A 144179-nucleotide genomic window follows, 5' to 3' on the forward strand; every position below is an offset into this window, starting at 1 on the left:
AGAATATTCAATACGTACAAAATTTATATACATATCAATATATGTATAACACTTTTGCAACATACATTATGTACGCATTATAAAAAATTTAATAACTTGAATTCACTAAATATTAATATTGACATGGTTTATACAAAATTTAAGAACTCTATTAATATAATCACTTGGTGCGTATTCAATTACCTTTTATCACTTTAATAAGGACTTCATACTTTATAACATCCCATATATTCTTCGTATGTCTTTCATTTCATATGATTCGTTTTTATTTTTTTTCTCTTTAAGAAAAATATTTTCCAATAATATAAATAAGTTATTGTAAATTGAACAATGTACATATATAAATAAAATAAAAATTTATGGGCTATTGACTTTGACACATCAATTGCATATATCAAATTTTTCCAATATAAGCGTGAATATAAAGAAGGGACATTAAAATATGCAGAATAAGTAAAAAAAAAATCAAAAAGTCATAATATATTCAAAAATATTTGGGCAATCTTAATTTGTACAAGATTAATAAATATCGTGACAAATCAAAAAACTTAGCATTTGAACTGAATTTCAAAAGTTTTAGTGGTTCTTCTTGTCATCAAACAATGCACAATCTATTTTGAATTCTAAAAAATTTGAAAATTATTGAAAATTTAGTCAACTGTTAGGTTTTGTTAAATTTAAAAAAAAATTTAATTTCCAAATTACAAAACAATTATTGAAAATTTCAATAATTTGGCAGGAAGTTGCTGAATCTAAAAAAAATTTCTGACTTGGAATCAAGTATGCTTAAAAAATAATATAACTATTGATAACTTTTGATTTGATATTTAACTTCATATTTGAGCAAATTTTATTTTCACTTTATTTGCAGGGTGAATAGTGGTGAATTAATATATACTAGTCTGAACCACATATATATTATTTTACAATTCATTTTCAAAAAATCTTGAGTAGCCTACTTTCAATAGAGTCACCCAAAAACAAAATTTCAATTTTTTTATAACCCGTATCAAATAAACAGCTGGAGACTTCTTGTAGAATAATTTTTGTAAATACTGAGGAAGATTCCATGTATGATAAAGAAGTATCCATGACGAGATCTCTATACATTCTCCCCTTGTCTATAGTTTAATTTTAATTAACAAAATTCTTACATATTTAATGGTAAAACTCTGTTATACTAATAATATTTAACTATTAATATGTCCACAAATTCTAAACAAATCTTAATTAAAAACAAAAATAGAGATAGTCCCTATGTTTCCATATTTGTTTCTCCAAAATTATTAAGTCATGAGAAACTCATCAAAGGAATAAGTTTTCAGTTTTCTGCTATTAAACTTGTATAAAATTTTATTGAATAATTGAATAATAATTTTCTTCAATACTATAATACTAAAGAGTAATAAATTATTTTATAAAAAAAGGAATAATTATTTCTCATGTTCTTCAGAGGTTCTTCATATACCCCAATAGTGAACATATACATACATCCTTTTGTATAATCAATTCATAACTATACCAATTTGTACTTTCTTTTAAAAAGCATTCATTTCTTATACACAAATATTTTATGAATACCAAAAATAATATTTTCAAAAATATTAACCAGATTCATATGAATTATGCGTAATGAATACGGTTATTTTGGTATATAATAAATAAATTACAAAACTGTATACGTAAACTTTAACATAAACAATATTGGAAAATTTAACAACAATTTGAATAAATTGTATCTTTTGTACCATATACCGTTTGTTAGATTTTTATTTTTAAGTCAATAAAACGATTTGGCGCTATACTGAAAAAAATATTTTACATAATAAAAATTGAGAGATTTCCAAATAGAAGAGCGTTAAATTATATGCTTTTTAATTCGTACTCTTTCTGTACATACCTGTAGTGAGCAACACCAAATTAAACCGTATGTATATAACACTAATATCAGTAATAATAACTAAAGGGTATAGATAATAAGGGTATCGAAGGGTATACTAAATTTGCCTTACCGTTTGTAACGCTAAGAAATAATGGTCTTAGATATAGACTCAAATGTATGTTTTTGATCAGCGTCGAATTCTGAGTTGATTTAGCTTTCTCTGTCCGTCCGTTCAAGCGATAACTCAAAAACTAATTGAGCTAAGTTCACTAATGAATTAATTGAGACCAATGTGTCTGATAAAAGTCGTTGAAATTGCTTTGCTCCTTTTGGTAGCTGCCGTACAATTTCAAAAGTTATTTGGCTGGCACACACAGTATTTTGAAAAACACAGTACTGAAAGTTTGCATATATTAATATGGGAATAAGGCAACTCAAAGTTATAGTCTGTCCTATAGTCAGTTATGGCATATTTATTCGCACATAGGATAATAAATTCGTACGGGTATCACAGAGTTGACAAGTTCAACTCTATTTTTTCTCATTTTATTATAAACTGAAAATATATTAAAACCATAAATGCATAGATGCACGTTACAGAATATCAATAAAATATAAAACTTTTGAAAATCTTTACGAGATTTCTAAAATTTAATCGAATTGATAATTGTCACATGTACCTATTACAAAGTTCGATACTATTCACTTTTTCATTGCTGCGAAGACACAGAATTTCGCCTGGGTCACCCCTTTTGAAAGTTAGTTCCCAAACTCTTTGATTATAAATTGTATCGAAACCATTAATATTTCTTACATATCTGACAGTTTAAGTTAATTGTTATTTCGAACTGGTTTTCTTCAAATTTTCAATATAATTTTCTCTTTACCATTATCAAATTCGCATATTCCCGGTAGTCTAAAAAAGGTCGGACATTTTAATAGTTTTTATAAATTTTAATTAATAAATACTTCATTGCATTATAAAAGAAAAAATTTTTCCTAGATTTTTCCTTCTAATGTTATCGCCTCTCTAAATTAACAAAATTACAATTTCCAGCACTTTATTCTTTCGAAACTTTAAGCTTTTTTAAATTTCTATATAAAACCGAAAAACTAACATTCTAAACTATCTTACCATCAAACAATATTATTATTTACTTTAACTCACCTAATTAATCATCAAATTCGACCATTAAATTCATATTTCTTTAAAATTTTTTTTTTTGTCATCCTAAAACTATGCAATATTTATGATACATGTTTATTATACATATTAGAGAGAATACCTAACTTAAAAATAATATTTTGACTTGTTTAAGAGAAATGTATGTGCTACTACTCCACAAATTATTGATTTGATCCAAAATTTATTTTTGTTTATTTAAAATTCCTACATTAACTTGTAGTGTTCAATCTATTTCCAAACATAAAACCATCAACATAACACTCTATATACAATTAAAAAATTAAACAGTTATTATATATAAGTAAACATTGAATACAGGTGAAATTGAATTTAAAAGAGAAAAATCAAAGAAACGTGTTTAACATATGATTTGTTCAATAGTCCCAGTATAACAAAAGTTTGTAGAAGACAACCCAAATCGCTTTAAAACAGTATAATTTATAGTTATATAGAAATTATTATAAACCCATAATGTGTTATAATATTTGTTTAATTATATACACAAACATGATACATATATATATATATATATATATATATATATAGCAGTAGCTGTGTATTTGTATTATATATATGTATATATATATATAATATAAATACACAGCTACTGTTTATACAATTATTTTGCTTGGAATATTCATACATACGCATGCATTTCATATCGTAGTGTACTTATTAAAAATTGGCGATAAAGAAGCTTAAAAATCCATTACAGGTAGAAATCAACGATTTAAAAAAAAAAATAAAAATTGTTTATAACAGGTCTGTCAAACATGCGGCCCGTTACGATTTTTGAAAATTATTAAATTTAATTCTTATAATTTTGTTACAAATATTGATTTAGATAAGTAAGGAAGTGTTGAAACCAGGGTTAAGGTTCTGCGGACATTTGTCACACCAAAACCAAACTTATGCATATGCAAAAAATACACAGTTTCGAGAAAAAAGAAGTAACTATTTTATAGATCAAGTACTTATATATTTAAACCAGTTTAATTTTCTTATATTTGTAAACAGTAGACCATTAAATTCGTAGAATAAATTCTAAAAACCAAATTAAAAAGAAGATTTTTAGATTTTAATAGATTTCTTCTTTTCCTTTTTCTGTTAGTATTAAAACAGTTAATGCAAATTCACAATTTAAAACGGAATGTTGTGCGATTCTTTACTAAAAAAATTTAGACAAGTGGAAATTACTAAATTTTATAATTATTTATCTAATAAATCAATTAAGCGTGTTTTTGCCATGTTCGGTAATTTTTTGTACATATTTGTGTGAATAATTGTTTTCGACATTAAAAAATAATAAAACGGCTGAAAGATCAAGATTAACAGATCAACATTGTCAACCAATATTAAAAATTACAACTGCGAATTAAATTCGACCAAATTTCGAAGATTTGACGGGATGAGTTGTTATTCAAACATTTAAAGTTCTTCAATATAAAATTATTTCCGTAAGAGTTGAAAATTTATACTGAAAACCAAAATACTTTTCAATAATACCCGGCATGACTTCGATTAAGTGACTAACAAAATATGAGTAAAAATTTAAATATAATTTTAATAGTTCAAGTTTTTTTTTTATTATGTGGCCCGAAACAATGTGCGGAAACCCTAAAATAGCCGCCCGTGATGATAAATAAGTTTGACATGCCTGATTTATAATATCGTTATGAAGCAGTTAAAGCAGGTTGAACAAAACAAACGAAAACAAAATTTTAAAGACAAAAGAAAAAATAATAAACATTTAGTGAATGAAAATTAAAAAAAAAAACAGCAAAAAAATCTCTTTTTTTTCTCTCTCTTTTTACTTTTTTTGAATGAATTCATAGTAGTTTTTTATACCAATATAATATACAGCTATATTCACATGCATAGCTGTGTATGGGATGCATATAATTGAAGTGTTTGTGTGTATAGTTGTTGCAATTTGTAATTTTTAAATTAATATCATAACCACAATCGTATATACACACCTGTAATTATATTTTTGCGGTATTTTTTTTATAGCATTTTAATTGAATAAGTTAAATATAAACAAAAAATTAGTATAAGTATAATGTGTATGTAATTTGTCTAAATAAAATTAAATTTTGATTTAATTAAAATGATTGACTAAAAAACAAACTAAATGATTGAATAAATTTAATTACAGACTTATAAAATAATATGGCAACTTGGACTCATATTAAATTTTTCTTCCACATAATATGACTTAGAAACTGTTTGTTTAATTAAAGACATATGGCATGATCGTACCGAACTTAAATGTACTTAAACACCGATAATTGCATTTGATTTCCATTACTCAACTGATAAAAGCGTTCACTTAGAAAGGGTATAATTTTTTGTTCTTTCGTTCCGTTCTTTATAATTATACTCATACGTATACATATTTCAATCAAAAATATAATATAATAAATACAATTGTAAAGAACACTCAGTATATTAATATTACTGATAGATAATATATAGTACATTATGAGCTGATTTTTTTGAAAACGTTATAAGTCCACTTTTTAAAAAGATTAAGTTAATGGTAATTTTGATGAGCTATAGACACCTTCTCTCCCCAGTTACAATCACAATTTCAATACAGTTCTCTGTTGGACACAAAATAAATAAAAGCAGATTTCCTGTACATCGCATATTGATTCAAACGCAAACTCTTAAATATCTTAATATATGAAAAACTAAATTCATACCAATTTCAACAAAAAAAAAAACAGCTCATATATTAATTTAAAAAACCAATTTATTATTATGAAATGAGCTTTATTTTAAAGAAGGAACGTCATAGAATTACATATATATATATAACAGAAAAATTAGACAAAATTTTAATGTAATATCATATTTAAATTATATGATCAGGTATTTAAAAACTGTGACAGTCTAATGTACCAAATTTTAATTCAAAAACAGAACAACTTGGTTAACAATAATAAAAATTATTTTTAAATAATACATAAAATTAGATGCACTTTTGAACAGAATAAATAGTTTATTAAAGATATTCTTAATACCTTTAGATCTTGTTTGAGTACAAGCACATTTAAATTAATATCAATGAAATTTTAAAATATTTTAATTATTAAAATTTAGTATTAAGAATCAACTTATTATTTAAAAGAGTCCTCTGTCTGACTATTATATATTTTTTTTTAATAATTTTTAATTCTAATTGGCGTTCATCACCAATTTTGAACTAAAAATCATCCAAGTACCTATAATTAATTAAAAAAACTTATTAAGAATTTTAGCATGCCTAAAAATTTCTCAAGAAACTATAGTACAACAGTAATACACAATTGTCATATAACGGTAATTTTTTGTTAAAATCATAATAGTATTATGAAAACAATTTCGAAATTACTACGCCAAATTATGTTATCAGCTAGTTCTCAATTTGATATTTGTCATTTCTTTGCTATTTTCACATTTAATGGGTTTTAAAAAATTTTAAATTTGCAAATATGTTTGATGTTATGTAGCATGTATATATATATATAAATTATTAAATCAAAAATTTTCAAATATTTTTGAAAAAAAATGCAACAAGTTAACATAGAAATCAATTTATTTGAGTGATCTAAACCTTATGCTTACATACCTTCAATAATATTTACACAAATATAGAAAATTTTTTAATTTAAAAAATATTTTAAAATTATTAAAATATTTAAAATTCGAAATATTTATAAATAAATTGTATAAAAAATGACAAATGTTACCCTTCAAGTAAAAAATTTAGAAAAAGGTTAATAATCTATTTATATAAATCTGAAAATCACAATTCCTCTATTCTCTAAAATATTTGTTATATTAAAAATACACAATATACATGCGTGTATATATATATATGTATATATATACAAATATTCTTGCCTAAAAATCAGGCTAAATAAATTTTCACACATATACGATATTTTTCTACCCAGTTTTTTCTTTATTATAAAAACAAGAAAAAAACAATAAGAGAAAAAAAAAGAGTTATTTTTACTTAAGAATGAGGCACCTTAATACTAACCTTTTTCTTTGCTTTCTTCATTTTTATTTATTCATAACACGGATTTTAATATTATTTGCTGTACACGTAGGCTCTTTTCAAAAGTTAATTTTAATTCCTATTTCTTAAAATACAGTTGTTGTTGTTGTTGTTATTGTTGCTTTTCTATCCGTAATTTAGCACTTTTTTTTTATATATTTTCTGTTTTCTAAATCAAAATGTATATATGTTTGTATGTATATACCTTAAAGTTGAATTTTAAATAAAATTATGTACTTCTCATTTTTCTTCCCTTTTGTTTTTTTTTTTCTTATCTTTGATATTTCGATCAAAACTCCTCTTATATACATAACTACATATTTTACATGTATAAAGGTAGAAAATATGCGATTGCATATCTAATATTAATATATATACATATATACATATAGAAAATATGAAGAAAAGACATTTATGATGACATATTATTCCACCTTAAAACATGACATGGCACATAGACTATATAAGAAGCGCAATAATAATAAAAGAATTAACCAACAAGTAAAAAACATGAAAATGAAAAAGAAAAGAACAGCAACCACATTACTACATTTAACTACAAAATATATATGTATGTATGTATAACTAACCAACCAACAGTAACATATCGCGAAGGTCGACAACCCCTAACTGTTATTTTATTTTATTTATTTTTTCTTATATTACACACATAAATTATTTCATTTCTCTTTTTTTTGTTCTTCTTATTATCTCCTTTTTGTATATACCTTTCGGGAAGCATAATAGCAACATAATAATTTCCAACTAACTGATTTTACCTTTAGTTGTACACTGTATATAAATTTTTATATTATGCTATATTCGTTTTTTTTTTGTATAATTGAAATGTTATTTCTTAATAAATATTGTTTGTCCGTCAATTTTATGCATAAAACTTTCAAGAATTCCGAGATAGCTAGCTTATTATAATTATTTAAATTCTGATAGCCTAATTTTATGCAATTTTTAATTATAATAAAAATTATAATAAAAATTTATTGCAGCCAATTAGTTTATTATAAGAAAATGATGAATGAGTTATAAAATAAAATCAAATTGGACTAATAGAATGTTATATAATTCGAAAAATGCGATTAAAATATAACAGTAACAATTAAAATAAAATAAAATTTAAGATTTTACCAAGAACTTTTGCTCATCAGTCAAGATCCGATTAAAGAATTGAATGTGTTAAAATCTTGCCAAGAAATCGTACTCATCAGTCAGCATTCGAATAAAAAATTAAAAGTGTTAAATAAACTATAATATAATTTGACTAAAACCTTAAACTTTCAAATGTTGAAATTCAATTTGTATTCCAATATTATGGAAAGCTTAATTATTATTCGGCTCACTCTTGAAACAATATTTGAGATTATTCCTTACAAAATTTTCAATTGCAGCTTCTTACTTATCAAAAAAATCATACTAATTCGTGTATATTGAGGTGTTGACAATCAAAAATTATTTAATTCAATAAAATGTACAAAATTCTAGATCTAATTCTAGTATATTGAAAACTCAATAAAAATTTCTTAAATATTCTCAATAAGCAAAGCAATTCTATTTACTTAGTCATTTTTCAATTCCTACCTCTACCTATATTTATTTCAAGCACAAAAGGAAAAAAATTAAAGTATAGAAAAAAATAAAAGAAAAACAAAAACAGCAACCCAAGAAATAGTCATTTAAAACAAGAATAAAAAGAAGAAGACAAAAATACAAGAATATCAAAAATTAAAAAACAAAATCCGTCTAGGTGAAAAGGCTTCTGATTTGAAGGGAATCAAGAATTAGGAAAGATAAAAATAAGAACAGTAAAAATAAAAAATCAAGAAAATAAATAAATAACACTGTGAAGACAAGCTACATATATAGAGCTATTCGAATGTGATGATGAGAAAAAAGCATCAAGGCATTTCATGTTTTCATTATGGACAGTTTCAAGTTAACGATAATCTTCCGCTTTTACTATTTTAAAATGAAAATGTAAAAGAAGAAATCAAGAAAAATAAAATGGAAAAAATAAAATAACTTTTGACACGTAGGCTAAACTAACAGTCAATATTAAAAAACGTACAGAAAAACGTAAGCTAATGGAGAAATTTTAATCACAATTGAAAAGAATGCAATATAATTGAAAAAATTTTATTAAAATTTTTAACAAATTTTTATTGCTTTGAAATTTTTATATACGGAATTAAAATTTACAAAATTAGTTTTAAACTTATTAGTGAATTTGATTACTAATTTAATTTTTTTTTACTATACCTGCTTCCATAACAGCATGGAACTGCCTAATTAACGGCAAACTATACAGAAATCTGAGATTGTAACAAGAGCTTGTACAAATTGATGAATGGTTTGTTTGATACTAGAACAAAATATGGTTATATTGTAATCAACAGGATGTTATAATCGCCTTTAAAAGGTATTTGAATCTAAATCTGAACGCAAGAACGCTGCATTGCCAAATATAAACAAAATTTTTCTTTACATTTCGGTATAAATGTTTTGATTTCTGGACGCTGCTATTTCTAGATAGTTTTTATAAAATTCACTATCCTTATAATTGGCAGCCAATTATCTATCAGTTCTCTTGTAATGCAATTCTTATAAAAAATCTCACAAATAGTACTTTGTAAATTTGAATATTAATTAATCCATAATGGTATAGCTGCTAAATCCCACACCGCCAAAATTTTATAAAATTGCATCCGGAATTTCTTTCAATACAAGATCTGTTTTTTCTGTGCATTTCAAAAAACATAAAATAAATAAAAATAATTTTATAAGATTAAGGGTGAAGTGCTTGACGATGTAATTTGTTTTTTTAAGAAACGATAGACAGGGTGATTTAGTAATCAGTATACTAATCAGTAGGGCATCGAAAATGGGTAAAGTTTGATTTTTTTCTAAAATTAGAATGTTTGATATTCCGAAAATATACAAAAAGAAAAACAAAATCAAATAGTAAATTACATTAATGCCTTCAACTAGTTCTTTCAAAAACTATATTCGTTTAAAGGTTTTATTTTTTATTTCGTGTCCGAAAGAGAAGTTATAAGCAAAACAAGAAACATGGGCAAGTATAGAAATTTCCTAAATTTTCTTTCAAATGGTTTTGTACCTCAATAAACGTTAAGATTTTTCACCTAGCTTCAAACAAAAATTTTACCCATTTTTTGATGGTATTTCTTGAGGTACAAATTATTAAATCACCTTATAGAACATGCTCCATTCAGGTAAATTTCAAAAACAATGATGAGCTGTGTTGTATAATGAGATTATTATTACGCCTTTGTTGAGAACTGAATTTTTAAATTTATCGAGATCTTCATTACAATCTTAAGAATCTAAGGAAATCGAATTCAAACAAAATTTATTTTAATAGATTAATTAAAAAGCAAGAATAAAGATCAAATTATTAAAGTTTATTTATATCAAGTATTCCAATCTTTTTCTATCAGTACCCCAAGAAGAGATTTAAATTTGTAAACAAATAATTGGTTTGAACTTTCTAATATAACAAAAATGAAGTGTTGCGATTCCAATAATTATAAAATTCGTGTTTTATTTTTAAAAATGTTTATTCCTTAAGAAATAATATAGAATTCTAAAAGAATACGTCTTGCCTTGTTAGAGCTCTAAAACAGCTTATTAATTTATTATTTCCTTTATTACATTGTATTATACTTAAACAAAATTTTCAATTCTCATGATTCTTGGTCAATTAAAAGGGAATTTGCTAGAATATTTAAATACAAAATTACACTTAATTGCATGTTATATACATATATATATATATAAGTATATATATATTAGCATACATAAAAATTAAATAGTGTGACTAGAATTAAAATTGAAAAATAAAAAATTGAAAAGTCTAAGCTTAACTTCATTGTATTGACCTAGAAAGCGCGAATACTAAAATAACTTTCAATAGTACTTATGTATTTGAATAGTTGTTATTTCTTTAGTAATAAACACATATACCACTTATATACATATATATATATTTACAACATAATTTTGTATATATATATATATGTGTATACAAACATTTATTTCTATTCCATTCTCGATTATTCTATCTATCTACTATATTTTCATTTTTTAATATTTTATTATTCTTGTATAGGTAAACATAAGGAAAATATGAGTTAAATAAAAAAATAATAATAAAAAAATTTTTGTTATGGAAAACTGAAAACGAATATTTACTGTCTTATTTGAATAGTAAACGAAATTAGTAAATAATATAATCAAATAGAAGGGATAGAAAAGTACCTACATTAATTTTAACTATAGTTATCATATGGCCCTTACAAGTTTACAAACGGTAAAAGTTGAAAGTTACATAAATTTTTTAAAACAATTACTAATTTAGTTATTAAGTGTAAAGCATTAGAACTGAAATAATATAGAGAATATTCAGATTGCATAGTATTTAAAAATTTAATATTTTTCCTAAACTCTTATTATTTTTACAAATTTAAAAAAAAGTCTGATGTGGTTAGCATATAACTAACCGCAATAGCACTTAATAAAGTTCTATTTTGTGTCACATGAATTTCCGTAGACAGACCGACAGACCAATTCCTATGGAGAGACCAATTCCCGTTCTCATTGAAAGCTTGTCCTCCCTAATTGTATGCAATTCGGCCGGTAATAAATTATTAAAGAAAGTTATACTTCGAAATACAAATTCAAAATTTTTAAAATTGCATATATAAGGGCGTAATATGTTATATGAAACAATACCCATTCAATTTATATGTATATATATCGCAATATCCGCTATTAATTTTTGTAGGTGTCAATAATTATACCAGAAATTTTCAAAGCCTGAATAATTGTACAAATTACGCACGTAAGGTAATATAAGACTTGAATTAAATTCAAGTGTTATATTAGTATATAAAAATCTTTTGAAAATCATTTTTCAAATATATTTTACAAAATTTATACAAAATTCTTAAGTTGTTATTATTTTTATACTCCAGACTTAAATTGTTAGTAAAGTATGCATTTACAGATCATGGATTCGATTAACTATATCTTTGTTATATTACAATATTCATACCTTTATACTAGAATACAAGTCTACAAAGTATCATTTGAAATCTTCCCATAAATACAATTTTATATGCATACATTTACATTGATAGAAACCTTTAAAATAAGCCTATACATACGATTAAAACTATATTCATTATGTAGAGTAAAAAATATATTTAAAATTATATACATTATTGTTTTACCTCTCCGGGTTTTAAGAAATAACGTTACTATTCAACATGAAAATTCAGCCTAATATCTAGAAATGACACTAGATGCGAAATTGAGATGGAAGGAGCATGTCAAGAAAAAGAAGACTGAACTGGAACTGAAGTATGCAGAGCTAAATTAGCAAATTGTCCGTAGTTCTTCGCTCTCCACGGATAGTAAAATTTTGATCTACAATCAAATATGGGCTTAAGATATTCAGATATGTGGTTGTGCAAAGCAACTTCATATTCGAACGTTTCAAAATAATAAGTACTACGGAATATTGTCGTCGCCCCCCCCTGATACGTTCATAATACTGATATTTATAGGGATCTCAAGATTCCTTTCATTACAGACGAAATAAGGAAAAGAGCTGCACGCCAAAAAATTCGTCTTTCCCAATATGCTAACGAAGAGTTGGACCGTTTAGCTGACAATCAAAATTTTGTTAGACGACTCAAACGAACGAAACCCTTTGAACTGTGTTAGAATAACATCTATTACTTATCAAATATTCAAAAAGGAATCTCGGTAGATCATAGAGTTCTTTAAAAAAAAACTAAATTTTTTAGCTACATTTACATTAATGGTTAGTCTAATGATTAGTCTTAATTTAAACAACGATCGAAGGTTTTAGTGCTACGTGCACAGTATTTCAACCCGCACCCCTGCAAGCGGCCACTGAATTCTCTGTCGATGATTTTCTCCGTTCGAAAAACAAAAAAAAAATATTGTTTTATTTTTTTTTTTTTAAAGGTTTTCCGTTTCATATTATAATAACCGGAATTATAAGAAAAAAAAAACGACCTTAAAAATTTTCATATTTCAATAACTACTATACATACATATATTAAGTTATAAATTCATCAATAACTATACTACCTGTCTGTATGTATGTATGTAGTTAAAATTAAAAAATCATATTGTAATAAAATTAATATCAAAGCCGTTTATTAAGAGTACTCATAACACAGCACAAAATTTTTAATTTTATTTTAAAAGCCAATAAGAATTTTATTTAATTTTTACCGCTTAAATAAAATAATGAATAAAAAAAATTTTAATATCATCAGCTGACAATCATTTATATTACTGTAATATGAAAATTGAGAGAAAGAGAGAGTATATATAGAATGATAAATGATTATTTTAAATTTTCTCTCAAAATATAATACTTACGTAAAATACTCTTCTACTAAAATCTATGTGTAATAAATATCACATATACACTTACATACATACATACATGTAACGCTTTTGTTCTTTTTTATATTTTTTTATTTTTCTTTAATTCTTTTTCAGTGAATTTTCAGTGCCAACATTAAACATGTTATCATTTTTCGGGATCACTAAAGCATTAATCGAAATTGAATAATGATAGAAATTAGCAAGCAATTTGTTCACGATACTCAATATCATATTATATGCGACATAATATACGACATACGATACGAGTAGCATATACTCGTATATACGTAGAAATGTATAGTGGTTATTAAAATTTGCCTTCTTCTTTATTCATTTTCTTTTCTCTAAGCATATAATATTATCCCTAGTGGAATTGAAATAAAAAATATTAAGTATATTATAAAAATGAATTTCCGTTTTTGATAATTAAAAGAATTTGATTAATATTATAGTTATTTAATTATTGAATTGTATGCTTTAGTAAAATAATTTAAATTTTTTGAATCAAAGATTTTTGAAAAACTAAATTTAAAATCGGTAAAAGCAATAAATCGGTATTAACCCTTTGTACTCGTATGTTACACTGGAGATGGCAATGCTAATTTACTACTCTACAATTCGTTTGTTATACTGGAGATGGCAATACTAATGTATATCTATAGACAATAGCACTAAATAACTGTAAAATTCATTTGCGTTATTCGAGATCTTATACAGTTACAAGTTTTAACATTGTATATTAATCATTAATGAAATAAATACAATATTCATTTAGCTAAAAAAAAAATTATAGGTTGACATGCAACAACCTTGAAAATAAATTGAATGCAAAGGGTTAAAGAATAAGAAGATGTAGTTTTATAATACAATATTTTAAAACTTTGGAACATTGTAATAAACATCTATAACATCTTTCGAAAAGAGTCTATTAGTTATTTTTTCTCCTTTGTTCACTCCTGGAAGGAGCATAGGGCTAGTGAATGTTATCATACAGGGCAGTCATGCTAGACAATAAATGACTAGCCTGCCATACTTGTTATTAAATATTAAATTGCAATATTGAATATAATTTTAGAATATGTTAGAAGACCGATGCCATAACCACTGCACCAATAGTCAGATTACTGATCTATTATATATACATATTTTATAAAATACAATAATTTTAAGGTACTAATATACATAAAATATAATTTTATTTTTACATATTATATAAAGTACTAATTTATGCTATAATTATAACTTTTCTTGTAAAACAAAATTATATTCTATACAATTCAAGAGAATTTTTGCGATCCCCTGTAAAAATGAAGTCAGTAACTTTTGATTTTATTTAAAATTTTAAAAATTAATTGTTTTGCCTTTATAAATTTTAGCTCAAAATTTTGATCAATGTGTACTTGAAAATTTATTCATAAACTCATACATACTCATAAGCTATACATGTGGATATGAATAAATATCCACATATGTAAAAACATTTTAAAATTGTAGAATTCTAAAAATAATATTCTAAGTTTCATTGCAAAAATTTTCATCTTACAATTTTGCTGTTTTGTAATCAATAATAATTAACTATAATATTTCCAATTCTAATAATGTTCAATATATGATCCTTTGTGTAAAAAGTAACATTTTATATAACTGAAATATTCATGTTAAAATTGTTAAAAATATAATTAATTACAATTAATTGCTAAAAACAGAAATTATATTTTAATCTTAGCTTAATTGCATCAGAATAAATTAGATGTACTTTCATAGAACAATAAAACATTAATTGAACAAAACAAAAAAAAATGCATACTTTTAGGAGCATGAAAAAATTAAAGTATGCATACACTAATTATTTTTTAAGAAATAAATTCAATATTATAATTTTTCCAAATTGCGAAAAAAAAATTTAATTAAAACATTTTAATATTGCAAAAAATATATTAAACAATAAAATTTTAATATTTAAAAAGTTAACAAATAAAAATAAGAAATTAAAAACAAAAATTTGCAAGTATGTAGCTAGATTGATGAAAATTTATAATTAAAATTGCATATCACATGGCGTCTAGTGTAATTATTTCTTGACAAGAATACGAAACCTCCAATGGCCAAGAGTAAATATAATGTTATGAAAATTTTTAAAGAAATTTAAATGAATTATTTTGTTAACAAAACAAGGAAGTTAACGAGTAAAAAAGTCAAAACAAATTGTAACGAATCAATATGAATACCTGATACGAAAATTAGGATTCGAATTAATTCGAGTCAAATGAAGAAATTAATTGAAAAGTAATATTAATAATTTTACGTAATCATTTCCGAATAAAATTCAAAAACTATTCTTAAATTGAATGTAGCAATTTTTGTCTATACTAATCGTCCCCTTTTTTCAGTAACAAATATAATATTATGAAAAATATATCAATTTTTTTTCAAACACATTGTACTTAAATTTTTATTAAGTATATAAACTTCACGAAATCAAAATTAAAATGTATAGCTCAGTTGGATTTTAATTTCTAACAATCAGCTGATTTTTTATTCCATTCGTTTATAAAGCAATGCAGCATTCTCAGTCACATTAAATAAAAATTTACAAAAACAAATCCCATATAAATATATCAATTGCAATTCCCAATAACTTTGCACATTCAAACAAATGGAATAATTGTCAAATAATTCGATTAATAAAAAATAATAAGGCCCCAGCGAAATTTTTACATTAACTTGATTAAAGAATAAATTCTTATCTTTTGACAACTTCAATGTATTGTGTTTCAACTTCAATTTAATACAATTTATTTAATGCAATAAGTGTTTTAAAATTTAAGTCTATCTCATGAATGGAGCTTTTGCAATTATATTTTTTAAAGATGCACTATATATGACAAAAAAAAATCCACTAATCCTAGATTTTTCTGAGATATTAGAATCTGACTCTATAAAACTTCAAAATTCAATATATTTTGTACTCGTATATACTGATAAAATTGTTCAAGGTTTTGAAATAAAAAAATGTTCAAGGTTCAAGGAACTCGGCTGTATATTAAAAGGAATAAAATCTATCTAATTTCATCATGTATAAGAATATTTTGTTTGAAGCGTGTATGTTAATTTTTGTTATACATAATTTTTTATTCTTAAATTTTCCTTTTATTTATTTTTTTTCTTCTTTAATTTTTTTATTTCATAGGAATCACAGAAATAATTAAAAGCAAAATAAGGAATTTTAAATAAAAATTTTCCATGTATGGCGATATTTCAAATGTTTGTACATATATATATGAAATTTCTGAAATAATAATAAAATTAACAAATAAACAAAAGAATAACAAAAACAACAAAAGAAAAAAAACAAATTCTATATTACCTTCCTTTCTCTCTAAGAGGTCAAGTGGAAAGACCAATGAACCTTGGATTAAAATCATCGTCATCCTATCATCAACATCATCAAATTATAATGATTGCCCAACATCAAAGCAATATTATATGAAAAATTAAACATATATGAAAATACATAAGGATAAATATACATACATACATATATATATATTTCCCCGTCATAACCATCATAACCATCATAACCATTATCTTATTCGTATAAGTGGTATGGCCATGGATGTTATACAAAATAATTTTACAAATTCATAATGTTATAAATGTAAATGAAAAAAAAAATAAGAATAAAATAAAGAATTCTGTAAAATACAAAAAAAAAATAAAAAATCCGGAAAGAAAGTTACACACATGCAAACATACAAATGTCAAAATAAATTTTTGTAAACGTCACTGTTGAAAATAAAGATACAACAAAAAAATTTTCTTTTAAATACCCTATAATAATTTTAGACCCTATAATAATTATGTATGCAGTTATGTATATGTGAATATATTTTTATTTGCATATTAATATTTACATAATTAGGTAGGTATGTAGGTATGCATAAATGTATTTATGTAAAATTCTCTTTGCCGTTTTTGTTTTTTTTTTTTATTTTATATTAAGTATAACAAAACAAACAATGCGATTAATTATTTTTTACTATTATTTTGAATACTTTATTAAATAATTAATTAAATTTAATTAAATAAAGGTTTACATAACATTGAACACATAAAAATTAAATTTAAATATATTTATAAATGTGGATGAATAATTTTTATTAATTTTATATGTGGATAGGGTGATCATATCAGTTACAGTGAGTTCTAGTAAAGTTGGATCAAACCAATGGTTTGTAGTGTAGTACTTTTACTCTAAATAGATTTAGTTTAATACTTTTATCAGTACTAAAATTACTTTCATTCATATAGGAATATATTTCAAAAATTCCATACATTTAGGATGAACAATTTATGCAGTCTTTGAACTAAAGCACAATTAATTTTAAAGAGGTATTACAAGTGTTAACATAATGCTCGATTTTAAGGATTAACTGTGTGAGTTTAGAAAAATAATTATATTTTTTAATGGCATAGAATTTACCGTTAGCTGTTTATGTTTATATAAATTTGAAAAAAATAGGTAAAAACTTTCTTCTACGAAAATAAGTTTGTAGTGAAAGATCTGTGTACAAACATAATATTTCAGCTTTCTGTCTTAAAGGGTGTAGAAGTTTTGTAAACATGTCCACGAATGGACAGAGTGAAACTAATAAGCACTTCTCTACCTAATCGGAACAAGCCGATTAAAATTAAATTTGGGACACGAACCGCATATTATTGTATAAAGTTAAAAATATTAATACCATTTGCTTACAATATATGCTTAAAGAACTTATTAAGAACATTTCCTACAGGCAGAGATTATGATGACAAAACTATAATTTATAAAATATATTATATATTTATAGGAATTAATTCATTCCGGTTTTACAAATTGTACCAATATATGTCTGCTTTAATAATTTTGACAATAAGAAACCTATTTCATATTATTATTAAATTAGTCGACTATTAAGAAAGTATTTTTGAACGCAGAACGTACAATGTAGCAAAAAAAGTTGAATTTTTAAATTGCACTATCTTTATAGGGAATCTAATTTTTATCTATAGGAAATTACATATTCCGTTATGATTATGGAATTGCAAAAAAAATTTACATTTCAAATTAAATAAAATTCAATATTTTATTTTAAGTATTTTAGTAAAGCAAAACAAATTAAATAAAAAAAATAATAGAATACAAAAATATTTTTTTTTTTAAATTCTGATTTTGACGAAAAATTCTTTGTACATACATCTATAACATCGTATGATTAAATTTTGACCTGATTTTACATTTTATACTGAGTTTACATTTTATACAATTAGTGTTAATCAAACTATTAAATTTCCGCATTAAATGCAAATTAAAATTATAAAATTATTTCAACACAGAAATATAATTCTGCTATGAAAATTAAAAAAATTATAAGGAAACGCAAAAAAAAAAAAATTTCAACTAACTACGTTGTGCTTGAATTTTACGAAAAAAATCTACTATAGCTGGTATTCCAGATTTATTAAAAAGGAGAAATTCGAATGTCATTAAAATCCGAATACTCCGAAATTCGCTTTATTTCAATTTACTTAATTCACAATAATAGAAAGGAATTTAATGAATGAATTTAGGAGTTCCAGAACTTAATTTTTTTTAATTATTTTGAAATTTTAATATTAATATTAAATATAGCATTTATAAATGAAATGATTTGCTCGTTTAATTAAAATTAAACAAATATAATTGAATAGATTGAATTTCGAAATCTCTTTTGGAAAAAAAAGTTTTCATAAACTAAAATGTTAATTATTTATTCTTTAAGTCATAACACATCTTTTCTAGAATATTACAAATAATTATTCAAAAATGCTGAAATTTCAGTATAACTGCTACCTTGTAAATTATTGGCATACTTTTTTTCAATTTAACAACATATTACATCAGTTTGAAAAAAATAATAAACAAAATAATAAACTACCGGAAAAATATGGACATCATTACCATTTTTCGACTTATTTTGGCCTTTCCCACATATAATATACATATATATATAAAAATATAAGTTATACCGTTGAGTTATTTTACACAATTTACTATTAAATTAATTAAAATTTTATTTACTAGTTAATAATTCAGCTTATGAATTATAATTGCTGAATTCTGTAAATCTGTTCAGTACTACTTCAATTATTACGTCGCAGAAATTAGTTATTTACTTTAGTAATAATATGTATGTATGTACTATATATTTATTTATGTGCACAAATAAATGTAATACATAAGTATGTGAAATTCTTTGAGTTGCACTTGAAATATTTTTTTAAAAATTTCTTGCATATTTTGCATATTTAATATTTTTTAGTAAAATTATAATGATATAATCAAGAATTTCCCTTGAACTTAAGGTTATAATTGTAAATTAAGCATTTTATATATAAACACAAATTACAGATTAAAAAAAACATAAATAATAATCTTTCTTATATTTTAATTCACATATAGAAGTTATTTAAGCGATTCTTAACGTTTTCTCGGCTATAAAATAAAAATAATTTTTGTTTTAAAATGAAATGTAAATGCACATATTTTAATATTTTAAAGTGAATTAAATTAAAAAAAGAAAATTTTTCTATTTATTTTTTAACAGACGAACGTGCAGCTTTTGTTTCAATTTTACTATTTTGTGTCATCGAATTTGTATCATCAGGACAAACTGAAGTCAATCAACAGAAATTAGGATTTAATAATAATCACAATATACTTACAACTATAAATAATCCTGATAATAATAAACTTGCTGAATATTATGATGCATTAGTTAAAAATAAACTAGATAATTTGGCAGCAAATTTAACAGAAAATGAATATCGAGAGATACAACGAATTTTTAGTCAGTTTCCAATTAATAATAATGCAAATTATGGAAATGATGATCTAAGACCATGTACATGTGGTGTATTTTTAAGTAATCAAATAAGAAAAAAACATGTATTAGATAATGATAGCCCAACTATAACACAAGAGATTGATAAAATATTTCCATGTACAAAAATGGGTGCAAGAAAATGTCAAAATGAATGTTTTCAATTGGTTAGTAAATATTTTCATTACATGTACTAATTTGATGAATCTAATTATAAGAATCTACATTAATTAAAAAATTTTTAAAACCGATTTGATGTGTAAATAACGTGACTTAAAAATTACATTGATACGGTATTGCTCAACTCAACTCAGCAACTACAGCTTACAAGCTGAATTGTATTGTATTAGAATTGAAGTCTGAGATACTTATTAGGTTAAAAAAAAATTCACCTTCAAATCAAAATTTCAATTCTTCCTGCTAGATTCTTATGCACCGGACACGTTTAAAATTTTATTTAAAAAAAAAAAAACAAAACACAATTAATTATTCCACCATTTCTTTTTTAGTTGTTACAATATCTTCCACAATCAGCAGAAATCATATGCGCTTTAGTTGGTCAAGACATTCATAAGATGAGAGCACATTTATTTGTACAAAACTGTGATTCACAATGGCATAATTCAAATCTATCAGCAGGTCGAGAATATTGTTGTAAAGGTGGTTTACCATATCATTGTCCTTTATTTTAAACACCCACTAAAAATACTGTTTTTATAAATTTTTATAATAAAAAATTTTTGTTAATAAAATAATAAAAAAAATATTTATATAAAATATTAATATGTATTAACATTTATGTATATACATAGAACGAATTTTGAGGTTAATTTAGGAAAAATCTGAAGTGTCAAATATTGTCAATACTCATTGGCATAATATTTACATCTTTTTATAAGCAAGGAAGGGGTTTTTAGTAATAAATAGCAAAATAGGAAAGCAAAATAGGAAATTTTATTCACTTTGTTTTTGAAATTGAGACGTTCAGTCGATAATTTGAAAAAAAAAAAAAAAAATCCAATTAGATAAATGAGTAATCTTATTGGAAAAGTGAAACATCCATTAGAAAATACTAAGAATTCTGATTTGAAAGCGAATAAAAAGTGAGTAAAAAAGTGGGATACACGATCATTTGTTTCTATAACAGCATCTCAAAGATTTTCATGGCATTTATGAATCTAAAGAGTGGCAACCCTATCTACCCAGAAGGTTTAACCATTGATCAGATTATTTATATTATCATTGAATACACAGTAATATTCTATAAGTTTCTTTAATTTTTTCTTTACTTTTAAAAATTTATAAAACTTTATGTCTAAAACAAAAAATGACATAAGTATTCACTTTTTCAATATTTCAAAAAATTATAAAATTTATTTTTGATTCAATCATACATTTTGAAATAAATGACAACAAATAATTGAACAAAGCTTTCATGTCTTATTTAATGTATACGTACTTAATATCATGACATCTTGTGGCCGATACTATTACTTTTATAATATTAATTGGCAGCTGTCATATTGTTTACGATTGGTAATACTGCTTCGAAAAGGGATTTTTTTATGCAAAGTACCAGAGAATTTAGCCCAAGATAAGAGCATAAAGTAGAATTTAGTTCAAAATATTTTTTTTTTTTTAAATAAATTATTAATTGAAATTAATTAATAAAATTATAATAAAGAAAATTAAAATGTTAAATATATTAGTATTAGTTTTATTTTCAATGAAAGAAATTAAAGGTGAATATATTTTATAAGGATGAAAAAGAAGTTAAAAAAAAAAAAATTTTTTATGTTGTGTCCTAGTTTAATTCATCTGCACAATTTGATTGAAAAGATGAAAAATTGTGTTAAGTGTTTCCAATCTTTGAATTTATGCTATTCATTTTTTTTTATTTTAGATGGGTTAGCAGCTGGTACTAGTTTATTAAGCACTCTAGATTCTCATTGTACGGATTATAGTGGACGAATTTATGAACATGGAATGCATTATATGCCAAAGAGTAAGTTCTTTTCAATTTTCCTTTTTATTTTTTTGGGTAATGTCAAATAGGTATACCTACTTAAATATATTTTTATCACCTCCACCCACTTTGGTGGGTGTATATATACATATTATATGTTTGTAGTTATAAAAATGTAAAAGCCAGGTGATACAATAATAATATGAACATGAATTGAGATAGTGAAAAAATTTTTTTTTAAAGTTTTATGAAAAATATATAAGAATCGCAGTTTAGTTTAGTGATTTGCATATCTTACTACATAATAAAAAATTCAATATCTCTAGGTACATACACAGAAAACTAAATGTTATATGGAAGACAATTTAAAATTTTTCTATTTGTTCATTTAAATTCATTAAAAAATATTTTTATAAAATCCACTAATCACTGACATTCTCAATTTAATTGATTACTTAAAAAAAATTTTCTTTCTTAATTGGAAGAATATGTTTCATAAAAGCTTTTCATTAAATAATAAAAAATTAAAATCTATGTAACTATGTATATGTAGGTACCTAGCTGGATGCAATATTCATTGCCACACTTTAATTATATTCTATTCAATGTGAAGAGCTCAATTAAAATTACAAACAGTAAATATAAATGAAATTTTAATATCGTTTCTTTTTATTAAGATATGTGCAATTTGTGCATTTGTGATAATGGGGAACCGAAAGGTTGCAAGATGGTACTATGTACTGCGCCAAGTGAATGTAAATCTTTTCAACTTGGCAATAATTGCTGCGAATACGTTTGTCTTGATGATACTTTGGCTGAAAGGACAACAGATTTCGGTATATGACTAGTAGCAAGTGGCATAACTGCCACTTTGTCTTTATCACTCCTGTTTTTCTTAGTAAATCGTTTAAGGCAACGAAAAATTCGGGGAAGAGAAAACCGACAAACGACATCAGATGAAAGAAGTATCGTTGGAAGTATAGGGTAAATTCTTTTGATTTATTAAAAATTGTAGTAAAGAGTTTTTATGGTTTGACTTTAATTAATGTTAAAATTGATTTAGATATATAACCGGTAATATGGGTTACATGGAAGGAAATATAAATGGTATGGATTATACGTATGGAAATTCGTCACATTATCCCTTATGGAAACCACCTAGTGGATATTTTCCAAGAGGTGAAGCTCCACCTCCTTATGAAGAAGCAGTAGCATTGTCACAAGCGGAAGCTTTGAGTGCAGCACAATGCACGGTCAGCGTAGCAACTACAACACATCGATCCTTACCAATTAGCACACTAAATGTAGCTGAAGGCGAAATACATCAACCACAAAATCCTCAGCAACAAAATATCACGACTAGCACTACAAATTTAATTAATATTAATATCAATAGTGGAGGAAATGTTACAACTGTGGCTACAGGCGAAAGTCATCAACCACCTTACAGGTATTCATAAAATTTTAGAATATTTTTTTTTGTTTAAACTGATAGAAATTTCGAGAAATTGTATTTTTTATTAACTACGAACTTATTTAAGTTTGTTTTAAACTTTGTTTTCATTTTTATTTCAAGCTTTTATTTTATTTTTTTTATATATTTTTCTTTCCTTTTATTTTTGTTTCTATTTTTTTTTAGCTGACAAAAAATTTTGTGTGAGTGTTTGTTTAAGAAATTTTTATTTTTGTAATTATTATTATAAGTACGTATGTATATAAGCATTATTATTTTACATTGTGTTTAAATATCATTAAAACCAAAAAATAAAATGAAATAGTTGCATAACGCAATCCTTAAGCCAACAACCACGTTCAACACAAACTCAATCGACTTGTTCATCATCTTCTAGCAGTATTGGTGAGCCATCCAACTTACATTTACAACAACATCATCCAATTCAACGTAATAACCAGATAATGCCTGGAAGTAATTCGGTTTGTGTTCAAGCATCAGGACCCCTCCAAGCTGTCGTGCAACCCTCTCAAACAGCAGCTCATCACAATTCTACTTTGCAAACCTTGCAACCTTATACGTCCTATCAAACCCAAATTCAGCCAACCGAACCACAAATTCAACAACATCAAACGCAACAAAGCTCCATCAATACAATTGCGGCAAGTTCAACTTTAATTGGAGGAAATAATACATTAGGCCAACATCAATCAGTACAACCGGTACCACAGCATCAAATTGCTCAAATTCAAACAATTGAATGTTCTTACAAAAACTGTACATTAAATAATGCGTCTTCAACGTCTTCAACATCGAAAATTTTAAGTTCTTCAAAGTCACATCGAATAACTGCCCCCGATAATATTAGTCAATATAACGCTGCTGTGGCAGCAGCTGCAGCAGCTACCGAAGCTTCTTCACAAGTAACTGGTGGAGCAAGCAATAACACCACCAATTCGAATCAAAATAAATATACAACAATTTTGCCGCCACCATTGTTCGATGAAGGGGCTACTACAAATAATTTAAATATAGATCAACAACAAAATTTAATTGCTAATGATAGCAATGGAGTTTGCAACGCAAATAATGTATCATCTGGAGCCAATTTAAAAACTCCGTCATCTTCGAGACGCTATCATCGTACCATACCGCGCCATTTGACTGCTATAGATCCCTTAATCTCAGCCGTTAATATATCTGGATCGGGGACTCTTCCAGCAGGATCGACAACATCGGGTATTAAATATGCTTCAGAAAACGGAAGCAACATTCAAGTTTCAAAAAATGTTTTAAATTCAACATCGAATACAACAGGTTCTTCTAATTCAGAGAAAAATTTATCATCAAACAATAAGAAGCCTACATGTCAGTGCCCAGTTCAACATGTTCCAATGTCTTATATGGGAACCAATCACATTTCTAATCATGCTCAGAACAGTAATATATTCTTATCAACTATAACCAATAAATTAGCTAGAAACAGTAGCGGTTGTAATAATAATAGCAATTCTAATAGTTCAAATTTTAAAACAAAGTCACCATGTGGATCAAAATCGTTATCTCAATCAAAGGATTCATTAAATGAGTCTTCACGTAGTAGCACTTTGAAAAGGTCTGGTCATTCTTCTAACAGCCATCATTCAAGCAACCATCACGGAAATTCAAATAGTTCGGGCTGGTTAGTATAACTCTGCGATAAAAACGAAAAATAAATTGACAAAATATTAAATTCATAATTTTTAGCTCACCATCAACTCCAAGTAATACGAAGATCTCAACAATTTCGAAACATGTAGGAGAGATACATTCATCTGCTAATAATCAAGTAATGTTGAAGGCAACCCCAGTTTTGAAGCAAAAGCACAGTCCAGGAAACAGTATACAGCACCAACAAATTTCGCATAATTCGTCAGTTAATATTTTACGAAATGGTGATGGTGGTGATTTATATAATTCGTCTTCATTTCCAATCCAGTTAATGGAATCGCTTTCCAAAATATCAACAGAAAGCAATCCAGTTTTACCACCGAAAATGTATAAAACGTCCCAATCAAATTGCTCAAAATCGCAACATGTTTATACAGCTGTTTCAAAAATTCACACTATTTCAAAACCAAATGACAACAGCATTATAACAAGTGCTCATAATCATCATCATTCTCATCATTATCATTCTGGACCACAACGAAGTTCTTCAACGTCACGTTGTACTGCCAATGGACTTTTGGCAAGTTCAAATTCTTCAAATTCTTATACCAAATCATTATCTCGTAAAGATAATGAATTAAAATCGATTACTCCTGCTTTAACTTTACCCGCATCAAATTGTATAATCAATTTAAATAATGAAAATAAAAGTCAAAGTTTAGGTAAAATAAACTCGTCAACATTCTATCCAATGCAAAACAGTCATGTAACATATACATTACCTAAACATCATCCAAATGGTAAACAATCTTTAAATAGCACAATAGCTAGTGTTGTCAGTAAAGTACCATCAGTCATAAGTATCCCTTCGACCTCAATGATAGCATTAGAGAATGCAACCTTATCGCTAGTTGCGGCTGCTGCTAATATAAGTGAAAGAGAAATGTCATCATCAAAAGCAGAACACATACAACCCACCAGTGATTGTAAACGCTCAACGTTGCCAAAGGTTATTAAAAACCAACAACAACATCATAATGATAAAACTCCCACCCATTCAGATTTTAAAAATAATGAAAATGATAAACCATTACCAGTTTGTACAACTTCAAAAAACTGCTCAAATCCCAAAGAACATTTTTTGCCGAATGATACTAGTTTAGATGATGATTATTTAAGTGAATGTGAAAATTGTAAAACTGCACACAGTTCGAAATATTATTTAAATGACGAAGAAACTGAAGAGCCACCTCAGGAAACAATGACATTACAACGCAATAAAGATCAAGATAAAGAAGATGAACAGGCTTACTATAGAACTTCGTTAACTTTACCAACAAATACTAAAAAAACAACGTAAGTTTACAGTGTTTTTACAATAGTTATACAGATATTTTGTTTGTTATTAACTATTTTTTTTTTAGAAATATAAAAAACAATCGGGAAACATGGTTTTCATCAATACCAGCTAGCTCATCATCAGATGAAGAAATAAACGAATGAGATTTATCTCATCTTCTTTAAGGAAGATGAACTATTTCTAAAATGTGCATTCAACTCAAGCTACAAACAAAATTATAAGTAAAATTAATTAAAAAGAAAAAAAAAAGAAAAAACGAAAAAAAAAATTATTTTTAAATAAAATATTTAGGAAAAATTTTATTGAAATTACTCGGTAAGTATATAAAATTGAATTCCAAAAAAAAAAAGTCGTACCTTAAAAATAAAAAAAAAATAAAAGGAAATAACAAATTTATTAAAATTTAATTAGGAAAACATTATAAGTAAAAGATAAATTTTTTATCTGTGTTAAAATTAAAAACAAAAATAAAAGAAGAAATAACATGCTCTCACAAAATCATTAATTCAAAGAAAAAAACAAATATTTAATAATATTAAAGATTTCATTTTTTCATAAAATTAATGCAATCCTTGGTCCAAATTAGAGACATTGAAAATATAAATAGAAAATTATTAAAAGTAAATTAAAACAAAACAAAAAAAAAATAAAAAAAAAAAATAAAGATGGTATAAATGTTGAATTTCATGTTTCATAAGTGTAATAAATAGGAATAATGCAAAAACGATAAACAAAAAAAAAAAATTTAAAAAAAAATCATATTATTACCTACGATATTCCAAAAATCCTTACCAAATCAAACCTTTTGCATTTATATATTTTAAATTTTCAATAAAATATACATAGTTTCGTATATGTTTGATATTATTAAATAATTACAACAGTGTTCAAAACAATTTTCACAATCATTTTATTATATTAAAGTTCTAAAATAGTTTAATAAAAAAAAAAAACATTTCTATAATTTTCTCAATTAAATAAAATAATTTTCAATTTGATAAAAATTACATTTGTCATAATTTGTAAAATATTGATGGAATATTTTGCTAATGAGAATAGAAGTTCAGCTAAAACAAAATATGTATGTAATTTTAAAATACATAAGCATACTCACATATTTAAAATAAAGACTCACAAAAAAACGTCACTTCAATTATTTTTAAAGGAGGGTACCATTTTAAAACAACTCAATTCTATAATTAATTACTTATTCGGAAAATTTACTTGAAATATTATACAAATTTTTAAAATTGATAAAATATATTTCAATATATTTAAATAACGCAATTACAACCATTTGAAGTGAAAAATTTTTAAAATATAAAGAAAACAATCATAAAAATGAGCTCAAAAACTATTTCTGATAAACATAAATTCCCCAATTTATTTGCCCAACCGATTTTTTGAAATTAAATTTGAAATATCTTTAATTAGTAACAAAAAATGTATTTTAATGTAAATTTCATTAGTTTAACAAATTAAACACGTACCCTAATTTCGAAAATTACACAAAACAAAAAAAGTTAAATTTAAATGATTAAATTTTTGAAATTTAAAATTTAGTATGTTGTGTAGTAAAGAAATACTCAATACATATTTTTAATTATGTTTAAATATAATATTGTCCAAGAAAAATTTTCAATATTTGATAAATAAATTTGAAACAAAGTTATTTGTTCATTCATTTGTAACATAAAGTTAAAAAAACATTTGAAATTTTAAGTAAAAGAATTGTATAGTAAAAATATATTATTGAGAAAAAAAATAGATTTATTTTTAATATCGTAAAGGAATTATGTTAAATTAAATATTTATAAATTTAACAGTGAATAACTTTCAAAACTTCTAACATCTTTTGAAAATATTTTATAAGAACGCTAACGCATTAATTACTTCAATTAGTTCCGTAATTTAATACTCAATTTATAACAAAAATCGATAATTATTTAAATCAAAATATAAATTTGTTTATAATTAAGAATAATGGCCGAAAAATTGTTTTAACATTCAACTAAATTAATAAAATTAATAGGAATCATTTACATAAATTGAAAACACATAATATATTAAATAATTAAGATTTTATGTTTTATTGTTGATTAAAATTTGGATTCATTTTAATTTAATACTGTAACAGCTATTAGAAAGTTTTTTTCAATTATATACTCAAATAATATTAAGAGGTCTCATATTTTGTTACAAAAGAAAAATAAACATTCATTTCTTTACATAATAATGTATAAATTATACAAAGTATTCGCGTTTACTAGAATCAAATTAATTAAAAACAAAAAAAAAAAAAAAGGAAAATAAGTCTTAGTAAAATAAAGTAAAATATTAGATCGCTTCAACCAGCTATATATTATATATTTAATATGTATATATATATAAATATATATTGGATATATTAATTAGTAAATAAATTTTGTTTCTATTAAAAACTCAAAAGTAAAACAAAAATCTATGCCACATAAAAACCATACGATATATTTTCTAAATTTAAATGATATAATAAAAATAAAACTGAAATATTTAATATAAAAAACAAAAAATCATTAAATTTGTACAAAAATAACGTAGCAATATTTAGAATTTACCACCAAATTCATTCAAATAATACTAATACTTATTTTATTAATGCCAATAATTTAGAAATAAAAAATCGTCTCAAAAAATATTTCGAAGCATAAACATAAAGAGTATCTAAAAATTCAAGAAAGCCAAAATTAATTTATTGTTGAACTTAAATAAAGGATAAAATATTTATTTAAATTAAAGTAATTGAAGAAAAAATTATACTGGACAATTATTTTGAATAGATAATACAAGCAATGTAAAAAGAAAATCAAAATTCGACAAAGTAAAAATCAAAGCCAAACGATTTATTTCGATTTAATTCCCAATAATTTGAATTACCAATAAAAAATTTTAAAAAATTATTATTTTAATTGTTTATCAATTTACAAATTAATATGAAAATAATTTTATGTTTCTAATACGTAAAATGATAAATACATAAAGCCCATGCTCACTTAGCGTAATATTAATTTTTATTCAATTTCCCTATGTAATAATTATTTTATATTATCAATTACTTTTTATATTTTTTAAATTTTTTTTTTAAAATCAAGTGAAAAATTGAGATAAGTTCAAATAAAAATATACAACAAAATATTTAAAATTAAAATAATTTTATGTAATTTTAATAAAAATTAAACAATTCTCATAATATGATCATTATTATTATAAGTATACATTATCTTACCTTAATTTTTCTCAAAAAAATAATATTAATTTTATTTTGTAATATAATTTAAATGACTGATCAAACTTTTAACATACAAAAATTAGTTAATATACATTTACACGTAAACATATTAGTATATGTATGAAATTTAAAATTAACTTTATTACTGCCCATATTTGAAACAAAAAAAAAAAATTAAAATATATAAATTTTAACTAGTTTTCTAGTTCAATACTAACTAGGTAAAAATAAAACAAAAAGGAAATAATGAAAGTTTAGTAAATTGTATCAAATATTATTAAGAATAACTGTTATACATTTTCTCTACCATAAACAATTTCATTGGTTGATTTGTTGTTCAATTAATTTATAAAATAAAATTTCTTAATTGTTATCCAACAATATTAAACATTAAATATTTTTTATTCAATTAAATTTACATTAAAAATAATTTATTAAAATTTATTTTAAATTATGCTATGACTGATTATGACAAGTAGAGCGTTTAAAAAGATAAAAACACTTTGTATTGATAATTTTGCTGTATATTTAAATAATCATAATATTTTTATTATAATTTTATATTACAAAGTTTCATGCAAACAAAAAATCTTTATTGTAAATTATACATTTAAAAAATATAAATATAATAATTTCATCTATTTTTTTTTTATTATAGATTTTAATTTTTAAAGAGCATAATTATAATATAAGTATTTTGAGTTATACGCACAATTACAAAACAAAAAATATAAAATGTATTATAATTTTTATGTACAATGTTATACCAAAAAAAAAAAAAAAAGAATTTTCCAAAAGCATATTTTATTTTTTATTTTATTTAAATACTCAATAATTTTTAAGATAATTTTTATTATTCAAATGCTCAATTCTTGTTGGTTTTTTTTTTGTTTTTTTTTTAAGACTAAGCAATATACATATTTAAAAAAATAATATGTTTAATACTGTCATACACAAACCTGAATCCACAAATATGAATGCATATATTTTTCAAAACATGTTAAATGAAACATTTTTTTTATTTTGAATGATTTTTATATTTAAGTTAATATAAAAGAATTATACTTTTATAATATTTTAAATTTTTTAATATTTTTTATTTACCAAAGGCAATTTTAATAAAAAATAAACTCATAATAAGCTATTTAATGAAATAATGGGTGCATTTGACACACTTCAACTCATTGAAGCTATTCAAACGATTTAAAAAATTTATTTAAAGTGCTTCTACAAAAAATAAAGTAAGTTTTCATTGCCAGTTGTTGCAGTGTTTAATTTAAGTTGAATTTATTTATAGCTTAAGAGAAAATCTTAATTTTTCAAAGTGAAAATCTATAAAAGGAAACAGAAGCAAAAAAAATTAATATTTCTTCTATGCGAATAAAGAAATAGAATGTGGTGAATATATGCCTTCTTACGGGCTTTAAGAGTAAGAATGAATTCATACACAAAATTTATAAAAAAAAAAAAACATATTATATGAAGTGTTAAAAAAAGCATTGGGCTTGTTTCAAAATTTAATTGATTGTACTCAAACGTTTCTTCTAAACTTCTTGTTTTAAATATCTCACACAAATTTACATGCCCAATCATTCGTGCAGTTCTAGACACTACAGTAGTCTAATATAATCGCATAAGTGTGTTATAAATGCACCCAATTTTTTTTTTACTCAGTGAATACTAAATACATCATTTTTTTTTTATTAACTTATTTCAAAAACTATTTATTTATTAAATATAATTAAAAATAAATTTATCCTATAAATCACATAGATATTATTACAAAAATAATAAAAAAAAAAGAGAAAAAAAAAAAAAACAATTTTTTTAATTACAGTATTATTGAGTGTTCAAAGTATTTAAGCTGAAAACAAAACAAAATTAATTAAATATATTTAAAAGAAAAAAAAATAATAAAAAAGAAGATTAACAAAAAACAGAAATTAATAAAAATTGAAAAATTTAAAATCAAATAAACAGACAAATGCATTTGAAATATACAATTATTATGTAGTGATTAACTGCATAAAAAACAATTATAAAAAAATCAAAAAAGAAGAAAATTAAATTAAAAGGAGAAAAAAAAAATAGTAAGTAATTAAGGAGAACAATTAAAAATATAAATAATAGTGTATATATATATATTTGTATATCAGTACAATCTGTAAACGTATTGAATTTGAAGGAAACTCTTCCAAAAAAAAAAAAAAAAAAAACAGAAAAAAGAAGGAATATACTCACTTTTTGCTAGAACCTAAATGAAAAATTGTTTTATAATGTATTTCTGGTTATATTGGCAAATTTCTTTTAATATTTCAATTGAATTTTGAATACTGTTTCTATTATTACGCTCTAAGAAAACGCTACAAGTTCAGTAATATTATTTGATTATTTGTTTGATTAATTATTATTTTAATATAATTGTAATTAATCTATTTTATTTTTAAAATTTGCCTTTTAAAACTATTCTTTTGCCCGTACAAAAATAAAAATCTTTGTATACACTGTCTAAAAAAAAGTAAATTACAAAATTAATAATGTCTAATAATAAGTTCAAGTTGACTTCATTCGATTCAATCGTAATCTTGGTGAAGGAAAATTTTTCTTAATAATTTCTCTATTAATTTCTAATTTAATTTGGCAAAATTTAAGTCCAAATATTCTTATTTATTTTTCATGTAATTAATACATTATAATTCAATTTTTAGAATATTACATTATTTATTTACGGAAGAATACATAATTTCAATAAAAATGAAAAGTTGAAATATTTACGAACACATTTTAGTGTACTTTTTAATGTTTGAAACAAAAATATTTGAATTATCGCAAGGCAAAACAAAAAAAAAAAACAAAACAAAATATTATATAATATTAAAGAAATAAAGTAAAAATATAAAATAGTTCAGGAAAACAACATGAGTTAAAAATTATTTAAATTGATTGAAGAATTATACAAATATATATATCTATATATATGTATATATATATTAATATAATATATTTTATTATATATGTATATAATAAAATCAAATTGTCTTTATTAAAGAAAAATAATTGTGTAAATTTTACATTAAGTCGTTTGTTTCTGATTTTTTTTTCCTTAAACTAAATAAACTTAATATAAGATAGTCTCTGCTTTGGTTAATATTTTTTATATAAAATTTATAAAATCAAAAGTGTTAAATTTGTTTCTTTTTTTTTCTTTTTTTAATTTTAAGCACTTTTTAAATATTTTAAATTAAAAGTTTACCTTCTTTTTATTTTTAAATTCGAATATTAAAATTATATTTTATTTTAAGGTTTTCGTATCAATATAATTGTATATTTATTTAATTTACTTATTAAATGGTTGATTTTTATTTTTGATTAAAAAGAGAAAACACAAAATTCTATTATATAGATGTAAATGGAGAATTAAAGAAAAAAAAAAATAAATAAAAATATTTAAAATTACAATTTTAGCTTATTTTTATTTTGTCAGTCTGCTGGTATTTTTAGCATTTTAAACAATTTAAAATGCAATTGAAGTTGAATTTTTTGCTCATAAATCAGATGAAAATTAGCGATTCCCTATAAAATTAGAAATTGTAGAATTTTTTAATTTCTGTTATTTTTAATTAAATAGAATGTTGAAAAGAGTTTATTCAAAACAGATAGTTATACAGATGTAAAATTAAGGCGTCAAATGAAAAAATGAAAATGTAATTTTGAATCTACTTCAGATTTATTACATCCTTTTATTACTGTATTGTCTTTTATTACAGTATGAAAATCCTAAGAATTTTAAGAAGTACGTTGGTGGTTATTCTTTTCAAAAATCGCACCAAATGTATCATTTATTAGATCCCTGAAACATTGTAAAATTTTAGGAAATTTCAAGCTGATTATTTTAAGGCAGTTTCTTTTTTAAGCACGAATTTTGCATTGGAAAATTTAAAATTTATTTGATTGTTTCAATTGTATAGTTGGTTTAATGATCACACAAATTTAATTTCGATATCTTATTAAAAATGGCAAATTGGATATTGGATAAGACCTAATAATATTGCAAGTCACACAAAATTTTTCCTAATCAGTGGTTATTACTTAACTGATTAATAACATATATATATACCCACATACCCTTTTACATAGTATATTTTCTGTTAAACGTAAACTACAAAAAAAAAATTTTTTTTAATTTAGAGAGTAAATATGTTTAATTCATTTTTTACAATTTAATAAACTACTTAAAATTTTATTAAGCAACATATTTGATTTTTATTGTTGATTCTTTGACAATGATGATAATCTTATAAGACTTGCTTCTCCTTGAAATACAATATTATTAGCTTGCTTAATGTGGTACACCGTTTTCATTATTTTACGATTATCTATTAGTTTAACATTTAATTCTATATCCTGATTGATTCTACATTTGCGTGGAAATTTAAATTTTTGTGATACAACAATACTTCCAGGACCTGGAATTTTAGAACCCATAATCCCAGAAATTAAACTATTTAAAAACGCTCCGTGAACATAACGTTCTTCTTCTGGGATGTCCTCAGAATGAATGATGTTCGAGTCTCCACAAAGAGATGAAAAAGAATTTAGATCTTCTTGAGTTATTCTACGAGTGACAGTAATTTCAGGAACAGAAAGGTTTTGTGTTGAAAGTTTTCGTAAATCATATTTAACATTATTCAGCAATTTATTTACTTTAAACATATGTTTTTAAATTTTAAAATAATTTTAAACGTGGATATCCTATGCTGCTTCACGTTTGTTTCTACCTTATCATTATAATGCCCAAAATCAAATAAAACCAACTAAGGTCGTACCGTAATTGTAAATCACAATAATAAAACTCAATTTCATAAAACATAAACATAACTTGACAGCAGTGATAAAGAATGGTGTGGCCATATGATATTAAAAATCGCCTTACAATATTTATTATATAGCAGGGATGCGAAGAGTTTTTCATTTGTAAGTTTTTCCTTGCATTTCAAACTGTTGACATACTAGCTTATATTTTCACTGAAAAGTTTTTCTTATTAAATTTACATTCTGAAAGACTACTTTAATAAAAAACGAAAACTAAAACCATCTCATCATGCCCATAGAATTATTAAATTAATTGATTGACAATAGGTGCTATTATTCCATTTCTCTCTAATGAGATTTCGAGTTTATACATTTCCGGCAAAACTATTATTTACCTGTTTTATTTTTTGTGATAAAAAAATTGACGGTTACTTCATAACGAAACACCATTTAACCCATTTGATTTTAATGGATGGTGTTTTTGTGAGAAGTATTGTTAACATATTTTGTGTTGATATTTTTGACATTTTACAAACATTTGTTCCATATGATTTTATGTCTACGGGAGATGTAGCACCGAAATCAATGAGTTTGAAACTCATTAAACAAAATATTTTTGGTTAAAAAAAAACTGCAACATTTTTCTAGTCGTTTGTTTTTACTATGGTTTTTCGATTAATTCTTAGAAAACAGAAAAAATTGGATGAAGAAGATTCAACAGATAAGTAAATGCAATAGTAGAGGAACACGTGATATTCCTTTTCTTAGAACTTTTTATTTATTTCCATTAATTTATTTATTGGTTTTTAAAGAAGAGTGTCGATACAAAGTTCAGATACAAAATTTGATCGTATGTGTATTTAATAAACCCTTCATTACCTTTTTAATTACTAAGCTGTTACCTCTTAATGTTCTGACAAAATAGATTTGCACATGCTTTCAAAAAAGTCTTAGAAACAATACCAAAAAATTCTGACATCATTTAAATATCAAAAGGAAAGATATAATAATTATTATTTTTTAATTTATTTTTGGTATATTTATCAAATATGATTTCGAAAATATTTTATATATTTTTTTTTTCGAATATTTAAAACTAATTCCAAAACTTTATTACTTCAATTTACTATTGTTTTAAATTTCAAATTTATTATCTACTTCACTTTGTGTATAGAAATTTTAATTTTTTAAAATATATTTTTGATTTTTTTTTAATTTTAAAAATTTTTAAATTTTAAAGACACGCAATTTTTAGTTTTGCAATTGTTTGATTTTTTATTTCTATCATATAGGTTTATATAGAAGTGCGCACACATGAAAATGTATGTAATCACTTGCAATTAAGCGATCAAACAATTTGTAATTAAAAAAAAAATTAATTGACGCAATAAATTGACTGCTTAGTCCTATAAATTAAATTTCTTAGATTAAATAAAGTGACGGCCATTGATTTATACAACTTCTTATTTAAATAATATTATGTATTTATTTCATAAATTTTATTGTGCTGTAATATTTTAAATTTACAAATTGTGTCATATTTGTAATAAAATGTGTCATTTTGTTTTATGTAATAATGTACATATATCAAGAAATGACACATACGGCAGCACTGTTTAAATTTTAAAAATTTTTTATCTGACATTTTATTTTATGTTTCCTTCATTTTTATTTGACAGTTTTTTTGTAAATGAGTGCGTGGTTAGTTACTGTGTAGCGCATTAATTTTGTTTTTATTTTTATTATTTTGTTATTTTAAAATAAAATAAAAATTATAATGTTTTTCTTTAAATAAAAAAATCGGGTTCTGTGAAATAAATTTGGTGCAAAATTATTACAACAAAATGTTAAATATTATATAAAAAAATTACAAGAGAAAATAGTTTTAATATAAAAAAAAAAGAAAATGTTTAATGAAATAAGAATTAGTTGAGTTGCGATTTAAAGGAATTTAATAAAGAATTTTAAGTTTTTCTTTATTTCTTTTTTTTTGTTTTTTTCTTTTTATTTTTTAATTTTCAATTGTAAATGGCCTTAATTTTAAAATTGTACGAGATTTGAATATGAAATAAGTTTTTTTTTCGAAATTTCTAAGGAAACAGAAAAAATATTTGGCAGTCCAGTCAGTCACACTAACATTCTTATATTTTAATTATATTTTTTTAAATAACAAAGAAATAATATAAGTTGTAGGAAACATAAGCAGTACCTACTTATATTTTAATAATTGAGTAATTAAAATAGTACAGGAAATTTATATTCTGTTTATAAAAAAAAAAAATGTTTGAAATATCGTAGGTAATCCAAAAACGAAAAAATTAAATGAAAAATAATTAATGAATTAATAAAATTTAAATAAAAAAATACTTATAACTTACCTCTACCTAATTATAAAATTTAATATTATATTTTAAATGTGAAATCTCTTCTTAAAAAAGTTAAGTATTAAATAAAAGAAAAATACTTATAAAATAAAACTGGATTCGAATGGAACTTTTTCTTTTTCATTTTATTTATAAAACTATAAAAATATCTATAGATTTGTTCTTAGTTATCATAATATATATGTATTTACATGCTATAGAATATAAAATCATATATAATTATATATTTACATATATACTTGCATATAATATAAAAGATATAATATTATCCTCGTCTGAGTGTTCTTTGTGCATTTTACCATTATTAAGTTATGAAAAAAAATGGAAATGTTTCATTTTTTGATTGCTATTGTTTTAGAAATTGGAATTAGTCATTTGGATTATGTTAACGCTCATAGAATCATTAAAGGTTTGTATATACTATCAATATATTTTTGTTTAACAATATAAATTTTGTGAAAAAAGAAAAAGAGTTTGTAGATATCTGAGAATTTAATAAACTTTTATAGACAGGTAGATAGATAGGTACTCGTACCTATATGTATATATACATAAAGATGTACTTACAAGTGTGTACATTATTACCTCACTATATTTTCTTAAAGTATTTTTTGTTTTGACAATAAATTTATATTGTTACAAATATCATTTACCTACCTGTCTAAGTTAACTACCTTTTTTTTTTCTAGGTTAAAAAAATGTAGACAATTGGCCTCTTGTAATTCACCTGTAAAAATTTTTCTTGAATAAAACAAAAAAATTCTTGAATAATTTTTATGTAAAAAATATTCTATTGCATTTCACTATCCTATTTGTTTTATATATAAAAATAATTTAAAAGAATAGATTGCCATTAAATGCATCAGTACCATAAGAAATGCTATTGTATAATTTAATTAATAAAAATTTACAACCATAACAAAATGTTTAGTTGGATAGGCACCTATCAACCTACCTTCTTAGATATAGTATATTTTGCATTCAAAAATAAGGTCTTTCTATAGAAAATATGGGTATATAAGTTTTTCTATTATACAGGGAATATCTTATGTCATTTTTTTTATTTATAATGGTTAAGTATGTATGTATATAAGTAGCTATTGCTTCTCTTTGTACATAATGTAATATACTTTTTATATATACAATCCCATTTTATATAGATTAACATACTTAACTAAGTATATAGCTAAATTTGATTTGCATGTTAATTCTGTATAGAATGGAAAGGAAAGCAAAATGTTTGTATAGCAAGTTCTCATACCTACTTAGCTATAATACTCGTATTATGTAGTTTATAGTGTTTTTACCCTTTTCGAATTCCTTGGTGATCTGGATATTAACATTAGTCATCCATTTATATTTTTTTTTTCTTTTTGTATTCATAATTAAAAAGGAATTGCGAAAAAAAGGAGCGTTTTCATTATAAAACTTAAAATTATAATTTTAGATTGAAAAATTATAATTAAAATTTTTTAATATTAAAATTATTTTTTAATAAAATATTTGTGCATACAAAACAAAATATTATTCATCAAAATTTAACAGGAAATACTACTTATATTATATATTCGATATCTTAGTCATTTATACTACAAAAATTTGAAATAACTAAATAAAATATTGTAGTAGCAATAATACTTAAATTATTAGTATTTATAATTATAAGTAGATATACACTGGGAAAGTGAATCATCATAATTTGTAATTAAAATATTCAAAATATGATTTATCTGTTCAATGTCTACGTTGTTTTCACTGTATGTACACACGCTACAATTTATTAAGGAAGGAATTACTTAGTTATACTTAGAAGAAAAAAAAAAGAAAATAAAACAAAAGAAAAGCTCTTTTTACTAAAAGATGAGTAATCCAACCAGGTTTCAACTGAATCAGATCAAAAACTTAAAAAAAAAAAACAAGAAATAAACTTTTCGTATTTTTTTGTTTTTATTTCCAAAAATACTTGATTATAGTTAAAAGAAATGTATATATATATTTGTATAAGTATATTATTAGTATATTAACTGCTTTCGTGAATACCTACGTAGGTATTATTTACCCACAGTCTAAAGTTTTATATCACTTTGTTTTTATATTCAAAATATTATTTGTTGGCGTTTTTGTTTCTCCCTATTTTATATATATATATACATATATTTAAAGTGGGTATACCATCGTTAAGCCACTTATGTTGATTCACACCTATTTGAGGTATAATGATAAGCAATATTCAATATAAAAAGAATGCTTAATTAAAATAATTTCATAGAATCTATTAATTTTCAATAACATGAGTACTTACTTATTCATAATAAATTTGTGTTGTAATTTCATTTGCTTATTATAAATATTAGAGGTGATCTAGAATAAAGTGTATAGGTTGAAAAAAAAATTTATTTAAAATTGAAGTACTTACTTAAATGTTATTTGATTACTGAATGAATTTTTTAATTGAAAAAATTAATAAATTAAATTCAATTTTCTTGTATTTATTTAATAAGTATTTTTATATGAAATAGAAAGTAATCATAAAATTCATTGAGAAATTGTCAAATATCATTGAAATTTTTTATTTGGTAATTTAAGAAAAATATCACTTCTAAAAGTAACAATAAGTACTCATGGTGTTATAGAACCATTTGAAAATTTTATTAAAAAATTAATTATTTTTGAAATGCTTACATATATGAAATGCTTTGCTAAATTTGCAACAACTAGAGTACGATTAATGTTATTTTTCTCTCTCCCTGGGTACTAGATTGTAAAAAAAAAATTTTTGTTTTTAAATTTTAAACAATCTAGCTTCTAAACTTTATTATTTTTGCTCATAAATTCTGTATCGTAAAATATTATCGTAAATTATAGAGTATTATATTTTGCATTATAATGAAACGAATTTGAAATTTAAATTTTCAAAATCTTATGTTCAGACAATCGCATACGATTTTAACAATTGACAAATTATCTTAAAACTAATAATAGTTTCTTTTACAATTATAATATATACAAGTAAACTGTGAAAGTAAAATGAATTAATTTACCATGTCTACTTATAACTTTATCAAAATTATCAGATAATTTTTGAAGCCCTACTCTGCTTTTTCCTATGCATTCAAAACTATTTTTAAACATTGTAGAATTAAATGCTTTATCAACATTTCTGCATAAACAACATGGAAGGCGATACAATATGGAAGACTAAGTTGACTCACTTTTAATAAGTAATAAGTATGGAAGTTATCATTTATTAATTATTTCGGTTTTCTAGTTTCTAATCGATAGTTATTTTGAATTTTCTTCTTTAAAAAAACTTCAAAAACGTATTAATCTAAAAGCAACAAAGAAAATTGGATTGAAAATGTAATGGAAATTACAATAATTTGACATACTTAATTGAAATTTGTCAACTTTTGCCCAACACCAAGTGCCACTAAACATTTTATTGAAGATAAAATTTCTATAATTAATTCCACTTATATCTAAATTAATTGATTTATTAAGTAGTGTATCTTACAATTTTAACAGAAATTTACAAGATCTTTAAAAATCAAACTTTCCTTACTCATATATAATTATATATTATGTATGCACATATGTACGTAGTTGAATATCGATTTTCAAATTTATTTTTATAATCAAAAATCAAAACTATCATAATTATTAAATTACAAAACACATATTAAATTTTTATACTTACTTACATAAAATTGAATTTATTTTAATGTGTGCATATGGGTATAATTTAAAAATTTGTAAAATAGATCTGTAAATGACATAACGATGACGGCTCAGAAATAAAAGCTTTGTATTTTTTTAACAATTAAATAATTTTATTTGGTACACTTACTTACACAGGAATATATACAATATTTCTTACTTATAGTGAATTATACATTTCTGTGGTAAGAAAGCAAAAATCCCTAAACTGTTTAAATTTATAATCCAAAACATTTGATTTAATTCGAAATGTTGGCTTAATTCGAACTAAGTTGGTTAACTAAAATTTAGAAAAACACAATTATATAATTATTATTTATTTCTTATACACAATTATTTATTGAAGTAAGTAAGTATACTTGCTTACTTATAATACTTATTGGAAATTTAACAAAATTAGGTAAAAATTTTTAGGTTTAAAATTTTAATTTTAAAATACATACATTAGCCGAGATTCTCCCAACTCGAAGTTGTTATTAACTATTCCAAGTCTATAGAAAGTGCTATTTTGCTATTGATTTACTAGAAACTAATTACTATGATTTAAGCAATTTCGTCTTATTGCCACAGATTTAATAATAATAAAAGAAGATATTAATAATGAGTGTCGTAGTAAATTTAAATTGTAAGTAGATTTTACGCTTAGATCTTGTATAATGTAATTAATTGTTTTTTTTTTGTAATTTTCAATTAAATTCATCTCAATTTTAAAATCTTCAAACCACACTAATCTTTAATTCAATTAAAGTATGTACTTATTATAGAATGTTCAATTTGTTTTACATCACTTAGATTCTGCTTTATATATATGTACGAATGTATCTTCGAGGGTACACAGAATATGCAAATAAGTAAGAGAAATAAAAACTAAAAAAAAGTTTTAAATTTTATTTTTATAGTACTTGCCTACTCTATTTTATATATGAGTATTGCGTTACAGTAAAAGTAGTCTGACTAGTTTCCGTTTTTTACTCTATATATTTATTGCGTATGGGTACATAAATTTGCCGTTTATAATACTAAAAAATTACAGTTTGAAATGTAAATGTATATATACATAATATTTAACTATCTATATATATGTATGTGAATATGTTCTAAATTAGCGTTAAATCTTGAGTCAATTTAGATGTGTCTGTCCCAGTTAATCAAGAAGGACCAAATTTTTACAATATGCTTGAAATTTAACAGTAAATGCCTGAATTTTTCTTAATTTATGTGCAACTGTTACCGTAATTGCCATGAAAGACAGAATACTTATATGAAAAGAATACTTACTTTCGGTCAGTCTAAAATATTTCAGAAATTATTCAAACTACAATATCGAACTTTCTTATAAGTAAGTAATTATGTGTAATGCGAAATCTATAAGACTATGCGTAAATAAATAAAGCAACAAACCCTACCAATTTTTTTTTTTTGAAAAATTAGGTAATATTAAGTGAATAATTATTGCGGCTGTAATAAAACTAATATTTTCGAATATATTTGGATTAATAATAAAATTTTATTTAAATAGATTTAGGAATTTTGTCCCCACTATCGAAAACTTTAATCGAAATTGTTTAAGTTTCAACGTTAAGTTGACAGCCACTCAAGAAAGTTAAAAGTTCAGCTTAAAAAAGCTTAAGCTAATTTAACATAAAGTGAACCGTTTCATTAACTAATATTTTAGAAAACAGCATTCGGGCTTGTATTAAATTTAAATGGACCACATAATGTAAATCATAGAGTCAATAATGTCTAGGGGTTCTGCAGATTTCAAATATGAATTAAAAAAAATTCATATTTGAATTTTAATATTTTAATAATAATTTTTTTTATGGCGCTAATTTTTTTTTTTCAATTTAATGCAAAATAAAAATATTTCTATCGATCTTTTGTTAAGAATTCATAAACAATATTTATACTTACTTATTTCCTTGCTTATTTTAATTGTTTACGAATAAAAGTTTTATATGACTAAATGCATATGAATGTTCACACTAAGTATTATGATTCCTTTGGCATGGAATGGATAATTTAATAAGGAAACGTGTCTATGTACATATTATGTATATATATATATATATAAATGAACACTTGATACTTATTTATAATATTAATTTCTTATTTAAATATAAAAATTTAAATTGAAATTAATATTCAATTCACAATTTATTAAATATTGAAGCGAATAAGTATTTGCATTGTGTATGTTTTTGATACTATGTAAATTGTAAGTATGAGTACATATATGTGTATATGTATATGCAGATGCTTGTATTCGTACAATGAACAAGTATATACTTACTTAGTTTTTTTTATTACTAATTTTTTTTAAATAAAATTTTTTTGAACAATACAATTAAATATACATAGGCATACATTTTATATATTGCTAAATATATAATAGTGTAATAAGTATGACCACAAGTTATGTAGTTGTTTAGTTGACTATTCTTGGAATTCAATGCTGATTCTTTTATTGATTTATTTAGATGAGTTGAATGTTAAATTTTTGATTCTATTTAAATGGCAATTAAATTATACATTGAATTTAAATTGTTCTCTAGTTTTAAGAATTTTCTAATATATTGGAGTAAGTAAGTCACGATAAGTAAAATTAATTATAATAATTAAAATTATCTCACTAAAAATTTGAGTGAGTCTAATCGCTTGTATCACTTTTCATAACTTATTATTTTTGGTTATTTTTTACTATTTTGTTGTTTTTTTTTGCTGTAGGCATTTGGTGAATTTTTTATATTTAAAATGCGGAAAAAAGGCGTCATTATATAATGTTCTTTTATTAAGATCTAATTTAGAATAGCAAGCACCAAGCAGTTTTCTTTAGAAAAATTGATTTCCTATTCTCATTTAATTAAAGTTGCATAATGTCCCAGTTGCTTGTTACAATAATTTTAATGAATCTGATAGTTATTAGCCTTCATGTAAATAATATTCCAGAAAATTTTTCAATCAAAACTTTAGTTATTTTCTTTAATTCTTAGTCTTAATGATATTTAATAAAATCTTCATATTTTCGAAGTTGTGGTTCTAATGTTTCAAAAAACAATAATAAACAAACTATAAGTAAATGATGTTATTTCCTTTTATGTAAAGATTTAATTGATTTTGAATCAACAATTTCTTCGACTAAATACGCATAGCAACAAAATTGCATTTAGCCAGCTAAATATTACCCAACTATTGTGAATAATTGATTCAAACTAATATTAAACTAAATGTAGTACTTAAATCGAATCAAAACAAAAATCATTAAAAGATTATTTTTTATTTTAAAATTTTATTACAAAATTTTAGACAAAATATATGTATGTTATTTCCAAATATTTTGAGGTGAATAAACTGCCAATACTATTTTGAATAGTTACCGACCAATTTTGGATGGTTCATTAACTTCTTCCAAAATTACTATTAATATAAGAATGATTACATTTACAATGGTAAAATGTAAAAAAAAATAATGTAGCGGGAATTAGTAGACCCTACCCAAGAAGGAAATTTGTATATTTTTATAGGTACTTATATAAGTTTACAATGATTTATTTTAGGGTTTAACTTACATATATGAAAAGAAAAGCAAAAAGAAAGTTTTAAATAAAAATTAAAATGTACATAAGTAAATAGTGCTTATGTTAATCGAATTGGAATTTAATTTGATTTCATATATTAAAAGATTAAATTTAAATTACTGAATTGTAAAATTACACGCACGCCTTGAAGTATGCAAAATTTTTGAAATTTTTCCAGTTTTTATGTATTTCCGGATTCCACTAGGCATGATCATTATTATTATGACAATTGGTTACGGGGTTATGCCCCGTAGTGTCTAGAAATATAAACAGATATTCTTTTCGACAGAAAATCTAAAAATGGAATTTCTTATAAGTATATACACTTATTTCTTTTAGGATTTTTCAGAAATATAAAACAGCAGTGCAGAATTCCCCTCACTGTTCCATATTGTACATATAATTTCTACACTTTCACTTTCTATACATATGTATGAAAGCGAAAATGTTAAGAGTTCTAAAATTTTATTACCAATTTTGCATATAAATTACAATTTAGGGATTCAACTTTAAAAAAAAATTGCAAATATTTTAAGTAAACAAGTGTTTAGGTACCTTAAACAAAATATTTTTAAAATATTTTAAACGATTTTTATTTCCTCTAACATACATGTGAGTTTTTTGAACTAAAGTGAAGTAAGAATAAATAAATTTTCATTTTATTTTCACGTCCATTTTACAAAAAAATTTATTTGTTTTGTATATTTTTTCTGTGAATTTTATTTTTTATTAAAAAATGTGCGCAAATAATAAAGTTCTTGTTTTTAAAAGCAGGAAATTGTAAAAACATTTCTCATTTATAAAAAAAAATTTGAAATTTTTTTTTTGTCTTAGATCTAGAAATACTTATATTTATCAACCGGTTGCATAACTTTCTAATTATAAGTGTAATATAAATTTACTTTGACATATTAAAAAAAATTAAAGACTTACACATGCATATTTTGGTAAATTATTGTATACTTGTTATTCTGCATTAGAAATACTTAAGTATGTAAAATTGCGAAGAATCCTCAAAATTTTAGGATATTAGAACATCTTTGGTTGTTTTTCCTATATTCGAGTGTTTTTCAGGAAAATATATTTTTGCCATTGACATGTGCGTTCGATGCGGTTCAACCTCAAAAAATATCAGATTTTCGCACTGATTGAGGAGCTGAACCGATCTTCAGTATAGCCTTAACCAGTGGGAAATCGGCTTGCGAGTTTCAATAAGAACGTTGCGCTGAAGGTTAAAATAAATTAAGCGGAGGAGGTAGTGAAAATTTCTTTATATGAAACTGGAACTTTTTGCAACATATTAGGAGCACTTACTATTGAAAAATAGAGAAGGGTCTTTTAGAACTTTGTGAGTTTGTTCCCGAAATAAAACAATATCCTTCAGGCAGGCTACCAACAAATGTGGTACAAAAAAAATTCATAAAGAGCAACAAAAACTAGATATTCTCAGCGCACTGCATACTTAAAAAAAGTTTCAGAAAGTTGGATATAATTTGTGGAGTATTTATGGATTCACAAACGCAAGAAAAGAGAGCAACACAACAATGATGACGGAATAAAAATTTTCAAATTATAAAATTCGCACAAGAGTGATTAATTAGAGAGATACTCATATATCATATTATAATTTTAATTTTAAGTACTTTGAAGTACAATTTTACATTAAAGTACATTTGTAATGTTAGTAAAAATATTTTAATTAAGTTAGTACTTTTGCAAAAATTTTACATAACTAATAACAATTATGAATTATGCTTAGTTAATTGTATATATTTTAATACTTAATTAATTTATTATATATATAAGTACATATATTAAAATTTACTTATTATATGGAATTATTTAAGAAGACAAAATGTACATTGTGTATACCTTTGAACAAAATTATTCTATAATGTTATTAGACCGGAAAATTGTACTTTAAATTGAATAATTACCAATTGATCTGATTTTCTTTTACTTAATTTAAAAAAATAAATATAAGTACATATATTCAGAAAATCTAACAGAGTTAAGTGCTTGCATATACATATTTATTTTTTCCTATGATGAGAAAACAGCATGCATCTTTTAAAATATTAGAACACAACAATAGAATAAATTTAATAATTTTCATATTTTTTTTCGCTATATTTTCTTGCTGTTCTAAAAACGTTCGAATATACTTACATTTAAACATTTTATATGTTGCTTCCATAACTATTTTTACATGTGTATATACGCAAGTATGAAGCATAATAACAATATATTTAAATATTTATTTTAGAAATTTCATACCACAAACTAAATCTATCTACCCTTTTAATTTCAGACATACAATATAAATATTTTCATTTTTTATGATTTTGATTAATGAAATTTGTTTTTAAATTTCTCAGAATATTGACCAGATGTAGATGACTAGAAACGTTAAAATTTTTACTCTCAAATTTCTTCGTCTATATATTTTCTTTTCTTTATATATTGTTGAGTTTCATCTTATAATACATTTTTTTTTTAAAGAATTGAATGGAACTGAAGAAGCCTAAAGATATATTTTCATTTTGTTATGATTTACATACATACATACATGTGAACATATATAAATAAATGCATAAGTATGTCAAATGGCTCCCCTAAATATTATAATAATTTTTTTTCCATTATTTTGTTTTTTTTTATTTAAAATTTTAGAAAAGAAAAGTCTGAATAAATGAACAAGAATAGCGTCTCCAAATGCTTGGGTTTTAATAATTTTTTCTTTGTCCTTTTTTTTTTTTTTTTAAATTCAATTGTTTCATTTGTTCGCTTTTTTGTTGATTTTTCTTCTACTTTTTAATCTAAATTAAATTCAACTAAGTAAATATGACTGCATTGTAGATGCTATGCTGTGATTTTTATTTTAAATAAAACTTTAGAAATTACTATACAAGCTGGTTTGATAATTTTTTTTCCGGAAATAAGACGGACGACCTTATATAAATAACGATATTATGATACTGCTGCATACATATGTATATGTACATACTTATACTTGTAATTGTAATATTTGCTATCATATACGCATATGTGTATATACGTATAAGTACTCGTATATATTTAAGATCTTTTAAAAAAATGTAATGGTGCATAAATCATAATATTTATACATACTTTTATAGCTATATATTATATGTATGCTTACAATATATGAAATCATTCTACTTACTGTTTAAATACATACTATACTTATATATACATTTATGTGCTTATAGTTATTATGAATTTGCTTTTTATTTGTTGAAAGAGCTTGTTCTATATAAAGAAATAATGCACTATACTAGGCTATTATACGTCGTAATAGTCGTAATATGCGTTTGGATATGAGTAAATTCAAAGCTTTATTATGATGTATTACAATATGAGTCTGTACTCGTATATTAGTACTTATAGTTAGATATTTATAACATTTTAAATGCATTTTGTTATAATCATACTATATGTATATATACATGCATGTATGTGAGCATAATGTACGAGTTATTAAAAGAAATCTAAGTAGAACAGTTGAATAGCATTTAATATTTAAAAAAAAAAATAATCATTAGATTTTATTTATGTATGTATAAGAATTGAGCAACTTTTCGGCACATTAAAATTAAAAGAATTTCAATAATTTACAAAAAATAAATAATAATATTTATGATTAGAATTTAAGTAAAGTCGAGATTTTTTGTTAATTGAAGAGGTGAGTGGGCAAAGGGGTTAACTAACATTTTGTCGAAAATCGAGCTGCTCGGATAGAGCATCATTAAATTTCATATATTTTCAACTGTGATTACTCTTATAACTAGAAACTTAATAGAAAACAAGAATAACAGTGTACACGGGACTTAAGTAACAAAAAAAATTAATATTTTTACAATATTTTAATGAAAAAAAACTGTTGAGATGTAAATGTAAGTAAAACCCTTTGTCCACTTACCAATATTATGCCGGAATTTAAAATATCGAAATTTTTAAATATTAATTAAAAATAAATTTTAAGAGAACTACAATATTACTTACGCTGAAATTTAGCCGAAATCCGATAATGTACATTTTGTTAGTCGATTTTAATTAATAATGGAAATAGTAAATTAAAAAATTTCACTTTTGAAATTGAATTTGAACTAGTGATTTAACGTTACCTACAGGTTACAGGAATGATCTGCTAACTAAGTTACTAGAAATAAAGTTTTAAAAAAAAATTGGAATATGTTTCAAATTAAATTCAACGAAAAAACTTATTTACTTAGATAAAAATGAAAATATTTCGTAACACTTTCACTAAGGCTCATAATTATTGTGTTTCAATACAATAAGCACAGTTATTGTATGTATGTGTGTATAATAGTACACGAGCCCATTTGCATATTGCAGGGAAGTTGATATTAAACGCAAATAAATAATTATATACACATCAATTAGTAATATTTTTTACATAAAATAAACCATAAAAATTAACCTAATTAAGCAAAATACTTAAGTATATACAAAAGTATAATTATAAAAGTAGACTGGAAATGAAATATGCAAGCGAATAATTATGCTTTTAATTTTTCATTTGCAATCGTTAGAATTTAAAAAGGTAATAAAGTATATATATATATATATATATGAGTATGTAGATTTATAACAACATTGTATTGATTAAATGATTCAAAGCATATTCATTATATTATGCTATGCTATGAAAACTTAAAAGGTTCCTAAATAATACTATACTGCACCTTATGTTAAAATTATACGATTAACCTAAAATTGGACTCATTTTATGTTTCATTTTTACATTTTAAATGATTTTTAACGTTGGATTTATTTTAATAATAATTTATTTTCTATACTTATTGCTAGGTAAAAGTTACGGTTTAATTTCAATATTAAATTTTATATTAAATAGTAACATATTCTAATTATAGTATAGAGTGTTATACAGAAGACAATTTTTATAATTACACAAAAGAACTACTTTTTTTGAGTGTCGCTGTTTTAAATTTAAAAAACTCTATACTTACTCACTAGCGTCCCTCAAAAAAGTAGCTTGTTGTGTAGTTACAAAAACTATCATTTGTATAACACTATAATCTACATACTCAATGCTAGTACTTTACTGAAAATTAATTGAAATTAAAACCTAATTAAAAATTATTAAGGAGATGAATAGGATAGTTAACTTTGAAAAATTTCTTTATTAATTATGCATTTAAAATACAAAGTGAGAATTTTTAAGTAGATGTGATTTCGCTAATGAGCCGTTTACTAATCAGATTGTATTTTATACGCAAAAGCGCAAATCGTATTTGATTGCTAGTATTGCTACTCATTTGAATGAACGTATCTTAATAAAAAATTTCTTGTGAGCATACAAATGTGAAAGCACTTTAATTATCAAGATTTTTTTTTAACAAATAGAAAATGATAAAAAAGGTGAAAAATCTTAAACTTCTTGAATAAATGTGTAGTAGTCTGACACATTTTTTTTTTTTTGCAGAAAATACTTGTTCACTCGTTTGTGTGTACATATGTACGTATGTATGTATTCAAATTAATATGTGTGCATGTGTTACATTTAGATCATTCCGGCTATTCTCTGTTTTTGCCTTTGTTTTTCAAAATATTCAAATAATACAACATGTTAAGCGTATTCATTACAATTCCGAAATCATCACATCTCTTATATTTTTTTAGCATCGGTATACGATTATGTAAGTCATATAAAAAAAATGATTCTGAAAGAAACTAATTATCATTTTGTTTAGTTAAAAAGTACGTTTTTAGTGTGCGACTTTTGTAAACGCAATGCAACTTTTTTTCTAATTATTTTTTTTTTTTTTTTTCTTTTTCAATGCTGTATTCATTATTCAGTTTGCATCATTGCACATAAGGAACTGAACATGATTTAAGAGATAAAAAGAAAGAGAGAAATAAAAAAATATGAAAATGGGAAAAGAATAAATTTAGTTGACGTTAAAAAAATTTTTTTAAACAGTTTTTGAACTGAATTGAATCAAAAAAAAATTTAATTTTGTTTATGCCTTTTCATACTTGTTTATATACAAATAAATCTTAGAATATAAACAGTGAGAGACAAAATTTTGTGTAATCAATGAAAACATATCGAATATTTGAATTTCAATTAAATTTTTATTTTTTTGCCTTTTTATATCTAGGCAACTGAAAAATTTTGTTATATTTCGTAATAATTATATTAAATTATAATAGATTCACATACTTATTTATTACATTACGTAATTCCTACCCAACACCATTTATTTCTTTATTGCACTAATATTGGCAGAGATTTAATGGTCAAATGAAAAAAAAAATTGTATCAAAATACATTTTAGAAAAAACATTTCGCTGGAATTCAAAAAATTTTAACAAAAATATACTTAAGTTGAGTCGGATAAAACGGGTTAAGTTTAGATTAAATCGAAATATTAATTTTGAATTAAGAAAGCTTTAAGTTACCGTGACTTCAATAATGCATTTACAACGTTAATTTTACAAAATGTCACATTCCAAAAAGTTTAGTAAAAGTTCCTGTACACTTTTCCTAAGTGTGTTCTATACGTAGTAGATATGTAAAATAAAAGTAAATCATCGAACACGCTTTTCTTATACATTCATATAAATGTTATCAGAAATATCCAATTAAATAAACTAGCATATATTTTCAGTTTTATAGTGTTAGTTAAGTTTTTTCCCTGGTATCGTTTGTCAACTATACAAAATTAGATGTCATTTGTCATATTGTATGTATTAATATTGTAAACATTTTATTCCAAAATGTAACATTTTTATATGTTTAACCCAAAATATATCAAATACTTTTGTAGTTTTGTATTGAAAGCTCTGAGACGGTATTTATGCAATACTTCAAAATTTTATAAAGCATTATTGAAGTCGCGGCTACTTATGCACTTATAAATAATTAGGTTATACTTATCGTATATTTGCCGATTGCTTTTTTAATTTGCAACTTTATTTGCTTTAATGTGAAAAATAAATAAAATTAACATTTTCATATTCTGATTTATTGTCACGTAAAAAAATTAAAGTAACTGGACTTATTGCACAAACTTAATCAACTTTCACTTAATTTTTGCATATTTATTCAATAATCAAATTAAAATTATTTTCTTCAAAATGTTTTAACTATTTATTTATTAATAAAATTATTTCGAAAAAATTATATAAATTTTATGTGGCATGATGTCGGCACTTATCGTATATAGAGAGTACTTTTTGATTATTTTTCATTATTTTACAAAATTAAAATTAAACATTTTCGCCGTCCAATTCTTTATATCGTTCACTGTATATAAAATCATAATTATATTATATGTAAGTATAAACAAAATATATGTTTATATACATATGTAAACTTTTTCGCTCGCTATTTATATTTTAAAAATAAAGAATAAAAAATAAAAAGCATAAAAAATGAAAAAAGTTCATTGTCTGAAAAAAAAAACAAAAAAAACATCTCGCCTATTTAAGGTCGTAAATAACATTAACGTTGTTATGCTACTCGTTCTCGTATATTTTAATGTACAAATAAGTAGTCTACGTTAATGTACGTGGAAATATTTAATAATAATTTTATGATAGAAATTACAATTTAGCAAGTATAAGTGTATGTAACGTACATACTTACATATGTAATTGGGAATGTGTTGTTAGATGTTTAATGATGATAACATATAAAATAGGGGAAGCAGGCAATCTTTTTTTTTTGTTTTCATTTTAATATTAAAGTATCCATTATAACTATTGGAAAATTTTATAATAGAAAATTCTCATGATTAAGTGTTTTAGATAATAAATTAATTAAATGTCATTACTTTGTATATAAGTACATGAAAATTTGCATTTGATATGAAAATTTATATCGGAAATGATTTTGTATGATTAAGCATAATCATCTTATGTAGGGAAGAAATAAAATTATATAAATTTATTTTTATAATAAATTAAAATTAAGATAAAAATGAAAAGATATAAAAAAGCTATTTATGGCACGAGAATCTTCATTATATTCAATTATAGTTGAAAATATTTAAATGTAAAATTATTATTGAACATTTAAATTATGCACCTATTAAAATAATATATTTTTTAAAAATAATAATTGAGAAATTAATTTTCAAATTTTGATGTTCTAATCGTCGGGTAGCATTAGCAGTTAAGAGGTTTGAGGTGAAAGTTTATAAGTATAGTGTATTTGATATAAATTAATCTAATAATAATTATAGCAAGTAATTATTTAATTTATAATACAAATAATACTCAATTAAATTTTATGTCAAGTACCTATACATGTGTGTCAAGTACCTATACATGTGCATATGCAGGTGCCGTTGAGCATATAAACAATCAAATAAACGCGCCCACTTTAGATAAACATTAACGATAAACAATGTCACAATCAATAAATAAAAATATCTTAGACCTTATCAAGAAATTCTCAATTAGTTTCGGAATTTTTGTGATATCTTATCTTTTTTCGTTCGACAGATATCAACATACATACATATACACATTTTTATAATGTGTTACGATTAAATTATTGTGCAGAGAAGCATGTATAATAATTTGTATAACATGGGTTTGTATATTACATACCTATAATACATTTTCTAATTGTGTTTTAATAATAAATAATTAATAAAAAAAAATTTGTTGATAAGCTTATCAGACAAAGTACTCCAAAATATTTAGAAGTACAAAAGCTCTGCAAATATTTAAGTAATTGAATTAAGACAAACACAATTAAAATATGCTTGTTTTTTTTCTGCGAATTTATTATTAGTGCAATATTTTGAATTTGTAAATACTTGTAAAATTATCTAGACGATTACTTATCAATAGAATTTATCAATAGAATAATAAAAGTTTCATAGGTAAGAAATCAAAAAATTTGAAATAAATTTTTAGAAATTGATGATCCCGAAATGGTTTGTACATACGTATATTTATATATATGTACATATGTATGAACAATTAAATAATATTGAAAATGTATTAGAGCTTTTTAAATTACTGTCTTGTTCGCAATGAATTAAAAATGGTTTCTGACGTGCCTATGTATTTACTGTTGGAGCCATTGCTTAGATGTAATGAATTTAACTTGATAAATTTTTCAGTTAAGTATCTGTAAAACAGATGTACCATATAGAACCGTGTTTCCCTTCTTATATCAATTCACAATGGATTTCTGGGTAACCTTAATTTAGAGTTTTCAATTAATAATATCAGATTTCTTATTATCTTTAGCTTCGCCTAAAATCTAACTTCGTCTAACCGATCCTCAGACTAACTCTATAAATAAAAAACAGTTTTTAAAGCTCATTTTGACTTTGTATAAAGTGCTCAAAATTGTCTTTAAGTATTTACGAATTAGTAAATTCTTAAAGACAATTACTAATTATTTATAATGTTTTGCTAAGAAAATTTTGCACTTTTTAAAAAATTCGAATTTGTAATATTAAAATATAAGGCGTCTTACTTAGATAAGATAAGTAAGGTAAGTGTCCCTATTACTGACATATTTCGCAACAAATTCAACTTTGGCGTGAGATATTTTATATGTGGGACACAATAAATGATCGCATTTTCGATTTTTTGAATAATTTGGATAATTGAGAATAATGTTTTTTATAAAATTATTTAATCAAAATATTTTTTAATTCATAATTTTTCGATTATAGACGAAAAGAAAAAATGTTCCTAATATTGACATAACCGCAAATGTTTGTGTCTATTACTGACAGTTTGTGTTCCTAATACTGACAATGTAATTTTATATGCTGTAATCCATATTCTATATATGAATAATGGTTTAAAATGGTTAAAATGATAATATTCAATAAAAATGGAATAATAATTTGGATTTCTACGGATATTTCATCTTATTTAAAAAAGAAATTAAAAATGAATCAAAATATAATTTAAACAAAAATAAAAAACATATTTTTTATTGAATTAAAGGTAAAAATATGTGAAATTTCGCTGATTTGAATTTATTATCACTGTAGAATGTACTTTTACTAGTAGTCTTAATATGCAACAATGAATAAATAAAAATTTTTAAAAGAAATTTATGAAAATCTAATTCGAAATTATATAATTTTTTATAAAGTATTATAAGTAATATTTGGTACAGATGTATTCTTATAAATAATACCTAAAATATGATGTACCGATCACACGAAATTATAAGAAATCAGATCAATATATTCTAAAGCTGCTTTTTGCTTTAACAAAGACTATTTATGTATTAAGTACGTAACGAAAGCAACCCATTCTCAATTTTTAGAACAACATTTTGGGTTATTAAAAAGGACTACTTTTCTTATTTAAAGAGAACCATTTCCGTTGTGATATTTGTTATGACGTTAACGTTTACAGTAATTTTAAAGCATTTTTTTAGAAACCGAATTGTACTGTTTTATTGACAGTATTGTATACAATATTGATACACAATTTATTAGACAAATATCACTATTAAAAAGGTAAAAAGGTCGTAGTCAGATATAGGTTTTCACAAATGTAATCGATTTTCATTTGACTGAAATAGTTTAAACAATTTTAAAGTATAAAGAAATTATTTTAATTAATTAAAATGAATATCAAAATTAAAACTTTATACTGACATAATTTTGTACATAATATTGACCCTCTTTAGATCGTATTACTGACACCAGTTTTTAAAGGTAAAATACTCCGAACCTGTAGTAAATTCTTAGTGTCAGAATTCGGACATTAGAAAGAAAATTCAAATTCGATTTTAATTAAATAAATACGAAAATAAAAATTTAAATATTTTAAAAATGACGTAATTTATAAAAATACGGATTTTTGACGTATTACTGACACATATGTCAGTAATAGAAGCATGGTCGAATTTTAGATGTTTCTAATACTGACAGAAATTATTTGTTAAAATTCTTATTTATTTAATGTTTTTACTCCGATTTACTTATAAAATAAGATAAAAAATAATCAAAATATTTAATTTAATATAAATTCATATATTTTTAACCCTCAAATAAGTCAAAAAGCAATAAAAACAAAATCGGAAAAATTAAGCAAAAAGTATAAGAAATTCTCCAATTCAACCCACCATTGCTATGTCTATGGAAACAAAACTGATTTATGTTCAATATTTTGGAGTTATTTCAAAACTAAATAAAAGGAAGTATTGCGATAATTTGAATTAATCTAGAAATAAAAAAATATATATATGTTGTATAGAGAAAATCTCTTAATAATTATAAAAAACCTCATATATGTCAGTATTACCGCCACTGTCAGTATTAGCTACACTTACCTTAATTGTCTCGTCACAAAAACGAAGACACCAAATTCATACAATTAACAACGAGTTTTAATTTATTGAATTTATTCATTTCTGTTAAGTACTTATTTTGTTGAAATTTTTAAGTGTTATTAAAATACTAAAATTTTTGTAAATAGAAAATTTATTCAAATGTTTATTTATAAAGTGGAGTATGAAAATAAAATTTTCTATCGAAGATAATTATTTTTTTCTTGTAATGGGAAAATATTTGTAAAAGGGTTTTCTGTAATGTTATTTGAAACTTATGTTTTCAAAGTGTAACAACGCTTATGAAATGTAAACAATTGCATTTTATTAAGAATTCCTTTTATTAATAGAATAATAAATCAGAAAATCTTTTATAATTGTTAACACCTGGTTAAACAATTCGATTGTGTTATTAAGAAACTATGCGTAAATCTTATTGTTCGGAATATTTAATTGATTCGCATTGAGAAGAATACTTTACTCTAATAAATTTCGTAATATTTAATAAAAAAAAAATTAAATGCAATTGTGTTCCACATTTATTTAAAATAAAAATTCAAATTTTGTCCTAAAAAATTAGCAATTAACTAATTTTAGGAAAGATGACCAATTTAGTTTTTAAAGACGTGCTAAACACTTCTTAATCTTAAATTAAAATCATTTGATATAATCATATATTTTGACCAGTATTTAAACACTAAGTAACTCAGAAATCATGAAATTGTTAAAACAATTCATGATAATGTGACTGTAAATGTTAAGATTAGATTTTTAAGTAGTATTACTCGAGAGAAAATAATCTTGATCTTATTTCATTTTCAATTAATGCTGTTAAATATATTTATCAGCAAATCGCCTATGAACTGAAATTGCGAAGTAAACTGTGTCGATATTCTGCTGACAACTGTAACAAATTGCAAATGCTTGACTTATAAAAATTGTTAAGATTAAAGATCTCAGTGAAATGTTTTGTTATTCAAAAATTGATTCACAGCGTCGCATTAGATTATTTCTTACTTATACGAGTACATACATATGTAGGTAATCTTCTCAATTTTTTGTATTCTTTTGAAATTACCTTTAATTGGGAACAATATTTTTTTTTGTTATTTCGAACAAATTTTTTGTTTTAAATGAAAAATTAAATTATATTGAAAACAACAGTGCTCTGCAGCATTAATTCACAATTAGTTGTTTACTGCGGCTTAACTATAATTACAAGAGCCAGAGTGCATAATACTTTATGGCGCTAAAAAAATTCATCATCCTATTTTTAAAATAAGCTCAATAAACAAGTGAAAGTACTCACATGTACATATAGAAGTTAATAAGTAAAAAAATAAATACTAATTCTATGTTTTTCTAATTTAAATTATTTTCATTTGAATGTTTTGACACTTTAGTGTCATTTATTAAATTTATTACATTAATGCTATAAAAGTACCGTTATAGCAATAAATTTTATTGTTGTTTTTTTTTCGCTATTAATATTGTTGAATGTGTTTTTAGGTGACGTAACCCTGTTAAAACAAGACAAATTAAATAATGAAAAAAAAATATCAATGAATGAAAAATGTGTCATTTGACACCACTATGGCATATATAGAAAAATAACCATGTGCACATTTATTGTCGTCTATATTATACAATAAGTGTTTTTTTTTTCAGAATATAACGGAAAATTATTTACATATACATAATATGTACGGTATTTAGATATTTTTAAATAAATATTGGTATTGTATAGTAATTGTCAGCTAAAAAGCACATTTAAAAAAAAAAAATTTTAGAAACAATGTGTATGAAAAGTGAGCGCAAAATAAGAAGGCCAAATTGAACATTATCACGAACAGAAATCAGAGTTGTATGGGATTGTCAAATTTTACAAATTAAACTTTCGTGAATAGAATGAGAAATTTTGATAAAAAAAAAATTACTATTATTCATAGTGAATGTACTCTGTTTGCGTTCCGATTAATGGCTGTACGCACATATGTATAATATTAAAGATATGTGGCACTCCAGGTTTTGGACATTCTAAAGGCTATACTAACTAAAGTAGAAGTAGATCCGGTATATAAATAGCGGATAAATCATTCTCAGTATCAATTCCAGTATAGTTAACGATGTTATATCCTTAAACAGAATGCAATTACTATATACGCCTTCCCTATTCAACTAGAAGTGTGACTACATTAATTCATATGTATGTATGTATATAAGTAGATCATAGACAATAAATTTTGCCAAGGGATCGACAGAAAAATTGTAAAATGAGATTACAAGTATAATTATTTTTGTTTCTGATATTTCGCAAGAATTGCGCTAAATTTTTTTTTCATTTTTGTCATATCACCAGTAAGTGAAAATGGATCACTTTCCCTTGACCCAGGGGACATTTTTTTTCTGTTCATTTATTTTTCTTTGTTTTTACTATTAAATATTTTTTTTTGTTATTAAAGTAATGAATTTAATTTTTTTAGCATTTTCATGTTTACAATGAAAATTCTAAATAAGACGTTTTTGTTAATGAAAATATAAAATTACAACAGGAAAATTAATATTTTCTTGCAAAAATACAAAAATTAAAAAGAATTTAAGACTTTAGGAAATAATATACATACTTACATAATATATAATATGTGTATTTGAATGACATAGCAAGTACATATTCAACTAAGTAATCACATTCATTATTATTGCTTAACAAAAAAATTTAATGGAAAACTTAAAAACGTTCAAAATAATTGGAATAAAATAATTTCATTTAATATCCGCATGAGTGCATCACATTATATATAAATAGTAATGTACATATATGTATGTTTATATACGCATACAACTTACTTATGTACATATGGTAGGTTTGAATTGTATAATTCTACCCAAGCATATTGTAAAGTGTTTGCATTTACTAGGGTGACCTGAGAGAGTAATTTAAACTTATTATTGTACACGTGTACATTAACAGGTTTTATGACATGTACGTCATAAGTATACATAAGTCACTCGGCAGCAAATAAAATATTACAGTAAGTGGAGGCATTAATTTAATAGATATACTTATAAAAAACAGTTAAGTATTTGACAATTTTCATTATACACTCCCATGACAGTTGGAAAATATTACATGAGTCTTTCGTAAGAGCTTGAGCAAGACTAAAGTTCGTTTTACTAAAGTAATTTTTGTAATTCTAACTCTTAACAATTATTGCATTAGGCTTTCGTATAAGTTTGGGGAAAACAAAAGTTCGCTTTACTTAATTGTATTTTGAGAACTTTAAAACTTAATTGTGTAATTATTTTTTTCGTAATTAAGTACTTAATTCAAAATTATAAATAGTTTATTAATTAATAAGTATATGTACTTACCCCTTCTCGAACGTCTTGATTAACTTATTTATTTTTTACAAAATCAATAAGTTTAACTTTATAAGGGGCGGTGACAACCTTTGCGATTGTCCGGTATTGGCTGTTCGGCTCCGCAATTGTCATGGACATGGGTTCCATGTCAATTGCGGCGCCGAATTCCCAAGTGTTCGGGAACTGCTCTCCAACTCCCTTAGGGATATCTCCGGCTTTATAGTTGGGACTGAGATATTATAGGTTTGAGCGTGGGGAGGCTACAATAAGTCAGGAATGGCTGCGGTGGCTCGCGGGGTTGCTCCTGCCCCATTCGGTTAAAAAAATTTTATTAATTTCAAGTATTTAACCATGGATACATTTAGTTCTTAGACAATGATTACCAGTTAATAATTTTTAGGCATCAGTATGACTATTTGATCTAATCCAAATAAATAAAAAATATTTAATTATGAATTAGTTCTCGTATCAAAAATGATATATTCGCTATAATAAAAGTTAATTTTCTATAATTGGAAAAACATATAGAACAATTCTGTTAAACAAGTTATTTTAAAACCAAAACCTGTTCGTAATAAATTATCAAATACTTATACTTAGTTTATTGTATTTAAAGATTTTCTATTCAAACGAACATGTTTCCATTTCTTATTTTAACCTTTGTTTTGTTTGTGCAAAATAGTGAAATTTTGACAAATATAGCATCTTGCCCTCATAGATATTTGCTTCTTTTTAATTAGTGCAATTTTTGCAAAACAAAATGAAAAAAAAAACAAACTTGATCTGGCTTACTTAAGTGTCAACAAAAATGGAAAATTTTAAATAATAAAAAAAAATAGTAAAAGTGGTGATGTTCATGTTTATTTTAAGGAAATTAATGTTGCCGTGTTAAGATTTGGCAACGTCCAATTTGATATTTTTCTCAATAAGGAGACTCTTGAGTTTTTTTTTTGTAATTTTGCATATTAAATGTTGATTTGCCGTAGAAAACTAAAAGTTTTTTTTTTGCAAAAAATTGTTAATGGCATGCAAAAAAATTGTCATTAAAAGACTATGAAGAAAATGAAAAAAAAAAATTAATTGATGCTTAGGTAATTGTTTTCTTTTTTATTTAAAATTCAAATTCAATCGATTTTTTTTTTCTATTTTCATTTTAAAAATTTTAATTGAAAATTAATCTTTATTTTTTCTTTTGGAAACAAGTATTGTAAAATAATTTTTCATGCATTAAGTAAAAAATAAGAAAATTACTTAACGTACAAACACATGAGCTTGAACATATACGCGTTTATCGAACAGTAAGTATAGTTTTCATATTTATACAGGGTGTTTCGTATAAGATTGCAAATAATTTCAGGAATAATTCTTTGATCAATTTCAAATAAAAAATACGAGCTGTACGGGGTAGATATTCTAATTTTCGAACTACAGAATGCTAATAATAAAGAATAAGTATTCTTGAAAAATTAAGTATAAATAAATGCTAATAACTTCGGAGTCGTGTTACTTAGACTAACAATTAGACACTTGTTTTGAAGATAATTGCTCTTTTTTATATTTGCTCTTACAATCTGAAAGCTTTTGTCTTTGGAAAATACTCATGTGTTTAATCAGATTAAAATCTCAGATCTAAAATCTCAGGTCTAAAATATCCAAAAAGTTCTCCTAAAGTGAGAATTTTGGATTTTTTTTTTCCTAAATGGAGAATCTTATTATATATATTAAACAATATTTCCGAAATCATTAAACTCCTCGGAAATTTTCATTTCCATAATTCTTTTTCTAGTTTCAAAGTAATACAATGAGAGGTAAAATTTTTCTCTAAATTAAGTAACTAAAAATTCATGAAACAAATCTTCTGTAGTTGTATACCTAAGCAACGCAGTAATGAATGCTTTAACGTGATTTTGTTTAATTATCGAATATAGAATTAGCCGCGTCGCAAAGGTAGAGGTCGCCTTGTGAGAGAGAGGAAGTGAACTACCCTTTACACTGATCTGTGATCGTATTGTGAAAATGAGACTGATTTCTTGGGGAGGTTTCTTTTGGGGGAACACGGATTTATCGAAAATAAATAGAAGAATCTTATTTTTTGAATAAGTTCAGACTAATTCGAATGAGGATTTGGAGACAGTAAATTTCTACAGAACTATATATATAATATGACCTGGGTAAGTGTTCTGGTGAGTCTTGAGATTTTGAATAAAATACTTGTGGTTTTTACCTATCTAATAAATGATGACTTTTCATTTTAGAAACCACATAATTTTTTTGGAAAATACGTTATTCCTATTGCTAGTGTTATAAAGTACGTAAGACGGGTAGAAATAAGTAAAAAAATCCCAAAATATTTTTATTGTCTAAAAAAAAAATGAGAAATATTTTATTTATTTACTGACATAAATTTTATCAAAATAAATTTTCAGGTGTTGCAAAAGTACCTAGTTTTTATTGTGTCAAAAATTGCATTTTTCCTTATCGATTTTTATCTTCATTTCACTTTTACGGCTTATATAATGTAGCCATGTATATATATACAACATAAATATTGAAATATACATAGGTATACATTCTGTTATACTGTACGTATTATTTCTATTTTCCTTTTAACTTGTTGAATCGGCAGGATATGAATGATTTTTAAAGATTTTTATTTAACTCTTATAACAAAAGAATTCCTTAGAGAACCATTATAAGTTTTAAGCATATTAAAAACCACCGCATTTTACTCTACCTGAATTATTCGTTGTTGTAAAAAATGTTTTCATGTGTGAATGCTATTGAACACCTTTAAATAATAAAGTATTGTTAAAACTATAAAAAGGAAATTGAGGATTTTGAGTTTAAGTACTTAAGTACATATTTTCTTTTATTTTAAAAAGGAAGAATTAAAAACATCGATTGTAAAGTTATACACAAGAAAAATCACACCTTTTGTTAAAACAGTTAAAAGTAATAATGTAATTGTAAAATATTAAAAAAAGAAAAAAATTATTGAAAAATTACAATTAAAGAACCTTTTTTTTTTGTGACAATATTAAATAACAATTGACTAACCTTTAATTTTTTAGACAATATAGAATTTGAAAAGGAAAAAAAAGTGAAATAGAAAATCTTTAATTTCATGCAGCTTGTAAATTGCTATATACAAGTGGTAATTTATACTAGTGTCAGGTAGTGATTGTGTATAACAGTTTCTTTTGCCTTTTAACCAATGCACTTAAAAATTACCTGCCATTTTGCCTAAATAATTGCAAAAAATAAGTTAATATGAATGGTTTATTTTCAAAGTGAAGTAAGTCCATTTTACATGTAATTGAAATATTGCTTCGTTTGGGTTTGAATTAACTGTAAATATAATTAACTGGTTGTAATTATGTTTGCTATCAAACTACATAGTTTTCAATTTCAAGTTCTTATTAACATTACAATGGCTTTGAACATTGAAAAACTTTGAAATTGCAAATGAATTTAAGTCACTTTCAAAATAAACTATATGAGCTTCTTTTCAAAGGCGGTTGAGAAATTAAGATTCTTTTACTTCGGTTTTTTCTTTTTTGGATTATAAATTCGAGACATTTAATATTTTTTTCGCAATTTACTTTACTTAAGCATAAGAAACAGAAGATTTCAAAGAATAAAATGAATTTCTTGACGTTATTTGTAATATGGCAATCACATTTTTCAATAAAATAAGTATGTAACAACAAGGCAAAACTGCATAGGTCAGCCAATTACAGATTCGAGATAAAAATTATGTATAAAATTTCAATTTTTCATTCTCAAACTTATGAGCAATCCAAGACAATCATAGTTCAATAATGAAATGATAAAATAAAATTAAAAAAAAAAACGCCCCTAAAAATTTTTAATCACAATACTTCTGTAAAAAAAAAATGATTTCGCAAATTTGGATGATCTTAAAAAAATTTTAATTAAAATCCGTGAAATTAATAAATGAGAAAAAATAAAATCAATCGTGTCAATTCTCTGATACTCGTACAAATGATTTTGATGAGTTGCATGCTAATTGTATAAATTCATTATCAATTTTCTTTTCGATTTTATTACTAAGCGATAGATTGATATTCATTTTTAATTGTTATTCCAAGCAAACATTGTAAGTCGAACTTATACAACCACAATTAAATTGTATTAGAATAGTATTCCTATTATCAAACTCATCATCAACTACATATACGATTTATATAGTGTCCGAGGTATGATCAAATTACTACTCGTATGCCTTACAGTTTTTATAACTAGATATATAGCTAAATTATTTTTGGGGTTGCACGGGAGCGTTTCGAAAGGCTGCTTCAATTGAATTCAAATCAAATAGTGTTCTTTCCGTAATTGTTCTTTTATAATGGGCCTAACAGACTGGAAGGCGGACGGACAGAAATAGTCAAATCGACTAAGAATTGGATGCTAATCAAAAACATACAAGTACATGTATCTTCTTAGTTATAAATTGAGAATAATAATGACATTAAAATATTAATGAAATTGGTTGACTTCTTCAATTCAACTAGTTTGCAATTTACTTTATCTTGGACATTTTTGCCACGTTATCAAAGACATATAATTGTGCACTAACGATTAATCAACAGGAATTGCATTTTATATAAGACCTGCACATATAAAAAAATGCAACAAATGTTCACTGCTTTTTGAAAATTTTGAAGTAGGCTTACGTGTTTTATCAATTTTAATCATAATTTCAATATAATTATTAGTCAAAGTGAAAGTTTATAATACTCGTATTATTATATGATAAGGATTAATGTATTTTTTATTTACTGTGAAATTACACTTTTCTTTTAACTCTATTTAAGAATTAAGTGTACAAGAGAAGGAAAATATTTTACAAAAATTCTTTTTCTTTTACATTAACCTTTAAATGTACTTCACATAAGTATAATTACATATAACTATTTATTAAGGCACATTTCGTATTCGTAAACTATGTGCATTTTCATATAACCTTGTTCCACTTAAAATATAACTACACATTTACATATACAATATGTATTTTTGGCTTTATTTTTTGTAATATGAATTGAAGCCAAACCTTAAATATGAAATTATTATTTGGCACCATTAAGTACTTAAAAAATAAATAACAAATTGTTTAAAAAATTAAGAAAAAAAAAATTTTTTTTCAAAAATGAATAAAAGAATTCAACAAAATTATAAATTGAAAGTTATTTTAGACTTTATAGGTATATAGAAACATGTTAGTTTCTTTGTAACATACTGAATATTGATATTTGCTTTTCATTGAAATTATTCTCACATTTAAATTCCACAATTTTGAGTTATTATTTTAAATTCAAATAGAATATTTAATTTCATTTAAAAAAGTGCAATCGATTAAATCAAAAATTTTTAGAATAACGTACATTTCCCTTAAAAATTAAGTTTTACATTTATAAAGCAAATTACAGTTCTATACTCTTTGTAACTACAATAAGTTTTGCATTGACGTTTACAGGTTTTTAGATATAAAAATTGAAAACAATATTACATTGAAATCAATCATGTTCTTCTACATACATGAATGATCTTCTACAACAAAGTTTGTTTATAAAACTTCTATACCGATAAAGATAAAATTATTAAAGTTTTTATGCAAAATAGGTCTTGGTTATTAAGAGTTATTAAGATTTAAGCTCGTAATATACTTATATAAGAATTATATAAATATGTATAAGGGCAAAGAGTAACGATGGAATATTAAACTATTCCGAACAAGTAGAGAGTAGTTAGTCAATGAACCGTTGTTTTGTATATACGACAGTTAAGGCCGATTTGCAAATTTAAATATTATAGATCTGACGCTTATTCTCCGTAAATTGTAAAGAAATCCTTCGAAACAAATGTGCGTTTTCTTCTCTTAAGTACTGCTTTATAAAGGCTAAAGTAATTTTTCCATATTATAGAGGAGTCTGAGCGCTATATATACTTTTAAATGGACCGCAGAAATTATTTCGGAAAGCGGATCCAATACAAATTTGATAAATCTATTTGATTATAATTGTGCATACATATTAATTGATACGTGGTTTTTGAATTAAATAATATCAAACTTGTTCGAATGTTAAGTATATGCTTATGTACTTATTGCATAATTATTCCAATAAAAGACTAAAATGTTGAATGATTTTATAATTTTAATTTTAATTTTCAATGTAAACACGTGGGTCTTATAAACTTCTCATATATGAAATTATTTAAATTGCTACACATACGTGCATATTTCAAAAAAAAAAAAAATCAATTAATCGATTTCGAAAATTTTTCATTTTAATAAAATCCAGCATGTGTGTACAATTGTACAGACTATGTGTTATACTCGTAGAATAACATGTGAATAACACTCATGCCAAAATAGCATTGAAAAGGAGCTTCGGTCTTTGTTGACCTTGAATTTAATTAAAAAATTTTTTCATAATAAAAATTAAAATATTTAAAATTAAATAAAAAATCGTAATTTTTAGTTTCCCAGTTTCAACTTGTAAATATATACAATATTTTTATTATTAAAGATTTATTTCATTTTTTTTCATTTAATGTTTACATAAGGTAAGTGTCCCTATTACTGACGTATTTCGCAACAAATTCAACTTTGGCGTGAGATATTTTATATGTGGGACACAATAAATGATCGTGTTTCCGATTTTTTGAATAATTTGGATAATTGAGAATAATGTTTTTTATAAAATTATTTAATCAAAATATTTTTTAATTCATAATTTTTCGATTAAAGATGAAAAGAAAAAATGTTCCTAATATTGACATATCCGCAAATGTTTGTGTCTATTACTGACAGTTTGTGTTCCTAATACTGACAATGTAATTTTATATGCTGTAATCCATACTGTATATATGAATAATGGTTTAAAATGGTTAAAATGATAATATTCAATAAAAATGGAATAATAATTTGGATTTCTACGGATATTTCATTTTATTTAAAAAAAAAATTAAAAATTTATCATATTATAATTCAAACAAAAATAAAAAACATATTTTTTATTGAATTAAAGGTAAAAATATGTGAAATTCAGCTGATTTAAATTTATTATTACTGTAGAATGTACTTTTACTATCAAAATAAATCAAAATTTTTAAAAGATATTTATGAAAATCTAATTCGAAATTATATAATTTTTTATAAAGTATTATAAGTAATATTTGCTACAGATGTATTCTTATAAATAATACCTAAAATATGATGTACCATATCACACGAAATTATAAGAAATCATATCAATATATTCTAAAGCTGCTAATAAGCCTATTCTAAAGCTGCTTTTTGTTTTAACAAAGACTATTTATGTATTAAGTACGTAACGAGAGCAACCCATTCTTAATTTTTGGAACAACATTTCGGGTTATTAAAAAGGACTCCTTTTCTTATTTAAAGAGAACCATTTCCGTTGTGATATTTGTTATGACGTTAACGTTTACAGTAATTTCAAAGCATTTTTTTAGAAAGCGAATTGTACTGTTTTATTGACAGTATTGTATGCAATATTGACACACAATTTGTTAGACGAATATCACTATTAAAAAGGTAAAAAGGTCGTAGTCAGATATAGGTTTTCACAAATGTAATCGATTTTCATTCGACAGAAATAGTTTAAACAATTTTAAAGTATAAAGAATTTATTTTAATTAATTAAAATGAATATCAAAATTAAAACTTTATACTGACATAATTTTGTACATAATATTGACCATCTTTAGATCGTATTACTGACACCCGTTTTTAAAGCTAAAATACTCCGAACCTGTAGTAAATTCTTAGTGTCAGAATTCGGACATTAGAAAGAAAATTCAAATTCGATTTTAATTAAATAAATACGAAAATAAAAATTTAAATATTTTAAAAATGACGACATTTATAAAAATACGGATTTTTGACGTATTACTGACACATATGTCAGTAATAGAAGCAGGGTCGAATTTTAGATGTTCCTAATACTGATAGAAATTATTTTTCAAAATTCTTATTTATTTAACGTTTTTACTCCGAATAACTTATAAAATAAACAAAAAAATAATCAAAATATTTAATTTAATATAAATACATATATTTTTAATCCTCAAATAAGTCAAAAAACAATAAAAACAAAATCGGAAAAATTAAGCAAAAAGTATAAGAAATTCTCCAATGCAACCCACTTTTGCTATGTCTATGGAAACAAAACTGATTTATGTTCAATATTTTGGAGTTATTTCAAAACTAAATAAAAGGAAGTATTGCGATAATTTGAATTAATCTAGAAATAAAAAAATATATATATGTTGTATAGAGAAAATCTCTTAATAATTATAAAAAACCTCGTATATGTCAGTATTACCGCCACTGTCAGTATTAGCTACACTTACCTTATATGAATGTTAAAATGTAGATAACATTTAAAAATATTTATTTTGTAAATAAAATTTTAATCTTCTTTAAACCACACTTTAATATTTTTATTTTTGTTTTAAAAATCAATCAAAAACATAATTGACATTGTATAGAGTTCAACCTTATTTATTCTTTATGATTCTGTATAAAAGATTGCGATAATACGAAAAATTTTATTTCACACTTTTTGTATGATTAAGTTTTATTGTATGATTAAGTTTAGGTTTGAATTAAAACGGAAGCATCAAGTGAGATGGGAAAATTTATCAATAAAAAATTAAGTGATATTGAATTTGATTTTTTTTTTTTTTGGTAATTCTACAATTCTCTTCAATATTTTGAACGTATGCCCACCTACACATGTTAAATTTTGCTATTTTATTGAAAACTGTGATTTTTCATTATTAATACCAAGTTGGTAGTGCCGCAAATTATTATCAATGATAAGATTTTGTTCTTATAACGAGTCAACAAGGACAAGACAATGATTTTGTGCTTTAACACAAAGTGAATCACTTAAAAAATGAGTAAGTGATTAAGTACTTACATTGATTAAGGCCAAAATATTTTCACTTTAATATATAATAAAATAATATTGGTTGGAATCATATTTGTTTGAACAAAATCATATTTGTTTGACTCGACCGTATTCGGCATATGTGTATTATTCTTATGATTAATACACATACGTATAACGGCTTAAAACTTTTTAATGCAGTTCAATTTAATTTAATTGGATTTCGAAGTAAGACCAACTTAAGCAAGTTTAATTTAAAATTGTTTGCTCATATAAAAAATTGTTATCTGATATTGTTATTAAGACGTTAACTGAGTTAAATGATCAACTTATCATGATTATAATGAGGGGGAATTATAGATTAGCTTTCGTTATGAAATGAGGAAAAAGAGTTTGCTGGTTTCCACGTTGCAGAACTTCTTTATTTATCATATACGTTGAAACTCATACGGTGAGATAAGAATCTTTTAAATGCAAATTCGATTCATTTGAGTTCATGGTAAGATTTTTCAATGTGCATCATTAGAATACGATCTACTTATTGAAGAACTAAGCGAATAAATTCATTATCTGTCATTGCTATGATGTCACGATCTATATTTCCGTTGCAAAAGTGTGTCACAGGAGCGGAGTTATGTTTTCAATTAATACAATTCTCATTAAACAAAATCAATGAAACATGTTTAATATCGAAACTAAGTCTAAAATTAATTTCATTCATAATTTATTTTAAAAAATTATTTAAATTTTCCAATTTGTGAACAGTGTGAATTACCTAAATTTTTATAGGTACAAATACATATATATAAACCATTGATTGTGACAACATATTATGGCTCCGTATATGATTGTAGAGTGTGAACGTAACCATTCAGTCATTTTAATGTATGTATATATGCGCTACCTAATCTTATTGTTAATAATTTTTATGCCTAAATTGTATAGTTTAAAGAAAATTGAAAGAAACAAAACACATTGTTGTTGAGCAAACAAATATATACTTAAGTACTTAAGTATTTACTTACATAAGACACATAATTACTTTACCTTTACATTAAAATTTTTTTTTTTTTTTACTCAATTTATTGTTGATTTTATATTTTTTAAATATTTCACACATTTCTTAATATGATTATGATTTTTAAATTTGCATAATAGGCATTTTAAAAAGCTAGTATAAGAAGAAAGTGTGTAAGTGTGTTTTTGTAATATTTTACGGGTTCAGTGATTTTAACAGTATATATAATTATTAATATTTTTATTGCGGTTTGATATTAATTTGTACATTCTTACTTACTTATTGGTAGAATTGAAAAAAAAAAACAGATTTATTAGTTTAAATTTGTTTGTCCGTTTACAAAGCATTTGCGCCTTTTAAGATAGGAAGCTGAAATTTTATTAAGTTACTCATAAGATGATCTTTCCGGCAAAACTATTTCTCTAAAATAAAATATTTACATTCCCTCAGCCTCGCTGAGTTATGCTCCTCAAACTTCTGCTAATGTCATGTTATGGCAATTTATTGTAACACAGAGACTTGTTCCTCCAAAATAGTACAGTTTGCAAAACAGTACCCACCACCACCATCCTTTTCGAAATTAAAGCTTTTCGAACACAATTAGAATTTTCGTCTCATTACTATTTCGAAAATATAAGTTTCCAAATTTCGCTTCCATTTTTGTTTTATATTTTGTCACATATTTTTGAACATTAACAAAATTAATTTATACATAAGTATACTCGTAGTAGAAGATTAATTTAAAAAAATCTATTTCTACTTGTTGCGAGATTTGCTACTTTACTGAATCGAATTAAATAACTGTTACGAATTTAAGTTTGGTTATGGTATTGAGCGATCTATTAATATTTGACTCAAATTGAAGTCGTAATTTGAGCTAATAACGTTGCTCCTTCTTGTAAATCAGCTAGTTTTGCGAAATTTAAAAAGTATCAATAAAAAATTTGATGATTTTTATACATAAGGTTTTGCTTGATAAAATATTGACTGATATTTTATTGTAAAACGTGAAGCAAGTAAAATTTTCCTTTAAATTTTTATACGTCTACAATTCTTATCTTATCACTTATTTTATTGATTCGTTAACAAAAAAGAAAGTGAAAACTAAACTTATCTAAAAATTCTTTATCTTGTTTTTCTTTTCAAAATAGTTTTGATTATTTTAATTGCACAATCATGTTTACTACATGAAAAAAAATTTAGAACTGTAACTATAATTACAATCTTTTCATTATGGGTTTGTGCAACTACAAAACTTCGTCTTTTAAAAATATTCTTATTGAGAAATGTAAATGAATGTAGAAACGAAATCAACAATGTATTTTATTATAAAATTTAATTATTTTTATAAAGATTCCCGAAATTCAAACGTTTTCCGACACATTTACTCTATACTTACTGTATTACAATGGCGAGTAATGGTAAATCGTACCTTGTCTGGTGGACCTCAAGGGGTTCATTATCTACACCCTATATAGTGTCGTCTGCGACTCACTATACTGATATTGTGTTGGCCGCATGTTACAATAGAATTATTATGTCAGCCATGGCTGATGACACGCTTTATATTTCCGCTGCACAAGGGTGCCCACTGGGCGGGGTTCTTTTACCCCTTCTATGGTCTATTGTGGTGGATGACTTCATCGTTGCTACACTGAAAATGTGATCTTTGGCGTGCGGCTAAATATAAATCACAACAAGAACACTTTTGTTGCCTTTGTTGCAAAACGAAGAAGCAGGGAACGATTAACGAGTACAACTCTGTTTAGTGAACTTTTGGCGTACTCCAGGGAGGAGTAATCCTTGGATATCATCAAACTTGGAATACTCATGTAGAAAGGGTCATCGAAAGAACAACGACCGCCGTGTGGACGGGTAGGAATTTTGTCCTGTGGCTATTTACGGGCCTTGCTGGGCATGTCATTGCCTATGCGCCCGTAATTCGCTTTTACTAATAGCGAAGTTAATTTTTAAATACAATAAAATAACAATAATATCTTAAAATAATTAATAATTTAAAATTTTTATTAAAAATGGTTAAAATATTGCTAAAAATCTTGTGGCTAAAGTAATCAAAATGACTTGTTCCCAGTTAAAGCTCGAATTCTTTAGATTTGATTTTACAATTCTTTATAAATCATTTCTGGGGCGTTTGAACTTTCCTTTGTTTACTATTATCCAAGTTTTACTGAATCAAGTGTGTAAATACAATGATTTTTTTAAGTATGACTTACTTGTTTGCATACATTTAAATTTCGTTAAACTTTCTAATTGTATTAAAGATTAAAAATATTTTTCTTTTAATATTCTACTAACTTTTTTTTTTCAAAATTAACAACATTAATATTGAAATAAAGGCGAAGAAAAATAGTGTATTCAAAAAAATAAAATCAATTTATCAGCAAAAATAAAAATTTTGAGATAAAACTGGGTCATAATGAAAAACACAAGACACAATATAAAAATCAGAACGGAAGGGGCAGCTTTTTCGTTTGTGTATGACATTTTAACATTCAACAATACGAGTAGCATTGAATGTACATGCATAAGTATGAGCATTGAAGTGTATATGAGTTTTGGAGCATGGTGGGTATGAGTATAAATGTATATGATTGTTTGAGTATTTAAAATTATACGTTGATGATGAAGAGGAAGACCTTCTGTTCAATGCATGAGTGCATTTCAATATTAGGTCCAAAATTATTTTTTTCTTTGTTTTAGTTCCTTTTTTTTTTGTTTTACATTTCAGTGAACGTTATTTCAATCACAACATAAATAATGACAAATTTGTGTATAACACAAATGTACGGATGACTTTTTTTTGTTATTGTAATCCATTTCTATATTATTAGTATGTTTTATATTTTGTTGTTAAACAAAATGTCATACTTTTTGTGTTAAAAAAAAAAAAATTTTGCAACATTTTTTTAAATCACTTGTGAATGAGTTTTGCATTTATTTTTTCTTTTTTTTTGTGCAAAATGTATGCCATTAATTGTATAAGTATGTATACTTGTATGTATTACGTACTTTGTACATAATATACTTGTGTATATATTCTTGTACTTAAAAATTGTAATTTATGTATAATTATGAAGTATGGTGATTATAAAATTTCTTTAAAAAAAGGGAAAATCGATTTTAAAATTTTGTTTCACCTTGACAAGCTGAAAAAAAAATTATATAAGTATAAAGCCACGTACATATATATTAACATTATTTATGTATGTATGAACGTTTGTATGTTACAATTTCAAAATGTTTAACTAATCAATAAATTTTAAAAATAATTGCACTTTTAATAATAATTTAAAAGATTAATCTCATAAAGTTGAGTATATTTCGGATGTTTTATCGCACTATTTGTAAAAAAAATTATAGTATTTTAAAATTTTCCATGAAATTTCTCTCACAAAAAGTTGTAACGGTATAACTCAGGTTCTATGTTACCCATTCCCTATCAAATTAGGCTTGAAAAGTTATTTTCTTTTTAAATCGAACTAATTGATGTACATATATAAGTATGTGTAAACTCACCTCGATGTAGAAAAATTCGATATACTTTAAGTTACTTTACTGAAAATCGAAAACTATTGGCCTCAAGAACGACTTCAAGCGAGGGATTTTTTATACTAAAATATAATCAAAACAGTGAACGGCAAATGGCGTACGATATTTGTTGTTAACCTAGAACTAGAGCGGAACGAGAAAATTAACTGTATACGTACAGTATTTTGCATATAATGTCACAGACAGATGGAACGAGGTAATGCCAGAAAAAAAGCCGGCAATAAAATAGGAATTTAGGTTATTTTACCGTCGGTGGTGAAATTCGCGGCGTCGATTTCGCTCGATTCTGAGCACTGCCATACATATATTGTATTCTTTATGGATTCTGATATTTCGCCGCGGAAAATCGCTTTTGTTCTGTTTTCAACTAAGGTACGATAAGTTATTAATGTAAAATTTTCTCTCAAAAAAGTAAAATAGCTCTGAAAATACATATATTTTCCATATTAAAAAACAATATATTGGTATTCAAGTTCGTATATAAAAAACAATAATCTTCGTTTTAACTGAAATTCTTACATTTCCTTTTCACTTTTTAAGGCAAATTTCTTTAATTTCCCTGTATCACTTCCTAATTTATGATATCACTTATACAATATTAGCTGCAAGGCAATTTAAATTGTAGTTCAATGTATCATAACTGAATGAACGCAATTATTCGTATAGTTTTATACGCCACGATAAGGGAATTGTTCTGCTTCTGGTTAATGCTATACGCTACTTGTCATAGCACTCTATATTCTTCTGATTTTATTTAGTAATCCAAACAAAAAATCTCTTGACGATGATATTCCTTAGGAAACTGCTTATATAATAGTTCTTCAATAATTAATGCAATCACACATTCTTGATGAGTATAATAATTAAGTATTCAGAGGTGGTTTTTAATGATTAGATACTTTGCTTAGATTGAAATTTTAATTTCAACAATGAAGTACAAACAATATCACATACTTATAACCTTGTCCAAATCTATTATTTAATGCCTTTTGAACACCCTTATGTTACCATTTCTTTTTACTTTAAATTTAAATCTTAAATTATATAATTAATCATTATTATCTTAAATTTTATTTCAGATAATTCAAATATAGATCCTTCAGAAGAATTTATAAGTCATAGCATTATCAAACCACAATTATTTCATGGAAAACATAAAAATTCTATAAAGAGTACTTTAGTAGAAGAGGTAAGAACAATAGCTGTATAAACATTGCTTTTAAAATAAATAAGTATTAGCTTTGTATATAAGTATATGTAAGCATAAAAATATTTAAGATTCTTAGACGAATAATATTGATAATATTTTAAGATATAAGTATACTATAATGCTTATACCGTTTAGAAAAAAGGAAGCTTTTAATATGTAGACAAATAGAAGACCTTGAAAGATCGTTATCTTTATGTATTTAACATTGAAAGAATATTTTGACAAAAAAATGCAATATTATGTTTCTATAGATGTAGATAAATTAGAATCTGTTGAAGTGTTGTTGAATATATAATCAGTATCATTATGAAATTTTACGTGCCAGTAAGTGTTATGTAATTCGGTTCAATGAAAAATCTGCTAAAGAGGTGCAACGAAGATAAAAAGCATGAAAGTATTTTGCATAGAATAGAAATTCAACGTGATTTTACATAAAATTTAAGAAAATTAACAAAATTATTCAATAGTTATACAAAATTCGAATTAGTTTTATCTTCCAAAGGTTAAAATTAGATAATTTTACGGGATTCGTATTAAACATTTTTTAAATGCCGAAATCAAAATGAGAAGAAACTAAAAGTGTTCTTTTATCATTTGGTTTATTTTTCATTCGACATAAGCTTCCAAACTGAATTTTATGACCCAAATTTAAAAAAAAAGTATTCTAAATTTCGAATAAGAAGTCGAACTTTAAAATTCATGTACTTTCCATCCATTTTTGGCCAAATACCAGAAAATATAAGAAAAATGAGCTATGGACTGAATTTTGCGAAAGAAAAACAATAGCAAATTAGAATTCAGTAGATAAATTGTAATTTTGCTGGGCTAGGATGTACAATATACGTTTTTTATTTGCTAAAGGTTTTTTTAAATGCTATGATCAACTTTAAGTAAAATTTCGCTTTTTATAACTTTAATGCCAAAAACTTTGAATCGAACGATATTGAAAACTTTCCTGTTTTTCTAATTAAAAAACAAAAATTGGCAAAATTAAAAAAAATAAGAGTAGGACTCGTATGTATCGGTTCATATCCAATGACTAACAGTGTATTTGGGCAAATTAATGAAATTATAATGTTCATTTACCCAATTTTGAATTAATCAAAATTATCTTCATTCAAAACTTTAAATGTACTTTGCACTATTTCACTCCTATTACTAAAAAAAGGCGGAATACATACTTAATTCATAAAAGAATTTTTCTGCATTCTAATTACTCTTCAAAAATTACACTCTATTCACTCACCTTTATCTCACCCGCTGAGTGAAACAGAAAATTTTTTTTTTGCATAATGAGACCTAATAAATTTTAATGATTAAAATAATTAATTATTTTTTTTTTTATATAATTAATTTGCATTCAAAACATTTGCAAATTAAAAGCGAGATACTTACAAAATTACTTGCAAATAATTCAAAGACTTGTCATCACCTTTTTTCTTTACATACCAAATAGAATGTAAACAAAATATTCAACAAACAAAATTTTATAAAAATTTAATAATAAAGTACTTGTAGTTTCAAACTAGAGCTTATTATGTCATAACTTTGTATGGAAATTAATCAATTCATAAATAATTTTTTTTTTCTATAATTTTTAGGATGGCTTACATACTTCTCATATAACATTATCATATCATCATAACGGAGAGAATGTAATTGCAGATCTTTATTTAAATGATAATTTATTGCCACAAGAACATTTTTTACGCTTTCAAGACTCGAACGGAGGCAGTGATATTATAAAAAATTTTTCAAAGACTGAAATCGAACTTTGCCATTATCAGGTATACCTAAATTTTATAAAATAAATATAATTATTTTTTATTTTAATTCAATGATAAAATTTATAATTGTATTTATAGGGCAATATAAGAGGTAAATTCGATTCTAGAATAGCAGTGTCCACATGTAATGGCGGTATCAATGGAATAGTTTTAGATGGTTCAGATACATATTTTATACATTCCACACCAGATGGACAAATTCATGATGATCATTTTATATTTAAGTAAGAATGCTAAAAATTTTAAAATATGTATTTTTTTTTTTTATTGAAAAAAATTTGTCATAAAATATTTCTTTTATTTGACAATAATTGATTGAATGAGAAATTCAAGTTAAAATGCTGACGACATACAATTTTCAATGAATAATATCAAATAATAAATAGTTATATAATAGAAATAACTATTGCGTATACTGAAATTTTAAATTGAATTTAAATCAACAGCTTACTTAAAAAATATTATAATTTGTATTTTTTTTTTCTTTTTTAGACATTCAGATATAAAGAAGAATGCGACATGTGGTTACCAAGATGATAATGGGCAAAATTTATTGCGGGAAGATTTAATTAGACTAATGGGAGATATAAATAATTTGAATGACACCAGTAATCAACTTAGCAATTCAATAGAAACTAATAATAGAATACTCAGAGTAAGTTATAATAAGTGTATGTTGTGTTTAATAAGAAAATGAATGGAAAATAATATCTTTAAGAGCTATTAATCTGTATTAATTAACATTTAAAACTGAGATCAATGAATTTTAAAACTGGTTTGTTTAAATATTTGTGCAAAATATTTTTAATTTTAGAAGTAAGGCCTGTTAATTATTATTTGAGTTTTTACTCCTTAATACTCGTATGTTAGCATATCGTCGGTTAAAAGGCAGAAAGCACTAAGTGCATTTTTTGAGAATTTGGATTTCATAGATGAATTAAATCAGAATAATAATATACATATGTAATCCTTGTTGCGGCAAAAAATCATGCAAATCCGGAATATAGTTTGTAAATCCAGAAATTAAAGAGACCAATCACATTGCACTAATTGATTAGTTTTACAATTTTACGATTTTTTCAAATTGAATTTACTCAAAACCTGACTTAATGCTTTCTGCTTCTTAACCGACGATATATAATAGACGCTATAAAAAATATTTATTTGCTCTAATTTCTATTATTTATTATGGCAACAATATTGTTGAAAAATTGATTGAAAGATTTTTAGGTTCAGTAAACTTTTAATAATTAATATTTTTTTATTAATTTATATTGGATTTACCTCAAACGTAAATATTCTTTACGTAGATTCCTTTCAGATTTAAAAATTTGTCAAGGTCCAGCAAATGAATTAAAATTTTATGATATAGCTCAAAATTATAACTATCGCTTATACATATATAATAAAAAATATAATAAATAGAATATTGTTAGCTAATTTTACATTTTTTGTCTCGGGAATTTTATAGCCTATACTTAATAAGTTTTTAAAAGAAATTCATAAAGTTCGTTTATGAAAGCTTATTGGTCTAACTTAGTTTTTATGGAGAATATAAAATTCAAAATTTTTACACTATAACTGTAAAGTAAAAGTAATAATTAATAAATTTAAGTTTAAGTGACCTAAATCTATTCGGAATTTCAAAAGTACTTAATTTCAAATTTTTGGTAATCAGTAAACCAAATTTCAGAATTTCTTTAAATGCAAGTGTTGTAATATATCAGGAGCAATAAAAGTAGACTTATATAACTTTCAAAATAAACAATAAAGATGGACTGGGCCACTTTCAAAATAAACAATCCGCCAACCGTTAAGTCATTTGCTTTTCTATTTCTTGCTATTAAATTTATAGGACTACAAAAATTTATGCAGCATAAAAAAGACACAAGCATCAATTGCGGTTTATAAATTTAATTTTAAGATTCAATTAATTGCGATACTCCACGTATATTATTTGGACTGCACAGACAGAGTTTTTTGTAATCTATCTAGTTTAAAATTGTTTATTGTATTAAAACTATATTTGCTTCTTCTAATATTTTGAGTACATGAAGGTGAATTTTATAGATTAAAGAATTTTTTTATAAAGTACGCATCATAAAGTCTTAACATTTTAATTATAGCTACGATATAATAAATGTGTACTTATAACTAAGATTTTTGATAAAATTTTACTAAAGTTATAAATAAAATTTTATCTTATTTAAAAAAAAATATTATATATGCACGGACTGTACCTACTTATTTTTAATATTTTTTCTATTTTGAAATTTTTTTTTAGTATAAACGTTCCAGTGAAAGTGAGATTCATGGACCATACAATGCTAACAAATATTCGTCATTCGTAGAGCTAGTAATAGTTGTAGATAATAAAGTTTATCAGTCATTTGGTGAAAATTTAAAAAAGGTTCATAATCATTGTAAGGATTTGGCCAATATTGTAAATGCCGTAAGTAAAAAAACTTTAACTTTATAAAAGTATAAATATCTAAATATGATAATTAATGTTGCTAGCTTTACGTCCCGTTAAATATATTTATTGCATTGGTGGGTGTTGTCGTTTGGAGCGAGCAAAATGAAATTGTACTGTCAGAAGATGGTGATGTTACATTAAAAAATTTTTTAATATATCGAAAAACAAAACTGATAATAGATCATCCTAACGATAATGCGCAGTTATTGACTAAGGAACAATTTAGTGGTGGTGTCGTAGGTGAGATTATTATACATTTTAGTTTAAAAGTTTGTTTTTAATTTTTATATTAATCAATAATATTTTAGGTAAAGCTTTAAAAGGACCAATTTGTACTTTTGAGTACTCTGGGGGTGTTTCTATGGAACATAGTACAGTAGTTGGTGTTGTAGCAACAACGGTAGCTCATGAAATGGGCCACAATTTTGGAATGGAACATGATACCGCCGATTGTAAATGTGAGGAAGAAAAATGCATAATGTCTGCGTCAAGTACTTCAGTAGTGCCTCGCCATTGGAGTTCATGCAGCAAAGATCAATTAAATGTTGCCTTTTCACGTGGAATGAATTACTGCCTTCGTAATAAGCCAACTAAACTATTTGATTCGCCTCAATGTGGGAATGGTTTTGTTGAAGTTGGCGAACAATGTGATTGTGGGTTACCAAAATACTGCCAAAATACTTGCTGTGATCCTAATACTTGTATGTTATATGCAAATGCATCTTGTGCTACAGGTGAATGTTGTGATTTGACAACATGTAGACCAAAAGCTGCTGGTATCAAATGTCGTTCAGCTCAAAGTGAGTGTGATTTACCAGAATACTGTACGGGTGAAGCTGAATACTGTCCAACAGATGTTTATAAACGTGATGCAATAGAATGCGATAACGGTAATGCATATTGTTATCAGGGAACATGCCGTTCCAGGACAGCACAATGTAAAATATTATGGGGACCTTCAGGCCAAAGCTCAGATTATTGTTATGATAAAAATACAGATGGAAGTCGTCATGGTAATTGTGGTTTTGATAGACTCGGTAACAAATATATACCATGCAGAAAGGAAGACGTACGATGTGGAATGCTTCATTGCAAGCATTTAAATGAACGTTTAGAATTTGGAATGGAATCAGTAGCTGTATTATCACATAGTTTTATGAATCATAAAGGAAATATAATTCCATGTCGTACGGCTGTTGTTGATTTAGGTTTAGAATCTATAGATCCTGGCTTAACCCCAAATGGTGCTAAATGTGGTGATAATAAAATGTGCGTAAATCAAAAATGTGTTTCAATAGATAACTTTAGAATACAAGGAAGAGGAATTGCCTGTCCAGAAAATTGTAATGGAAATGGTGTATGTAACAGTAAAGGAAATTGCCACTGTTTCGTAGGATTTTCTCCACCTTATTGTAATTCACCAGGTTATGGTGGTTCTCATGACAGTGGTCCTGCCACAAATCCTAATAGTAAGTTTAAAAATGTTATTGCAAAAAAAAAAAACATTCAACTAAAAAAATAAATTATTTTAGGTAATGTTGGATTCACTAGAACAATGTATATATTTTTCTTGGGCGTTGTACCGTTTGTGTCGATATTTTTGTTCTTGATGTATTATTGGAAGCAGAATAAATCTTTCGATGGATTACGAAAATCCGCTAATGTGTATGTAGCAACTACTGAACCAATAACAACTTCCTCTTCTAAGAGAAAACTACAAATAACTGACATTAAATTAAATTCAACTACTAATCCGCACGTACTATCAAATTGCACTGATTTAGTTATTAACAATAATCACTGTGATAGGTCCGTGCAAAAATCTTAAAACATTTCTCATTAACATTTACACTTCCAAATACACATTATTTAATTTTTATTAAATTTTTTTAATAGTATTTTTTTTGTAAAATTGTTTTATCTATTTAATATTTTTCGTACCGTTTATATTTTATATTTAGTTTTATTTTAAATTGTGATTTTTTAGTACATATGTAGAAATAGAATTGTAAATCAATTTAAATTAGTGTGTGTTTTAGTAGTTAAACTTTTGCAATTATATAATTATTTAATAATTATTAAAGTTCTTTAAATAGTTTAATATGATTTGTAATTTTTCTCTGACCCTCTGTGCCTCGAATGCGCATTTTATGTTAGAAAATATTTTTATTTTAGATTTTGTATTTGCTTTTAGATGTTATGCATATATGTTTGAATATTTGTGTGTAAAAATTAATTGTAATCAGGCTTAAATTACTAATGATTTTTTATATTTTCCATTGTATAATAAATTTAAATAGGAAAATATTATCATCTAACATTTTAGTATAAATTTCAATTGTATATTTAGAATTTTTTATTTTTTATTAAATATATTGATCGCTTATATTGATTCTCATGATAAGAATTCTCATGATTCTCATTCTGAGGATGAAATTACATTTTCTAAAAATTTCTTTGCCTGTTTTTTTGTCAATTGTTTTGGAAAAATTTTGTAACAAATTATAAAAAAAAATAGTAATTAAATACTTTAAACAAAATTATTTAATTCCTTAAAATTTGTTTTATTTCAAATGTTTAATAGGCTTATTAAAATTTGCGTTAGGGTCTAATAAAATCCCAAAGGATTATAAAGACCACAAAAAATTTATAGCAAATAAATAAAAGTTGGTTAAAAATGTTAAAATATTTTAAAATGTTCAATTTTATACTTTCAAAATTTTCTAAATAAAAATTTTTAAAATCCTGTTGACAAAGATTTTTTTTGAAAATTGACTTTTTAAACATTTAAAATTGAAAATTATATTTTAACATATTGAAAATTAAATTTTTTTAAATTAATCATCAAACCAAAAAGTGGTAACGGAAAGTTTTCAAGTTCATCTAAACACATGTTGATGAAATTGAATAATATGCATTTTACAATAAGTGTAGGAAACCATCATTACTAATATAATAATTTTCTTTTTGTAAAAGCTAGCGAAACTATCCTTTTCTTCTTTATAAATTTTTATGATTTGTTCTTTAGCTTTCTGGGAATGTGCTGTATAATGTAGAAAAATTTATTTAATTAATTTTTTCTATACTCACTTTGTTTTTTGTTTCTATGTATATGGTATGTAAGTTGTAGTTCTACTTTATTTACTATTTATTTTAAAATTATTTATTTATCTGCTTATATTGACCCTTTGGTGAAAAATAAAACAATATTTTTATTTTATAAATTTTTTAATATATGCTATTTAACATGTTGTGAATTATGATTGGTTAAATTGTTGATAGATCAAATTTGTTATAATGGCTTTTATGTGTCGTTTTGTAAAGCAATTGTATCACCAAAGGGTTGATTATTTTAAAGTAACTTTATTAAAATATATTTTTAAAAGATTTACAATAACAATGTTTAGAATTACAAAAACTTTTTTTTTGTATTGTTTATATTTTACTCTTAAGTTTAAAACCAGTTATAAAAATGAATCCATCTCGTAATGATGGCAGTGGTTCACCAAATTCTCCTTGCGGAGGTATGGCAACATCTTCACCAAGTAGCACAGATGATATGAATTCAGCTCTTTTAAAATCCCCTACTGAAAACAATTCTTCATCATTAAAGTTCGGGAAGTATAAAGGCTTCACTTTAGCTCCCTTACCTTATTCTAATACAAATCATGAAGGGCCAAAAGTTGCATTTGTTCATCCAGTAAGTAAATCGGCAATGATTGATGATCTAACTTCAGCTAGTGGCGCTCCATTACGGCATGCGCCTCCAGTTCCAAAACAATCACCATTAATGACAAGAGATAAAGGTTCTCCGATTTTAAATAAAATGACCACCCTAGATCGAACAAAAAAATCTCTGCAAACTATTTTAGATAAAAATAATTCGAATTTAAAGTGTAACGAAAAAATCGATGCTCCAGCACTACCTCCACCTAACCCGGGATTTAGTGCTAGACCACTGATATCAAATCCTGTACTAGAAGCATCAACTTGTACTGCAAAGGAAATATCAGATGATAGAATGTTGATCCCTACCAGACCAGCACCAATAGCTCCACCTACTTCAAATACACCTGATCCTAATAAATTTCAAATAAAGTCAAAGGAGGGGACTATTAAAAGAATAGCGTCATTTTTGAAAAAAGAAGAGAAAAGTGACATACCATATAAAATTCGACCGAAAATTGATAGAGAGCGTTTAAAAACTATCGAGATATCAGCACCGATATCCGTTGATGAAACTTTATCATCAGTTTCAATAAAAAATGATGGTGAAGAAAAAAATAAATTAAATAGAACACAAAGTATGAGAAGTCCAAAATCAGAAACACTTCCGAGTGGCATAGTATCTACACATCTACAAAGTGCTGGATCAACACGTTCTGTTAATCGTCCAAAAAGTATTGTTGGTAATAACAGACCGAAAAGTCCCCCACCTAGACCTCCAGCACCATTATTATCAACCTATAATGTACCGCAACCAACAAATTTAGTAAACAAAATACGCGAGAATGAGTACGATGATTGTGAGGCAATAGAAAATTCATTAAATACTCAACAAGGAACGGATTATAATACGTCGGCTGATGAAATTTACTCTGTTATCGATGAATATTCACCACCTGTGCCTTCAATTTCAAATAATAATGCCAAAAAAAATACAGATTTGCTTGAAGAGGACGTTGTGGACAATAATAGTTCAATGGGATTGTTGGGTGAAATTGTAAATGAAATTGAAAAGCGTAATGTTGATTCCATTTACTCAGCTTCAACTTTAAAGAAAAGTAAATCAATTGAAAGTCCATCAATTTCGTCGTATGCGAATAATTCGGAATCGCAATATGGTGCGGAGCCAAAAGGACAACTCAAAAGTAATGGTAATAATAGCATAAAAAATTCAGGAACTAATAATGCTCCAATAGCCAGAATTGCTCCGAATCGAACGACTGAAACCTCAAAGGTTACTTCAACAAATTCGTCAGGAAATTACGGTGCGAATTCTTTTTCAAGTTTTAAACAATCTAAATTAAATGCAAAACCGAGCGCTTCATCTGCTAATTCTTCCAATGTTAAAGTGGGTACTCAAATTATATCCAACAATGTAAATCAAGGCAAACAAGGAGGTATATCAAAACGAAGCCCATCGCCTTCTACCAATAGTAAAAATTCTAATGGTAAGTATAAATATATGCATCCTTAAAATAAGAAACTCAGAATAAAGCTTTTCTTTTAAAACTCAAACAAATATTGCAAATTTTTTTGCGAATTTATTCCTATAACTTGTTTGAAACGTGTAGTTCCTTATTCACTTTTTTTAGCAAAAATATTGGAATTCTTATATTAAATTGAAAATGAAACATAAAAAATTTGCTTTTCCTTTATGCTTTATATTTTGAAAAAATATTCATAAAATTTTTTTATATATTTTAGTTAATAAACCAGTGACAAAAATTAAAACTGTAAGTTCACCAAAATCCACTCGTAAATCATCTATTGATGAAAATAAACCATCTTCAAGTAATGATATAAATATTCTGAAACAAAATGCAGGAAATTCAAGTCAGAAACCGAAAGTTCTTTCAAAACCAGCTAGTATATCATCGGTTCATAAATCAAATATAAGCGGCCGTAGCTTAAATAAACAAAATTCAGTTCCATCATCTAATGACAATATCACAAAATCATTATCAGGGGCAAAATTACAGTCATTTGCGCCAACATTGAGTCGAAATAACAGCAGTGCTAAAACTAGTGATAATTTAGATAGTAATAATACTAGTAATAGTAATAGTAGTAATAATAAAATTGGGTTTACAAATAAACCAGTTCCCGGTAAAACCGTATCGTCTTTACAACAAAAATTTGAAAATAAAAATAAATCTGAAAATAGTTCCTCATCCGTTAATAAAAAATAATCTAAATAAATAAGCTACCCCGAGATTGTGATTAAATTTTGATGAACATTGTTATTTAGACTTGAAAATCTAATACTGAAAAATGGAATCAATGGAAATTTTTGATAAATACATAAATATTAAATTATAATCTAATGTTATAAAAAATGGTGCGTCAATTATTTAATATTTTATTTTTATATTCGAATATATGTACATATATGTATATATATATAAATTTGAATAAAATTACATGCATACATATGTACATGTTTATTTACAAATAAATAACAAGAAATTATATTTATGTAGTTGCATTTAGTTAGTTTAAAAACATCAGGAAAATGGAATTCCAAAGACTCTTATCTAATTCTGCACTAATTACCTTTTTAAGCTTATTTATTTAAGTTTTTTTTTTTAATTTTTGAATCTCCCGCAATTTTTTTTTTATTTGTGTCTATCAATGGTTGTGAAAAGTATCACAAAACTAAAATACAGTTCTCCTTGAAAAATATTTATTTGCTTCCTAAAAGCGCAGGATATCGTTGTCATAAATTTATACAATTTGAGCTGTTTTAATTGATTTAAACATAATATTATAAAATAGGATATACATTTATGTATGTATTTAAAGTCATATTTTTTGATTACACATAAAAAATTAGAAATTTTAAAGCTATTTAATGTTTTATAAAATTATATTTTATTTTTGTGTTATACTATAATTATTATTTTGCGAATTAGTTTAACATTTTGTAAATAGCACAGTTAAAATGTTGTAATAAAAATAAGCTTAGTGTAAATAACCAAAGATGTAAAAAATTATTTTAAAATATATAAAAACAAAGAAAATTATAAAATTAAAATCGAAAAATAAATATGTACGTCTATTGTTATTATACCTGTGTATAATAATAATAATATCCATATGCGTATATTAACATAAAAACATATAATGATTTATATATATGTGAAAATTTAATATGTAGAAATTATAAATTTAAGAATAGTTACGACTTGTATAGTTTTAAATTGATATATGTATTTCACATAACTCTAAAAATTATGGTAATGAAGATTGTAAACTTGGAAAAAAGAAAAACACATTGTTTAAAGAAAAATTACATCTTTATACATCATCATTGAACAAATAAAATTATTTTCAAAATATGAATTGTATATTATTTGTTTTAAGGTATAATTCTATATATTAACATTTTAATTTTGAATCCTTCCTTTTCAAGAGAAAGAGTTATTCGTAAATAACTCTTTATGATAAAAGATCTGACCCCAGTAGATACAAAAAATATGATAATTGCGTCAAAAGCTTTTCAGGAACTGCATTTTCACAATTAGTTTTTTATGATTGTATTTTGAAAACTATAGCCGATAATCGAAAATGTTAATATAACATATATACATATGTAGTTGCTTTATTTAAATGGGTTTTTGTTTGCTAATTATTTTAACTCTCAGATTTATCAACTATCGGTTTAATATGATTAAAACAGTTCAATTGAGAAAAAATCTAACGTCATTCTTTTATTATCAAATTGAATTCTGTTTTTACTTTTCCAATACGTCTGTTTTAATTTTTTATTTAAATTTTTTATATTAGTACGTAGTACGTGAATACCAGAATTCTTACTTTTAATGATATTTGATAATTTGTATGTTGTGCAATTTTTTAAACAACACAAGAAGATTGCTCAAAGTTTATAGTTATATTGTTAAAGTAAAGATAGTTGAAAAGAAACTTGATTTTGGCGGAAATTACATATTTATACAATTGAAATTTTTTTTAGAAATGATATAATTGAATTTTGCTAAATAAAATTTTGTTAAATTAAATAAAAACCCTCTAAATTTGTAAAACCTATGGTAAGGTTTATAATTTATAGTATGTCCTATGTAAATTAGCATTAATGCAAGGACAAGTTAAAAATATAGCCTTCTGAACCAATCTATACTAATTTTTGAAGAAATGGACAAAAACGAATTGACTTTTAATAACAAATTTAAAGTTTGGCTATTTTTTTAGTTTTTCTAATTGACTTGTCTAATGAGAGGCAATACGTATAAGGACACATTCGATTTCTTTGAATGCATAAAGGCCTAGTTCGGCTAATTTATATTCAATAATACCTACAGTATTTTTACCTACTTTCAAGTAATTATTAGTATGTAAATTAGTATAAATGAGTTGTACATGTACACATATAACAGTTTCCAAAGAAAAAAAAACTATTTTTAATTAATATTCATATATAATATTTTTATATGCCTAAAAGAAATTTTTATTTTAATATCAAGGTATAAAATTATATAAAAAAGATCCCTTTAGCACTTAAGTTTTATTACCGGTAATAAAATATAATTTATATTTTTTTTACTTATGTATGTACAAACACAAGAATAAAATTTTTCTTTTACAAGCTCAAATTTTTATTTTTTTGCTTTTATTCGAAATAAACCTAAAATTTAAGAATCAATCAACTTGGGTGTAGAAAAATTTCAATATTTTTATTGTGACCCTAAACTTTCAAATGGTCAACATTTTTTATGACTATAATAAAGGTAACAATAAACAGTCAATTTTCAACTCATTTTAAGTTTTTTTTTTAAGAAAGTTTTTATTATAAAATAAAGAGAAAGGATACAAATTTCAATAAAATTTGTACGAGTACATATGCACATTGTACATATGTTGAACATTGTGAAAAACTAAATTTTATTAAGGTAAAAGGTGTATTGGAAATTAAGTACTTGGTGCTTATAGAATTATAGTTATTTTTTTAATTTTAATCGGCAGATGTTTTATTATGGTACTCAAAATTTCGTAAAAGCTGAAATTTTTAAAAACCAAAATTTCTAATATTTTAAGAATTTATTCAAAAGTGCACAGTAGACTTCTATGAACAGTTTTTCAAATACACCTCAATAAACAGCAATTGGTTTAGTTTAATTTCTGTCTGCTTATAAATATAAAATTTGTGTAGTAGCTTTTTAGCTATTACATACTTAACAACAATTATTTAATATTAATGTATTCTTTCGCCAAATATTTTCGATTTAGAATACAAATAAACCAAATCTGATTAAATATGGCCAAACTCATTTTGTATTTTCAATAAATAAATTTACATTGTAAAAAAAATTTTTTGGCAAAATTACGATGTATACTAATTTTATAGTTAGGGTATGTAATAAGATGTAATATCTTAGTAAACTTGGTTCTGTTTTAGAAACCTAATAAAACAATTATGTAGTTTAGAAATATACCAAAAAAAAAAAACAATTTAAGCTTGACGAAGAATTTTTAAAATTTGAAAATTAAACAAAACTTACTTTAAAACTGGTCAAGACATTTAGAGAAATCTAAAAATAGCTTCTACTAAAGATCTTGATATTTTACAGATGCACATGATTTCCAGCATTATGACTAAAAATTTAAAATTAATATTAAGAATAGCTTGTATGATTTTTAGATTGGGGTTTTTAAATTGGGTTCTTACTATAGTGGTCAACTTATTCAGTTATTATGTACATATGTATGTATATCTTAGAGTGTTAGACTTGAATTTCAGATCTCAGTTATACTGAGCAATGGAACCAATTAATAAGTTCTTTGAAGAATTTGAATATCAGAAAATAAGTCTTGTTAAAGGGCAATTTAAAAATAGGGTACAATTGAATACAGGCCTGGAAAAAATATTTTCAGAACAAATTTATAGAAAGTTTGTGAATAGCTTTTAGAGACTATACAATTCGATCTGTGACATCCGTGATATTTTTATTCGAAAATTGAAGAAAAATATATAGAAGGTAATTCTGTACTTACTTTTTTGTGGATTTTAAATGTAAATACAACTGTATAAACTTTTTATTAAAAAAGATTCCCATTTAAATAATAAAACATGTTGTTAACATTATTTTTATGCTAGAAAAATAAATTCCCATAAGATTTGAGTGTTCTAAGTATGTACATTAAATGCTCTTGAAATGTATATTTATGCAAAATTGATAAAATTTTCTTGAAATATTAATAATAAAACTTATTGCATGATGTTCACAATGTAATTTATATGCATTCCAGGAGTAAGTACCTCCGGTTTTAATATTTTATATAAATTCAAATATTCTTAGTTCTGTGTAGAGTAGATTTTAAGAATATTGTTAAAACTTTAATGATGACATAAAATGTATGTATATACTTATGTATGCATATACTTGCATACATCCACATTTATTTATGATTTGACTTACTCTGCTGAAATTTCAAGTATGACAAAATTTCAAATAACTCTTTGTATAAATACAAAAGTTTATCCTTAATATAATATGAATGCATATAAAAATAGTAAAAGTTTGTGTATTAAAGTTAAGATGCTAAAAAAGTTATATAGAAAGTTTCGCTTTTTTAATAAAACGTGGGAAGAAACCAGAAGTATATTTTATTAAGTTAAGGTTTCAACAAACTTTGTTTATAAAAGATTTTGTATTTGGTGTTGTAAGTTATTGTCGATATATCTCTGTCTTTGTTGTAAGACAAAATGTTTGTATTATTTTATATCAGCAAAATAGAGGTTTAAATTTAATAAAATATAGCTACAAAAATAAATATTCTTATTGTACCAGGCAGATCTCTCGTTGGTTGACATAGATTTCGTTTTTAACTATCGGGTTAATAAATCTGATTATTAACTTTTTCTATATAAAGACATTACTTTGTATGGCATCAAAATACTAAAGTTATAAGGATAATTCACGCATTTAATTTTAACAAAATCTAGGATATTTCAAGAAGATTAAAAACTAACTATGTAAATGCTTATGTACATACATACTTATGTTTCAAGGGAAATGAATTTTAAATTTACTGTTTCGTTTGTAACGCTAAAAAACAAAGGATTGAAATATGTATAGTTCATTTGTCCGTCCGCCAACTTAAACTAACCCACTTTTATTGGAATTTAATTTATGTATACCTGTTCAATTCGGTAGAAACAGTGTTAAGATATTTGAACTTTGAATAGGTATAAAACTTTGAAAATAATAATACTCATAGCTTGAAAGCTGTAAATACTATTTTATCCTGAATTTGTTTCATTGCTTCATAATTTCTGAAAATAGTTTCCATGGAAATCTTGAACGAGTTCTTATTTTCAACTATTGAAGACTAAAGATTGCTCTTATTTTATGCAAACGAGTTTATTGACAAGATCATTGTTTCAATCAGAAAAGTTCATTATTAATTTTACAATGTAACAACTTTATGTAATGAACTCTAAAGCCTATAATTATTTTTCTCTATCTTTCTGTTTAAAAGCCCAAGAATGAAAACATAAGTTGCTGTAACGTTCTATTTATACCATTATATTATTATCATTATTCTAATTCTGCCGTATATTTGAATTTCTAACGAATTACAAATAAGCACTTACATACCTACATATAGTATATTAAGTTTTTAGACTGTTTGTTTGTTAGATGTCTGTTACCCATCACATTTAGAGCTTGATCGTCTATCATGATTATTTTATTCGCCAAGTGAGAAGAAAGTATGCAACTATCATATGAACATACATACATATGTTTGCTTAATATAATTTTCGAGTGAGAAGAATCATTCCGTGAAAGTGAGCAAAACGTTACATAAGAAATGGAGATACACGATTAGCATGTTAATCTATCAGATTTATAAAAATAACATGGCGGAAAATTTGCCACAATCAGTTGATTTTTGTTTTTTTTTTTTAGATTTTGTTGCCATTTTATAGATCACTATTATTAGGTCTGCCTTAAAACTTGAAAAGGCTTTAAAAAGAGAAAACAATGATGTAATTTCTCGCAAAAAGAAAAACTATGTATTTATAAAAATAGTTGATAAACGTCAAATTTGGTCTTGGATTATAAAAGTAAAAAACAAAAAAGAAAAAACCATTCACCAATTCATTTTCTTTATTTTATTTTTAATTAAAAAGTTTTGAAAAAATAAATTATTGTTGATGTAAAAATTTTTCTTCAAAAAATAAAACCCTCGAACATAACTAAGAAACACATAATGTGTTTTGGCAGCTTTAAGATCTTAAAAATCTTTAAATTACTAAATTTTACTTTACAAAACTTGAAAAAACTTTGAGCATTGAGAAAATTTAAACGTCATCATTTTCTCTCATTTTGTTTCAAAAAGACGCTTTGTATTTTATTTTTATAACAGACGCTTTGCATACAAAAACTTTCTAAAGTTTTGCCAAGTTTTATAAGGTTTCAAAAACTTTCTTATATCAGACAGACCTATTAAACACATAGGCGTCAAAAGTTTGACGTGAAATTATAAACAGAATCTTATGTGTAAATAGCTTGACATTAACAAAAAGTATTTCTGTCAGCCGTGGTAAATACAAATACTTATCAAATTTTATGGTGGTTTAAATCGTAGTTTAGTGTGGTGTGTAACTATCAACTGAAACCAAATTATTTTAATCAGGTTTTAAATGTGTTTTTAATATATGTACATATTTAAATGTAATTGAATGTCACTAACTTGACCAATTATACAGGAATTTATTTTATACCAATTTTATATTATATTTAAGTTTCTTGTGAACCTGCAAAGCAGTTGAGCGGTAATTTCTGATAAATTTCTGGTCAAAGGCGTTATCCTTTAATATCCTGAGCTTTCAGGAATTATTTAATAGCTTAAAATTTACTAATGTTGAAATAATAAAAAATAAAAAATAATAATTAAATAATTATTGAATGAAGAGATATACATACATACATAATTAATTTTAATATCATAGTTGCAAGTACATACATACATATGTATGTCTATTATAATCTTTAGTTAAATAATACATGTTTAAGTGTTGTTTTTCACCTCTGCAGGGGTTGAAAACATATTATTAAGTACATTATTTAATTTTAAATTTTTGTTTTAATAAGAATTTTAGAAATTTTGTGTAAGTACAAATAATCGTGTACGTACATATATAGATACATACTTTCTAAAATCTTAAATGTTAAGGAACGAATCATGTCGTGGAAAAAGCAAAAAATTCTCTGTGGGTTATACATAAAATTTAAAATTCTGAAAAGCATGTAAATTTCTAAATATTATTAAACAGTTTTTCTCTTAAAATAATCATATTTTCGCTACTATGGGACATGGAATTTTTCGAAATTAAGTTTTCGTACAAGTTAAAATTTATTTGCAAAATATGTACATAATATATGCATATGTATGTACATGTATATATATTCTTTATGTGATATGTACATTATTATAACAGTTAAGCATAAGAAAATGTAAGCGTTTGGTAGTAACATTTTAAATGAGCATAAATATGAGAAAAATGTATAATTTAATATTAAAGCTCGTTTTAATATAAAATAAACTTTATTATAACAAATTTATTAGAGGTTTTTTATTGAATTTTTCATTATGCGAGAAATTTGACAATAGTTTTGCGAGCACAAATATTTCATAAGCACATTCGTTAAAAAATTTACATAATACATACATATGTGTATTTGTGTATGCAAGCGTTTATGAGAAATGTTTGAAAAAAAAAATGCTATTGAAAAATTTGTTCTCTTAAAAGTACAAATTTAAAATTTAACAAAAATTTTTTTTAAGGAACATAGTTAGCATCGAAATTTATTTTATTTAAAATTTTGTGAAATTCAAATTCATATTTTAAAATTTTAAAATTTGTGAAAAAAAGGTCAAATTCTTTAAATATTCGTGAAATTTGATTTTATTCATGTGCTAGTTTACGGTATTACATAGCGTTAAACAAGTTTTAATCGTAAAAATAAAAATTTTACGGAAAAAACATTTGTGAAATATGGGCTTGTAATTTTAATTTGGAACTTGAATAATTGATCAAACCAATTTTGAATCTTGAATTATGAATATTTCCTCCAGATCGTTCAACAAAGAAGAATTTACATAATTGAATATTTGTTCGAATAGCTGTAGCATAACTTCTACTCCTGGATATTATACATACTTATGTACATACATATATGTATGTATGTATGTAAATAAAATAGAAAATATGGAAACTTGAATTTTAAGGGGTAAGTAAATTAAACATTTCTTCTTAAATACATATATTCATACATAGAATATTTGTTTTGTAATATTATCTTTTAATTGTAATTAGTTTAAGTAGATACATTATACATAAATGTACAATATGTATGTACATACATATATTTTTATTGAAGGATATGTGCATGTATACATATTTATGTATGTACATACAATGTAAATTTTTCGATTGCAGTTTCATGTATAATTCCTAAATGATCGCATTGCAAATACACAGGATCCAAAATTTTGATTTCAATTCCATCAGATACTGGAAGAAAATATTATTTTATTTGTATTAAACAAAAGACTTTTTAAACATTAATTTTTAATGTCTTTGTTTAAATGTAACATATGTACATATATGCATTCATACAACAATAATACGTTTGTTACAATTACAAATAAATAAGTACCAAATAAGAATGACCAAATAAAGCCATATTTATTCATAATTTTAAAATTATGTACATATGTATGTATATGGGGTTTCAATACAATAAATTGTCATAAAATCTGCATTTTTAGAACTTTAGAGAGGTGTCACTTCTATTACTGGGAGAGGTAGACAAACATATTTACCGACCGTATTGTGTAAACAATAGGTAGGTTATGTGATGGCAACAAATTTTGCATATCGAGTTTTCGGTGGGAACGTACTTCTCCATAGTAGGGAAGTGTAAATAAACTATTTTTAGCAACCTGTCGATTTGTCGGTCTGTCGGTCTGTGTGTGTACGCGTGTATCAAAAGTTCGGCTGAACCGATTTTGATGAAATTTTATATGTAAGTTTATTTCCACCATGGCACGGATTGATCAACTTTTGGTATATATCAGGCCTCGGGAACTGCACTTTTTAGCGGGCCTGTTTTACATTTTTCAACATTTTGAAGAAAATATTCAACCGATTTACTTGAAATTTTATATATAAGCTCAGCTCGACCGTCCGCGAAAATTCCTATGTTTTGGAAGAAATCAGGCATCGGCAACTAGACGTTTACTACGGGCCAAATATACATTTTTGTGTATATAAAGAGAAATAATCAACCGATTTCATTGAAATTTAATATATGAATTCCTCGTGTTAAAACAATGAACATGTAAATTTTTTGGAAAGATCAGGCATCGGCAACTAGACGTTTACTACGGGCCCAACATACACTTTTGTGTATATAAAGAGAAATAATCAACCGATTTCATTGAAATTTAATATATGAATTCCTCATATTAAAGCAATGAACATATAAATTTTTTGGAAAGATCAGGGCTCGAAAACTGATTTGCGGGCCGATTTTACATTTTTCACCATATCTACGGAACGAATTGATGGAATTTCTCGAAATTTTATATTTGAGTTCTGGTTGTTACCGAAATTAACTGGCGAGCATTTCAGAGAATTCGGGTAGCACAAAGCGAAACTTTACTAAGAGCCCAATTTAAATTTTTCTAGGTATGTTAACTATAAGCTTACTAATGTCCTAAAAATTGGAAAGAAGTATTTAACAGACATTTTTATAATATTCTGTAACACTTTCATTTAACTAGATACATAATACACAATGCGGTCGGTTATGTGCTGACCACATCAGATTTTTTATATTTAATGACGCATTTCTTATGCGTAATTTCAATTACATATGTATATGTATGAGAGAAAAATACTGTTTTTAATTCACCTAAGTGTTTATATAATATTCCTTTGGGAATAAGTAAAAATTTCCAAAAACTATGGTAAATTATGTTTATAGTAATTTATTTTGTATTTTTACGAGTACCTACACATGCACTATGTACATAAAAAATGGGTTTCTATTCACCTAAGTGCTTAGTTAATATTTAAAAAAACTTGGCTGAAAGGGAGTTTTGGTTGTATGAAAAAAAATCAGTTTTGATTCACCTAAGTGCTTAGGTAATTTTCCCGAAAACTTAGCTGATTTATAGGTTTGGAATAATTTGCCAAGTCGATAATAATTGGCTGATTTATAAGTTTACAATAATTTTGTTTATGTTAAATCAGCTTATTTCTTGGGTAATTTGGCTCTTGTAAAAAAAACCGGTTTAAATTCACCTAATTGCTTAGGTGATGTTCCTTAGGAATAAGTTATAATTTCCAAAAATTTAGCTGAATTGACAATTTTGCATATTTGTATGTACACACATAGTATGTATGTATGAAATAAAAGTACAGTAATCGATGCCACTTCGTGTTTTATTTCGTACATATTTCTTTATATTCGTGTCTATTCTTTCGTAAGGTGAAGTGCCATTTTTGTAAGTGTTTCGTAATAATAGTTGAAAAATTTATTTAACAAAAATTAAGAATAAAAGCATATGAGCATAATGTAGGTAAGTTTGCTTTCAAATGTTATTCAAGAAAAAGTAAATTAAAAATTTACAGGTTTACTTATTAAACTTTAAAAGCATTTAATTTTTAAAATTGTGTACAATATTTTAGTGACGCACTCGCATGCATGCATACATACATACATAAATTTTATTTTGTACTTTTGTTTGTATTGAAGATAAATTGGATTTTTGTTTTTGTATCAGTCATTCAAGATAAAGTAATAGCACTACCGCTGCAAATAAACTACTGAAAATAGAAAGTACATATACGTACCTATATATAAATTGTTTCAAAAAGAAAAATAATGAAAATGCGGAATAATAATTCAGAACCTGAAGATCAGACTGTTAAACAGTTAAAAACAAATTACCAGGAAGAAGCGTTATCAAGTCTTTTAAAGCATTTGGATTTATACACCGAATTGTATCAGTTTTTGAAATGTAAGTAAAAAAAATAAAAAATTGTCTATTTTTTGCGGAATCTTAAAATTTACTACTATTTTCAGCCAAAGGAATCACATACGAATGCTTAAAATATATTAAAGAAAGACATTTGGATGAACTATTTGAAGGAAAGAATCTTCTCTTAAAAGCTATTTTACAATATAGACTTGGTAAGTGGCAAGCTGAAAATGTAAGTATCCATTTCAAATGATTGATATCTTTTGAAAATTTATAAAGACTATTTATTAATTTTTATTAGCATATACATATATAATTTAAAACCATTACCGTGCTCTAATTGTTTAAATACACAAATTCAGTTATCGTTAAGAAACAACGAGTCACCTTCACAAAGTAGTGCAGGTTCGGAAATCGAAGTAAGTTTATAATTTTATTTCTTTCAATTAAACCTAAAAGTAATTTATAATAAAAATCATTAATTTTAGGTATCTGCATCCAATATTTTTGAGGAAAATTGAAGTAGGAAAGTGATTTCGACTGATGTTAAACACAGTTTTGGTCATTTACTCATAATATATAAAAATTTGTGCAAGAATAAAATGAAATTTATACGTATGCATAATATATAAATGAATTTAATAAAAATTATGTTGTATACGTACCCTTTGTATTTAAGTATACACACAAATTATGTGGGAAATCAATTCTACGAATGTGATTAAAATGACTTACTAAACTACTAAGAAATAACAATCTTATTAAACGTGCTTACACAAAAAGTAAGACACATTAGTTGTTGATGTAACACAGGTTAATAATATTAAGCATTAAGCTCTGTTACGATAATAGTTATTATTTAATAGTTTGGAACAGTTATCATTTGATTTTTAAGTTGATTATAATTATCGTAAAGTTTAAGATCTCTCAGATAATTTCAATGTGACATATAAACTGTCATTAAACTTTATCGTAGATTAAATCTTAGATTCTGTATATATGTATAAAAAACACCTTAAATTTTGTCGCATATGTAAGTAACACCTTAGTGCTTGAGAATGGAATGTCGCCCAATTTCAGAAAGATTGTTAAATGTAGCCATATTCGGTATTTTAAAATCAAATTCGGTATTGTTTTTAATGATATAAGCGATTACAGGAGTCAATTTAATATTATTTAATGTAAATAATATTAAGATGCATGTCTGCAAAGAAAATTGATGTAAATAAGAATTGGTTGGGTATGCAGTAGGCACAGGTCGCTATTTACAGATTGTATTCTATTGATGATTCAAGGCTCTAAATAATTAAATAATAATTCATAAGAAATTTTAATTAATTGAAACTAATTAATTGAATTTATAAAAATAATTTGGTTCCTCACTTAAGTTTTAATTATATTGAAGTTTATAAAATTTACAATTGTTCATTTCGAAGTTTTCTCAATTAATTTCCTTTAGGTAAATGTTTATTTTCTCAATTTTAAACTTAAATCACTTTATTAATTTTTTACCTCTTCAATTCCCAAAATAAATTTAAGTTTACGAATTAAATGGTCAATAAACTAAATATGTAATTAAAATATTTATAAAATATTTTTCCAAACAAGTGAACAAATATCCAACAATTAAATATGTACATAAACGTATACATACACACAAACATCAATAAAAATATCAAAAAATATTTGTTTTTCTTCCTTAACATGGTAATGAAATTTTCTTTTTTCATAAAAAATCTAAATTCTTGTAATAACGTTCCTTATATAGCCCATTTATGTAAGCACATGATTAAAACATATTTTTTCCCATAAAACTCTGCAATCTCGATATCTTTAAGAAGAAGGAATTCAGAGTGTACAGATTAATGGGAGGGAAAATTAATTTTCAAAATAATTTGTTCTTATTTGATATTTTGCTTTTTTTTCAATCTTATATCCTTATATATATACGTACATGTATATAATCCTTCCTTGTAAGAGTATAATCTCTTTTTTATTGTAGCTTAATATAAAAAATTTAAGGAAGATTATGAACCTAATCGATATTATTATTATTTAGGGTAAAATAGGGAGTTTTATTTTTTCGATGTTTCAATAAAACACTTTAGGGAATTTAGAAATTTTTATAGTTTTAATGTTCATATGTGTGTATATGCAAATAAGCATTTAATTTGTAATGGTATGATCATGGAAAAAGTTTTTTTTTCGTCAAATTATTATTTAAATTAGAATTGGTATAAAAGGTTGTTGTTACTTTCGAGCAAACTAAGTTGGTTTTAAATTGAAAATTGAAATTTACAATTGCTGTAGTTATAAACTCCTATAATGAGAATAAAGATGTCTGTAGAGCTGCTAAAGTATAAAACGTAAGATATTGGTTTTAATACACATAAGAAATTCCAAAGAAAGACAAATTGTTATTTCCAGTTCTTTTGAAAAAATTTTTTAATAGAGACTATACAAAATCAAAGTCGTTTAAAGAGTTATTTATTAATTTTGGAGGTTCTTAATCTACTGTATTATTTCTTTATTTTTATTAGTCAGTCATTGTTTATTGTAGCCGTTCCATATTCAAGTTAAAATACCCCGTACCAAGCAAATACCCGGAGATATTGTGAGCCTCTCCTCAGGGAGTTGGACGTGAGCTCCCCAAAAGGTAAGGACAGTTTGTGCAAGTGATATCTACTGTAAGTATACAATCAGTAGTGCTACCTCACGGCCACGTAAAAGTACATTATTTGACAATATTAACAAAAATTCGGCAATTAAAATTATAAAAAAATCAACGAAATCTCTTTTTTTTTTTTGTTAAATTAACAAACGATCTGTAACGCGATTTTCCCTAGTGTTCTATATGAGATTAGAAAAAAAACTTGAAAATACTTTATATTTTACTTACATAATCTTACAAACATTTAAAATATATGAAAGTATTTTATAGGAGTGTAAAAGCGTCTGGCTACAAGATAATTAAAAATACATTAGAATTAAAATTTACGAAGAAGAAAAAAATTATTTTCATGTTATATACATACGTACATACGTTTAAACAAACATACATTTACATATATATGTGTATACATCCTATATGTATGCAAATGAGAGTGAAAATAGAAAAATATTGAAGGCTCTAAGCGATTACCGATTAAGGCTTTAAAATTTGTTTTTTGTGAAAGTATATAAAGTATGTATGTAGTTCCTATGTATGTACGTAACATTGTTTGTGTGCACGGTTTTTTAAAGCTAAATTTATGGAAATTAAGGATAAATGTGTTTGTTTTTATTATTTTTTTTTTTTGGTTCATTTTTAGTACAAATATTAATGCGTATATAAATAAAATTAAAACATTTTTACAAACGTATAAAATCCTTAAAATTTATATATTTTTATATTTACTATATTTTTACATTTCTTTTTTTCTTAATCTTATATATTGGGTATGTCTATGCGTGTTAAAGAATATACGATTTAAGAAGGGGAAATTTATAAAACTATGAAGCAGTTAAAATTAACTATAAGATTTAAAAAAGTGAGAAAGATTTGAATGAAATTTTTATTATTTTTTACGCAGTTTTGAAAATTTTTAAATTGAATACACTGAATTAATTCATGAACTTGAATATTTTAATGGGAATACCAAAATTGTATTTAAAATCACACAATTTGTATCTCGGAAAAGTATATCACATATACTTGGGGAGCATTCATAAGTTTTTTTTGTTTCGATCTTAATATAAAATAGTTTAGGGTTTCTTTTATAAGAAATAAGGCTACTATTTTCTGTTTTCTTCTTTATTTTCGTTAGTTATAAAAATTAAAATTTATCGGTCTATTTGTACTTAACTTGCGTTTTATGACAGTTCTCAGTTATTAGACTCTTTTGTACTATGGGCCGCTTTTATACTTTTATTTATTTTTATGGAAATAAATGGCAAATCTCTTTAAATTTTATATGTAAGTTTTCTTTGACAATATGACAAGTTCACAAGTTTTCCAAAAAAAAATCCGATGTTTGCAATTTAATAAATTTCAAATTTAGATTTTAGTTTTTTTTTCTTATGTATTAATGAAGCTAACTGAAAATTTTTTAATAAACTAGAAGTCAAACTTTTACTCGGACTCGATCATTTAAGGAAATTATTAATGAGCTTCTTTAAATTTTTGTTTTGAGTTGTTTTTATCAGCAATATTAATTACTATAATTATTAAATAAAATATTAAAAGTTTCATTAAAATTTTGAAATTAATTCTAAATACGGTTATTGGAATTGGTCGGTCACACCAATTGTTTGTAATGTAGCATTTTTCCTTTCAACATTAATAAAATGCCATTACCTTTACCTTTCTGCATTTATGGAAATTTGGAAAAGCTTACAGTTTCGGAAATATAAAAATTCAAATTAAACAGTTTTCGAGAGGCGATAACTTGAGAGAGACTTAAACATGACCATGGACGGACGGAGTAAAACTAACAAACTTCAAATAAATCAAATTGTTTTTTTGAAAAAACACTGAAAAAAACGAGATATCAAATTTAATTAAAAGTTAATTTTATTATAAAAAGAAATCATGTAGAAAATAAAATTTAATTTTCAAATATTAAAACTTTTAAAGGTTTAAAGGACATTTTCATATAATGTAATATTGTGCAATATTAATAAAATAGATTGTGATTGGTTATAGGCTGGTACAATCAGATTTATTTTTTTAATAACGCATATGATGGGGAAAAATTTAAAAATTTAAATACACAAATTCTAATCAATGGAATTTTTTTTTATAGTTAATTATTTATTGTATTTTAAAACATATTTTAAATTACATTTTATAATTTTGAAAATAAAAATTTTAAAATTTATTAAAATTTTAAATATTAATATGTGAAAAACAGTACAACATACCGCATAAGCGAATATTTCTATTTTGTATAAATTGCATATAATTATTGCGGTTGAAATGTCGGTGCCATTTTTTAATTTGTGGTTTATTTAATCAGAATAGAATATTTTGTTGCTTCTGTGTATTTCTTTGTGTATTCTTTTATAAATTTAATTTTTGCCAAATTATGCAATTATACACAAGACATTTTTTAAGATTATTTTAAAAAAATTTAAATTAATTGATGTTAATAATTATAATTCTTAATAGAGAAAATTAATTTGTGAAATATTCTAAAGTTAATTTTTGAAATATTATTATTTAAAATAATAATCACAGCATATAATCCAAAATATTTTTAAATATCTTAATTAAGTTGCTAAAGTAAATTTTATTTTATTATCAAAATTAAGAAATAATAAGGAGAAATGTTGAGAAATTTGATGCTTAGCCTTGTAATGTTATTTATTTGATAATTTTTTTATACCCGTACGAACGTATGTTCGAGGAGTATACTAAATTTGCCTTACCGTTTGTACCGCTAAGAAATAACTGTCTGAGATATAGAGATTAGTGGATGTTTTTGATCAGCGTCGGCTTCTGAATTGATTTAATCATGTCTGGCCGTTCCAGCGGTAACACAAAAACTATAGTTGAGCTAAGATCACTAAATTTTCACAAATTATTTGTAATAGTAAATTCCGGCATCATATTTAAATTGGATGTGATCGTGGCAGGGGTTCGGGTAGCTGCCCTACAACTTCATAAGTTTTTTGGCCTTATCTCGAAAAAATTGTTGAAGCTATAATACCGAAATTTTGTGCAAGGAAATGTATTATTAGGACTGTTAATTGTAATAAAACTTATTGAAATTTCTTGACTCCTTGTGGTAGCTGCTATTCAACTTCAATAATTATTTGGTCATAACTTAGAAACTGCTTATAGTACAATATTGAAATTTTATTTAAATAAAAATGGTGACATGGTTACTATTTTGTTTATAAGCTGTTGAGATATCACGAGCGCTTATGGCAGCTGTCGTATACAATTTCGAAAATTATTTGACATTATCTCAGAAATAATTAGAGCTATAATATAAATATTTTGCGAAAATAAGTGTATTAATGGATTTGTTATGTGCGATCATGATAATTTGTTGATCCCTTGTGGTAGCTGTCATACAATTACAATAGTTGATTGATCATATCTTAGAAGTTGTTGAAATAACAGTATGGAAATCTTGCATAAATTAATATAGTAATACGGCAACATAAAGTCATAGTCTGTCTGTGTAATATTTGTTCGCCCATAGGATAACAAATTCGTACGGGTGCTACAGAGTTGACATGGTCAACTCTATTTTTTTTTCACTTTTAAATTATTTTAACAGGTACGTATTTCGCTTTGAGATTAGAAATTTTATTCAAATTACAAATGATTTTTTCGTTTTTCCTAAAATGATTCTATACATTAATTTCATTGAAATTTGTAAATCCTTACAAACTTGTATTTAATTACAATATTTACACAGGAAAATTTCTTTAAAAATTTTCGCGTTTTGAATTTAAAATTTACAGCATTTTAACTCATTCACTCATATACATACCTACATAATGATTTTAAGAAGGGATGATTAATTTTATGCCATACTTTAACAGCTTCAATTCCGCTGATTTATTTATTCGTGGAGAGAGCATAATTTCATATCCATGTACAGTTTTCCATTAAGTCTTGGAATATAATATTTTTATTTTCAATGAAATATGAATTAAATTTCACCCATTTTCCAGGATTACCTCAATATATACATATATAAATATATATTGTTTATAACGTATAGTATGAGTGTTACATTGCATTTTCATAAACAATTTAACATTTTAATATGACTTCATGTTTATACACGTGTTTTAAGATTTAATTTAAAGCGTTTTATCCTTTTTATCCCGGTATATGATATTTATATTTATGTGTATATATTTTAATAGTGTAGAGTAATTTTTATACTGTCAGGTGATCAAATGATTTCCTCTTTCTGATTAATTTGTTCAAAAAAAAAAAAAAAAACAGAGAAATTATTAATTTTTATTTATTTTTTTTTCTTTTAATTTAGATGAGAACAGGAAATTTCAAAAATAAGAGAAATTAAAAGTATATAAAGAGAAAAAAAAAAGTTTTTAAACTCCTTTCCTCTTGAAGCTTTAAATAACTTTATTAATAAGAAACATATACATTATCAATTCATTTATAAACGTACTTGTATTTGTATGTATGTACATATATAACGTAGATGCCAATTGATAAAATTAATTTAAATTTTTCAACTTTTTTCCTCAAAATATTTTTGAAAGATTGTGATGTAAAGTATATTTTATTGACACATAGCTGACTATAAAATTAATATATAGGGTATGTGTGATTGAAAAAATTATAGATTAAATTAACCATTTGTGAGGTGAAATTATTTTTTGGAAAATAAACTATAAAGTTGTTATACGAATCATAAATTTTCACCTGAATTAATAAAACTTTTTTACTTAGCTTTCATTTCTACAGTAAATTTTGCAAGGACTCTGTAATTTTATCTTAAAAAGGAATTGATATATTTAAGTTAATCTGTTTGAAATAAGTGTTTTTATACCCGTACGAACATATTATGTTCAAACTTGTCGAATCCTTCAGTTTAGTTTTGTCTTTCAGCTTATCCGTATGTCCATCCATCCTAACGATAACTCCAAAACTAATTAAGTTAAGTTCACAAAATTTTCACAAATGGTTTATTATAGTAAATGATAGAACCCTATTTAAATTTGATATGAACGAGGTACTGGTTCGGATATCTGCAATGAAATTTCAAAATTTATTTGCCATTATCTCAGAAATTATCTGAGCTATAATATAGAAATTTCGTGAAAAGAAGTGTATTGTTAGGGCACTTATATGTGATAAAAATTGTTGAAATATCTTGAGCGAGTTGTATGGTAGCTACTACCATACAACTTCAAAAGTAGTTTGAATTATTGAAAATATTGAAATCATAGTATTGAAATATTGCATAATGAATATATGGTAAATACGACAACTTAAAGTCATAGTCTGTCTCATAGTCAGCTATGGTATATTAACTCGCACATAGGATAACAAATTCGTACGGGTATCACAGAGTTTACATGGTCAACGTATTTTTTTTCTCGTTTTTAAAAAAATTTTAAGAAATTTGATGAAGGTTATTTTAAACTCTTTGATAATTTTACAGAAATTTTCATATTACGTTGTTATAGTGCCCCCAATTTTTCTTATTGATAAAAGTTTTAACTTTATCCGTTTTAGAAATAGATTATGAGTTGTAGAATATAAAAATGTACAACTAAAATATTAGACTTAATATTTTTTTTACGTTCGTACAAATTAAGATTAACTTTATACTAAATTGTAGGTCACAAGGCAGAAAATTTAATTTTGTATTTGGTACTAAATTCTTTCAATGTCTACTTTAGAGTGCAACTTCCTTTAGATCAAAGAGATTATTAAAGAGAATAAATTGGTATTACATGATATAATTTAAAGTATTGAACATTGAAACGCGTCTATACAAGGGTTAATTAAAAAAAGAACCAATTTCAAAAAAATAAGGACCATTTCAAATTTAATTAAAAGTTAATTTCAATATGAAAAGAAATCATGTAGAAGATAAAATTTAAATTAAAAATAAATTTTCAAAGTTTAAAACTTTTTTTTTTTTTAAATTTCAAATATACCATTTGATAACAGGATTGCTATACTGATAGAAATGCATATTTACATATATATACGCATAATAAATACAATAAATTTAAATATAAAAGATGTGGTTGTGAATTATTTGAAAAGTGATTTATTTTGGAAATCGTTTTCAACGACACTTATAAAATTGTAAAAATATTAAAATCATTGTGAAAAAAGTTCTGATTATTAGGAAATTTTTATGATTTTAATAAACTTTCGAATTACATAGCCATAACCTCCTATATTTTTAATTTTTTATTAAATCTAAATCAATTTCAGTGTCTTCTAATCAAAATGATATCATTGAACCGAAAATTAAAAGTTTTTTATTACTTAAGTCTTTTTTTTTTTTGAAAACCCGGAAAAACTATTTAGGAAATCTTTTTATCTATATTTTTAAAGTAATTTTCGTGTGGCCATCTATACTCGTATTTACAACGATGTATTAAAAGTTTGTTTATTGATATTATTGAAATTGCGTTCTTATATTGGAAAATTAGTTTAGTAGCCTTTACTATATGATTATACTTGTACATTGAAATAATTTAACTTGAAATCAATGTAATCATAAACTTTTGTATAATTACTTTGTAAGAATTTGGAATTTATTCTAAGTGGCACACAATTATTTCAGGGAAAATGTCGCCCACAAAATATACAAACATTTGGAGACAATATTTAGGTATATTTAAGAGTATATGCAGTAGATCCTTAATACTCGTAAAGTTTTGAAATAACATAGATAAAATTATATTTAATTGAACAAAAAACGAACGGAAGGATATTTGAATTTAATTTATGACGGTCTATATGTTTAATTATAGGTTGCCTTTGCCTGTAACTATATAAATGGTTATACATAGATCGTATACCTGCTGTTACCACTGTGTTACTTCTTCTTTTCAATAGAAGACCTGTAAATATTTTCCTGTAGTAAGAATGACTTTTGAAAAAACAAAAAAAAATGGACTTATGAATGACTTTATGCAAATTTCTTAAGAATAATTTCTGTATTACCAAACTTATCCAAAATTTAATATTTTAAGTTTTAGTTTCGTGAGGTGAATATTGGCTCTATTACGATACTCATTTATGCAAGTTGAAAGGTTACGATACTCATTTATGCAAAAAATAATACCTAAATTGAGTCAGAGTTCAATGCTGATGAAATGTATAAGTATTCATATATTTTTACATTAGACCTTTATTTCACAACGCTAGAAAAGGAGCTGTCACTCCGTCTCTTTGTAGCTATAGTACCGTTCCCGTTTTTTTTAATTTATGGAATGCCATTTGAACATTTCTTTGTTCGAGCATAAAAAAACTAAATACTTGTGAAGCTCTTTACCAAAAAAAATACAACAAATTCTTGTTCGGTAACTTTTTATAATAATTGATGATATTTTTCATTCAGTATGTTGAAAATAAAATTTTAAATTTATTTATATACTCGTACACTCTTTGATTTTTTATGTAACATAAGAAAATTTCGAATAACATACTATTGAGTATATGAGAAGCAATCGTTATTGTTCTTCAAATATAATATTATTGTATAATATCCTTTAAGATTATGTGCTCCAAGCTCTGAATCAAATAATATTTTTCAATATTTACAAAAAATACACTCATATAAAATTTTGTATAACAGTTATAGAAAAGTGCTGAATAAGTTTATTTTTACAATATTATGATCTTATTATATAGTCACTCTTTATAACAAATTGTGATTGTATACTGAATAATAGGATGATATTTTCAATACATTTTAACTGCTTTTATATAAAATTAACATTAATACTACAAAATGAGAAAATAGTAGATGAACGAAATTGATTTTCGAATATAATATTATTTTATTTGGTCTTGGATTAATATTTATTGTACAAGAGATTAAAGTTGGTATGAAACAGTATACTTTGTCTATATATATACTCGTATACTTGTATATATTTGTTAAGTCCAAAAAAAAATTTGTATTTGATTATACATATTTGTACAGGATCTGTATATGTTATTTAGTGTAAGGCGTAATTTATATTTTGTTGTTTTCAATTTAGTTAAAAAGTTCGAAAGTCATAGTGTAACTAAAAATACAAACAAGAAAAATTGAGTATGGGTCAGATAAAACTGGTGTAAAGGTCAGTTTTGGAATCGTTTTTAGTATGTTTATATAATATGGAAATACTTCTACTTTCATCTAAATCAACATATTTATTTGGAAATACTGTTAAATAATATGTTGATTTAGATGAAAATTTTTGTCTGTTTTTAGTACAATAAAGGCAGAATAAAATTGTGTCTTATTGAGCCAACGTGACCGTGACTTGAAAAATCCGGTGAAAACGTGAACTTTACAGAATATCACATTCAAAAAATTTCATTAAAGCTCTTGACTTTGCATACCGTTTAAAAATGTTTTCTATCCAGTAGTGGGTACGTAAAATAAAATTAAATTGGGGGAAAAAATAAATCAAAAATCGAGCAGCACTCTTTCATATATTTAGTAAAGTGCTGATTATTTAGCTTTTTTATAAAATTTATTGAAAATTGTCGCCATTCTGTGATAATTTTTTGGTCGAAGAAAATAGTATTCTACTAACAAACATAAAAATTAAGAAGATTAAACTTTTGATTAGTAAAATATCACGTTTCCTTTAATAAATTTCACCAGAGCTTATATTTTGGTAAAGAAAATGTTTTTCATCAAAAATATTGTTATATTCTTTGATTAGTATAAGTTAAGTCACACAATTTTGGTACATTCTTGACATGTGACACAATTAAATTTTTATACTATAATTTTAAGAGATTTTGGGCTAATAAAATAACCTTTATTTTTACTTTTAAACTGTAAATTTTTTAAATTGTAGAATTGCTTTGATTTTAGCTTCAGTTCATTGTTTTCAATATGGAATATTTTTAAATTACGGGCGAAGCAATTTTCATTTGTAACCTCTTTGATTTTTGTTTTGCAATCAATTCTCATCAATTTTGACAGCAATATAAATTGATAAAAAAGATTTAGTGAAAATTTATTCATTATTTTTTTGTAAATCTGTGAGTGCATCTTTATTGGTTTAGAAAAGAAAAGATTTTATTCAATTTAAATTCTTAAGTACATATTTCGTTTTATACAGGGTGATCTTATAGCGTGGTATAATTTCTGGGAGGTAGAAAGTTGGGATAATTTTATGAAAATCTAGGTGAAGGGGGGGGGGGGGGGAAGGGAGGGATCTGTCAATGGTTATTTAACTCCCAAAATCCCAGTTAAAAAGTTTTGGTTTCGGCAAAAAAGAGTACCGAGGAAATATTGAGGAAATAAGTCAAAAAGAATGTCTTGTAGAGAATTAGTTAGAATGTCACAGTTTTTCACAGACCAATTACCAAAAATGTTACCCTAATAAATTTTTTTTTTTTTGCGTAATTTGAAAGATTTTGAATTGGTCTTCAAATTATCTCTTAATAATTTTTTTGTGCGATGCCACGTTTTGAAGATAATTCGGTTGTAAACTGGAAATAGTTTCCAGGAAAAATAGTTTTTACGGGTTACACTTTATCTTTGATTTAGCTTATGAAGCTTATGTAATTTTTATCTAGCGTAAAACAACGATTTTATCGATTAATAATCCTTGTGTGGGGGTGATCTCAAGGATGGTTTTTTTTCATAAAATTGTCCCATCTTTCTTTTGTCCCATTTATTCTGCCCACTAAGAGATTATACCATGTTACAGGTTGTCCCTGTATGCCGTTGACAATTTTTATTTAAATATACAAGATAGAAAATCATGCTTTTAAAAAATAATCTATACATTTATTAAATCGTCGTTTCCTTCATATTTATTTTTTAACTATTTAAAAACATATAAAATTTATTTGCCATTTGAATTTTCTATTATTTTTTTTTTTTAAATTATTTCAAAAGGATATGCTTTTGTGTGTAATACACAAATTTATTGACATTGTAAATATGTATATTTCCTCTTACTATCATACAGATGGTCCTTTCCTTTCACCTTTTCGTATTTGTCATATTATAATTTTTGATTCTATTTATTTTTTATTTTTTTTTTATAGTAGACATGAACAGGAGACAAAATTATGTAAATTTTGAAATATAAATTGGTTTATTATAATTTTATTTTCTAAAATTTTTTTGGAAAAGGTTCTAAAATCATTGGTTTTTTTTTTATTTTTGTTTCTTTTTTTGTGTGTTTTGCTTTCTTCACTTCGAATTTTATTCATGTGGAAAATTTTTTCATCTGACTATTAACGATAATATAAACTGGCATACAAATTGTAAATTGACATTCACATGTTTCTCAAATTTATATGTGTGTATATGTGTTTTGTATGCCTTTTTAGTTGACTTTTCTCAATTTTATATACATAGTTTTGTTGTTTGTTCTATTTTTGATATTTCCTCTTTTGTGACTTTAATATGTGTGTCATACCTTTAACTTTTTTTATGTGAACTTTGCATAAATATTAACTTCATTTTTATTGATAAATATTTCATTTGTTCCTATATGTTATACTTGTATGTATGTATATATAGAATAAAGTATAGAAAATTTACAAAAACTAAATGTTTTGAATTATAATTCCTTGAATTTTCCTGAAATGTTCGTATAATATTACTAACAAAAATGCAAACATAAATATACACAAATGTAATAAGATTATATAAATATTAGAGTTTCTAATAGTAAACAAATTTATATGGAAATTTTTATTAGAATAACTAAATTTAACCACAATATTCAATTAATTTTATTATGTTTAATTCATAGTTGAAATTTTAAGAATAGTTGCATGTCATTTTAAATATAGAAGATTAACATATTATAGAAAATTAGTTAGAATTTTTATTTTTTTTGACAAATTTAATGGATGGTACATATTTCAATATGAAGTTGTTTTGGAAAATTAACAAGTTATGAAGTCGAAGAATATTTTAGAAATTCAGAATATTTAGAATGAAAGCTCATAACATTAAAAATTTTTTTTAAATAAATTCAAATTTTCTCTATAAATATATTTGACGTGGTTACTCTATTTTCTTTTTGAAATTTAAATTTTTAATTCATTGTGTTTCAATTTCAAATGCTTGAAAGGCAGAATAAATAAGAGGAAATCCGGTACAAATGCGTACGTAATTTAAAGCTCTGCAAACGAATACTCGAATAGATGTTATATTTTTATTTGTTTTATCTAGGTCTATCCGTTCGGTTGTCCCTCTATCGTCCAGTGATAATTCCAAAATACTTTGTTAGTTAGGATAACCAAATGTTTACATATTAAATAGAGTTGTTACCGCAAGTATCCTGTTTGATTTAGATTCGATAGAATCACCAATTCAAATAGGTGCCGGAGGCCTTATACGAAGGCTATTATTTGCTATTACTTGCTATTATATATATAAGTTTTGAATTATTGTTAATTTATATAGAGTTGACACCATTTAGATTTTCATATAGAATTTCTTAAATATAAATTTTACATTTTACTCCTTATTGAATTTTAAGAATAATTAAAAGTCAAATATTCTTTTAGGACTATTACTCGAAATGATCTTAGAATCCGAGCAATTCAATTATATCACCATAAAATATTTTAAAAGAAAAAATAACACGTCCAATTTTGAAAAATTCAAAAACGCTAGTCTGGTGATTATTTATCGTATAAGCAATTTTGCAATTTCCAAGAAAATATGAGTTCTAGAGGTTTTCGGGCATGCTTGTTTTTTAAATCTGAAATTGGATTTTTAATATCTTTCTCTATTTTTGAAATAAGTTTTTGTAAGGTATCTCGAAAATTAATAATATTAGTCCACATATTTCCGATGTGGACTAAATTTAAGTTTCCACTTATTATTTTAAATGTGAAGAAAAATTTGAAATATGTTCATACAAAATATAGTGGATACGAAACAAATCAGGAAAATCAGTAAATGTTCGTGTAAGATTCTTTCGTACCTGATACTAGTATCTTATAGTTACCATCACTTTTAAGTCAGTCTGTAACGAACTGCGAAATATTTAAGTAATAATGAATAAATTTCTATCACGTCTACGACTGATTTGTTCTGAAATCAGTACTAAATTTTGTACTCGTATTGTCCCGCGTATTGTCCCGTGTAAATTAATTATTTTGAAAGTTTAAAACAATGGTATCGGGTAGTTTTTTTTTTTGGACCCGTTTAAAATTAAAAATCTTTTTACTAGTTTTAAAACCACATTTTGATCTATGAAACAAGTACGCACCAAACCGATTAATTCACAATATTAATTTTTCAAATTTACTAATTAAAATTTGTTACAAACTTAAATAATTTAAAGTATTATAAATTTAAAGAATTGCATTGCCCGATGAATATTTTGTTAAATATAGTATAACAGTAACTAATATGTTGCTGTTAAATTTACTTGGGTATAAGAATAAATACTCTAAACATCCCTTATTGCTTAACCATTAATTAATTTTTTCCGAAACATTTTTTTTTATGTTTCGATCTAAACTATAAGGAACGTTTTGTATAAATTTACACAGTAAAGATTTCTATGGAAAATATTTTTTAAAAATTACGTCAAATCGGTAAGACTATTACGCAAAATTATTTTTATATTCTATATATGTAGTAAAGAATATTAAATTTGCAACTATTCTTCATAAAAAAATATTCTTGGAATATTTTAAAGTTTTTAGATTTACCTTGGCCCGAGATGAAATAATACCACTATCAACTTTATTATTTTAATAAATGAAAGAGTAAACTTTTAATTTGCATTTAAAAAAGTTTATGCTCTTCTTCTCAGGAATAGTGTTACAAGAATTTTGTAATAAGTTTATAATTTTGTATATATTTGCTTTAAGAAACTATCAATGTTTATTTGTTATTTTATTACCAACTTTATCTTAAAAATATTTTTTTTGTTTTTTGCAAAAAGTTTTAAGTAAACTTTATTTAAAAACAAATTTAAATTTGCATATAAAATAAAATTTTTAATTGAAAAAATTTATGCAATACCTTTTTGTTTCAAAATTCTATATTTTTATATAGTTAGTGTTTTGGTTTTCGATCCAACTTTCATCTAAAATCACTGATTTATTCTCTTTGAAATCATTTCAAATCTCTACCCAAACTTTAAAAGTTTAAGAAATTTAAGACTTTTTTTTATAAAATTATTTTTTAAGAAATATCATGGATTTTCAAAATTTTTCGGTGAAGAGTATTGTTTTCAAACATTATTGTTTGAGTTTCTTATCCAATTTATGTGAATTTAGACAAAATTGCTGCTATAAATCAGTGTGTACATTCAATGCTGGTGAATTTCATTTCAATTTGATCATTGTAAAATTTTACTTAATAAATTAACTTTAGATCTTTAGATCTTAACTAGTTTAGTATATAAATATAAAAATCGACATAAAGTTATCAATTTAAAAAATATTTGGCTCTATTTATAAGGGCACTAAAATGAATGCATGAGCAAAATTTGAAAAACTGGATTGTATCTTATTTTACATTAAAACTTTAGAGGTCTATGCAAGTTTGCTAAAGATTAAGAACTATATCACTTGCATCATTCTCAAAAAATAAAATTTTTCTTGATTTAATACTTCATATTTCAATATATGATGATTAGTTGGTTATATCCTTTGGGAAAATTATACGTAATAAACATTACATGGAAATCGTGTCGCAGAAACAACCTTCAATAAATTTTACATTCTAAGAGGTGATAATCAATGGCGGCTTACAAATTTTAGTTTTGGAAATGAGTTAGGATAAGTTCCAGTACTAATAGACGATTTTACTACCTCTAGAGAGAAATAATATCTCAGAAAATGTGGAAGTTGTCATTAAATACTATGTGTGATTCCAGAAAGTATTCTTTATTTCTAAACACAATATTTAGCCCTTACGCGACATAAATTGTTTCTTTGTCCGCTAGCAGGGAAACTTACCCTATATGAAATATTTTCATGTTTTCTTGCAATTCTAATGTAGAGTTCAAGCATAGATGTATTAGTATTTAGGTAATTCAAAATTATTTTAGAAAAAATGAATGCTATAATGTAACCCAAGATTAAATTTCTGAGTGCTACACTAAAATCACTATAATACCTTTAATTTTTTGGATAGAAACAATTAGAATATACTTAGACGATCAGCATTTTTAGTTTAAATACATTTAGTTGATTTGAATATATTTGTGATATAAAAGATTTTTACAAAATGGCTCATAACTTTTAATTACAACTACATTTACAACAATGAATCTTTAACAGTTTAAGGAAGAAGTAGAAAAAAAAATTCGAGTTTATAATTGAACAAGAAATATTATTAAGCAGAATGATAATTTGCTATTCGTCCATGTAAAATAAACCTTAGTAATTGAATTATAAATTATTATAAATTATTTTAAAATATTTACGAAATTCTTTTAACAAATTTTTCACAGTAACATTTATTTCACATTCATATATATGAATATACCAAATATAATGAATAAAGAAACATTTAAGAAAATCCCCAAATGATAAATGGATTTAAAAGGGTTGAATTATTAAACCTTTTTAACAAAAGGAGGCATATCTATTATCAAAATAACAAATATCTTGTAATCACAATATGGGCTTTTATGTTAAACTTGTATTTTATAGTTTGTGTGTTCTTTTCAGTGTCGTCAGAAATTCTTCTATTCTTACAGTCTGCCATTTGTAATCTGTATATATCAAATTATATAAAGATAGTGTTAATTTAGTGATCAAAAGACAAGATTCAGAAGTTAAGAAAAAAAGGTTTTTTTTTTAATTTATGTATAATTTATGTGTGGATGGTATGCATGAGTTACAAAACATTTTTGTAAATTGGTTGAAATACCTTAAGGTATTTCAAACACGAACTAGGAGATAATATGGGGTATTTTTAAAACCATTCACAACGTACCAATAAAATTAACATATTATCAAGGTATATTTTGTTTTTGTGGATAAATTGAGAAATAAATTGACAGGATTGTTATGGAAATTGATGATCTCACACTGTTTTTGCTAAAATATCAAATAACTTATAATCTATTTTGTTCTAATAAATATAATCTAAATCAGTTAACAGGATTTTTTTAAAATTAATTATCTACTTAATTACTCATTTAACTCCAAAATTATGTCTTCGTAAAGGTGTTGTGAAAACTCATTGATTAAATCCGCTTTTATTAAAATATGTCGAAGCAAAAAAAAAACAATTAAACGACTATATAAAACTATTTATGAAAACAAAACAATTCAGTGCTTATAATGAGGCATTAAGAAAAGAAAATAAGAAACTGATTTTTATTATAACCAAAAGAAGACAGACGTAATTGATGTTAAAAAGTTAGTAATTTTAAGAAATAATTTCCCGAGAACAAAATTAATAGCATATATCAACAGCGTAAACATAGTCGAGGGCTGGTATTAAAAGCACTTATGCTGAAACCGCATCAATAATCATAATTTCTGAAATTAAGAATTAGATACAATCGAGTATGATTTTGGCATTATTAAACCCATGACGAAATGGGCTTGACCTTTCTAAGATAACAATATGTCCAACAGAAATTTTCTATATAACATGGGTAAGCTAAGAATGTTTCTCAATCAAGAGCATGCAATAAAATAGAATTGACATAAATAATGGAAACTAATTCTCATAATAAATTTTTGATTCCATTTGTGTGAAAACAAATTAAGAAATCAAGAATGTAGGGATCTGAAATTATAAAATCGTTTTAGATGTAAATAATTTAATGTGAAGTTTAGATTTGCCTCAGAAATCATTGTGTTTATGTTATATACTTACGTATTATTATGTATAGAATTGTTTACCTTCATTATATATTGTTCAGAGATTTTACAAGATATTTCAAGATCTTGATAACTTTCTTACAACAATACATTTTATTCACTAACCTTCATTGTTAACAGAAGGTCGAAAATGTTCTGAAATTATTTCAAAAACTCTAGCGGCTAGTAGTTTTAAACTTAACTTTTTTTTTACACATAAGCGTCACACGGTTGGTTAAAGAATGTTTGTATTTTCCAAGAAAAAAATGAAACTTAGTTAATGCAAATAATGGTTATATGTTTCTGCAATATTTAAAATTAGAATATAATTTAAATACAACAGTGAAAAATAATGTGTAACCAAAGATACGAGGTTTGTAGTGTTATAATTACAGTAGGTTCACTGAAATGATTTTTTTCCCGTGTTTTTGAGAATTTTTTATTGAAAATGAAACCTTTAACATTAATTATTAATTGCAATGATACCTTTGATTCAGTGTCGTTTAAAAGGTGGTTCACTTTTACCAAAATCTTTTGTTTTGATTTAATTCCTTTTCTCATTTACAAATAAAAAAAAAACGTTTTGTAAACCTTTTCTCACAATTTTCCTATTATAAATTATTGCCCTATTAATGCAAAACTTCAAAAACATTAAATTCGGTTTGGTTTCCTTTTAACAAAATGTATGGAAAATGATTTTAATTAAAATAATCTCTTAGAAAAAAATAGAGAGAGAATGAAGAATGAAAGCTTTGAAAAAATTCATTGAATAGCTGACTTAGTAAACATAAAGAGTAATAAGTAACATTGGCAGAATATAATAGCCCTTTAAAATTAGCACCTTGAATGCTGTAGAAATTTGTTTTTAATAATTTGACGTAATTTTGATTTCATTTTTTTTTCACTTGTGCAAAGTGTAAATAAAATTTTTACTGCCCTCCCTTTCACTGTTAATGAAGTTTTCCGCTTGGTTTGAGAAAAATTTATTTCGTATTCTTTAAAATTTGTACCTATACTTAAAAGTGAATTTTATCGAAAAGTTAAGTTGCGTGTAAAGTAATAGCGTGTAATAGCTTTCAAATTGTTAAAGAGTGTCAAAAAAAATCAAAAAAAAAATTCATATATTAGAGAAAAACTTGCTCCACTAGTTTGTATACCTTTTCGTTTTCTTGTTTGAAGTTGCAACACACTTCTCCCATAGAATTTTACTAAAAGTATTTTAAAGGGATCAGAAGTACATTCAAGGAAAAAATTTTACAATATTTAAAAAAATCTTAAATTTTTCATTCCTTACAAGAAACATCTTTCTCTACAAAACAATTTTTACCTCATCCATCTTCTCTTTCGTACGGTTTATTAACTAAATTGTTGTGTTTCTCCGATTGTGTTACCGAAAATATGGCACCAGGCCCATGTGACGAATGATCTCTTTGCATATTCTCGATTACTAAAAAATTAGTAAATAATAAAAAAGATCTGACATTTCCATATTTTTGCAACACTGGCAACTCTAGCTTGTTTCTTCAATCAAAATTTTTTTACTATTGCGTCAGAAAGGTTTTGCCTACGCGAAAATTCGAAAAACTGAAATTTATTGTTCTAAGTTCAACTTATCTATCGTAATAGTATACTAAAAAGACGATATTTTAAAATGGAATTTGCTATTTTGTGAAGCGTTCGCTAGTTTATAGTTCATTTACAACTTTTTACTACAAACTTTTTAGTTATAATAATGTAGGTATTATTATAAAAAATATTTTTAAATACCTTAACTGTATACTGCAGTTTTAAGAATTGAAGGCAAAGTTATACTCTTAATTAAAAATTCCATTATTGTTAAAAAATTTTATAATTTTCAAATAATTATGTAGAAAAATCGAAGGATTAAAAATATTTACAAGTATAATAATTTCCTACAGCTATTGTGAACATTGGAATTGACAGTTATGTGTATGTGTACATACGCGATTTTTGTTATATTTTTTGTTAAATAAGAGACCTCTGTGGTTTGTAAAGTAGCACATTTTAAATTTAAAAGATGCCGTTCTTTAAATATAACCTTTTTGTGTCATAATTATTGCATACCATTAGGATTCAAAAATAAAAGGTGTTCAATGTCAAGAACTATCGCAACAAAGCTGTAAATATAAGAAAATTAAGCTGTATGAGCTCTTATAAAACAAAGCTGTAATGCAATATTATAATTCAATAGATTCAGTCAATAAATAAAAAAAACAAAAAAGTAAAAAAAGCCAATATATCAATCAAGTTGTCAAACTGTGTTTTACGATAAGAAAACATTTGCCGTTACTTATTTGGTTTTATTGAAATATAATAAATTTATCAAATTTCCAAAGAAGTGAGTTTCTGATAATTGCAACTTGTTTAACTTTATGGAGTAAGAAATCAAAAAAAGGGCGGAAGGTATTAGTATATAGAACTTGCAATGATGCACGAAACTGGAACGTGATTATCTATAATATGATAAACAAGCTTTTAACTCCTCCTAGCGGTTAAGTAGATAAAAAAATGTAGAAGTTTCTAAAATTTCACGCTTTTATACCTTACCGTCTAAGAGAAAAAACTGTATAGGTGGAGCGAAATCCGTTTCAGTGCAAAATTTCAGTCTTCTGTATTAAACAGACAGTTGAGGAGTCAGAGTAAAAATAATGAGCACATTTTTCTAGTTTTTTTTTTTGGTAGAACATTAAAACGATAAGATTTTACTCCATTTAAGTATAAGTGTCTATACATATAGGCTTATTATTACTTATTACTGTATTATAGCTATATAGCTAATATATAGCTTCATACAGCAGTATAAGGTATATTTCAATTTTTAATATTAAATTTAATTAAAATATTTTTCGATAACGGAAATAAACCTTTTGCAGAATAAATTAACTACCTACACAAATTGTTTTTAATTTTTATCTGACAAAACCAAAATACACGAAAATGTTCTTTCATGCGGGATTTAAAAAATATAAGAAAACAAAAAGAATTAGGATGAGAATTTTTAAGAGAAGATCTGGAACAAATTAATTGTTTTCTTTATACTGTTCTAAAAATGAAACGCAATAATTTACATAAATAAGATGCTGTTTTGTTTTCTAATTTCATTGCGAATTAAACTGAGAAAATATAAAATGAGCTCTCGTAAATTGATTATTATCATAAATTGCTCAACTTGTCAATTGGCTGTCAGTAAATACGATCTCCAAGAAATCTGGATGCTATATACAAGAGTAATTTATTTCATATGAAAATATACATATACATATATACATATTTTCTTTTCTATTTTAATATGTGAGTAATTTACCGGAAATTAATTTATGTTCGACTCAAATTCAATATCGTGTTATGTATAAGTGTAAATATATTTATTTATAGTTTGAATAACTATTAAAATTATGAAAATTTTTATGAGTCTATAACAGCATCAAATATATACATTTATACCTGTGTATGTATAATAATAAAATAATAATGAAGAAAATGACGTTAAAACCATATGATAACTGTTTGTAGAAAACTTGTCCATTAACTAATTACTCAGTTTATTATATTATAATTTTAAAACAAAAATAAGTAGGTACCACAATAAAGAATCGATTGAAAACATATAAAAAATTTTAATATTTACAATCTTTATACACAGTATTCCCATATTAACAGATTTATCTAATTTTTCAGATTTTTCAAAGGTCTGCCAGAAAACCAGATTTCTGACCAAAATGCCAGATTTTTCAAAAAACATCTTGTACAAGTCAGCTTAAATTTTTCGTTTTATGAATTATTATTATTTAAACGGTAAGTAACGCAGTATTTTAAAATTTAATATATAAAAATATAAAAATAAGTATATATTTTAAATGAATTGACACCTAGGTGACGCTAAAGGCGGATAATAGTTATATAGGGAATATTGTGAATTCTGATGGACAATGACTGTCTTCTTAAATAACCGAATACTGGTTGATAGAATAAGGTTAATTTTATTATATTCATACAAGTGACTGGAATTTTGTTCTGATAGCTAACAGTGAAATAGAGAATTTGTTAAAAAATTCAAGTAGGCTTAATTATTTTAAAAATAGTACGCTCGTAAAATAATTTATTTTTTAAGAATATCAAAACAAACAGCAAAAAAATCAAAACCAGCAAAAAATATATTTTTGACAATAATTTGATTCAAGTTTTTTTTTTGAAAATTAAAATCTAATAAGAATAGTTGTTGTTAATAAACATGAGCTATATATGACAATTAAAATGTTCTTAAATTTGTATGTAAAAAAAGTGCCGGATTTTGCATATTTTTTTGCGAAATTTTCCAGATTTTCTGTGAAATCAATATGGCAACGTTGTATATACACATTAAATAGGTATTTATATATTGTTTATATTAAAATGTTCATGATAACTTCATTCTTACATAATATATAAATTTTGTATCTCTATTAAATATTATTAGGTTCTGCAATATATTCAATAAATCATATATTTTAGTTAATATTCATTATTCATCGAAAAGACATGAAAATGTCCATGAGCAAGGATTTTTTACTGATTGGGAAAAACCAATCAATAAAATTTATGTACCGTGAATATGTATGATTGTATATATAGGAATAAATATATATGTAAAATTATATTATGAGTTTTTTTTTTTTTATATAAAAGTATGTAGCAAATTCTTTGAAGTAAAAATATTTTGTACATAAAATTATAATGTATATAGATATATACATATATAAATATGAGATCTATATAAATACATATATTTAAATATGCTTAGTAAAGTTCATCATTCACCTTATTAGATATAAATATTTCTCAGCACGAATAAATAACTTTGATAAAAATATTTTTATCTACAGTTATCTAGAGAAGAGACCTATACTGTATTGCATGTATACAAACGCATGTGTTTAAAAGTGTAACAATAATAATACATTGAATATAGTAAAGAAATTATTTCTTGTCAGATAATATTCTTACCGCATAATATGCATGTCAGAAGAGAATGAGTCTTGGAAATTACAATTATGTATGTGCTTTATTGTCTGTACGATATGCATTTTGAAATATAACCCAATATACCTATGTACTATGCTTTCATAAAATAAAGTTTTTGAATTTAAATTTTATTTTTAATTTAAGTCATTAAAGTTTTTAAATTATTGAATGAAATATTTTGATATTTTTGAAATTTTACTGAAATTTAACATACTTTAGTTCAAATTTTAAAGCACTTAAGAATTGTATGACATCTATTATGATTCATTAAAAAAGTTGAGTCTATACTATTTAAGTAATTATGTAATACTATTGTGTAACAATTTAAATACTTGCAATAGTAAAAAATATGTACTCGTGTGTGAAAATAAAAATATAAATTCGTATATTCGGTAATATGATTATACAATAACTAATTACTTAAAGTTACTATTTCGAAAAAGTAAAGATGTGTAAGTCATGAGTGACTTAAGTTGACGTTTTAATTGTCTTTGAAAATTTGTTTTTTTTCGACCGTATTGCATACAACAAAGGAGATAATGTGATTGCAACAAATTTGGTATTTGGATGTCGAGTTTGGGATTTAGATGTCGTTGGGAACGCAATTCTTTATAACAAAGAACCGTATACATAACCTATTTTTAGAAAGATATCGGTCTGTCGGTCCGTGTGTACATGTTGTACCTCAAGTTCCGCTGAACCGATTTTGATGAAATTTTATGTGTAAGTTTATTTATGCTAAGTCAGAGATTGATCAACTTTTGGGTTATATAATACCTCGGGAACTGGCCTTTTTTGCTGTCGGATTTTACATTTTTGCGTATATAAAGAGATAAAAATAATCAACCAATTCCTTTGAATTTTAAAATTTAAAACAATGAATCTATAAATGTTTTTGAAAAATCTCGTGGTCGGAAATTGAACTGAGAAGAGCCGATTTAAAAGTTGTTATCATATCTACGGAACGAATTGATGGAATTTCTTAAAAATGGATATTTGAATTCTGGTTGTTATCGTAATCACTGGTTGACTTTTCAAGGAATTCGGGTGGCACAAAGCGAAATTCTGCTAAGAGCCATATCCATATATACGTTTTTCTGTCTTTGTTAATTAAAAGGTTGCTAACTTAATGAAAATTGAAGGGAAGTGTTCAAAAAGCATTTTTATAATCTTCCTTAACATTTTCATTAAACTGGACAATACAGATTGCGGTCGGTTATGTGGCGACCACATCAGATTTTTTAATTTATTTTATTACTTCTTTTAATGTGTTCATAATTTTTTTACAATTTATGATGAACTTGCAGTATTTGAATGATTTATTTAAAGTTAAGATAAAAGTTACTTAAGTTCACTTTAAATTCAAATAAAATATTCCACCAATTGGGTTTAAAGTAAATATTATACAGGTTGGTTGATTAAATTCTTTATATAATAAAATGCTTCTAAAGTTGTACTTATCCAAATTTTTGAAATTTTATTTTCAAAATCTTTCAAGTTTTTTGAGATTGCAAAGTCTTTTCACTTACTTTTCTCTTCATCTAACAAACGTGAGCTTACTTTAAAATTGGGTCGAAATTTGAAATGTAATTGAGAACCGAGCCCAATCTGAAATTTAATTGAGAGCCGAGCCTAAATCATGTAATTGAGATTATCGAACTTTCTTGTAGAGCTTAATTAACATTAAAAATTTATTAACATAGCAATTTTTGCGTGTTGTTTTTTTTAAGACCGACAGAGGATGGAATGCAAACAAAATAAATGGATAAAAAACTAAATTTTTATAAAAATTTTTTTTATTTCATTTTTAAAACAAATACAACAGCATATTTAAATAAGTTTTGTGAACAGTGTTGATCTTTTGTCAAAAAATTAACAAACCTGTTAACGCAACAATACTTTTTCCTATTGAACACGATTTTATAATAGGAACAAAGTTTATTATTTGAGTGAGTAGTAATTTGAATATGTGGACGCAAAATGACAGCTTACACAACTAAGTTACTATAATTTATAATAAAAATTGAAGAATACCTTTTGAAATTGTCTCACACTCTCCATAGTTTAAACATTTCTATGGAGTTCTTTATCGATATTAAATATAAAGTATATATTTAATTATGGAATGCACTGTATTATATGCTAAAATACATAAATTTTACTATATGAAATGTACCTTCCTAATTGCACTTTCATATAACTTATGTCATGCTTTAAGAAACTTATCGCAGTAGATTCAAACAAGGACAAGTATATTAGTTTCGAGTCTAATCAAGCGTTTTATGAAAAAAAATTTATGCAAACATTATAATTGAAAATACGAGTATGCAAATAAAAAAATTTTCTGTTTCATATTTAATATATTTGCCATACAGAAATTGCTATATATTCTCGTGTACGCTTGTGTACTTACCTGTATCGTGTATGTTTGCATACTCTTTAAATGTTAAATTTTCATCTTACATAAAAGGAATTTTATTGAAAGTATTCTAATCCAAAAAGTTAATAAAATTTTATATTGCTTGAAGAAAATGAGAAAACATTATTTGTGATGTTAAAAAGAGAAAGTAAAAAACTTTTTTCTAACTATTTTTGAATAGTTTAAGAAAATTTTTATTATTTCAGTAAATTTCCATATTTGTAACTTTTCTAGCTACGATGGATCAAAGGCCACTGAACTTAGCTAATGAAACCATAAAATTAATAAGAAACTACATCAAATTTCGTTGAAATTTCAATTGGAACTCTAACGATAGAAGGAAGGGAAAAACATATAAAAAATAGTAAAAGCATCGACAAATGTAAAATTATTTGACAAATATTTCACTGACATGTTCCAAACCAACTGATTCGAACGAAATTCTTGAGACAGTTGATACATAATTTTTTGAAAGGACTTCATTGCTTCATTTTGAATAAGTCCCAATAATTTCGAAAGAATATAAATGCTGCAAGAAATTCTTTTATTAGAGTAAAAGTAAATATAAAAAAAACAAATATTGCATACTTTTAGGTGAATTCTTAAAATTATTTTGAATCGTTGTAACTTATTTTCTTTATTGATTGTAGTTTTGTTTCCATTTTGAAGTGAAATCAGTTTGCGCTCTCTTAATTCCTTTCAAGATCATTTTGCTATAATAATAATGCTATAATAATTTTTAAATTTGGCCTAAATGTTCGATAAAGTTTTATCCTTTTAATTGTGAAATTTCTGCAAATTTCTCTAAATGAAATTCGTTTCTACACGTATGATTATAATTTCTCTTCATTAACTGTTGTAGTGTTCGCTATCAATTTATAAGCCTCATTTAATTAAGAATTCCACTTTGTATATAAGTTTATTTAAAGTAAACTCATCATAATCCTTTTAAGTAGAAATAAAATGGCTATACAATTATAAAGCTGTTCTATATCTGTATAACAATTTGATTAGTTAATGTAAACAAGAAGAAATAACAGCAAATGAATATTTTTTTTGATATTTACTTTGGAGAACAAATAGGTACTTACTTAGAATTTATTATTTAATTAGTTCATATTTTTATATAACAAAAATTACATGTTGTACACTTTAAAGAACAATAGAATTAATTCCGTATATAAAATGTATGGCACAAGTATATGAATGGTAATTTTTAGTTAATTTGTAAAGCAAATTAAGGGAACTCATTGAATAGAAAACAAATAATTGTAATAATGCTGCCGAAAGAGAAATTTTTTTTTTAATTTAATTGAAAAGAAAAACTAGTGAACTAAAATAAAAATATATGCAAATGTAGGATAGCACTTGGAGAAGTTATTTCTTGCGAAGCAAATTGACTTTTATTGGTATTTAAACAGAAAAATTTAAATATGCACCAGGCTTATAAACAGATTGTTCCAGACTCATTTTAAATTCAATAAAAATATATAAAATGCTCCAAAACCCAACACCAAGCTCAGAAACAACTGAGCCATGCATATTTGTCCGTTTGTCTCAGTAATAATTAAAAAACTATGATTCACAATTTTCAAAAATGCTATAATATTATACATACTACTTACCTTATTACAATAAGATATGATCCAAACAGCTCGAGTAGGTGTTATTTCTTAGAAACTCCTGAGGTTACATGTAGTAATAATGGAATACTAAATAGAATCACGGTTTTCCTCAAAAGTGAGTTGCGATTTTATGCTATAGTTGTTTTAAAATGTTGTGACTTCTATATTGTAAAAATTAAGTTAACTTGGTTAAAGTCAAAGTGCTGTTTTCCATATTGTTTATGAAAAAAATTTTGACGAAATATTCAATTGAATGCGCAAGAAAAAGCTTCGAAATTCGATGGGCTTCCAACCATCAACTACTTATTTTTATGTTTTTTACCAATTGCATTGTAAGTAATAAAATTGTTAAGTTTTACAATAAATTGTGAAATGCCGAAATCACATGCGAATATCAAAACGTTTAAAATTTCAAATTCGTTTCTTAATGTAAACACAATAATAAAAACATTTTTCTGCTGTTTAAGCATTTAAGAGTAAAAATTAGGTTTAGAGACGGTAGTGTAGAAATGTATAAAATTAAAATGTAAGCGTGCTCGTTTCTTAAAATAACCATACTTTTAACATAATGTTGTTTAAGTCAATAATAAAAATCTCGTCATTTACTATTTCAAATATTCTTACATTATTAAATTCGGTTTCCGAAATTCCCTTTATTATCAAACTTTTCCTTAAAATTAAAATTTTTGCACAATAAATTCTTCGCCTTCTAAATCCCTAAATAGAAATTTAAGAAGTTATTCTTTCATAACTGAGTTTCATTAATATTCAAAATAATAACCATGACATAATAATAACTGATTAACAACTTCAATTAAGATTATATTTTGTCCATTAAAAATAAATGCGAAACTTAAAATCAAAAAGGATAACAACACTCCAACAGTAATTATTCATTTATTTATGGGAGTATTTTCCAAATCTCCTAGGTAAGTTAAAATATTCCAAAAACGATTCTCTTTAAGGTCAGTTCATTAAAGTGTTTGCTTATCATAATCTTCTGAAAAGGCCAAAATAAAACAAATGGAGAACTGAAGAGAAAAAAAAATAATATTTTTATTTATTCCCATTAGAATGCTCTACAAATTTTTTCACGTACAAAAATAAATCACAAGTGCTTGAGAATTTTGCTAGGATAATCATAAAATGAAATGAAATTTTGTACATATATATAGGTACTTCACATGGAAATGGTGTAAATTTTTAAGAGATGAGTTACCAAAAATAATTTAATGAAACAAACGTTTTCTGATTTTATTTGTAAAATTGAAAATAAGAGAAAAATATTATTCGAATATTTACAATTTATTCAAGTAGTACCGGAGCTGGAGTTGGTTTTAATTTAGAGAATAAGTTGAATATTTAAAATTACCAGAGATGTAGGTGGTATAAAACACGCATTTCGACAAAATTTTATAAATACTTCGGAGAATTCGTTTGGGTGCGACGAGTAGTTATTTTTATTAAAGAATGCCTTGAAGGTCTGCATATCTTGTCTTTGTTTTAATTCTAGTTGTTGACCATTTCAAATTCGATTTCTAAACTGTGTTCTGCATAGTCTGGGTTGGTATGCTCGCATACATCCACATGACAATTAATTATTGTTTGTTGAATGACACTCCTTGTACTTTTGTACCGTAGTTGGCGATATTGTATTTATTTGAAAGAATTGATGCGCCCCGTGTTGCTTTTCTTCAAAAGTATATTCTAAGAACAAATGTTTTAAAAATTTAAATTTTCTAAGCCTGTTCTTTTAAAACAAAAGTATGCAATAATTCAAAATAACAAGTAATAATCACAAAATTTCCAATTTTAAAAATATTGGTTAGAAGAGTAAAATTGTTAAAGGATAGTGTATAGCTTTTCAATCTATAATTTTTTTCTACAATGGTACAAAATGATATTATGACTCAAAATGTAAAAAAAAAAAGAAAAGTAAAATTGAATATTTAAAATCACCTTATCGTATTAGTCGTCACACTTTGTCAATGCCAAAAAAAAAAAAATGTTCAAAAATGATGATCCGATTTTATAACACCTTGATTTCCCATTGTCTCTTTTTTAAACTTATTTAATTTTTGTAAGCAGCTTTGATTTTTTAAGTAAAATTAGAAATACATAAATCTTTTTTTCGTAGTTACACTTTCGTCTTGTTCATTTTTGAAGAAAAGGACTTTAATATATATATAAACACATATATGCATACACACGTCAATGTATACACAAGTGTACGTATGTAAAGTACTTAAGTAACGCAATTTTAAAAATTTTAAATTGTTAGAATAATTGAAAAAAAGTTGTGAATTTCAATCACTTGCAGTAAAAATGTAGCATTGAAGGTAGCTCAGAATATATGCCATTTACAACATATAGTTGTTAGGGGTATTTTCTCAATGTTAAAGCAAGCATGTGATCAGCACATAACCGACCGCAGTGTGTATTGCTTCATTTAGTGAAAGTGTTACAGAAGATTATGAAAATGCCTTTTGAGCACTTCCTTTCAATTTTAAGGGATTTAGCAAACTTTTAGTTAACATACCTAGAAAATTGTAAAATTGGCTCATAGTAGAGTTACGCTTTGTGCAATTCGAATTCCTTAAAAAGTTCACCATTTCGTTTTGGTAACAACCAGAAAACAAATATCGAATTTCTAGAAATTTTATCAATTCGTTTTGCACATATGGTAAAAAATGTAAAATTGGTCCCCAAATCGTTTCAAAAAATTTTTATATTCATTGTTTTAATACCCCGAATTTATAGTTTATCGAATTTAGTTATAAATCTAGAAATAGTTTATTTAAACTTCCCTAATACTCGTATGGGGATGTGCGTTCCCACGGAAAACTCGACATTAAAAATTTGGTGCCATCACATAACTTCCCTTATTGTATGTAATGCGGTAAAAATTTTAAATTTAAGTAAACAAGAGGCAGAAATATAGTATTCTCGTTTCTTAATATAACCTTCTGGTAATCACTTTTTCACACAATAAATATATTTGTAAGGAAATGAATTTTAGTCATAAAATTTAAATAAGTAAAACAAATTACCAATTTAAATTTTATTAAGCATTACGTAAAAATGAAAACTAGTAACTATATATTTTAGCCCTTGAAATAATATGAAAACTAAATATGTGCCTCAGAGGAACAGTACAAAACTATTGTATATTTTGAGAATTGCAAATTTCTAAAGAATATTATATTTTGGCAAACACATTTACAAATACTTGAGTGTTAATTCTACTGTAAATTTTGCTATTGTATCCATGTAACTTTGGAAATTTTAATCTTGTACATTTTTTCAAAAAGCTTTTACTGTATTTTTTTTTTTGTTTTTTTTTTATATTTTTATAAAATTTTCATTTTTGTGTAAAATTACATTACATAATATTTACGATATAATTATGTAGACAATGTAGTAAACTATGGAAGTTACTTGACTATAAAAATATGTCGGGGATAAAATTCATAAGAAACTTTAGCTTTTATGCAGCAAAAAACAAATTTAATTTAAAAAAAAAAAAATTTCTTATTCAAATTATTTGCATATTTATAAAATGTAATCTTTATTTCAATAAACTTACAATTTCATACCATCGTACTTTTTCTTATGATAAAATTTTTTATTATGTAATACTCGTATGTATGCGAATATTTGAAAAACATTGTTATTAAATTTATAACAATGACCAGAATTTTGCGACCATAGAATTAATAACTATAGAAAATATGTTGTATTTCGTAGAAATTAAGTTTGACCCAACTGGTTTCAAAAGAATTTGTAACATTCAGTTGAAGAGCGTTTCTAATGAGGACACATGAAGACATATTAATTAGTTTGTAAGTTTTATTTAGAATAACGGTCTACAGGAGAATGTAGATTTTGTAAAACTAAAAATAACACATTTTCAAAAAATCAGGGAATGGGGGGAGGCAGTATTCGGTAATTAAATCTTGTGAATATTTCAAATAGACCATTTACTTGACAGAAAGCAATAGTCACTTGGACTATTGAAAACAAAAAAAAAATAATTTATGGAAATCAATAAAGTTTTAGGTATAGTTTGGCATCAATTGCGACTCGCGACTTATCTATTCTAGAACAAAAATTGAGCCAAAAATGCGTAAAAAATAATTGAGGCGCTAAGTGCATTATTTTTGCAATAATGAGTTATCACGTTCAATAAAGCTGCAAGGATGTAAAGAATTGTTCTATATTTTCAAAATACTTAGTTTACTCCTCTTTTCACTTTATTTTAACGTAAGTTCGTTAAAAATTTTCTTAAAATTAAATACTTATTTCAATTACAATTTACTCGAAATGTAAATTTTTGCAACTTCTCCTTGAACTGAACTTATGACAATGACATACAGCTTTCTAAATAGACGCTCTACCAATTAAGTTATAGGCTACACAGGTATGAAAAATGACTCGTTCCTTTGATGACATCATTCATCTGTTCTGCAGTTGTATGAAGAAATTTCCATTAGTCATTCTTTTAAAAAAAAAATAAGACGGTCGCTGTGCCTCCATTCTCAATTCAGAGTTGAAATTTATCATCATTAAAATACTTCTAAGACGATTTACAGAAAGGAGGAAGAGCACAGATATGAAGAAACCACATCATTTTTCATAAGTTGTTGGCAGATATACAAATGTAATTTACAAGCTACTATAAAACATCAAATTGGCAGTTGAAAATATGTGCTTTTTAGAACAACTTTTTCATTAAGAGAAACTTTGCAATTTAACATTTTCTAAAAAATAAAGTTCTATAAAAATTTTTGACACCTTATTATCAACACATAAATATTTTCACACAATTAATAAATAAATTATACTTAAAAAGGAATTTAATTGTTTAATAACTCAGTTTTAAATTTTTTGTGTTTAATGCTATTTAATTTTGCATCTACTTGACTGAACTATTCAAGTAAATATGTGGCAAGCTAAGCCGATTAATGATTCGTTAGATAATATAGAAATATGAGTTCTTCCATGTAGCATCTATAAAACCAGCATAATAACTAACGTCATACTTTTACACAGAAGCCATAATGTCATGGGTTCAAATATCCTTAATAAAAATTTATTTTGCTTTATATTTTTTGTAGATAAAAATTCATATATGTATATGCTAATTATAATATAAAGCACAGAATAATTTTGAAAATTTTTCACATCCTTTATTACACTATAGAAGGAGATACTTAGATAATGTACCATTTAGACGGTGTATGTGAAACACATGCTTTTAACCTATTATAAGGCGTTTAATTTCATCCGTTTGAATTTTATTCCTTCAATAATGATATTTTTTGTTAAAGCTTAATCATATTATTTTGCACTTCAGGATATGCTCTGTACTTTTTGTCATTTCAAAAAGTTCTATATTGCCACATGAATGCAAAGTGTGCTTCAACTACAAAATCTTTTATTTTGTTGTTTGTTACCAAATATAAATGAATTTTCATAATTTTACAAAATTTCCGTTTTTAAATTATTTTTGTTAATTTTTTCGTTTTCAATACAAGTTTTGATTGAAGGCGTTAAATCTGTATTGAGGCAAAACAAAAATTTATATGAAAAATTTTCTCATATTGCGAGGATTTTTGCTTTTGTTCGTTTTGCCGATTGAAGCAAAATATTTTAAATTCTGTTGGATGTGAGAATGTTTAATTAAAAATCAAATATATTTTGAGTGTACATAAAAAAAGAAAAACGCTTTTGGTAGTTTTAAAAAATGTTCTGTAAATTTTGTTTATTGGTAAAATTTAATTTTAATTCAGAAAGAAAATGTTGAAAATATTTTTAGATAATGTAGTGCAATGCTCTCTTCTTTTAATCTTGAATTTCCGAAAAAATGTTTAAGAATAAAACTCTGCGATCAAATTCAATTTGAATGGCGGATTATCTGATATTTTGGATTTGGTCACCTGCAATAAGTGTTTTATAAACTTACAAAAATATTAGATGTCAAGATGATTTGGACAACCGAAAAAATGTCGCCTTGTAGCTGCAGCTATGTGCTGATCGTTATGAAATAAAAATCCCTTTTTCGCCTCATGCATTCCTTTTATATTTTTGCATAATTGGAACCTACTAGAAGGGCTACTAGAATAAGTATACTTGATCGTTTGTATATGTATAAAGAAGGAATACTTAAGCCCAAAATGGATATTTTTATACATATCGTTTCTACAATTTAAAAAATAGTCAAAAAGACGAGCATCTACCAAATTTTTGATATACGAAATCGATTTTGTAAAAAATGTGTAGAAAATTCACAATATTATTCAGATTTAAACTGTTAATTATAACGCTGTTATAAATAAAATGTGAACTTAATTTATACATACACACATATATATGAGACGATAAATTTATTTGTTTATGATAGAAACTTTGCACATTTAAGTGCGTTTTTCTGTCCAAAATTATTTCAATTGCAAAATTTATGATTGAATTTAAGTAATAGCTTTTGCGTTTTTTCACATACTACTTTTTCATCATTGCAATTTTTTAATCGAGATTTTTTAATTTGAAAAAAAAAAATAAAATGAAAAAATCTATTTGAAAATTTTATTACAAAGTTGTGAAATTCAATTTAGTGACAATCAAAAAGATCTTTTTTTTTGCTTTAATATGTCAAAATAATATTCAATTAAAGTTCAAAATGATTTTGAGTGATACAAAATATGCAAAAGTAAAATATTTTTAACTTTGCTGAAGGTTATTGACTGATTGATGTATATATAAGGCAAAATTTAGGTCAATAATTGGAAAGGATAAGATTTGTACCATCTCTCACAAAAATAAAATGATAACAGCGTATAGAACGTTTCATATAAATTTGATTTTTTCTGAATCCTTTTTAAATCCTTTTTTTTTTTATTTATTTATTTTGCTTTTATGCATTCATCTGTATTGCGAATTTAAAATCCTTATACGTAGAAGTACACATGAAATTTGTATTACATTATAAGCTTGTAATAAAAATTCAATTTTTTTTTTTTTATGTTCGTAGAACCATAAATTCCATTTCCATTTTATGAAAAAAATATTGCAATTTATAATTTTTATTACAATTTATGAATTCAATTAAATAGAATTTTATGACAAATTTTTGTAATTGTGAGCCGATTTTTATTTGAACAAGAAAGTGTGAAGTTGAAAAAAAAAAATGAATCGAAATATTTCGATATACATAGTGTATGCATTTGTGTGCGTATTGCATATATTGTAAATATTTTTTAATTATGCATTATATGTACAATACATGTAATTGGTTCTATAATTTTTAGCACAATATTGAATTTATAAAAGTTTCTTAGTGTTACAATTATGTGTGTTAAGCTACAATACAAATAAAATTTTTAATTATTTTTAAAAAAAATTTTTATTAACAATTGTATTAAAATATTTGATAAAACTAGGGAAAAGATTAACGAAATTTAATATACTGCTACAAGATAATTGTTCGTTATTGTTACCTGCACAAAAAAAATATTGAATTTTGAATGTAATAAAGTTGAGCCAAAGCAATGGTTTGTGAAGTAGCACTTTCTTTCAAAAAGTGAAAAAGCGGCTTTTAAATGAAATTTTTTACATTTTAAACTACGTTCATTCACATACAAAAATATTTAAAAAAAAATTGCATATATTTAGGATGATCAAAAAAAGAAAATTTATGGAGGCATTAACATAATGCTCGAATTTGATTGTTAATTGTGTCAGTTAAGAAAAATAATTATATTTTTTGATGGTATGGTATTTAGTATGTTAGCTTCTTGCATTTATAGAAATTTTAGAAAAGGTCGCTGTTTTGGAAATACAAAAAGTGCCAAAAATTCAAATATTACAAATTTCGAGATTAGAATTGCATTATCTTGAGAGACGATCGACGTAGAAAAAAGGCTTACATTAAAGTTTTACAAAATTTTTTTCAATATAAATATTGATTTCATAAAGTGATTTTAAAAAAACCATATAGGACAAAGAATTTCATAGAAATTTTATTCAATTGCTTATATAACTATATTATTCTTTTTTAAATTCAAAGAGCCCAATATACAAAAAATTAATTAATCTCTAATCACTATCTACAAAAAAAAATTTCAAAACCACATCGGAATTTTTTTTTGTTTCCTTATAATTATTTTAAACGAAGCCTTAGTACCATTGTCCTAAAAACAGTAAAGTCTTTGCCATATAATTGGTAACTTAAACATCTAAAAATGTAATTAAATTTTAAGAATTTATTTAGAAAAAAATTATTTCTGTACATGCGGTTCTCTTTCGAATATAATTAAATTTTTTAATTATAGAAGATTTGGGGTTTTGCAAAAACGTCGTCTAATTTAATATTTGTGTAAGTGTCCTCATTCTATTACAATATTTTCTCATTCTATTACAATTTATTCAACTTTTAAATTAGTTTATAAATCTTTTAGGGGATGCAATTGTAAAACATTACCCATATTTGCTTATTTTAATATATTTTATTAAAATTATTAATATTTCTAATTTAATTAATATTTTCTTAATTTCATATTTTTTAAAACCATTTGTTATCCAATTTAATATTTAAAGGATTTAGAAATTTTTGCACTTGACAAAAAGAAAAACCGTTTTAAAAATGTTTTTTTTACCTTTATACAAATTGAAATCTTTTGCCAAAAGCAAAAATATTCATTTTAATTTATTATTAATATTAATTCGTGGAAAAAAATCTTAAATGTATTTTTTTTTTTTTTTTTGATATAAAGAGCATCACTTTTTTAGACAATTTTTAATTAGACAAATTCCACACCCATAACTTTCCTTTTATTTTATTTTCAAAAGAAAATATAAGAGAAGAAAAATCACTTGTTGTGTTTTTCAAAAATAATATTTTATAAAAATGCTTTAATTAAAAACTAGAATTCTGAATCAGTTGAATAAAATTTTTATTTATTTTCTTATGAAAACAAGAACAACAACAAGAACAAAAAAATTAATTCTTTTGGATTATTAATATCCAAAAGAATTGAAAGAAGGCTAGAGAATAATAATCAGTATTCTAATTTATCATTTTATTTTTTTTTTAATTTAAAAATTTTCGTATTTTAGAATGAAATATGAAAGCTCTTCTTGTGTATAAAAGTAATAGATTGAAATTGTTCTATATTCTTTAAATGTATAGATAAAATCATGAAAAATTCATTCAGGACAGAAATAAATAATTTTGTAAAAGTAATAAAATTGGTTTTTGTTTTGTTTATAGAATTAATTAATATCGAAATAACAATTAATTAAAAATTTTGAACTATATAGAATTGTTATACGAGTATTAGTGTTGTGGGAGATGCTGTGAATTTTGGATGATGCGACAACAACTGTTGAATTTAATTAAAAATTGGTATTATAGAATTAATCGTTTGCATTTTCTTTTATTTGAGAATCGTAAGAAAGCATATAGCTGAGAATAGATCGTAAATGAATCGCTTCTTTTCCAAATCAAAATTTTGTAAGAACAGAATTAAATTTAATAGCAAATAAATTTGAATATAAAAATATTTGAAACTTTTATTTTCCATAGAAAATAAAAATGTATTCTATTAAGTCTTAATAACTACTTCTTAGAATTTTACTGATAATGGTGAGGTAGGAAGGCTTTACGCCATAAAGAAAGGCAATTAATTAAGTAGTTAGTTTACTAATTTTATCTCTTAGTTAGTTTAATTTTATCTCTTTCTTTTTATGTCTCTTAACAAAAATTTAGCTGTAATAAATATTTCGGTTCAGTGTTTTTGGAAATGGCTTTTGCCGAAAATCACAAAATTATGTTCCTAATTTATTTTTTGAATATTTAATAATTATATTTTATTAATATTTTATTAATAGTAAGAGGGATTTGAACTTTTCCAACGCTCTTTGGTGTGTCAATAATTTTGATATACATATATACGTAGATTTTTTAGAGTTCTAGTGTTACAAATAAAAATATAAAGCAATCAATCATTAAATTTACTTATAATATTATGTCAATACATTCCGTTATGTTAAGCAGTTTGATTATAATTGGCAATTAGAATTTTATTAAATGATTTAACTCCACAAGATTTGGAGTTGGAGCTTAGTTGGAAAGAAAAGTTGCTATGCAGATACTAACTATGGTGCTTATGAACAAAAATTTTTGAAAATCAATAGTTTTATAGTGGATATGCTTAGTACATATTTTCACTCTATTTCTTATTCTGGTAGTGCTGTTCGATATTTTTATGTTTCGCACAGAGACGAATGAAAAAATTTCATTTCCATAGTATGAGTACGAATACGGAATCAAGCAAAAGAATTTTATGACAAATAAACTATAGAGGACTTTGTGCGCAAGGAACCGAACAAATTTTGCCTTTTCTTCCCTCCTACCTTTCATTTTCTCTTGCAACCATATATTCTTAAATATATGTGTTAAATATTGTAATTTGAAATAATTAAACGTAAAAAAAGTTAAAATTTATTTTTAATTTATTTTATTTGATTTTGTAGTTAAATTATTATTAAATTTCAAATGTCATCTATTTTTTTTTTACCTTAGCTTAATTTCCCATTTTTAGTTTTTACAAATTTCTGACGTTCACGAATAATTGAACATACATATACCATCAAATACGTGATTATTGAAAATGATTATTCAATTATTATTAATGCTTAAAAAGAATTAAAATAAAAAAATTACCCAAAAAAAAATTGACACTTAAATCGCGATTAAAAGCTCTCAAAATGTGTGTCGCATCCTCCAGATATTGATTTGAATGAAATTTTACAATAGAGAATTTTAATTTTTTTCAATTTTCTTTTAGTTATTTCTGTTTTGAATTTTTTATTAAAATATTGTTATTAACTTATGAGAGTAATAATTTTATTAACTAGTGAGACATGTATTGAAAACTTTTAAGTTTGGTGATTTCTGTAAGTTATAGAGTTTGTATCTTTCGAATGTTTCCCAATTTTCTTCCAAATTTTTCACAGTTTCATCTTAATTGTATATTAAATTTACTTATAACATATAAAATTGGATAGTATGCCATAAAAGGCAAAACAATACTATTATTGTTTCCTTTACATTACTTTAAATTGCATTCTTTATAAAAAATTGAAATTCAAAACTTTCCAGTGGTGAGATATAAAATTTTCTATATATAATATTTTTCATGTGTTATCATAATTAAATTTAATAGTTTCTATTAATTTTGAAATTCTTTGGTAATTGGATGCTATTTGATTAACACAAACAATGAAGAAGCTTCTCTAAACAATGAAGTTCATAATGCTATATTTTAATTAAATTTGAATAATTAATTTAATTTTGATTAAATGTTTTGTCATTATTATAATCTACATAAAAATTTAATGTAGTTATAATGGGTTAATTCAATGAGAATTAAGTATCTAAGTAATTCAACGCGGAATATATACAATAAGAAAATTTTAATTTATTCTCCACTGGGTGGCGCTTCTGTATAATTTAATTAGTGGTCAAATAATCGGATTAGACACAGTAATTTTTTTGTTTTGTTCTTGTAATGTGTACACATATTTCCGTAACATGAATCTACAATTTCGTAATACGGTATATTACATATGTTTAAGTAAATATTATAGTACATATTCAGTATTTCAATGAATATGTATGTATATGAATATATTAAGGTATTTATATACGTATAGTTACATTTGTTATGTGTTAAAACATGTTTTCATTAAAAATTATTTTCAAATTTTTCATTCACATTCGAAATGACAACTGTTTCATTTCTCTTGTTTGTTTGGTAAATTTAATGTTGTTAGCATACAAAATACAATTTAAATTCTTCCTTTCTTTATATTTATTTATACATGTACATATACATAACATTATAATATGCTTTCTATAATTGCGTATGAACATATATATATGTATATATATATGTATAAAATATAAAGTATCATTTTATACCTTATTCAATCCCTTAAAAGTTTACCTTTCCTTTTTAGCTTATAAATAAAATTTGTTGTTGAAAATTTAATGTTTATAAAAACCTACGTCTGGTGGGTTTTATTTCATTTAATGGAAAATAAATTAATTCAATTTACAAATATAAATTTTGTTGAATTGAAAACACATAAATTATGCAAAATATTTATCCTTTGGTGTGTGCGTGTATAAATAAATTGAAATATTCTTTTTCCTGTCGGCATCCAAATTATTTTTTACCTTGATTAATTTATTTAAAAGAATTTTTGTTTTTTTTAAAGAAAACCAAATAATGAGAGGAGTTAAAATTCTAAGAATGTTGAAATTTCCACTATATAGACGACACATACATATACCTATGCACATATAATGAAAATAGTATACGTAAAAATGATTTTTTTTTAAAAGGAAATTTTGTGCAATTTTTTTTGTTATACTTACATTTTATAATTCATGGATAATAAGGGATAGAATTTGAAAATATTTTGAATGATCCTTGCATAATTTCATCTCATTTATTTGTTTTTTTTTTTGTCGACCGTATTGCATTCAATAAAGGAGGCTATGAAATGGTACCAATTTTCGGATGTAGAAGTTTCAGTGAGAACCGAATTCTCTGTAATAGCGAAGCGTAAATAAACTATTTTTAGAGAGTTGTTGGTCTGTTGGTCTGCTTGTCTGCCTGTCTGTCTGTATGTCTGTCTGTACGCGTGAATGGCAAGCTCGGTTTGAACCGATTTTGATGAAATTTTATATGTAAGTTTATTTCGGCTATGTCATGAATTAATCAACTTTTTGGATATGTCAGGCCCCGGCAAGTGAATCTTTTTGCGGGCCGATTTTAATTAATAGAATTGTTTTAAACTTAATATTTGAGTTCTGATCGTAACCAAAATGAACTGATTAAGAGAATTCAAATAATACAAGCCAGATTCTACTAAAAGCCAAATTTGCAGTTTCACAGAATGTTAAATAAAAGCTTACTATTGTCTCAAAAATTGTAAAGAAGTGTTAACGACTCTGTATAACAATAACCATTTGCGGTCGGTTATGTGCTGGCCACATCAGTTTTTTGTTTTTTGTTTTTAGATTTGTCTTCTTTTTGAATTTGTCATTAGTAAGAAGGTTAGGATAAAAAGAAAAATCAAAACCAATTTTTTAAAATGTGCTCTCATTAAATATTTTGTAAACGTACACACAATATTGACATTGTAGGAAAATAATTTTGCAATTAAATAAAAATTTTTGTCTTATTTTGTATCAAAAATTAGAATTTTCTCTTTTTGTCATTATTATTTATGAACTATTTACTTATGTACTTATTATGTATATCTACTTATAGTGTTCGGTACGTCTAAAATGTTGTAAATGCAGTTTTGATATAGTACTGGGCAAATGAATGATTAGATTCAGTTTTCGATTCTTTGTTGAAATATTGGAGCAGAAACATTTGGGCTATGAATTAAATAGTTATTAAATTTGCTTTATTTATTTAAAAGAAATTTTAGTCTATATTCTTTCAACGACATTATAATTTTAATTTTAAAATAAAGCGGGAAATATCATATTGGCTCAACGTTCCAGGCATCTCTGGTCTTAGCTTAATTAGTAATAGCAGCTAATAAAGATATTTTGTGGGATTGATACAGGGCAATCATATCAAGTGTTTTTAAGCAATATGTTTGATGTTGAAGTAAAATATTACTCGATTGGGAATTCAGTATCAACTCATAAAGTTTAAAGTTCTAAACTTATAATATTTTAAGTCGTATTTGCAAGTTTTAACCTTAAAACTAAAAATGTAAAACAAAGTCATCAAAATAAATCGAAATTTTAAAAATGTTTCTCTTTTTTTTTTAATGTATTCTCTAAAATGTGGCTGAACGAGATTAAAAAAGAACGAAAATAATTTAAATGTATTTATAGTATAGGCCAGGGTCCATTTATTTTATTGAAATGGAGCAACATACGGGCAGGAAGATAAACAGGAAAATAAATAAAAAAAACAAAAGTATTGATAGTCAGTTTTTTTTTAATTCTTTTTGCTTTTGTGTTTCTTTTTCAAATGAACCGGAAACAATTTATGTATGTGTATAATATGTATAAAATTATTTAGAATTCATTTTACCATGACCCTTTAAGAGCCCCCACATTTAAATTATTTACAAACCAAAACAAATGAAGCATGATTTGTAAAAGATTTTATGAAATATTGTTCGCTAATGAAATTCAGAATTTTCCTTCATTTTTTTTTTGGTTTGTGGTCATAGCTTTGAAAAATATTTTAAGAATGTGAATTGAGGAGAAAGAAAATTTCTTGAAATTCTTTATAAATTAATATTCTTTGTGAAATTCTTGTTAGTATATACTTATAACTTGAAAAATTGTAACATTTATGTTAAAATGCTTTCAAATATAAAATGAGATTAAAAAGGAATAAAAAAAAAATTAAAGTAAAAAAAAGTTAAAAGAAAAAATTTTCCAATATTTTTGATTGAATCTATAAATAAAATAAAATTCATGCAGGAGACTTGTTGAATTTACCATGATTTAAATGAACGAACTTCTGATTTAAGACAAACAATTTTATATTAAAAGAAAAACGAAGAAATTTTCTGTAAATAAGGAATAAATTTGGGCCAATTAGGGTTTATGCGAAATTAGTATTTAGTTATTATTTCTGCAATTGAAAAGAGAAAACTCACATTCGTATAACATTTAAGAAAAATCTTCAAATTTTAAATTTCGATTTAGGCTAGAAATCTAATAGTTTTTCCTTAATTTTAGACTATAGACTAAATAGTTTTTCCTTAATTTCCTTAATAATGCTTTTTAGTACTAGATTAATGTTATTATGAACTAAATCCGTGATAAAGTTTTTTAAATAAATTGCTAAAATTTTAAGTTTGAAATTGTTTTTTTAAGAGATAAAAACTCAAATTTGATTAACATATCAAATTAATATTATTATTCAACTAATTCATCTAGTTTGTAAGACAAAATTTTGCGGTATTGCTTTTGTCTTTTCTGGACAGCATAGCCCAAAACAAAGTTTATAGCAGATTTGTAGTGTAGATATTATATCGCTCTTTTAAGTATTTGAAGTGACATCAGATTCAACCATGAATACTGAAATATTTTATCAAATGAATTATAATCAATTTTTAATTTAAGTCCACGTTATCTAGATTTCTGTCATTTAGATGCCAATGTTTAACAACATCTTAAGTTCTAAACAGAATTATTTTTATAGTAATTTCGAACAGTAGCACCAACCCAAAAACTAGATATGGATAACATAGCACAGACACAAAAAAGAACATAATAAGATTAACTTTTATTAATAAATTTATTTATTAGTTTCATAATACCTCCAATACTTTCTTCGATTGATAAAATTTAAATTAAATTTAAACAAAACAAAAATTATTAGTTCGCTTTTTAGTTGAAATTGAAGCATTTGGCTGTATTCATCTTCTGGTTCCCATATGTGTGTTTTCAAGTGCAATGATCTTGTTTTAATCTTCTATCTGGAATAAGAAAAATAATATGCTTTAATTCAGTTATTTAACGATAATAAAGTACTTGAAAATAGGTGATTTGTAATCAATTGAAAATTAAATGAGCTGTTCGTATTACTCTAACATTGCAACATCAACAATTATTCGAAGTATCAAAATATTAATATAATATACCAAGAGTTTCAGAATATAACCCGAAATTACAAACACAATTTTCAAAATTGAGAATTTGAATTAAAAATTTCAAGACAAAAAATTTAAATTAATTGCGATAATGAGAGTCCTGTGCTTTCTCGTATTATTGACGCCATTAAAATGATGCAGAAATGTGAACAAGCATATAAGTGAGTTTTATATATTAAAAGTTGGCAAAATTGAGCTTTTTAAGAATTATTGTTCTTAATTCTCCATTCTGTTTTATATGTGTGCTGCACAATTTGTTGTTGGGTAATTTGACCTCCGTAAAAGAAAAGTCTGTATTTAATTTGATATCAAATCAAAACCAAATTTATTTAGTAAAAGTTTGTGAAAAATTTCTTTCTTTCACCATTTGACCAACATTTTTTTTTCTTAATTTTAAAGTAATTTATTACATACTGTCAATAGCTGTAGAATGAAAAATACTTTTTTTTTTTTAAATCTTTTATAGGAAGAGAATGTGAAATAGTCTGAGAATATATATAGGGAATAGTTTATCAAATGATAGTCATCAATTATAAATAGTTTGTTTAAATGAGTACATTAAAAATAAATCGAGTAAAGCCATCTATAAAATAGTCTTATGAATCACAGAAACTTTTTCTTTTAAAATATCTTTATTGTGACTTTATTATAACCTTTAAGAATTCCAAAAGGTAATTGTGAAAAATAAAAATTTAAAAGTTAAATTTTAAGAGAATAAGTTATCGGGAGGAATTTAAAATAAAAAATTTGAAATAAATATTTTCCATGCTCTCTATTCGATTGCATACTTTTAGGGGTATTGAATTAAACAATTTTTAATTTTGTGATTTTAGTGAAAGTTTCACCTTAGTAATGTATTTGCAAACGTCAGCATCAAAATTTTTTGTTATTTATATAATTTTTGCAATTGAATATTTGTAATCGATTATATTATAGTAGATTACTGATATCGATAATAATATGACAGTATATCGTAAATATGTTTTATAGAACTGATGTATAATATCCATAGTTTTTTGATTGTTGTGTTAGGCAGCTTTTAATCACTTAAATTTAAAAATCTTTAATATATTTTTAATATAATTTATAAGTTCAATTTGAATGAAAGTGTTGCAAATATAAATTCTAATTGAACTACAATATTAGTTTTATATATTAAAAGGGTAAGTTATTTAAGAAAATATAAGAAAGATATAAAATTCAATCATAATTGATATTGAAAACTACAATTTTCACATTGCACACAGTTTTTATTTAATAGAACATTTGTGAGATCCACCACGTTCATTTACTTATATGGCACAAGTTCAAAATATTAAATATTATAGGATTAATAGAAATACAATAATAAATTTCATTACCTACATCAATTATTTTGATATTAAAATTTATTATTCGTGACAAAGGACCTCTTTAATGCTCTAATATAATACTTTACAAAATTGTTTTCTTAAAGATTTTTAAAATGTTTAACATCACTATAAATATTGTAATGTTATAGAATTAAAAATGAATTTTCTTATATAATATTTAATATATTTAATATCGCATCAACAAAATATTTATGTAATTTTTATATAATATTTATGTACATCTCTGTATACATATATAATGTAATTACCTTTGAATTTCGTATCAAATTTATATTTGTATGTTCATCATATAATTTAAATATTTGATTTATATATGAAAGAAACATCTTGAATTACATTTTGATTATATTCTCTTTTATTCTCCTTAGGACTTTAATTTTGTTCAAATATTTGTTGTAATCTTATTTTATTTGTTATATACAAATTTCTTTAATAAATTCTATCAACATTCTTAATCTATATAAAGTATATATGTACAATTTATGTACTCATAATATTGAAATATATCACAAAATATTCTGTTATACTACATATATAGACACTGTAGTTTCGTTACGATTTAATGTTTTTATAGAAAACTGACACAATATTTTTTAAATTTTTTTTTATTGAATAAAAATTTTTAAAATATTTTTTATTTTTTACGTAAATATATTCGAAGAATTTTTTAATTCAATTTGAAAAAACCAGTAGTGGACAAATTTAAGTGATAGAAAAAACAAATTTCAAAGAATTTTAGTTCTCATTTGATTAACCGAAAAAAACAACTATTTTTGATTAACATTTCATTAATAATATTTGAATTTTTCTATTAAGTTCCTTTTGAAATTTACAACAAAAGTATTAAGTTCGGCAATATAATAAGTATAAGAAATTAAAATGGCAACATATTAAGCGCAAATTGCACGTTATTTTATAACCGGAATGTATTAAAGCCTTCCATATACTGAAATTATATTAACAGTGTAAAATATTTGGAATACTTGGTTCTATATTTTATTATGTTTTTCAATAATCTATTCAAAAGTAAAAGTAATATTGGTATACACACAGGAGAAAAAAAAAAGATATTGCGCTGAACAACAGAATAAAATTATTTTTCAGAATAAAATATTCGTAACTGTTATATTTTTATAACAGTTACGAATTTTTTTTTCTTTTGTTTGTAATATCAACAGTTTATTCAGCCCCGAACAAAAATGTGTTTCTGAATAAGTTTTGTTGTTTCATTTTTATTATTATTATTATTGTTTTTATTATTAAAATTTTCATTAATATTAAAACATCTGACATTTTACCTTTATTATACTATTCTGACATTTTAATAGCACAATATTTTGTAGTAATATTTATAAGTATGCAGATTGTATAATTTTATGGTGTAAATTAATGATATACAAAAAAGTTTTTCCAAAAGTGTTATACACAAAATGGGAATTGTGAATATTATCAATTTTAATTTTATATTCTTTTGTTACAATATTATGTTTCGTACATTACAATTTGAAATATTAAAATATATTATCGTAAATATGTGTGTATTTGTGAGTTTATATTTTTATTGAGTATAACGCGCGTTTATAAATAAATAAATAAATAAATATTCTTATATAAATTGTAATTAAAATCTTGAAAATTATCCATAATAAATAACTACCGGTATTAACGTTATATACATATGTGCAAGCACAATATAAATTATAATAATAATAGTAATAAAAAAAAAATTTTTAAGATTGAATGGTGGGAATATCTTACATCTTATGTATTATTCGTATATTCTAATTTTCAACTTGTTTGATTGAAAACTTTTTTTCTTTTTTGAATAAATTAAAAACTTTTACATTAAATATTCAGAGGAATAAAAAACGATATAATCATTTTTATTTTAGAAGCAGTCAAAATATGTTTTTTTTGTATTGTATATATATATAGATGTATCGTCATTGAACTGTTATATACTTAGTTCATGTAGAATCTTAATAAAATATGAAAATTAAATAATTATAATATATTTACATAACAAAAAATTATTTGAATCAAAAGATGAAGTAGAATGTATGAGATTTGAAAGAATAAATGAAAGGAAGAAATTAGAATACCGTAAATATTTGTATTTTATTGTCTTGTACATTGTAGAGCATTTTATGCTTTAAGTAATTTTTAGAATATGTTTTTTACCTTTTAGAATTTCATATTTTAAAAATACTAAGCAAAAATTTTGTGATAACAAGTTGGGAATTCTATATTCGAGCATTAATCCGAATTTAAAATGAATCTAATAATGAAAATTCTATTTTTTAAAAATTCTGTAATTCGATTCTGTAATAATAAATTTGTTTGACCCTTATGTGGTTTTAATGCGAAAATATGGTCATTAATATGTGAAATGCAAATATAATTAAAATTATTATTTCATGTGTATATAAATTATTTTAAATAACATGATTTCATCCACTCTCAGTAAAATTTTTTGCAAGACTTCTATGTACAATGAAAAATTTTAAATTTTTCAATTTTTCTTGCATACTTCTTGGGGCTCGAAATACAATACACCCAAACCTCGCTTTACGGCCTAAATACGTTCCGCGAAACTTGGCCGTAAAGCGAAAAGCCGTATAACGAACCAATTATTCTAATACGTATTCATACAAATTCAATGGGATCGGTTCCAAATTTGATAAATATATAATATGGTTTATCATTCAAAATGCATTTTATTTTTTATTTTGTTTAAATTATAAACATATTTAACAAGAACATAAATTTTACATAAAATAAAAAACTCCAAAAACATTACATAATTTTTAAATAAAAATGAAACAACTAAAACCTACAGATCACTGTCACCATCATTTTGCGCTGGTGGTTTGAAAAAATTGTCTAAAGTTGTTTGTCTTGCCTTCTTGTCTATTTCTTCCTTTAGTGATTTATAACAGCTAATGGCTGAGTTAATTCCTTGAAACACATTAGCGCTACGTTCGCCAATGTATCTAATAAATATGTACATAAAACACTCATAGACAAACCTAAACCAGTCGCATTGTAAGTACACACTGAATAACACTCGTAAACAAGGGAAACACAAAGAATTAAAAATTGCACTTGCGCAATATATCGGCATAGAAAAAAAAAGCCGTTATAGCAAAACATTTTAAGCCGTATATCGAAAACGTACCTTAATTAAAGAGGGCCGTTATAGCGAAAGGCCGTATAAAGAGCGGCCGTATAGCGAGGCTTGGGTGTATATCATATTCACTAGTATTCTTTATTTGGGATTAAAAATTTTTATAATGACTTTTTTTTTTTAAATTTTTTTAAATTTTTAGAATCTTTTAAACTTATAATTCTTGTAAAAAACTACAATATTTGTTCTAATATTTTCTTTTCAATTCCTTAGAAGGCAATTAAAAATGATATTGAATTTATAAATGATTATATAAAATACGAAAATAAATATTGCAAAGGCAGAATAAAAATAAAAAATAATTTTTATAAATTTCATTCTTAAGCTATTAATTACAAATTATTGACTATTAATATTGAATACAAATTTTCAATCCAATTGTTATTGGTTTGAATATTAGAGTAAAATTAATATAGAAAATAAGGTATGACCTGGAATAGGATTCTGGACTCGAATATAGAGCCGAGTATTTGCAAATATATGACAAAGAAAATACATAAACATATTTATTATGTATAGGATATACCTAAGTATTTGTTATTTTTCTGTATTTCTGTATTTGGAGCTGCAATTTTCTTCGAATTTAGTATCATATTCCTCGAGAGCCGAGTATGATTATATTGTCACCAAATCATATTGTTCCTTTGAGATCGAAATCACATTTTTTACATTTCCTCGCCACTTGATACCTATGTATTTTTGAAATGAGCTACAAAACTTTTAATTTCTTTCCGTTCAATTTGAAAAAATCGGGTTTTTACATTTAAAGCATTGTTCTGCTTTACTCCAATATTAGATGATTGGCTTTTACGATGATTGTTAATTGCTATAATCAATTAGGCTAAGCTTTTAGCAATTAGGTTTAGCTTAAAATAAATTGTGTCTTTAAGCTTGCGTTTTACAGTATAATTTTAAGTAAATCGGTTCGAAAATCTATCTTTTTTCATATTTTTCGCAAATTTACCGTTATGGTTTATAGAATCGCTTAATAATTATATTTAAATACTTAAAAATATTTTATTTTTAAACTGCTCATATAAAAGAAGATTTATAATGCTATTTTTATCATAAAAAACCTTATTATACGACATTTATTTACGATTTCATATTAAATGCATAAATGCGTGCTTATACCGAAAAAAAAAATTATAAATTTTATGTGTAAACTTTTATTACGTATTTATATTTTTTTTTTATTCCATAACAATACGATAAGATAACTGTAAAATCCTTTTTCTTAAATAAGAACTTCTTTTTTTTT

General features: G+C 24.4%; 4 protein-coding genes across 9 annotated transcripts; 3 read left to right on the top strand and 1 right to left on the bottom strand.

Moving 5' to 3' along the window:
* The first annotated feature begins 12445 nt into the window (after positions 1-12445).
* Positions 12446-21172, top strand: LOC129609779 (uncharacterized). The gene is made up of 4 exons (XM_055521899.1): positions 12446-12513; positions 16963-17054; positions 20205-20647; positions 20990-21172. Exons 1-4 carry the CDS (start codon positions 12446-12448, stop codon positions 21170-21172), a joined length of 786 nt encoding a protein of 261 aa, XP_055377874.1.
* An 896-nt stretch (positions 21173-22068) lies between these two features.
* Positions 22069-28385, top strand: LOC129609494 (probable serine/threonine-protein kinase DDB_G0282963). Of its 5 annotated transcripts, none has more exons than XM_055521422.1 (7): positions 22069-22222; positions 22384-22485; positions 23124-23430; positions 23510-23896; positions 24225-25580; positions 25646-26905; positions 26974-28385. In XM_055521422.1, the coding sequence occupies exons 4-7, from the start codon at positions 23526-23528 to the stop codon at positions 27050-27052; spliced, it is 3066 nt and encodes a 1021-aa protein (XP_055377397.1). In that variant the 5' UTR covers positions 22069-22222; positions 22384-22485; positions 23124-23430; positions 23510-23525; the 3' UTR covers positions 27053-28385. The 5 variants fall into 5 exon arrangements, with proteins under 5 accessions (XP_055377397.1, XP_055377398.1, XP_055377399.1 ...); XM_055521423.1 differs by having other exon boundaries at positions 24246-25580; XM_055521424.1 differs by having other exon boundaries at positions 24297-25580.
* Positions 28386-34316: 5931 nt separating this feature from the next.
* Positions 34317-35015, bottom strand: LOC129609849 (3-hydroxybutyryl-CoA dehydratase). The gene has a single exon (XM_055521984.1). The coding sequence runs from the start codon at positions 34888-34890 to the stop codon at positions 34441-34443; it is 450 nt and encodes a 149-aa protein (XP_055377959.1). The 5' UTR covers positions 34891-35015; the 3' UTR covers positions 34317-34440.
* Positions 35016-37480: 2465 nt separating this feature from the next.
* Positions 37481-85191, top strand: LOC129609560 (putative uncharacterized protein DDB_G0277255). Of its 2 annotated transcripts, none has more exons than XM_055521540.1 (11): positions 37481-37782; positions 73973-74082; positions 75705-75890; positions 75969-76114; positions 76383-76545; positions 78175-78342; positions 78408-78606; positions 78675-79835; positions 79899-80175; positions 81820-83540; positions 83797-85191. In XM_055521540.1, the coding sequence occupies exons 1-11, from the start codon at positions 37695-37697 to the stop codon at positions 84279-84281; spliced, it is 4704 nt and encodes a 1567-aa protein (XP_055377515.1). In that variant the 5' UTR covers positions 37481-37694; the 3' UTR covers positions 84282-85191. The 2 variants fall into 2 exon arrangements, with proteins under 2 accessions (XP_055377515.1, XP_055377516.1); XM_055521541.1 differs by having other exon boundaries at positions 37483-37782; positions 79899-80031; positions 83797-85189.
* The last annotated feature ends 58988 nt before the right edge of the window (positions 85192-144179 follow it).

Source organism: Condylostylus longicornis, unplaced genomic scaffold (genome assembly GCF_029603195.1).
Source record: "Condylostylus longicornis isolate FDR11 unplaced genomic scaffold, ASM2960319v2 ptg000040l, whole genome shotgun sequence".
NCBI lineage: Eukaryota > Metazoa > Arthropoda > Insecta > Diptera > Dolichopodidae > Condylostylus > Condylostylus longicornis.

What these genes read in the sequence shown, in the direction of transcription:
- LOC129609779 (XM_055521899.1), top strand. Translation starts at nt 12,446, where the DNA reads ATGACACTAGATGCGAAATTGAGATGGAAGGAGCATGTCAAGAAAAAG. An exon ending in AAGACTGAACTGGAACTGAA is followed by an intron (nt 12,514 to 16,962) that starts GTATGCAGAGCT and finishes TTTCTCTCTAAG; the next exon opens with AGGTCAAGTGGAAAGACCAA. An exon ending in AATGATTGCCCAACATCAAA is followed by an intron (nt 17,055 to 20,204) that starts GCAATATTATAT and finishes ATTTTTTAACAG; the next exon opens with ACGAACGTGCAGCTTTTGTT.
- LOC129609494 (XM_055521422.1), top strand. Translation starts at nt 23,526, where the DNA reads ATGGGTTACATGGAAGGAAATATAAATGGTATGGATTATACGTATGGA. An exon ending in AATTCAAATAGTTCGGGCTG is followed by an intron (nt 25,581 to 25,645) that starts GTTAGTATAACT and finishes CATAATTTTTAG; the next exon opens with CTCACCATCAACTCCAAGTA. An exon ending in ACAAATACTAAAAAAACAAC is followed by an intron (nt 26,906 to 26,973) that starts GTAAGTTTACAG and finishes TTTTTTTTTTAG; the next exon opens with AAATATAAAAAACAATCGGG.
- LOC129609849 (XM_055521984.1), bottom strand. Translation starts at nt 34,890, where the DNA reads ATGTTTAAAGTAAATAAATTGCTGAATAATGTTAAATATGATTTACGA.
- LOC129609560 (XM_055521540.1), top strand. Translation starts at nt 37,695, where the DNA reads ATGGAAATGTTTCATTTTTTGATTGCTATTGTTTTAGAAATTGGAATT. An exon ending in AGAGTACTTTAGTAGAAGAG is followed by an intron (nt 74,083 to 75,704) that starts GTAAGAACAATA and finishes TATAATTTTTAG; the next exon opens with GATGGCTTACATACTTCTCA. An exon ending in AACAATAATCACTGTGATAG is followed by an intron (nt 80,176 to 81,819) that starts GTCCGTGCAAAA and finishes TTTACTCTTAAG; the next exon opens with TTTAAAACCAGTTATAAAAA.